Below are 110,304 nucleotides of genomic sequence, written 5' to 3'. Positions count from 1 at the left end.
GGAAGTTGGCCACATTCTCGTGGCAGCCTGAGGCATGGCCCAGTACCTGGTCTAGCCACCGGGGGTTGGCAGGACCTTCAGAGTTATCTGATCTGCCATCCTCACAGCAGCACCGGGGGTGCAGGGAGGGCATCGTTATGTGCATGGACAGATGCTCACACTGAGGCATGGGGCTGCAAAGTGACTTGCCCCAGATTCCCTGGGGAAGTGGCTGGCCTTGTTTTCTGTAGGGCGTCAGCCCCACCAGAGACACTTGTGCTGCCCCCTGGTGCCCATGTCCTTCACTGCATCTCCCCCATTGGGGCTCTGTCCCACTTCCTTTCTTTCCCCCTTCACTGGCACCTCTGCTAAGGGACTTTGTCTAAGGAGACATTTTGCTAATGTGAGCACTTCTTCATGCTAATGGATTACTGCTTCTAAGCTAGCTAGTGTACCTAAACAGGGGTCTTTGGGAGAGTCACGGCATTGACCCAACCTCTTGATTCCAGCTCCTAAATATTGATCCAGTCCTTCCACTTCTATCCCCTCTGCCTCTGCGTTGGCCCAAGTCACCATGAGCTTGCCCCACCTCCAGTCACAGCCTCTTACTGACCACCACGTACCCACTCTTGGCCCCCACCTCCCTCCCCCTGAGTCAGTTGTCCCTCCACAGCCGGAGCAAACTCTTTAATAATGGAAATCTGATCCTGGCTTCTCCCTGCCTGAAGTCCTCCAACAGTCCCCATTCCTCCCACCAGTGAAACCCAGCGTGGCTAACTGGACCTGCGTGGTCCGGCTCTGCCCACCTTGTAGGCCTCACCTTGTGTGGATGCTCGTCTCTCCAGAGAGATGTTCTCCCAGGTTCCTTCTACACACCCGCTCCTCCCACATTGGCTGGTCACACTTCTGCCTCCGGAGGGAACCTCAGGTTACATGTCCTCACAGCCACATCTACCTCTCCTTCATGGACCAGCTGTAATTTTATCTCTATTTGTGAGGTTATTTGATTAGTATCTGTCTCCCTCTGAGGCTGTAGGCTTGGGGCTGGGGGTGGGGACAGGAACCATGTTTGCAAGTAGAACGTTTGGTCCAGACTCAGGGACTCAGCAGCCTCCCCTGCTGGCTGTCCTTGGCCACACAGTCCTGGACTGAACCCCGAGTGCTTGCCCAACTGCTCACTCGTGTGTTCTGGCCCCAGCAGGTGGTAAGTGCTCCAATGTCTTCTTTGTAGAGCCGTCCCACCCTATCTGGAATTGCTTTCTCCCATCTTCAGCCACCGAGCCCCTCATCTGGCATGGGGCTCCTGTTTCTGCTCTCTTGTAGGTGCATTGTCTTCCATCTTCATATAAACAGGCAGCCTGTCCAGGGCAGGGACGGGCCTTACCCTGGTTCCTCCCGTTCTGCCTGGCATATGCCTGGCAGGAGGGTGGTCAGTGATGAGGACCAGAAGATTCAGTGAAGGAGGGAAAAGGAAGAGGAGTCTCCCTTGGAATAGTCTCCACTCTAATGTCTAACCATATGCAGTGGCCCAGTGAGTTCTAGGTAGAGCTCTAGCATAGGACAGTATATAAAAATATTTGATAACAAAAAATATTTGGTGACATAGAAAACATGCTAATGATTTCATGCTAAGTAAATAAGACTGGAACACCAATGTCTAAGTAATAAGACATTATGAAGACTTTCATTCTAATACCTAATTATTTTATATGTATTGAAAAAAGATTGGGAGGGTACATGTAAATATCAGCTGTGGTTATCTCTGCATGGCAGGATAACAGAGGATTTTAAATGTCTTTTATAGACTTCCATTAATTTTCTATGTTTTCTACAATAAATAGTTTTTATAATTAGCAACCTCAAGAAACACTACTACAAAAAAAAGATGGCTGTCAGGCAGGGTCTCTGGTCCCACTCCCCACAAAAGAATGCAGGATATGGTAAGGCCAAAAAGGAACACCCACGGAGCCATAGGTAGGGGAGTCATACCACTATAGTCTCGCTGGCGGCTGGGTTGGAGACACAGGAAGCAGGAGCCACACTATCCGCAACCTGCTGTCCACGTCTGTCTGCCAACCAACCTCACTTGCTAGCTGCAATTTGCCGTGCTAACTGCAATCCGCTCTTGCTAGCACAGCCACCATCTTCTTGCTAGTCCCCATTTTTCTGCTAACGTAGGCACGGCAGTTATATTAGTGGCCAATGGCTCACTGGTTACAGCTGACAGCCAACTAGCCACAGCTGATGGCCATCCAATCCCAGTTGGTGACCATTTACTACCTGAGCCAGCACCTTTCCACGTAAGGCTGAGAGCCTGGAAACGGCACTCCTGGCTCTGTCCCCACAATGGCCCTGTGCTTGGGTACCTGATACCTCCTGCTTTGCGTGGAGCTGCCACAAGGTGCTGTGAGGCTAGGCAGGAGCCCAGTGATGGGTGGGGGGATCCCTGTGGCCCAGAGCAGCAGGGCCACCTGGGAACTCTTCCCCTCCACTTGATTCTTTGGACCAGGGAATGTTGGGCTGAGTGGCCTGGGCAATGATGCACTGATTCTAGAGCTGCCTTTTGGATCAGTATTATCCATCCAATTTAACTTTCAAGAGGCAAGACGTAATTATGTATAGGATGGCTGGCGCAGGTGTCTGGACCACCTTAGTGAGTGCACATGTTGCCTGACAGCACCCTCACTGACATGAGCACAGCACTTTACAGGTTACAGAGAAGTCCCAAGATGAGTGAGACATTGCCTCTTTTGATCCTACAGAAATCCTGTGAAACTGGGGAGTCAAGAAACATTCTCCTTGTCTCACCTCCGAGAACACCAAGCTTGGAGAGGTTTGGGGGCTTACTCAAAGTCACACAGCGGGTAGTGGTAGGGCTCCCAAGACTGTGTGACTCTGAGTCCAGGGCACTTCATCCTGCCCTTCACCGACCCTGCAGTCCTCCAAGCAATGGGCAGAGTCAGCCTCAGTGGCCACAATGTGCTGGATCCATGCATGGTGGGCAGGGATGACCTGATTCATAAGACGACTGCTGAGCAAAGATTTGAAGGAGATGAGGGAGCTGATCATGAGGTATCTGGGGAAGGGTGTTCCAGGCAGAGGGAACAGCCAGTGCAAAGCCTGCCTGCCACAATCAAGGAAGAGCAAAGGGGCCTCATGCTGGAGTGCAGTGAGCAGGGGGGTGATGACAGCTGTGGGCCATGGATGCCAAGGACGTGCCAGGGCAGGGGTGCTGGGGCCAATCGTTTGGACTTAGCAGACCAGTGTAAGAACTTGTCTTTTCCCCAAGGGAATGCAGAGAATACACAGTTGGGTTGGGTCTCTGCCTACTTGGCACTCACACAGCACAAAGCATTTTCTAAATTAGTCTTACCTGTTCCCACCAGAGTTTTGAAGCTACGCAATGGCAAACTCCATTGTCTAAGGCACCTGTGTATTCTTCATGGTGATTAAAATTTGGTCCCTACTCCTTGAATGAGAGAAAGCAGGAAGGAAGAAATGTCTGTTTGGTTCTATTGTATGAAGGACACAGAGGGTGGTGACACCCTCCCCTGCTTCAGGGAGCAATGAGGACTCACAGTCCTGGGCCAGAGTCCACGAGTTTCTACCATCTGCGTTTGAGAGGGGCAGGGACTTTCCCATCCAGAGGTCAAACGTTTCAAGAGGATCCAGGAAGTGTCTGTCATTTAGTATTGATGCTGGCAATAGGAATGGCTCTTTTTTGCCCTTATCTCTCAGGAGGGGTTGATTCAGCCTGAAGCACAGAAGGGAGATGGGGGCCAGCTTCCCATCTCATAGGGAACCCATTATTTCAACAAGTACTTGTGGACAGCTCATTTTGTGCCACCTGGTGCTAGGCATGGGGATACTGTTGCTTATTAGTGAAGGAAGATAATTAACAATGTATCTACATCAGAACAGGAGTTGGGGGGGTGACAGATGCCATCTGAGCCCAGATGAGGGGGATAAGTGGGAGCTGGCTAGGAGAGGTAGTGGGGAGGCCTGAGGAGGAATGTGGCAGGAGAGAAAACAGCATTTGCAAGTACGTGTCAGGACAGAGAGGGACAAAAACATGGCTGTAAAGAAGAATACAAGAGGGTGTTATGGGTCTAGATAAGGTCTGTGGACATGACCCTGAAGGTGAGGGGTTAAGAAGGAAGCATGTCATGGCTTTTGTATCTCCGAGAAGCTAGATCGATAAACAGGAAGCAAGGAGACCAAAAAAGAGAAGGTTTCCATTTTACCAGCGGTGAGAGGCGATGGAAGTCCAGACCCACAGCAAGACTCACTGCATTTCCCAGATGATGGTGGACAGCGAGTAAAGTAGCATGGGGAAGGAAAACAGCAGGGGATCTTGAGGCAGGTTGGAGTCCTGGCTCTTCTGGTTACTGGTGTGTGCCTATAAGAAGTCACTCCAATTTTCTGAGCTGCAGCTACTTCATCTATGAAATGTAAATAATTTCAATAATACCATCCTTATACATGGGCAAGGGGGCCTGCCTTGGACCCCACACTTTAGCAAGCCCTCCTCTGGGCTTCCTCAAGTCCATGGGGTCAGGGGACTTGCCCCCTTGAAGTCTGCTCCTTCCCTTATACTCCATGCTCTAAGTATCAGGACTCACGAATTTTCTGCTCCGATGGCCCACATTCGGACCTGTGCAGAAAAGACTCCTCTTTTCTGGTAGAGTGTGGCTGAAGGTTGGAGTCTCAGACTGGGGTGTCCCTTGCCTAAGTGCAATAGCCCTTGAGTGGGAAAAGAAAGAGGGAAGCCCACGGGTGGATCTGAGGTCTCACTCCCCTTACTCCTCTGCGTTCCAGGGCCCAAGGATGCAGAATTGGAACCTGCCTTTGAGGTTGTTATAAAAGTATATTTGTTAATGCAAGAGGAAAGAGCAAACATTGTCTAACTGTTTGTTAGCTTGGTTTATGACTCTTAAATATTTAGACACATGGCTTGTGGGCCTCCATTTATGTGTTTGCTTTGGACCTCTCAAATGTTACGGGTGGACCTGATTATAGGCTTGGCTTGCTGGTTTATTTAAGAAAGAAAAGACACCGCCTGCTGCACATAAATATGAGCTATTACCATTTGAATCACTCTCCTCTCCATAGTGGCATCTCCTGCAGAGTTTGCCCTTTTATCTTGTGGACACTTGTAGGAATCATCATCTAGAATATGCTATAGAGAGTATTTCCAGGCCCAAGACCAGCACATTCTGGTGACAACTGGAAGGAGGCCTCCACAGGCATGCACAGCATTTGAAGGAAACCAGAAATGATGCCACTAACAACCGCAGTGAAGCAGCCCTGATGGGCAAGGAGGAGCCTTCTAGATTCTTCTAAGTGTCATCCCACCCAAGAAGCCAGGCTCCTTTGAACAATGGAAAGAGTGCTGAATGGGAACCAGGAGATCCAGGTTCCAGTCCAGATTTTGTTATTAATTAGACCTTTGTCAAATCACTTTTCCCGGTGGATGGTTTCCTCACCACTGGCATGAGAGGGTCAAGCTATGGCATCTTCTGACCCATGATTCCATGATACTTCCCACCCACTAAACAAATCTATCATGTTGAGTGGTGGCAGGAGGCAGGATAAGAAACTGCTGCCGCATTTCCCAGAAAATAAGACCTAGCCGGACAATTAGCTCTCACGTGTCTTTTGGAGCAAAAATTAATATAAGACCCGGTCTTATAATAAAATAAGATGCATGAGAGCTGATTGTCCGGCTAGGTCTTATTTTCCGGGAAACACGATAAGTGGGAGTATCTGGCAGATACTATAAATCTGGGCCAGCAAGAGGTCAAAACTAGATGGACCGACAGAAAGAGTCTGGTGGGCTTGTCCTGAGCCTGCGCTGAGAGCCATCCGTGAGACTCTGAACAAGACCACACCGCAATATCCTGGACGAGAGCCTCTTTGTTCTCTGCCCTACTTTACATAGGGTGTGTGTGTGGTAGAGGGCAGGGCAGGGTGAGGTGGTCCCAAACCCGCAGGCAGGATGAGGAAATCTAGGGCGTAAGGTAGAACTCTGCCCTTTGTGGAAGTGAACGCAGAGATGCCCAACTGCTTCACGAACTGAACAGCGCCCCTAGTGGCTGAGCCAACATCTGCTGCTAATGAGTTTATCCTTTCCATTTCCAACCAGCCGACCTCTGATGATACGTTAGAACAGGGATGGGTGTCAGGAGAAGTTGTGGCAAACAGGGATGAAGTCGAACTTAAACACTCTATCACTAAGAAAATCTAGACCACAATTACGGACTTCAGAGGTGTGCTTGTCCATCACACAGCACTGGGGAGGGAATTCTAGGGGAAGCCCTTCTGTGGATCTCCATATTCAGCCCCTTTCCAGGAATTCTACCCCGAGTACGCAACTGCCTAACTGGGGGATTGAATCTCCCTTATACTCAACTGCTCTCCTAAAATCAACTCAAACCACCTTTCCCCATAGATGTTAAAGCAAATGGGATACACACTTTTTCTCCCTCCCACCCTGACCATAGAGCGACATGGGGAGGAAGTACAGTTGACCTGAACAACATGGGGGGTGGAGGTTAGGGGTGGGAATGGGGATGGGGGTCAGGGTGGGTGGGTGGGGGTTAGGGGCACTGACCCTCCACACAGTCGGAAATCCAAGTATAAGTTTGTGGGGTTTTTTAAATTAGGAATATTGGGGAACCGTGTGTCAAGTCATTGTTTTCAATCTAGTTGTGGAGGGAGCAGCTCACTGGCCCATGTAGGAGTCAAAACGATGACCTTGCTGTTATGAGCACCGTGCTCTAACCACTGAGCCAACTGGCCACCCCTCGTATAATTTTGATTCCCCCCAAACTTAACTACCTCCCTGTTTTAGTGGTAACAAACAGCCAATTAACACATATTTTGCATGTTATATGTATTATATACAGTATTCTTACAATAAAGTAAGCTAGAGAGAAAATATTAAGAAAATGATAAAGAGAAAATACACTTACAGTATTTATTGAAAAAAATCCATGTAAGAGTAGACCTGTGCAGTTCAAACCCATGTTGTTCAAGGGCCAACTATGATTACAGTACACAGGTCAGGCTTTGGGGATCTTGGGTCTAGTCCCGGCTCTGTCATTTGTTATTGCGCTGCTCTCGGCAAATATCTCACCCTTTTGAGCCTCAGTTTCCTCACTCACCCCTTGAGGGTAACAATACCTCCCACTCTGGGTTGTTGTGAGTGTTAGAATTAATGCCTATAAAATGCCTGATGTAACATTTGACACGCAGTAGGCACCCAATAAATGACGTTTCTTACCATGTCTTGGGAGCCAACTCCTTGTGCACCACTTGAAATGGAGTGTGCCTGTGGTGCATTCTAGTCGAATGCAGTGTGAGCAAATATTGAACAATCAAGCTGGCAGGATCCCCAAACATCTTAGCTGCCTTATTTGTCTCCTTTGGACACGAGGTAGCTCTGTTTGGAACCTGACACCAAGCAAACAGGATGGAGCATGGAGCAGACAAACATGCCCCCATGGTTCAGCCAACGTTTTCAGGCACAGTCTCAGAGCACTTCCTGACGGGGCTGCAGCCAGCCATTTCAGCACGGTTGGCTGCCATTCTACCGACGAACATCTTATGACTATGACTGTTTCTGGTTCACAGAGAGAACTGGCAGCACACAGAAAAAGAAAAATAGATGCAGGCACACAGACATGGGCTTATTCAATGCACTTTGGGATGAGAGAAACCAACGTACAGATGACAGACTGATGAACGCACAGAGAAATCACGTCTGCAGGACCCCCGGATGAATCACTTTTAGGTTTATGTTTCATGATCAGATCAAAATGTTTAGCAAGCAGAATCAGCCCTCATTGAAAATGGTTGTTGGGGATGATACCATAGGCTTATGAGAAGGAAAGAGAGAGCAAGAGGGAAACAGTGAGAGGGAGGGAGGGAAGAAGGAGGCAGGGGGGTGGACAGGAAGCAGGGAGAGGAGAAGAGGAGGAAGAGGAGGGGTGGGAGGAAGAAAAGAGAAGGGATATGTCGAGAATGAGTGCTATGGTCTGAATGTGTCCCCCTGCCCCAAATTCATATGTTGAAATCCTAACCCCTAAAGGTGATGCTATTAGGTGGGGCCTTTGGGATGTGATTAGGTCTTCAGGATGGCGCCCTCATGAATAGGTTAGTGCCCTTATAAAGAGACCCCAGAGAGCTCCCTTTTCTCTTCCGCCATGTGAGGACACAGGGAGAAGGTGCCAACTATGAATCAGACACCAAATCTGGTGTCTCTCACCAGACACCAAATCTGCTGGTGCTTTGATCTTGGACTTCCATCCTCCAGAACTGTGAGAAATAAATTTCTGTTGTTTATAAGCCACTCAATCTATGGTATTTTGTTAGAGCTGTCCCAATGGACTAAGAGATTCTTCCCCAGTGGCCTGGAGTCCAGACCATGTGTAAGTGAACAGGACATTGCCAGGAAGGACTACTGGGACTCTTCCCCCTGCCCTCTCATAGAGGCCTTGGTCCACGAAAGCCTGGGTGGTCGAGCTGTTGCAGGAAGCGCCAGGTCAGCCTGGGATTAAGAATTCTTCAGCTGGGCCCCACTCATGGCACATCCCTACCTCAGGACATCCTAATCGTGCCTTCTCTCTATAGGACCCACCGTCTTCTCCTTAGAGCTGACTTCAGTTTTCTGAGCCAGATTCCCCCATGGGCATTTCTGCATCCTTGCAAGTCAGGGCCTATGGCACTGAAAGGGTTGGATTATCTTTGAAGTTTTCTAAGGGGGGAAAACTGTTTTCTAAGGGGGGAAAATCAACTGTTGGCAGTTGGGAGAGAATAGCATCTTAGTGACTGTATAAAATCCTCTCAACCTCCACCCCTTCCCCAATTGACCCTTCTTACCCTGAAATCCAGCCATACAAACAGCTCAGGCCTTGGGACTTCAGAATCTAAAGAAATCAGATGGAGGCAAAAAAGAAATCAGACAGAAGCTGTTTAAAATACAGTTACGATCCATATTTTGAACGTTATAGTCCATCTGAACTCTGTCTTTATAAAAGCCTTCTTGCAATCAGAAGCAGTATTAAGTTTTAAAAAGCCATTCACATATAAACAGGCCAACACCAATACATCTAGTACTTGGGCCTGAAAAATACTAGGTTCTGGGCTAGATAATTGTTGTGTGATTGAATTAAGTGTTAGAAGAGAGTAGAGAAATGTTTAATAAATCTGATCAAATGTACCTATTTGCAGGTCCTAGAATACATAGATTCTCTAACCTTCCCTTAAATGTATTGATTCTAGTTCCCTCTCTCCTCCTCCCAATAACTACTCCTCTAACTATAATGAGTGTTCTCTCATATCTCACCTGGGGCGAACTGCTACTCTAACACTTAACCCTGAGGTCCCCGATCTCTTTTCTGTCTTTCCTTCTAGAGTCCAAGCCCTGTGAGACCAGGGATGGTGTCTCATTCATTTCCAGTCCTGAAAATGTCCCCAGTGCCCCACCCAGGGCTGGGACATAGCAGGTACCTAGTCAATGATGCATGTATAAGCGAGCAAATGAACAAATGAGTGAGCACACATTCTTATAAACTCTTGTGCTGTTTCCTTTGCTAAAGAAGAAAGGGGAGGGACACAAGCCAGGGATGCCAGGAATGTTCTAGATGGGCAGCTGGCGATGGGGTGTGTAGTTTGAGAGCTGGGCCATTTGTCCTCTCCCATCCTAGGAAGGAGCTTGAAAGGGACCCCCTAGTTCACCTCAGATGTGATCTGGCCACCACTGGCCCTCCTACACTGACTTACAAAAAAACAAGACAGGATCTCTCCCCATCATGAATGGGCCTGTGTGATCCCTCCTCTTTCCTAAGGAGCTAACACAGGGTAATAATAGATTACTCCATGTTCTTTGTCAGCAACGGGCAAACTTTGCAATGTTTTTTTCTGCAGATGAAGAGGCTGAGGTGAGACAGAGGTCACTTCCCCTGGTGTGTCCGCAGCTCACATGGGAAGCTGGTCACCTGCCAGAACTTGTCATCCCCCTCCAGCTTTGGGCTCCAGAGCAAGGTGCGTAAAATCATCAGATACCACTTGGGGAAATTCCACGACTTGCCCCACCTTTCCCCAAGGCCCAGGCAAGCTGAGGTGTTTACCCCTGAGTATCTGGAGTGTGTGTGCACCAAGTGGGGGCAGAGCAAGGGAAGACCGGTCTCAGTGCATTTCTGGGCCTTGAATTCATTTCTGTGGCACATTAGTCCTTCCCGATGGCTTGAGCAAGGCAGTGAGAATCTAGGCCCCTCTGGCTTTAGGCCCTGGATAGGCCAGAAAGTCTCTTGTGTGTGCTGCCTGGAAGACTGGGCTGAAATGTGGAGGCCAGGGCTGAGGCAAGGCCAGAGTCTGTGGGAAAGAAAAGGGCCAGGGGGGAGGGTGCTGTGAGGGCAAAGCAGTAAAGACTCACCTCTTGGGAGGCCTAAGAGGAGAAGAACTGAAGCTGGAGAGACCAAGGGAGCCTGGGTCTTCTCACCGCTGACTCTGGGCCTGGCCCTGCCAGCCCCTGGGCTGTTTGCTCACCACACAGCCCCATTCCTGGGATAGTCCAGGGACAAAGTTTTGGAGCCTTTGGTTTTAGTTTTTGTCCCATTTCTTTGCAGATATGGGGCATTTGAAAAACAAGGAAAAATCAAAAAGTTCAAAAAGAAAAGAACAATCGTTCATATTCCCACCACCCATAACGAACTATTATTAATATTTCAGCATATTTGCTTCTAAGTTTTTCCATACTGTCTATCGTCCTAAAAAGTATATTAATTGTAACTAAATCGACTCTTCTTTTTAAAAGATTAGAATATTACAGGTAAGGCTAAATCCCTTTTGACCAGCCACTGCCCTTCCCCACTTCCCCAGAAATAGTCACTGCTATGAGTTTGGGGTGTGCTGTCCTTATTCGTGGTTTTCCTTCTATACCCATGATTATATAAAGTGGACACACACAGTTTCATTTTGTTCACTTGCATTTTTCCCTAGCGGTGTAATCCTGCATGTACTGTCCTGCAACATGCCTTTTTCCAGTAGGCGCTTGATATTGATACACGTGGATCTGAGCCACGTCAGTGACCCACGCCCTTCCTGATGGGCACTGCCATCGTTCCAGTCACAGGAGTGCAGTGTTATCCTCCTTTACCTGTGCTTCTCCAACACAGGTCCCCACAGGTCACCTCATGCGTGACTGGGCCTTTTCCTCTTGGCTGGATACTGACAGATTTTCCTCCCTATAGTGATGTAACCATTTACATCCCAACCAGTAGGACCCATTTGCCCTTTATTAACCAAGCCAAGTCCAGATGGTCTGAGTTGGTGTGTGCGGTGGGGGAGAATGCTACCTCAGGTATAGACCGTAAATATACCTGGCGTATATTTACGAGCATGCTATACTCATAAATATACGAGCATAATTTATTTTTTTTCTCTATGGATGCCCAAGTACTCCAACACCATTTATGGAATTATTTATCCTTTCTCCACGAGTTGAAAATGGCAACATTTCAATACACTTTATTTCCATATATATATACATTATTCTTTCAATTCTTTTGACCTAGTTGTCTACTCCTGAATCAACCAATACCACACTGTTTTAATGACTATAGCTTAAAATATATGGGTGCCTCTCTTAGTCATTTAGGGCTGCTACAACAGAATACCACAAACCGGGTGGCTTCAACATTTATTTCTCACAGTTCTGGAGGCTGGAAGTCGGAGATCAAGGTGCTGCAGATCCGGTGCCTGGTGAGAGCGCCACTTCCTGGTTATTTCCCGACAAACTACCTTTTCCTTGTGTCCTCACATGGGAAAGAAAGAAATGCTTTCTCTTGTGTTGCTTGTGGTAAGGGCACTAATCCCATCACAAGGGCTCCACCCTCATGACTAAACACCTCCCAAATGCCCACCTCCTAATACCATCACATTTCAACATAGGAATTTTGGGAGGATACGAACATTCAGTCCATAACAATGACAATATAATTTTTCTAATCCTTATAGAAATTCTGTGAGAGTATTATTTTGTTTTCGTAGATGAGGGAATTGAAGCCGAGAGAACTAAAATGATTTGCCCATGGCCTGTATCACCCAGCACCCAAGGCTGACAGGGGCTTCAAAGGCGGCTCTGTTGATTCCTCTGCCTGCTCTGTTTACTCTGGGCCTTGCCACGTTTTGGTGGGACCTGAACTGACCATGGTGCACTACAGAAAGCAGCCCTGAGCTTTTGTGAGGAGCATGGGGACAGATTATGTCCTACCTTACGCCGTGACCCACCAGACCACTCTGGGGCATTGGATGGACTTTTCTGGGACCTCAGCCTCAGGAGAACTAGGCTTCTTTGAGCAGCTGGCTTTTCTCTTGTGGACACTGATTCTTGAGATGTGGTGCTATGCTCTTCATTCTGGGTTCTAGAAAACTCAGAGCCAAGTGTGTGACCCTCCTTAGCAAGTAGGAAGGACTTCATGACAGGCTTGGGGCCTCCTCTTCTCACTCTTGGCTCCATCTTACTTTTCTACTCTTATTCACCCCTTTGACTCATCACCCTCCATCGACTTAAAAATGTTTTCTTTTGGGGTATTGTAGGTGTGCATCTTTTTAGGTAGACTGCAGTCCTTTTTTGGAACAAGGTAACAGGGCCATCTGTAAATGAAGTTAAAGTGAAGTATTTCAGGTAGTGGTGGGAGATGTTTGGGCCCTGATCCCAGTGAATTAAGGGGCTCCAAGGTCTTCTGGAGCCTCCTCTTCCTCACTGAGGAGAATTCTTCAGGTCCCAGCCCTTATAGCCACCGTGCCTCCCTATCCCCCGCCCTAGCCCGTACCTATTTCTTTGTGCTCCTGGGCCGTAGTCTGTGTCCACTGAGTGACCAGCTCAAACTCAGTTTCAGCTACTGCCTTGTGTGAGCCCAGGCCCCTGGGCACTCAGCCCGGAAAGAGCTTCCGCTGACTCAGCCATGACTCACCAGCAGTGGGCCCCAGCAGGCAAGGGTGGCCCCTCGGGAGGTCTGGAGAGGGCCTAGAGTTGCCAAGCTGCAGACATTGCTGATCTCCTTAAACGACTGCAAAAGTCTGATTTGTGGCAGCTCAGCCTTCAGGGTTTGAAGCTCCCAGAACATCTGCTCTCAACTCCAACCAGTCATTAGTGGGATTGTGGAATGGAAATCAGGGAAGAGTTTTCTAAGAGGCCAAGTGTTGGAACAAAAAGAAGACTGGACTGTGGGTCAGGATACTTGGCACCTCATCCTTGGGTTACTGCTCGCCAGCTTGCAGCCTTGAACAAACCTCTTTCCCTCTCTTAACCCTATAAAATAGGGATGATATGACCCAGATGGAAATTTCTTCAATTATTCAATAACTATGACTGAGCACCATGGATGTGCTAAGAACTATTTAAGGGGCCAGGGATAGAGCAATGGACAAGACGATAAGGCCCATCCTTGTGGGGCGTACCTGCATTGTAGTGAGCAAAGACAGGCAATAACAATTAAGTAAACCAACCAACAATGTTAACTTTAGCTAATTATAAATACCAACAATAAAATAAAATTGGGTGATCCAAGGGAGAGTCCTGGGGTCAGCTGGGGTCAGCACCAGCAAACACTGTTGGAGTCGTCAGTGGTGAAAGCTTTGGATGTCTATGGGGAGAGGAGGTCACGTGGAGAGGGTCCCTCTTGGAACCAAGCTATTTAGGACTGGGGGGTAGGGTGATCCAGGTAAGAGAGTTCTTATGCTTTTCTATGAAGCTATCCTTGGATTTTGTTCTCCACTGTGCTGCAGCAAGTCCATCGTTGCATTGCAGAGCAATCACGGCCCTATTTTCATCTGTCTGTAGTTCTTTATTTGTTACTTTTGTTGTTTGGGGCTTTTATTGTGGGAGGAACAAGCATTGGGACTTCCTAGTGTGCTAACTTGCTGAGATCACGTCTCCTCTTTACTTTTCAACTAAGTTTCTTTGAACTTTTTTCTTTGGTGGCTGCTCTAGGGATTACAATAAGCATCTTCAACTTACCACAATCTACTTTAAATTAATACTGATTTTTTAGTGAAAAAAATAAACTTTGTACTACTATTGCTCTATTTGTCATGCCTCCTGTGCTACTATTGTCAAATGGATTTCTATGGGTTATAACCCCACAGTATGATGTTATAATTTCTGCTTTGAGCAATCATGTGGTTTTAAAAGATTAAGAGAATAAAAGATAATATAGACAGAGAGTGCCGAAAAAATGTATACACGTTTTTAAAAAGGAAAAAACTGTATTAAAATTGTAATACAATGAATGACGCTAGCATTCGTTTGATTAACGCCATCTTTTGAGGGAACGTCATACTACACATTGCTACATAAGTCAATTCAACTTTGAAAAGTAATACATAGATAACATCTCTTAAAATGTGTATACATTGTTTGGCACCCCCAGTATTTATATTGTTATGTATGTTTTTATTTACCTATATGCTTGACGTTCCTAGGGCGTTTCATTCCTTTCTGTGAACTGGTTGTCATCTGGTATCATTTTCTTTCAGCCAGAAGACTTCCTTTAGTTTTTTGTGTCGTATAAGTCAAATTCTGTCCAGTTTTGTTTATCTGGAAAAATATTTATTATCAACTCCATTTTTGAAGGATAGTTTTATCAGACAGTGAATTCTTAGGTGACAGTTCTCTTTTTATTATTCATTTAGCACTCTAAATATATCATTTCACTACCTTCCAGGCACCAGTTTTTCCTATGAGATGTCAACCATTAATTGTATTGTTGCCATAAATGTGATGCATCATTTCTTCTCTTGCTGCTTGCAAGATTATGTCTTTTCTTTGATTTTTAGTGTTTGGACCATGCTGTCGAGGTTTGGTTCTCTTTGTGTTTAGCTTATGTAGGGTTCCTTAAGTCTCTTGACCGATCCTAGTCCGTTTGCGCTGTTGTAACAAAATAGCATAGACTGGGTGGCTTATCAACAGCAAAAATTTATTTTCCACTGTTTTGGAGACTGCAAGTTCAAGATCAAGGTGCCAGCAGATTTGGTGTCTGGTTAGGATCTGCTTCCTAATTGGCTATCTTTTTGCTCTAACTTCACGTGGTGGATGGGAGAAGGAGGCCTGTTTTATAAGGACACTAATTCTAATTCTTTTCCAGACAAGCAGAACTGAGAGATTTTATTTCTATCCAACCTACTTGAGGCTGTACTTTCACGACCTAATAATCATTTCCCAAAGGCCCCACCTCCTAACCCATCACATTAGGTTTCAACATATGAATGGTGGGGGGGCGGGGGAGGACACAGACATTCAGACCATAGCGTGGCCTCTTGAAGTCAATGTTACTCACTAACATTGGGGAATTTTCAACTATTTTTTTCTTCAAGTAAGTTATCTCTTTTCTTCAAGTGCCTTTTTCTCTTCTCCTGTGGGACTTCTGTTACATTTATATTTGAACACTTTACATTGTCTGGCAGGTCTCTAAGGCTGTTCATTTTTCTTAACTCTTTTTACTCTCCTTCTTTGAATTAGATAACTTTCATTGCTATATCTTCAAATTCACAGCTTCTTTCTTCTGCCATCGCAGATCTGCTGTGGAACCTAGTATCTAGTAATTTTTTTTTCAGATTTGTATTAAAAATATAGCTAACATACAACATTATATTAGTTTCAGGGGTACATCATAGTTATTCAACATTTATATACCTAAAGAAGTGATCACCATAAGTCCAGCCACCATCTGACACCATACTATGCCATCACAGCATTATCACAATATTATTAACTACATTCCCCATGCTGTACATTACATCCCCATGACTTATTTGTTTTATACCTGGAAATTTGGGCCTCTTATTCCCCTACCCTTCCCCCCTTTTAAATTTATCAATTACAGTTGACATGCAATATTATTTTATATTAATTTCAGGTGTACAACACAGTGTTTATATATATATATATATATATATATATATATATATATATATATATATATACTGTGTTGTACACAGTTAAGTGTACTTAAGGAACCCTACATAATATATATATATATATATATATATATATATATATATATATATGTTATATATATATAATTTAAGATGTGATCCCCCTGACTAGTCTAGTACCCCCCTAGCTCTATACATAGTCATTACCCTATCACTGACTATATTCTCTATGGTTTACTTTGCATGCCCATGACTATTTTGTAACTACCAATTTTTACTTGTGAGGTTTGGCCACGTCCACAGCTTATGGGTTATTGTGTGTGAGGCTTACACCACTGAGTGGGATTCACCCCAGCAGACTCTGGTGCCTGTTGAGAACATCCTCTGTGTGTGTCCCTTGTGGGGCTAACTGGGCGGTGCTCTGCCCTGCTGTGGTCTGAAGCCAACCTCCAAGTATGTTGGTTCTAGGGCCTCTTGGGAGAGGCTCTGGTGTAGGCCCAGGTCAGCCACAGCCTGTGACTGGCTGGGGACTACCTGGTAGGAGCTACAAAGCCATCCACTGTTGTTCACTGCATGTACTGGACCTGAAGGCGTGTGGAAGAGCCCACATTGTAAACTGAGGATTGGTGCCACCAGTCCCAGGCCTGGGGTAGCTCCACAAATAGCCAAGACACCTAGTGGTGGAGGGTGCAGCTCAACTCCAAGTCCAGTCGCCATTTTTTTTTCATTTTTTTTAAAGATTTTATTGGGGAAGGGGAGCAGGACTTTATTGGGGAACAGGTGTACTTCCAGGACTCTTTTCCAAGTCAAGTTGTTGTCCTTTCAATCTTAGTTGTGGAGAGTTCAGCTTCAAGTTGTTGTCCTTTCAGTCTTAGTTGTGGAGGGCGCAGCTCAGCTCCAGGTCCAGTTGCGTTGCTAGTTGCCGGAGGCGCAGCCCACCATCCCTTGCGGGAGTCGAACCGGCAACCTTGTGGTTGAGAGGACGCACTCCAACCAACTGAGCCATTTGGGAGCTCAGTGGCAGCTCAGCTCAAGGCGCCGTGTTTAATCTTTAGTTGCAAGGGGTGCTGCCCACCATCCCTTGCGGGAGTCGAGGAATCGAACTGGCAGCCTTGTGGTTGAGAGCCCACTGGCCCATGTGGGAATCAAACCAGCAGTCTTCGGAGTTAGGAGCATGGAGCTCCAACCGCCTGAGCCACCAGGCTGGCCCCACCATTTTCAATCTTAGTTGCAGGGGGTGCAGCCCACCATCCCATGTGGGAATTGAACTGGCAACCTTGTTGTCAAGAGCTGGCGCTCTAACCAACTGATCCATCCAGCCACTCCTCTGGCAGCTCAGCGGCAACTCATTGACTTCAATCTAGTTATGGAGGGTGCAGCTCGCTGGCCCATGTGGGAATCGAACCGGCAACCCTATTGTTCAGAGCTCGCACTGTAACTAACTGAGCCATCCAGCCACCCTCTAGTGAATTTTTAATGTTAGTTTTTGTCATTTTCAGCTCTAGAAATTCCATTTGATTCTTTTTTATAGTTTCCATTTCTCAGATGAGATTCCCTTTCTGTTGACTCATTGTTAACATAAATTCTTTTAGTTCTTTGAGCATATTCTGCTTTATTTCCTTGAACATAACTATAATAGCTTGGAATCAGAACCTGTTGACTTCTTCTCGTCATAGTTTCCTGTGTCTTTGTATGTCTAGTAATTTCTAGTTGAAAATTGGACACTGTAGTGACTTTGAATTGTGTTTTATTTTCCTGAAAGTTGTTACTTGTTTTACTAACCTATCTGCACTTTAAATGCAAAGTTGGTCTCCTCCATGGTGTCTAGCCACTGATATCACTTTGAAGTTTTTATTTTTAGTATTTTACTTTGTTTTTTTGTCTTGTTTTCTAAGGGTATCACTTGTTTCTGTAGTGTTTAATGGTCAGGCAATTATTTGGACAGAGGTTATGCTCAGACCCCCTGAACATGCAAACCTTCCACTTGCTGCTGCCCAAGTTGTGTGGTTGGAGGAATAAATTCACATCTATAGTAAGTCCTACAATTTCACTTGGCTTCCATTTTTTGCTACACTCTCTCAGATCTCAGTGACTCAAGCATATTTTAGAAGTCAGTCACGGGTGTATGGGTAGTTTATTATCACAGCCCTTTCATGGCTCTTTAACTTCTAGGATTTCCCCTGTTGCATTTCTGGGTGCTCATCTACCCCCTCTGAACAGAGGTTATAACTGTTAAGAGGTTAAGCTGGTAAAGCTGCAGTTTTACACTTTCTGTAGAGAACTGATTCCATGACCCGTAACGTAACGGTACAGGTTTTCATCTCCCCATTCCAGACCAAATCTGTCACCTCCAGCTGATAAAGCTGCTGATTTTCACTAACAGCCCTCAAAACAAGCTAAATATTCCCCTGAAAAACCTGTGATTCTCATCACCCAAGCTAAGGGGTGGGGGCGGGATAGAACCCCTACGCAAGAAGACCACAGATTCATGGCCATTTGGATGCAACAGCAGTTTTTCAAGATTAAAGACTTCTCAATTTTTTGTCTGCCTTTGGTCATTTTCTGGTGCCCTAAAATGGTTGGTTTTGACAACTTTGTCTAGTTATATTCTTATTTTCTTTAGATGGAAATTGGTCAACTTCTTACACCACCATTCCTTGGACTGGGTTATCTGAATGTGTCTTCCGCTCAAATATTCTATTGCCCACAGCTTCTGATTTGGATCAGAAACGTACTGGTGTCAGAGGTTGGTAAACACACATGAAGGAGAGCTCTGAATTTTGCATAAGTTACCTCAAATGTGCAAAAATAAAGAGGAAGCCAGTGAGGCAGAACACTGAACTGGGGGTTTCAGTGCTGGGGTCTAGTCTCAGTGCAGCCCTGAGAGCTCTCACTGGGGTTCTCTAACAAAAGTGTCTAAAAAGGACACCCCTTTTCTCACCTAACACATCTCAGTACTTCCCATCTTCTCCCCTGGGTCTTTCCCCCTCCCTTCTGCCTTTCTTATGGATTCTATGACTCTGTGACGATGAAAATGGCTGAAATTAACTTTCACTTCTGCTCAGACATCTGCAACCCAAGAGCAAAGTCATTTCCTTGTTCTTTTCTGAGTGACTGCTGAAATCCATTTTTAGTTTTTTTTGTCCCCCCCCCCCCAACCCCTGTCTGTTAGAGGTGGACAGAAAGATGAGGGTTTTTTTCCCAGAACACACAAAGGCCAGCTTGCCCTGAACCTCTTCTCCCTGCAAACTGTCATATTCCCCTTTCGCTCCGACCTTAAATAGATGAGCCAGAGTCAGAGGAAAATGGATTGTCTCCTTTGGGAGGTGGATGTCCTGCTCCCCACTATATTCTCTGTATCCTCAGGTCCAAGTATGTAATAGTTGTCCAAAGGTCACTTATTTAGTCCCTAGTAATAAAAACATTAGATATAATTCAGTCAGCATAACTGGTTCCTTGTTCAGTAAAAAGTTCTACTTAGGTGTTTGCTTCTAAGAGTTTGTAAGATTCTTAGTCACAAATCAGGTTCAAGGCTGTCTCCTTGGTGACTTCCCCCAACAATCCCTGAAGGAGTTACTGCCCCTGTCCTGTTCTAATATAGTGTCTTGTGGAGGTTTCCATGGCTTCACTTACCATGCCCTGTTCTAATTATCTACTGGACCCCCTTCCCAGGCTCCTTACGTTGAGTCCCTCAGTGGAGGGTTTATATCTCTACCCCCAGCTCTAGTGTGTGCTTACCACAGAGCAGACATTTACAGAAGTTTATTATAATAATCGAATTGAAATAACAAGACTAAATAATCTCATCTCAAATCAATAACTTGTCAAATTATAAGTTTAAGAAGTTTGGGATTCTTTCAACTTGTGTTTAATGCATAGGTCTAACACTCAGGTGTCAGGAGGCGTAATGATAAACTAATAATAGCTATGATTCACTGAGCACAGCCGGCTCGAGACACTGTTCTGGGCCCTTTGCTACCAAGGATAGAAAAAGACAAAGCAGTTTTAAAGATCAGATTCAGGACTTAGATTAGGCATAGTCACATCAGCTACCGCTTATTTGGGGTTTACTAAATTCTAAATACTGTAATAGATAATTTTTATACATCAATCCATTTATTCTCACAAAACCTTTTGGGGAAATGAAGCAGAGTGTTTCCAAGGCGACTTAGAACCCAAGAACTCTGTTGCTATGACATCTATCAAATAGCTCTTTCTTACCAGGAAGTCACAGCAAGTATTGTCTTAGTCCTAAAATCTGTGGAAAGAAACTCCATGAGGAAACTGAGACTGTGGACTGTGGTCCCAGGCCAGGGGTAGAAGCAGGCCTGTCTGAATTCCACCCCCCCCCCAAGGTTCCCAGACACAAAGGCAGGAGGGAGCCCACCATTGGCTCCCTGTGGTCCATGGATTTGAAAGCAGGTGACCAGTGGCTCACCTGTCTAGCTGGACCAGAAAGTCTCCTGAGGTCATCTCAGCAATCATCTTGGTCCTGTTGTTCCCTTGGATGGTGGAGTCCAAAACAACATCTTACCACTTAAGATGTTAGGGTCCTTTCCCCATTGATTCCATCATTCTTCTCTCCTCTGAGTTTTCATAGTGAAGTAGCACATGGAAGAGGCTCTGAGAGCAGAATCAACTAGAGTGATATAAAAAACAAACAAAGAAATGGGGAAATAGCATTTATTGAAAATCAATTCTGTGCCCGTTTCTCAGACCCATTCTATCATTCATTCTCATAGCATCTCACGGGCCAGGTATTATCAGCACTATTTGGAAAACGAAACGAAATCAACAAGGCTGAGAGCATGGTGGCCCTGGCTCATATAGATGGCACCAGGCAGCAGAGGCCCAGCTCTTTCTTGTCTTGCCAACAAATGCTGCAAGGAGAGCAAAATACCTGGTAGAGTTAGCTTGAAGGTTTACTAATTCGGCCAGGCTCATGGAGGAAAAACACCATCCATGTTGGTAAACCAAAACCCCATGAGAAAACATTCTGGTGGCACAGGGGTATTGGGACCAGTGTGGCCTAGGGACAGAGAAAGACCAGCTGCTCGTGGTCCTTCCTCACAGGCTGTTCTGGGGCAGCGGCACTCACTGGACCCAATGAGCCCATGGAGGGTTTTGAAGTGCTCAGAAGGGGCGGGGCTCCTTGGGGGCGGGCTGGTGCAGCTCTGACCACAGACCGGGGAACCTGCTACCTTTTTGCCTGGGCAGGAAGCCACGAGCTACGTGAACTAATTGAGACGGCTGGCATGGGCTTTTCCCTTAGGATTGCATCAGGTGTTACTGGTTGTAATTAGAAGGCCACTGTACCACAAGGGCGCTGGGATTCGAAGAGCTATGGTGAAAAGCCACTGAGTGTTGCCAAGGTAAGCCTGCATCTTCCGCCTTCTTGATCATCTCATTTCCTTAAACCGTACAAACAGTGCTCTGGGGCCCGTAGTTGGAAGAGCAGGCAGGAACCTCACTATGGATGTTATCGATGGAGAGAGAAGATGTTAATGTGATCTGAGCCACAGCTGTGAATAGATTGTCCCGTTGTTGTTTCGTTTCTATTTTAGAGAGTTTTTTTTATTTATTTATAAAACTTCATCTCTCCTGGGGAGAGTCTGCTTCCTGGGCTTTTACAGTTGGAAACGGCAATGAATGTGCCACAGAGGAAAGACAGAGAAGGCTGTGGGCCAGGGGTATGGGTGGGCACACACGTGCCAGTTGTGGAGGCTCCAGGCAAGTTACCCAGCCTCTCTATAACGGAGGGTAATGGTATCTACAAGGCAGAGCTGATAGAGGCCAGCAGTGATATGTGGGGAGTGTCTGGCTGAAGGTAAATGATTGGTTGTTGCTTTTGTTTTGTTTGTTTTTGAATAAGGTTTTCCATTTTTCAGGCATTCAGGGGTGGGGAGATGGAATAGGTTTAATGCTGCTCTTTTTGGCTAAGGTATCAATTTGGCCAACTGCAAAAGGGGAAGAACAGTTGATAACATATCTTGGGAGGATTTTTTAAATTCTAGGGTTTTGACAAACTTTCCAGTCATTTTCTAATCGGCCACTGCTTTCACCCTCAACTAACCACATTACCAAGAAACTAAAGACTTGTCATCATGGTGCTTCCATAGTTATAGACAAGAATTCCACGTGATCCATGTGTGGATACTTCTATTTCCTGGATAAGAGCTGGATTCCCCTCACCTTGAGTGAGGACTAGATTTGAGTTATGGGAAGGGAAAAACAAACTCTGTAGTGGAGAATCCTGGCAGACATCACCGTCAGCAGGCGATCGGGGTAACATCTTCAGGGGTCAGTCGTGCATTGCACAACTTCTGCTGCAATGCTGTGAGAAAAGTACTTCACAGCTGTGCTATTCTTTCCCCAAATGCATAACCCCAGTCTAGTCATGAGAAAACATCAGGCAAAACCAAATTGAGGGACAGCCTAGTCTGACAATTTGAAATTGTCAAGGTCAGGAAAAAATGAGGAAAGGTGGGCAAAGTGTCACACAGCAGAGGAGAGTAAAGAGATATGGCAACTAAATCCAGAATTCACATTCTGAGTTGGATTGGATCCTGGAACAACAGCAAAAAGTCATTAGTGAAAAATAGGTGAAATCTGAATAAAGCCTGGAGTTTAATTAATATCATTGTACCAATGTGAATTTCTTAGTTCTGGGAAATGTACCATGGTACAGTAAGATGTTAACATTAGGGGAAACTGAGCGAAGGGGATACTATCTTTCTAATTTTTCTGTAAACCTAAAATTATTCCAAATTAAAAAGCCAAAAATAAATGTATACTCATCCTGTCTTAGAGCAGAAGTGGTCAAAATCTGAGCTTGAGAAAAACGAGCAACCATGGCCCAGTGATCTCCACCCTCTCTTTGAACATTCTAGAACATATCAGGTCTTTTACATTGTCTACCATTCTCTCGCCCACTCCCCACCTTATTCCTGGAAAGCTCGCTATTTCCCTCTCGTCGAAGTATTTCTCATCATTCATTTGTTTTCTCATTCATCACGCATGTTTTGAGCCCTCACTCTGCGTCAGGGGGTTTAGGGCCAAATGCCCCACCTTCTATCGGCTGAGCAGAGTTCACTGGTTGGATCAGGCTCTTGGGCCTCCAAATGCATGCCCAGCTACCCAAACACGACCCCTCCTAGGTTAGGAAGTAGAGGCTAAGAATGGAGGCAAGTGGGGTCCCGGACCCTGCATAGAATACCCAGGTGGAATCTGCCGTCCTCTGGGTTCAACCATCCCCATGGAATCTGTGGCCAGACAAGCACCTGTGAGTTGTGCTAGAAAACACTTCCCTCTCTGGGCAAAGCTGTGGCCTTAGGGACCTACAGCAGGACTCCAAGGGCCAGCTCCTGCTTGAGTGACAACCTGGCCTTGGGAGCCTTCTCTGCTGCCCTCGAATCTGCAGCAGCCAGATGAGGGCACAAGGGGCCAGCATCCATGCTTGTGAAAGTCAGGTGTGTGGAGAGATGACAGGGAGACAGAGAAGCCTGATACCCCCTCCGGGCCCCGCCCCCCCACACACACACCCCACCGGCCTGGCAGAGCAGGTGCGCCCTTGTTCAAAGGAATGTCTCAACCAGATTATAGAAACACTTCGGAAGCAGGAGAGAAAGAAGAAAGAACTATGAAGCTGCAGGAAGGCAGCGCTTAGATGAAAATCACAACCCTTAGATGAAGATCAAAACTAAAGAGCGATGATTACCATTAAACCGAAACTACCTTTCTTGTCACATCTCCTCTCCCCCCACTGCCGACCTGTACCCTTTGACTACACCAGCCACTTACTGCTCTGGACCGCACTAGGCCATGCCCTGCTGGCTCCTCTGCCTGCGGTCCCTTCCCCACTTGTGCATCTGGGCAAGTATCATTTGTTCTAATGCTCAGGACCAGTGCCAGTGTCTTCTCTTCTGTCGCCAGTGCCCAAATTCATCCTTGTGTCCCCAAGAACAGGCTTAGGGGCTATCTGTTTTCATATCTGCTGCCCCTCTGGACCTGAACTCCTCCAGGACAGGGACCAGACCCTCCCTTTATTCATCTCTGGGTCCCAGCACCCAGAACAGTGCCTGGCACAGGGTGGGCTCCCTGTGAAATGGTTCTTGAGTGAGAGAAAGGAGGACACATTCTTGAATGCAATTGAAGATGAAGACATGAGGGAGAAAGCTTGAAGGAGGAAACACATGTCAGATTTAATGGTCACTCTTAGCCACAATGAGCTCCAGTGCCATCACTTCCCTGTTGTTTTAACAGGGGCCTTTGAAGAGGGCGGTGGTGTGTCACTCTGTCCTGGTGTGTTCTGGCCCCTGCAAGGTGGTGTGGGCCAGAGGAAGGTGCTGGGCCTTGGGGCCAGCCAACTGTGCACGGGACCTGGCTGTACCACTTGCCAGCTGGGGTGATGGGGGGTTGAGCCAATGACCTAGCTCTTTGTAAAATGGGAACAGTCGTGTGTAACTCCAAGCACAGATGTGAGAACTAAATTGAATAAGAGCATGGAGCCTGAGGCATAGAAGAGACCCTGCCATGGTCCCTCACTCTCCACAGGCCACTGTGTGGCTCATGGGTGCCTCCTCACAAAAGGCTGATGCTTCTGTTGGGTGCCTTGTCATTACCACTCGCCTGGCCTCTGCACATCTTGATACCCGGGCTGCTGGGCCAGGACCAGGGTGAGACAAGTGAGGCACTAGAGGTACAAAATGTGAGAAGGCCCTGACTCTCAGCATCGCTCAAGAACAGGGAATGTTTGCATATGTTCACGTGGTGTCTGCAAGGGTATGAGATGCTCTGTGTCTCATGGATGAAGGCAGGAGTTCTGACCTCTGACCACGCACCCCTGCTGAGTTCATGCAGCCCATGGGCTCCCTGAACGTGTATGCGAGATTTTATGGATGTGCACACCTTTCTGCAAGGAGTGTTTACGGCTTTCATCAGATTCCCAAAAGGATCCACTAACCCCGAAATATGTGGAATCACTAAGTGCAGTAATTAGTAAGGATAATTTGATGTTTTCTCTCCGTGTGTTGTGGGTATGAGGGCGTGGAAAGAACTTGGACACAGGAGTTAGACAAAGCAGCCATGGCTGAGAGGTCCTGTGGTGTAGGCATTAAATGCTTGCCTTTATGACCAGAGGGCCTGAGTTCAAGGTTCAGTCCTGCCTGTGTGTGGCTCTGTGACCTTTGGCAAGGCACCAGATGTCTCCATGAAAGAACAATCGCTTGACCTCACTCTATACTGGCAGCCTTACCTACCTCATGTTTACTTGTACCCTTCAGTCTTATTTCTTACTTTGTTGAGGGTTATAAGAATTAAACCCTACAGCCCTAATTTTTAGGTGAGTTGAAACTGAAGAGTCCACACTATTTCCCTCTAGATGCTGTTCGTTTCTCCATGTAACAATCACCAGTGGGGTCTTTGTAATTTGAAAAGGCACATTTCACAGTGTAGCTTCCGTAGCATTTATATGCACAATATTTATTTTGAAATCTCGAAAAGGGAGAGCGTAACTTTATGTTTCTCAAAAGAGGAAATGAGTTTAATAAGACTGAGAAACCTGAATTTAGATATGTTGGGTGTCCCCCCCTGCATGGAGTTAGTCAGTCTGAGAGCTGCGTGTCTGGATCTCAAAGCTTCGGGTATTCAGGGACCGCATTCCGGAATCAGGCTGGGGCGCCCTTTCTTGGGGAGGGTGTGCCCTCCTAGGCTCATGCTGACGGCTGCTGGAAGAGACAAGGCAGGACACTCCCTGTGGCATCGCTGCTGCCACGCCATTGAGACAACCGCCCACCATTCCACTCAGGACCACCCTAAGCAATGGATGTCTTATGGATACAGACTCTTCAAACAGACAATTTCCCACTTTCTGTTTGGACTCCAGGACACTTGGAGCCCAATTTGCATCTAATCATTAGCGGGTGGGTCGCCCCACCTTATGGTCTGAATTTCTGTTACCAGCTTTACCCTCAAATTTGCTTTTCTGCCCGAAATTACCGTTAGGTCTGATTTCTTCATCTATTTTTCTCTCCTGTTGTTTCATATTTATTTGTATAAGTGGCCTCAAATCTTTTGGGAAGCATCAAGAAATTAATGGGTGACCAAAAACAGGACAACGTATTTGGAAGAGCTTGATGTATGGTGTGCGTGCTCAGTAAGAATTTGTTCCCTTTCTATGTACAAAACACAGAACAATTCCTTATTTTTTAAATTTTAGCAAGGGGGCCAATCTATGGTGAAATATTCAGCTGTGAGTCTATTTAGCTACATAAATAGCCTCAGTTTCAACTGTCTATTTTCACAGAGTGTCCACCTTGTATTGTTACAAAGATTATATATAATTATTTCACTTTAAGACTTTTTTATTCCTCCCATTTCTATAATACAATCAGACTTCTAAAAATAAAATTAATTAATTTTATTTTAAAAAGTATTGCACTTGAAGACAGGATCAAAAGTAATAACCCATTTCATGATTTTATTTGTGTGGCTGTATGGGAGAGGCTGAAGTTTCCTTTCCTACACGTTAACATAGAAAAGGAATCATTGCCATTTTGTGGTATCTGTCTGTCTGTTTGATGAATTCCCTGACTCCTGTCAGTGCAGTGGGAGAGGTGTTGGGTTAAGATAGGTATCTTCTAGACTGAGAGCAGTGGTATTCTGGTAAATGTTTAACAACCAGCTTTCTGGGAAACATATATACACATGTACATGCATAAGTTTATTATAAATTTTTACCAGTATAAAAAATGCATAATACAATTTACAAATGATAACAAAATATACAATATCCTTTATTATAAATACCAGGTATCTAACTGATTATCCATAGAATGGTTTTGTTGACTTTTGCCAAACATTTGTATCTATTGTCAAGCTGTGGTTGCAATTGATACACAAATATGGTGTTGGCATGAATGTTAACTGATATTGTCATGTATGTTAAGAAGTGAGACAAAAGCGAGACAGCAAGGACGTGTTGGAACTGCACTCATTAGTCAGTGAGGTGACCAACTTCTTTGCTAAATTGGATAATAGTTTTTAATTATTCAAAAAAAGTCCTCAATTTTTTGTGTGTGCTATTCACAGCTGCAAACAGGACACCTTTTTCTATTTAATCTACATTATTAACATTTTTCCATCACTTTATTAACTCTGGAAAATCAACGAAACTAATGAACCCCTTATTTGTAGCACTTGCCTATTCCTGTGGTGTAAACACACCCACCATTGCCAATTTTAAGCTGCAAACATGAGTTGGCTGAACAGGAATTTGGGAACAGGCATGCAGTAGACTCCATTATATAGAATTTCCACCATACAGATGCAATTGATGTAAACGTCACGAGCAGAGATAATAGTAAGACATAATAAGACATAAATACTAGGAAGAGGTTTGAGTGGTTTTTATCTTTGTTTTTAATATATTCATTTAATTATACTTTATATAATTTAATTTTATGTAATTTTAATTTTGTATGGTTTAATTTTGATTAATGGGGTGCTTAACAAACAGCTCAGAACATTCTCCCCAGTTTAACAATTGACTCTTATAAACCAGCACAAGCTGTGCCCAGCACACCACTGACTGATTGGCAGAATATCTCAGTGCCAAACTGCAGCTCAGGCCCCTGTCTGCATCTGGCTTTGCTGAGCAGGGACAAGTAGTGAATGACCTGGGCTTCCCCGAGTACTGAGCCTGGCAGAATTGGCCCTGGTGACCCGGTGACCCTACTGTGTGCTTGGTGGGAAAGAGGGGAGGTGCACAGCCCTGGGTGGAGCCCCTCTCCCCACAGCCATCATATCCCTGCACGAGTTGCTGCAGCTGTGACCAAACTCTTGGAGAGCTGGGGCCCCTGATGACTTTCATGGAGCCTGAGATCCCTGAGCTTGCATGAAGCTTCTGTGGACATGAGCAGCCCTTGTGCAAAGAGCATTGATGGCTTTCATCCTATTTCATCAGACCAGGAAGGTTTAGGGCTGCTGGCATGGCAAGGCTTGGCTTCCGGTTAACTCCCAAGGGGAGAAGGTGGCTGTCCTGCCTGCTCCGGGCTCGATGTGGGATTCCTTTCCTGGGCCACCTCACGGGTGCAGGGGTCACACCGCTCCTGTTGCACTCTGGGCCATGGACTCTCAGTGAGACCTCCTGAGTCCATCTGCCCAGACTGACTCACAGCATTTCTCTCAGTTGATCCACATCGTCTGGTCTAAGCCTAGAAAGTTCTCTTGATTCTACTTTCTGCTTCCCTGTGGCAGTGGCTTGAATGTGGGTCAGGAGCAAAATAATAAACTAATAGATGAAAGAACATCCACTAATATTTCAAAAAACACGTGTCGGCTCTACCTGCTGACAGAAGTGGTATGTAAGCAACACTGGGCTTATAGCTTTGATATTTTTTCCGACAGACCACAAATGGGCACTTTGTTTACAAACTGTGCGGACTAAGTAGGGCTGCTGTGTGAACACCCAAAGAATGGGAGTAGTGAAGGAGGAAGGGAGCAGAGCAGGATGAGGGAGGAAGGACGGCTTGTCAAGTAGGACAAGTTGGACACGCGGATCTTGAAAGAAGCAAGCAGAACGTCTTCCTTTCCTACCTGTGCTGGACCCTGGCCCTGCGAATGATCCTGGGTCTGGTGAGTCTGGCCTGGACCTCCAGGAGGTTGTAGAAATGCGGGTGAGTGGCGATGGATGCTGAGGAGAGCAGGTGAGGCTGTCCTGGTTGGAGGGGAAGACACCGCTCACATTCCAGCTGCTGGGTGCTGTCAGGGGGCAGGAAGTCAATGCTTTAAAGAAACTTTAAAGGGACAGCAGTCTAGTGACTCCAGTGGAGATAAAAGGTCCAGCTCAGGAGGCCAGCAAGTGCTTAGAATTTAGGAGCAGCTAATCGGACAATTCCAGTGGGTAGACCTGAGCATTTGGGGGGGATACAAAGGTCTATGTGAAGATAAAGCTGAGAGGGTACCAACGATCTGCCAGGCGTGGGGGTGCAGGTGGCTTTAGCAACACAGAATGGTGAGCTCAAATTGAGATTGGAGCAGGAACGTGCAACCAGGCGGGGGAAGAAACCAGGAGCATTGGGAAAAAAGGGTCCCAGAGTGCCAGCCTGTGCCAAGCTGGTTCTGTCCCCAAGACTGCGTTTCTACAACTGGACACTGGCCTTGCCGTCTTGACCAGGTGACTTTCTCACTCTGGACTTCAGGTTCCCATTCTGCCAAACAAGGGGGTAGACTAAACGGCCTCTGAGCATTCCTTCCAGTCAGCCCTTTGATGGGTCTACTTGCCACGTAAGGCACACTGGTCAAATGTGGAATAGCTGCCAGTACTTGCACGCCAGGAAATGTGCCAGTGCCCTGTGCTCATGAGCCCTCATAATCCCCACATCAGCCGTGTGATGTCGTCGGGAACCTGCCGAAGGGCCCAGGCTGGAAGGCCAGAGCCCAGGTGCAGACTCAGGTCTGTGACTTCAAAACCAGTGCTCTTAACTCTCCATCAGTCAGTCTATGAACTGCTTACTGTGTGCAGAGCTCTGATCAGGGTGCTACAGAGGCCAGGGAAGCTGGTCACCCAGGTTGGGGTGAGCTACACACATACACTGAAGTTGTCCCCAGTTTGCAGGCATATGCAACTGGGTAGAAATGGAAAGCCAGGGACAGAGGAGCTCAAGGCGTGTTCACACAGCATCCAGGAAACCTCTGCCTGAGGAAGCTTCTATTCCTCTAGGAGGCATTTGGTACAATCTTGCCTGAAGAAACGGCCTTCCAGAGAAGTCTTGCCTCATCCTGGGCTGGGTCAGTATATGCAAATTTCCCTTTCCCTAAGATGCCCCTTTGGTGGGCATTTTCTCACCTACTTACTCTCTCAAACCTTCTTGCTGCTGCCCTTCAGCTCCCCATTGCTCTCACATCTGCCCACCCTTTGGGATTAGTCCTCTCTTGGAATTCCCCGTTTCATGGTCTCCTGGGCCTGAAATTGTCAGTCGTCAGTCATTACTTATTGCAACAGGCAGACAGCCAGACTCATGCTAGTCCCCAAGGGTGCAGAAACAAGAGTCTCTGCAAAGTCAGACATGTACACCCACACTTCCCACTCCAACTGGACTGTAATGGGGCTGTCACCCAGGTCCTGCCATCACCTTTGGGACCATCAGATGAGGGAGCCACTCACTTATCTGGCGGCCAGAAAGACAGCCGGGGAAGGAAGTATTTCACAGGAACCAGGGCAGCCCTGCATCTGCTGAGCACTTTGGAAAGGAAATGCCACCTGTGCAGGATATCAGCCGACTGCTGCTCTTACTGTGCATGTCCCCCTAGCTGCAGGTGCTGGAGCCCAGAGAGAGGGAGGCGGTTAGGGGCTTGAGGTCAGGGGCTTGCGAAGGTGAGCCAGGCCTTGAGGTCAGAGCCGCATTGCAGCGTGTGCTACTTTTACTTAGGAGGCTCTGTGCTAAAGACCAGTGTGCCGACCATGACCCCTGGGACAGTCAGGTGGCCTCCTGTTGGATAAAGCTGCTGCCACTCCTACAGGTTACACTCCAGGAAGCATTTTAATAATTTTCTCTGGGTGGCTGTTGTGAGAGTAGCTAACCTCCCAGGACACATGGGGACCCCATGGGGCCCCTGTATCTGTTTCTAGCATCAGCAAATGGGAGCAGGATGCTCAGCCAGGCCCCAGTCTTGGCAGGGGAGGGACTCTGATGCCATCCCACCAGGAATGGGTCTGTTCTCCTCGACAAGTTATTTACTTCTGACTCTGTGCCCTAGCCTACTTGTGGATGATGTGAATCTAAAAATCAGAGGCTCACATAGATTAAGACCTGAAATTCCTTGTGCTGTGTGCATGAGCCAGCCCAGGCTCTGATGCTGAGGACCTAAACCATGCAGGGTCTGCTGGGAACCAGGGTGGCTGCTGGGAACGGGGACTGCACACTCCCTGCAGGTTTGGGTTTTGTGCTTGTCTGGGTCTGCAGGAGTTCTGAGCAGTGCTGTGCAGCTGGCCTGCCTCCTCAGCCTACCAGGGGAGCAAAGATCTGGGCTTCTTAGAGGCTGGAGGTTGGTAACAGGCATTTGGAAGAACAGGCTGACTTTGTACAGCGTCATTATTTATCTTCTTACTTTAAAACTGTACAAATTATATAATACCAAAATTTTTTGAAAACAGATACACACCATCCATAATTCCACCAACCTCACATTTTTACCCAATAGCTGCTTATCTTGGTTCATATGATATAATTTTTCATCACTAGAATCATAAAAGTCTTCTGACTTTGGAATCTCCTTTTTTTTTTCTTCCTCTGTTTTTGTTTTGTTTTTTTCCCCCATCACAACATAAACATCTTTCCCGTGGCTACATGTCTTCACAATGATCGTTTTTGAGGCAGCATAATATTTCATTGTGCTAAATCTATTTCACCATTTCAACCAGACATTTAGTTTGCTTCCTTTTTTAAATATTAGAAAGTACTATGATTACATAAAATCATAAAAGCTACAAAATAATACATAGCTTCTATTCTGAACAACACCACACAGCTGACGCCTATTCTTTCCTAATCCCTTCAAGGAATGACAATGACACAGGGGACAGTTCCCCTTGGGGATGGAGTGCAGTGGACTTTGAACTGCCTGGTGATAAGTGGCTTGCGTTGTTCATTCTCTCTCATCCAGTTCCCTTGTTGTCAGCAACTATATTTGCTGGCCAGGGTTACTGATGTGGTCTTTGGCCAGAGAACAGACATTCCTCTCTGAAATAAGAGTAAAATGACTCATAAGGAAACAAAACCCAAGGCTTTGGCCTCATTTGTCCCATACTCTACACCAAGGATCTGAATCAGAGGTCCGTGCATCATTGCGGGGCTTGTGGGCTGGGCGGCGTCCTAAAACTGGGCACCAAATTTACATGTATGTGCGTAAATGTATTTTCTGGAGAAAGTATCTATACTCTCACCAGATTCTCAAAGGAGGCTGTGGCCCAAAAAATGTTTTAAAAAACAACTGATATCTCTATCTCTCTCTGTAGCTCGACTCCCTGTCCCCATTTTGGGAGTCTGGGATTGAAATGAAAGAATACTAAACATCTGTGTCTGCATACAGAGCTCCAGTCATGGGATGGGGAGCATAGTTTCCCCATTTTAAGGGTGAGAAAACTGAGGTTCAGAAGTACTTCTAAGGGCACATAGCTAGCAATGTGGGGAGCCGTGGATTTGAACCCAAGTCTGTTTCACTGCCAAGTCTGTGTGTGCAAACCCATGTTGGTTAAAGTGACTTATGGTTAAGAAAGTTGCTTCTATTTTTACTTCTTTAACCAAAGGTAATTATGAATATTAATTACCTTTGTTAATTAGTAAAGAGATTCTGTGTTAAAGAGATTCTGCCATGATTATGGCCACCTGTGGTTCTTAACTAAAGGAAGCATTTTGGCATTTTCTAAAGCCTTGCATTTCTCTCCAAGGAGTAAGGCTGACACCGAAATAGTTGTGGTTGGTTAACTGTTCTTTTCTGCTACAAGTATTAACTGTAGGAGGTGAGCAGTGTTTATCAAACTGAAATGTGTTGATCACTCAAGGCTTGAGGACCCAAAGTAACGTTGAAATTCAACAGACCAAACCCAATACTTCAAACCAACGGTTGGGAAACTTGAGCCCATGATTTCCTAAATACCACTGGACCTTTTCATGTACGTGTTTTTATTAACAACAAATTGTTTGACACCAGTAGGTGACTTTGGCTTCCCAAAGGTGTTTGATTTCCTTTCTCTCTTAGTAATCCTGTCCTGAATCGCCTTAAACTCAAGAGTGATACCTAAAAGCGAAAAAGACGGTTTCATCTCTCCTTGCTTCCTCTGGGAATCTCTGCTAAATTAACGACTGTTATTGCTGAAAATTGGCAGCTTTTAAAGGGGAAACACTTTCTGAGATACGGGAAATAAACATGCAATAGAAGAGTAAATTCTAATTTCATCTTGGGCATCTTAGATATAATACAACATTACACATTAGATCAATGTGCCTTGGTGGCCCCAAAGTATTGGCTAATGATCAATAATGGTATGAATGACATCTTTCTACCCTTGTCCTAATAAATTAAACTGTTTCCTCCTTATGGCAGTAGGGTATTTAGGGGAGGCAGATAGGTAGGCGTTTTCTTACGTTTGGGTTTTCCCTGACTGATTGATTAATCCATTCATTCAAAAGAATAGAAAGATCTACTGCATATCTAGTATGTTCCAAGTGCTGAGAAGGGCCCTGAAGATACAAAGATGAAAAAAACAAATAGCCACTTTTCTTGAGGCACTCACATGGAGTCTAACTTAGAAGGCAGACATTAAGCAAAAGGCCCAATATGCTGCGGCTGTGACTGGCGCTGTAAGAAGTGCTGTGGGACAGGGAAGTGGCTGCCTTAATGGATACCAGACATGGGGAAAGGCTCCCCACAGTTGGTGATGCCTGAAGGGGGGAGGGGAGGAGGAAAGAAGGAAGAAAGGGAAGGAGGGAGGAAAGAGAGAAAGGAAGGAAGAGAGAGAGAGAGAGAAGGAAGGAAGGAAAGAAGGAGGTGGGAATAAAGATGGATGTGACCTAAAATCTCAGACTTGCAGATTTTATATAAACCCTCTGTAATCTCAGGAAGCTAAGAAACTCATTGGAAGCCTTCCCAGGGCTTGAACAGGGGTCTGGAAGTGTTGGGCCTGTTCTGTAGAAGCAAACGGGCAAAGCACTCCATTCTGCTGGCCCTTCAGGAGTGCACGCTAGGTCTCCTTCTAGAGGAGAAGTGGCCCCACAGCTATGCCCAAAGGGAGACATTCTTTCTCTCTGACAATTGTGGAGGGAAACCCATTGAAAGTGAAAGTGTGGAGTGTGTGTGTAATGAGGCAGTGACCATTAGCACCTGGTTTGTAACTTTTATGAAGTGCGGCACACTAAGATACCGGAGCTCCTCGCAGCTGCTCTGAGATAAGGAGAGTGGAGCTCAACTAAGGGGAGGCCCAGAGCAGACTTCACTGTGATTTCAAACCCTTACTGTTCCTGTGATGCTGGGAAAAGTGATAACAATAGTGCTGGGCCATGAGGGGAGGTTAAAAAGGCGACGGACTAAAATGAGGGCGGGTTTCCATCCTGATACATCATTTAATAATCCCGAAGCTTAGTACCTTCCCCTCCAAAACCTCACAGCACTTTTGCAAAGACCAAATTTGATGACATTCAATCATCACTGTAGATATTAGGATGGATGCCATATTAGATGCCATTCACTCAAAAGTATCTGTGTACGTTTACTAGAGGCACTGGAGTTACATCCATGGACAAAATAAAGACCTGTCTTCACAGGGTTCACTTTCTAGTACGGGAAGAGAAGCTAAATCAATCAGTAAATCTATAGTGTCAGGTGGGGATCAGGACTTTGGAGTAAAACAAATCAGACTGAAGTGTCTGGGCTGCAGCTAAGGCTCTAGATCAGGGGTGTCCAAACTGCGGCCTGTGATCCATTGTTAATTAGCCTGCAGCAAATTCCAAAAATATATTCACTTAAACTATGTTTACTTAAATAAACCAGGTGAGGCAATACGTACTTCACCTCGAGTGAGTGGCCCGGCTGTTTGTGTATTTTATCGCATACGGCCCTTGGTGAAAACTGTTGAAAAAAGTTTGGACACCCCTGCTCTAGGTGGTGGGTACTCCTGGTGGAGCTTGGCTTCCAAGATCAAACCTCCACTTTCATGTGTGTTAACCCAGCACATCCAATTTTTAAACCTGACCTGTCCAATCCCTGCTGGATGCTGGTTTCTAAGCCACAGCAGGGGTTGGGGGTGCAGCAGAAGGTTCTAATGCTTCAGGAGGATTGAAGGGTATCTCTTTCCCCTCCACAGACAGCCCCTCTCACATCTGAAGGTCACTGTCACCCGATTTCCAGCCATTCTCCCCATTTCCACCGACAGCACCCTCTTCCCACCACCTTTCACCCCACCTCCTGCAGTGGTCTCTTGTCTAGTGACCCTGCATGCGGGCTTGCACCTCACAATCTTCACACAGCAGCCACAGTGATCTTTTTAAACGGTAAGCTGGCCCTGCTTAAAACCATCCAATGATTTACCATGGCATTTTGAAAGAAAGCCCAGCTCCTTCACCTGCCCGCCTCCTCCTAACTGCTCTCTCTGCTCCAAGCACACTGACTCTTCTGGTCCTATAATGTGATAAGTGTATGCCCTCCTTACGGCCTTTTTTCCAGCCATTCCCCCTGCCCTTCCAGACCCTTGCTGACCTGCCTACTTGTCATTCAGACACCAGCTGAAAAATCTCACCTCCTAGGAGAGGTCTTTCCTCCTCACCTGAATGACCCGTGCCTCTGTGGCAATTCTGTCATACCATCCTCTACCTTCTTCATAGCACTGACATCTTCTGGAAATGATTGGCCATTTACTTTGCTTATTTGTTCTCTGGTTTCCCCTTCAGTCACTGCTGTGTTCACTAGCATGCAAGCTGCAGGCTGGGAACCTGACCTGTGTTACTCCCCATCATCTGCCCAGCGCTCACCCCCCAGCCTGGCCCAGGTCTGTGCTCAAAGGTGTCTGGTGGCGAGAAAATGCATTCCTCAGAGGGGGAAATGAGAGAGACTATTCTGGATTGGCCTGGGTGCTTGAGGACCCCACTGCCGTCAGGTGGGGCCCACTCACATGCAGCTGCTGGCAGTCCACATTTTCACAGTCTTTCTAGAAAGCAACCTGACAGTTTGGATCAGGAACAGTTCCATGGTATTGGTCCAAAGCAATTTCCCTACCAAGAGCCCAGATAATGGGGGGAAATAGCTGAAATCTGAGCAGCAATTTATACACAAATATTAGATGGAGTTTTGTGTGTGTGTACACATATAGTAGGAGAAAATTTTAAATGTGTTTATGATAAGTTTAAATGCTATGAGAAAGGCCTTGCTGTAGTATTAAACGATAAGAAGAATACAAAAGTGGACTCGTATATGAGGTCATAATGGCTAATATGTATTTAGAGGCTATCTGTTTTGGGCATCATGCCAAGGACTTTAGTTTATATTTCTTAATTCTCTCAACAACCCTGGGAGGCAGTTATTAATTAACTGACTGGGAAAACTTGACTTCAAGAGATCAAGGAAGTTGATAAATGTGGCATAGTTTATAAATCATAAAGTGAGGATTTAAATCCATACCAAAGACTCCCTTTTAAACCATGCCCCATACTGATTTCAGCTTTGTAAAAAATGTTTAAATGTTCATATCCCACCCCTAAAAAAGGCTGAGAAGAAATACACCAAAATCTCAATAGAGGTGGCCTTTGAATATTGGGATTATGGGAAATTTCCTTCTTTATAACTTCCTGTATCTATGTTTTTCTATAATGAGCACATATTATTTTCATACAAAGTTTTGAGTTTTATAAAAAAATAAGTTGTCATACACAAAACTGCAGATAAATTTGGCTTATCAAAGTAGAAGAAAAAATATGTTTTTTAAAAAACAATTTGAGTCAAACATGACATTGAATATATTGTGACTAAGGTTCATTCCATCAAGAAAGAATTCAACATTAAGAAAAATGTGAGTGCAGTTTGTCACAGTAGTAAGTCAAAACAGAAATGCAATTGTTGCTGTCCTGATAAGTACTTTAAAAGACATTCAACAGAATTCAATGACATTCCTGTTAAAGTTTCTAAGGACAAGGGGAACTTTCCAGATATCTATTGAAAGCCAACAGCCAAATTCAAGATACGTCAGACATGCCTGCTAACATTAAGATTATTTAACTTTGTTGTGGAAATTTTAGTGTAATAAAACAAGAAAAAAATAGTAAAACTTCTACAGATTAAAGGAAAACGCACACCAGGTGATATATATGTCTTCCTGGGAAATCTAAGACAAGTAATTGAAAAACGATTAGAACTAATAAAGTAACTAAAATATACAAAAAACCAATAGCTTAATTTTTTCCAATAATAACATGAGCAAACAACTTTTCTAAACATAATATATGAGTTTAAATGCAATACTAATAAAAATTAACACAGTACTTTTTAAAATTGTTCTTAAATTAGAAAATGAGTGAGAAAGAATAATGAAGAAAGTTTTAAAGAGAAGAAATTAAATTGGAGTAATTAATATGTGTGGTTCTATGCAGAAACAAAGAGAGTCCAGAAATAGGTTCATGGATACTTGAGAATTTAGTATGTGATAAGAGAGGCATGTCAAATCAGTGAGAAAGATGGGTTTTTAAAATTTTTTTATTATATAATATTTGATTTATCAATTCAATCAATATTTCCCTTTCTTCTGGAGATAGTCTATATTTTTTTAATCAAAATGTTTTCATTTTTGCCTTTGACATTTAAGTCTCAATTTGGATTGGATAGTTGAGAGTGATTATGAGGTAAGGATACAGTTTCATGTTTTTTCCACATGGAAAACCAGTTGTCCCAGCATCATTTATTGAATGGCTCATGATTTCCCTGATGATCTTCAGTGTCTTTTCTGGAATGTACCAGTTTCCATGTATGTGAGGGTCTGTTTGGGCCCTTCAGTTCTGTATCCCTGTTCTATCTGTATATTCCTATGTCAACTCCACTCTTAATTGCTACAGGTTTTAATAAACGTTGGTTTCTGGTAAAGGACTCCTTTCTATCTTATTCTTTTTCTTTAGGAATATATTTTCTGTTCTTGGGCCTTTGCACATCTGTAAAATTTTAGAACGAGCCAGTAAAGTTCTTCAAAAATACCTGTTGAGATATTGATTGAAAACACATTCAGTTCTTGAATGATGGGAGAATGTACGTCTTTAAGATATGAGTTGTCCTAGTCGTGATCAATGTGTATCTCTCCTTTTGTTTAGGTACTTATTTAATGTCTTTCAAAAAAGTTTATATCTTCATACAAGTTTGCATGTTTTTGTTAGATATATTTCTAAGCAATTATATTTTTAGTTGGTATTAGAAATGAGTTTTTGTGTTGGGAGGGTTGCAGGATTTAGTTTTATTTAAACTTAAGTTTTTTGTTTTTGTTTTTAATTAAAGTTTATTGGGGTGATAATTGTTAGTAAAGTTACATAGATTTCAGGTGTGCAATTCTGTAATACATCATCTATATATCACATTGTGTGTTCACCACCCAGACTCAGTTCTCTTTCCATCACCATGTATTGGGTCCCTTTTAGCCTCATCTACCATGAGTTTTTTGGTGGTGTTTTTTTTTTTAACCCTGCATCTTTTTAAATGGTCAAAGGATATGAATAGGCCATACACAGAGGGAAAACTCCACAAAACCGATAAACATCTCAAAAGTAATCAAGAAAAAACAAACTAAAGCAAGAAGATTTAGCACTCCTCCACTTAGTGAAAAGTAATGTCATCAGGATTGGAGAAAATATGGGGAAAATGAGAACTCTCAGGTATTGCTGTTGGGAGTGTAAATTGGTACTTTGGACCATTTGGGGAATTCGTAGTAGAGCTGAAAGAGCTTGTAGGGCCACAAAGTAACTTAAAGCTGTGTTGTTCAGAGACGTTCTCACATATGTACACGGGGGACATATGCTCATCACAGTACAGTTTGTCATTATGTTCAAGTGGAGACAACTGAATTGCTCTTTGGTAAAAACAAATGAATAAATAAAATGCTGTTTATTCACTTAGTGGAATAGGATAAAAAAACAAATAGAAAAACTAGGGATCTATGTAGGAAAATGAACAAATCTCAAAAATCACAATTTTGGGTAAAAATGAAAGTAAGTTGCAAAAATGTTGCATGTATTATGAAGCCACTTTTGCAAAATACATGAGTACAAAGCAAGAGAGAGTACACATTGCCTACTTACATATGTCATAAATGTACAAAATCATGCATGGTAATGACAACCACTAACTTCAAGATAATGGTTACTTTTGGAGACAGAGAGGAGAAAATAATAATCAAGCTTTAGTTATATCTGTGACATAAAACGAGAGGAAGGGAAGAAGAAAAAGAGAACTGAATAAATGTGATAAAATATTAACATCTGGCATTAGTATTGTTACATAAGCTTCTATGCTTTTTATACATATAAAATATTCATAATTAATAGTGAAAAAATTTTAAACTAGTTGCATATTTCTATAATCTTGGAGTGGGGAAGAAATTTCTAAGTGTGAACATCAAAGGCAAAGATTGGTAAGAAAGATTAATAAATTGACCAGATAATGCTGATAACCTTTGTGCACAATAAATGCCATAAAATTAAAAAGCAAAAAATAAATTGAGAAAAATGTTTACAATACATATGACAAATTCATGTGTAAAGTGAGTATATTAATCACATAAAGAGGTCCTATTAGGAAAATTCTACATACTTCAATGTAAAAATGAGCAGAGGACATGAACAACTAATTTGTCACGTGAAAAAAAAGTGGTTGATAAATACATGATAAATATTAATAGCAAATGAAATTAAAACTATGTTATCTATCACTCTTCATTTAGTAAATTGACAAAGATTTTTCTTAGAACTTGATAAAAGCCAGGGAGGTGGACTTTCCTCATCACTGTGAGAATGGAATCAGTATTACTTTCGTAGTACCAATTTAGTATCACAGGTCAAATATCCTTAAAAGTGTGCATCTTCTTTGACTTAGTAATTCCACTTATATAAAAATATCTTTAAAAATATTGAACCAACAACTAAATACAGAGGGTACCAAAAAAATGTATACACATTTTAAGAAAAGTGTGTTAAAATTGTAATACTCAATATACACCGGTAACAAAAGATGAATACAAGTTACGTTTGACTTCTGCAATTACAAGAGGTGCTCAGAGTGGTTACCATCAGCGTCCAGACACTTCTGATTACTACGAACTACTGCTTGAGCAACGCTGACCAAAGTGTCCACTTGTATGCATTTTTTTGGCACCCCCGGTATATATTTTATAAGGATTTTTATTGTAGGTTTCCTTATAATAGTCAAAGATTATTTTCAAACTTACTCGAACAGTGGTTAAATTAATGTTAAGTCTGTGCGATGCTATGTAATTAATAATATTGGTTGCAAGATTGTATTTACTTATGTGCAGTTTATACTGTACTGTTTACTGAAATAACCTCATTATAATACTGTGTAAACAGTTCGGCCCCATTTTTTAAAAAGTGGACGTGCATATATAAAGACCCTGGAAATTCGTTACCAGAATGTTCACGTGGTGGGATTTCTCATGATTTTGTTTTTATTTTATTTTTTGCGTCGATCTGATTTTCTGATTTTCAACATGCTTGTATCACTTGCTTAACAAACATTAGGTTAAAAAGTAAAAAGATAGCTTTTTAAATAAATTAATTTAATAAGTATAAAAAGAATAATAATTCTTACTAGAAACAGTGCAGGGAAATACATACTCACGTACTGCTGGGTGAAATGCCTAAAGGATAATTTGCAACATACATCAGAAGACTTAAGCATGGTATGCTCTTCGGCCTAGCAATTCCATTTCTAGGATTTTTAACCTTAACAAAGATTAACGGGGGACATAAATAAGGGTAAAATACACAAGGAAAGGACATCTTTGCAGAATTATTTCTGATACTGAAGAAAAAAGAAGAAACAGCTTGGGTGTGTAACAAAAGGAATGGGTAAAATCAGTCTGGTACAACCTTCTGATAAGATGTCCCACCGCCTTGCATAGGATGCTACAGGCAGAACAGGTGACAAGCAAAGATGGCCATGATATACTCTTCTAAAAGCAGGTCACAAAACAGGATGTAGATAATGATCCCAGTTTTGCTGTTTTGAAAAATGGCAATGGAAAAATTACATACCAGAGTATTAACAGTGGTTATCCTGGATGATGGTGTTGTAGGTAATTTTTATCTTCCTCTGTACTTTTTTAATTTCCTGCAACAAAAGCAAATTACAGGAGTAAAGGGGAAAGTATACTTAATGTGATGCATAAGAGGAGGCCGAGTCCTCCAAGCATGGCTCAAACACATAAAGGACAGAGTTCTGTCACCTCGTTCGTCCTTTCTAATGTTGCTCAGTGGCACACGTCCCCATATTTGGGCGGGGGCTGGGGGGCAGCGGGAAATTGTCTATTTTCTTTTATTTAACTTCACATTTTAAAATGGCATTTAAGGGTATTACATAGTTAAGTGTATCGCTTTTTGTTTAATCCAAACCTCACAGAGGTATGTAAAACAAAAATATAAAGTCCTCCATCCCTTTGCTTGTGAATCTCACTTTCTGGAACCGGCCCTGTTAGCAGTTTCATTTATACCAAGGGCTTCCAGACATTTCTTTTCATTTGCAAATATATTTATAGATTCCCCGCACCCTTTTTTTTACACAACCAGAATCATATAATTCAAAGCATTCTGCAATTTACTCTTTCACTTAAGGATAATGTATTCTGGACATTTTCGTTGTCAGTTAGATCTCTTTTAGTAATTTATTTATCTACTCATTTATTTACTGAGTTAGACTTTTTTTTTATTATATAAGTTATCCATGAATATTGTTTCTTAAAATGTGGACAATCCCAAAGGGTCTAAAATGAAAAATAAAAGTTTCCCTCCCCAGAAATAAGCCACAATAACAGTTTTTGTTTTAACATCTCCTTTTTGTTACCTTTACAACTTTAAAGAATACTAACACTTTTATTTTAAATATATCTCTGAACTAATTATATTGATTCCACTATGAAGGATGTAGAATGTACTTCCTTACCTTCCCTATACCTGTACCTCTCTTCTCTATCCCCTAAGTTTTTATCAATTATTTTTTATTCTTTTAGTGATCGAATTTATGATTTAAAATAATATGGTTAAATCTTTATATCTTGATTTATTAACTTTAGACAGCATCTATTGACCCCCCCACAGAAATGCTCCTTTCAACTTCAAATCCAACTTTTGCTCTACTATTATTTTTATATATAACACATTTATTATATTACCATGTTTCCCCCCAAATAAGATGTAGCCGGACAATCATCTCTAATGCATCTTTTGGAGCAAAAATTAATATAAGATCCGGTCTTACATTGTAGTAAAATAAGACCAGGTCTTATATTAATTTTTGCTCCAAAAGACACATTAGAGCTGATTGTACAGCTAGGTCTTATTTTTGGGGAAACACGGTATATTCTTTTAACATTTATATTCTGTTCTGTGCCTATATTTACTTCATACTCAAAATTTCAAAGTCTCTTAAATTTTATGCTTAAAGACAACTTAAGTAGTTGATCACAAAAGCTGTATAATTTCGTCCTAAGTTTTAAATTAATGAAAATGTGTTTAGTTTCTACTTATTCAGAAAATGCGAATAGCAAAATGTTGACATGAAAGAATCCTTTTCTCTTTTTCCGTGTACATAGTTCAAATATTTTCTTGTTACATTTAAACTACATATATATATATATATATATATATATATATATCCATATACCTCAGTCTATTTTGGATTCCTCTGCTAGCGTTAAAGATAGAAACAAAACCACTGTTTGTTTTTTTTTGGTTTTTTTTGTATATGGTTGTCCAGTTGTTCCAACACCGTTTGTTGAAGAGACTATCCTTTCTCCATTGAATTGCCTTTGTTCCTTTGTCAAAGATCAGGTGGCTATATCTGTGTAGGTTTATTTCTGGGTTCTCTACTCTGTTGCGTTCATCTAATTGCCTATTTTTTTCACCAATACCACAGTTTCTTAATTACTCTTGCTTTATAATAAGTTTTAAAGTTGGGTAGTGTCGGTTCTCTGACTGCTCTGCTCCTTCAATTTTATATTGACTATCCTGGGTCTTTTGTCTCTCTAAACAAACTTTTAAGTCAGGTCCTCGATATCCACAAAATAACTTGCTGGGGTTTAGATTGGAATTGCACCAAATCTGTACATCAAGAAGGGAAGAACCGACATCTTAATATTGAGTCTTCCTATCTGCATACATGGAATATCTCTCCGTTTATTTAGGTCTTCTATTTCTTTCATCAGAGTTTGTAGTTTTCCTCATATAAATCTTGAACATATTTTGTTAGATTTATGCCTTAGTATTTCATTTGTTTGGTGCTAATGTAAATGGTATTGTGTTTTTAATTTCAAATTCCAATTGTTTATTGCTGGTATATAAGAAAGCAATTGACTTTTGTATATTAACCTTGTATCCTGCAACCTTTCTATAATCACTTATTAGCTACAGGAGTTTTTTGTTGTTGCTGCTGATTCTCTGGGATTGTTTACATAAACAGTCATGTCATCTGTGAATAAAGAGAGTTTTATTTCTTCCATCCCAATCTCTATACCTTTTATTTCCATTTCTTATCTTATTGTATTTGCTCAGACTTCCAGTTTGACATTGAATAAGAATGATGAGAGTGGACACACTGGCTGTCTGATATTATATATTTGGTCTTTTTAAACTATTTTCTAGGATATTTCTTCACCTTATAGTCCAGATCATTAATGTGTTCTTCAGCCATCTCCATCTTATTATTTTTAATCACGTTTCTAATTTGCAAGAACTTCCTTTCTCTGATTATTCTTTCTTCACATTAACTTGTTCCTGTTGAATTTATATAATAACCTGTAGAATTTCTCTGAGGATACTAATTAGAGAGTTGCTTAAAAGTTATTTTCTACACTCTATCTCTACTTCCTCCTGAATAATTTTATTTGTTTATTTTGAATCTTCTCTTTAATATTTTTTTTCTTCTGATTCTTCTGACAGTTGGTTGGCTGTTTATAGATAAAGGACTATGTTGTTCTGTATTGCTAGTCGATACAGGTTTTCTCTGCAGTTGTGTAGAACTATTTCCCTACAGGCCCCTTCCTTGAATGGAAGGACAGACCATGCATTTTGTGTAAGAAGTGTGGGTTCTTCTGAAGGTGTGAGAAAGAGGTAAGAAGGCAATGAGATTGGCTTTCTTAAAAAGTGAGAAGGTATGTAATGCTAATGGTAGTGCCTGGCAGCAATAATCATGTTAGTTGCTATTATTGTCCATGGTGGTTGTATCCAGATTTGTGAACTTATTATCTACTGGCACGTCTTTTCCAGACAAAAATTTCTATTTTTAGGAAGCACTTAGACACCCGCCCCTTATATACACTATCTTTATTCCTTATAATAATTATGCAAGGTAAGCATATTATTTCCATTATGCAGATGAGGAAACCGAGGCTTGGAGTGACTAAATCACATTATCTTTGTCAAAGAGCTGTAAAGCATCAAAGCCAAGATTCAACACATTTCTGTGAGTTTCCAAAGGCAAGAAGTGGTCTCTCTGTCACACCCACTATATTGTCCCTCACACACTATAATTGGGTCAGTCTTCTCTGCTGTGGTGCCTCCCTGGGTGATTTTTTTGAGCCTGAATTGCATACTTATTTTAATTTGACTTGTTAGTTTCAAGCAATCACTCCTGAGGAATTTTTTTAGAAGTTCTGACTCTATGAGTTTTTCCTCTCATTTTATGTTTTCTAAAATTCGAATGAGTCAGATTTTTATGTCTGCATAAAATTGTTCATAAAATATTGACGAAAAGAGGCTGAAGATAGAACCCTAAAGCATGCCACCACAGACCTTCATCAATGAGAGATTAATCTATTATTTAGCACCACTCAGTAAGGTGGTTCACTCATACACGTTTGCCTGGCTCTGAAATAATAAAACCGGTCCAGAATGAGAATTACAAGAGTGATTATACATAAATGAATAAATTGAAAGTCTCTAAGACCCTCATTCTGTTCTAAAATCCTACCATAATCCACTTTTATTCACTTATACATAATTTTCTAATCAGTTTCGTATTCTTCACAGATGTCATGACAAATGTTTTATTCTCATTACCTCACATACTTTGGAATAGGATCAGCCAGACTTCAGAGTCAGATAGAACTGGTTTTCAAATATCAGTCTGTGACTCACTGTATGGTCTTGAGCAAGTCCTTAAACCTAATTGAACCTCAGTTTCTTCATCTGTAAAATGGGAAGGAGTATGTCTGCTGTAGGGCTAGATATACTATATGTCAAGCACATACATTAGCGTAGTGTCTGGCCTTGAGTCAGAAGGAGTACTAGGTACTGTGCCAGTCATCCCTAGTATTCATGTTCTCATATGACAGGCAACTCTTACAACAAGCAGTTTTATTAGTGAATTTTAAATGTCTGTGTCTCTAGCTGGACATCCGTGTCTCTAGATCCACTCAATAATCATAATTAGCCCAAAAGTGTCAGGGATCTGAGACCTTCCCCCCATCCCCCCCCCATCTTTAACTTGTTCCAATTCTTGTTGGAAAGCATAAAATAGAGCTAACTTTTTCAGTCCAATTCCCCACCCCCCACCCCACCCCTGCCCCCAACACCTGGTAGAGATGCTTCCCTTCTGTTTACAAATCCCTTCTCTGGATTGTGCTTAATAAACATTGGTGAGGTGGCTCAAAACAACTGAATGATGGATAGCGTCTTTTTAAAGAAATTCTAGTGGTGAACGGATGGGCATCTGGGAAGACCCCTGTGAGCCTCAGTGGGAGAGAGCAAGGCGCTCTCGTTAGAGACACGACTTAAATCCTTGTTCCACGCTTCAGTATCATCACCTCTCAGTCTCCTGTCTGAGGATGGGCGTGAGGATAATGACTCCGTTTATTTCACAGGGTCATTTGGAGGCTCTTGAGATATTGTGTGTGCAAACGCTTTGTGAACTGGCCACTATCAGAAAGATGCTGTCATTGTTATTATAGAAAGAGACCTTACTTCCCCTGTGTGGAAAACACTATGCAGAAATTTATTAATATTAATATGTAAGGAATGTTTGTATGGAGGACATATTAATATATAAGGAATGGGTGTTTGGAGGACAGAAAAAATTCATTTCATTTAAAGATAAGGTGATCACTGGCAGGAAAATTGTGAGCATTATTTAGGAGGGACTCGTGAAGAAATACTCAAGTTCCGCAAAACTGTCTTTAATCCTTTTTACAAGTTATTCGAGGTCTGACAATTAAGTTTGTGAACTTGTTGCCACAACGTTGCTAACCTTTTTTGATATCAGAGGGATTCTTCATTATGAATTTGTACGAACTGGACAAACAGTTAACCAAGTTTACTATTTGGAAGTGCTGAAAAGGCTGCGTGGAAAAGTTAGATGACCTGAACTTTTCGCCAACAATTCATGGCTCTTGCATCACGACAATGCACCAGCTCACACAGCACTGTCCGTGAGGGAGTTTTTAGCCAGTAAACAAATAGCTGTATTGGAACACCTTCCCTACTCACCTGATCTGGCCCCCAATGACTTCTTTCTTTACCTGAAGATAAAGGAAATATTGAAAGGAAGACATTTTGATGACATTCAGGACATCAAGGGTAATACAACGACAGCTCTGATGGCCATTCCAGAAAAAGAATTCCAGAATTGTTTTGGAGAGTGGACTAGGCACTGGCATCGGTGCATAGCTTTCCAAAGGGAGCATTTCAAAGGCGACCATAGTGATATTCAGAAATGAGATATGTAGCACTTTTTTTAGGATGAGCTCGCAAACTTAATTGTCCTACCTCCTACTCCTGAAACACAGCCAAATAAAAGAAAGGGTCTTCATGAGGTGGGGCTGGTGAACCCGTCTGTGTCAGCATCGTAGGCGTCAGGCCCTGGAGTCCCACCCTGGACCTGTATATCAGAACTGGTGGGCCTGCGCCTCAAGAATCTGCAGACTCCTCACTGGTTATAATGCAAACTCAGCTTTGAGAACGACAGTGCTAGGAAGTCAAAACTGACTCCATGAGGAAGTAGTGAACTCATGATTGAATTTTTTGCTTAATTTTTTAAAATGAAAACAATGCAAAAAAAGTTTAGAACCTGCAAAGTAGATTCAAGTCCATAGTCCCATCAATACAAAATACAACAGTAGTTGTATTTATGTTTTGGTATATCGCAGTATGTTTTAATGATCACTACTATGGGTTTTTTGTATATAAATTTACACAGTGTCTCCAAATAAAAGAATTTTATTCACAGGCTAGTAATTATGACAAGAATTTAAATATCAACACAGTGCCACAAAAGCCTAACAAATTTCAAGTTTCTCGATATCAGAAGAATCAAATGTAGGTGACTCAGTAACATGTGTCTGTATTTCACTTAACCCAGCTTCACAAAAATGCTGTCTTCCTTCCTGAAGTTTTGCACAGCACCCTCAAACTTTTGACCACCTAAAAAGTGTTTTCTATCAACTTTATCATTGTGGGGAGTGAATTTCCACTGCGGAAATAGTTTCACGTTACAAAATTGAAATAACCACATACGTGTCTCCTCCTCACTGTGCCTAAGTTGGCAGCCATATTGACCAGGGACACACATAAGTCACAGGTCATCACTGATAGCTTGCCCCTTGCCAGGGGGCCACATGTGTGCAGAGGCTCTTACATACTCAGCCAAGAGTTATAACTCTGTATCATGTCCTATGCTAGCACTGGGCAAATATTCTACTAGTATTTAAAAGCATCACACAAGGCATTCACTGTGGTTTCTTGAATAATTCTATCATATACTCTACAATACAGACTATGTAAAAACTCTCTTTTCTGAACACGGTTCCTGTCTCAATGTCTTTGGGAAAGCATCATTTCTCTATGTCGAAATATTACCCAGTCCTAATGGAATTATGCACAGCATTTTTTCTGGTGTTCTTTCTTTCTCATCCTTTACTCTCTCGATTCCCAACTAAAAAATGTGGAAGGAACAATGGAATGAGAGCAACAGTATTTAGCAACCCCTAATGGAACCATTAGTTGGAATGTTGATCTTTTCAATGGCAGGATCAGGCAGCATCACTAAAGTGGTACAGACAGACTGTGTGATTACTGCCTGATACCATGTGACACATCCTGATAGTATGTGACACGGAGCATATGTCACCCCCATAAGGCATTCCCTACCAGAAAAAGATGAACCTGAATCTAATGAAGCCTGTAGCATTAACTCTATGGGCAAGGAATAGGGAGATAGAGAAGTTATGAGCCATCAAAAGGAAGCAATATCCAGAATGCAAAACATTCTGTAGGACAACCACCTGGTTTTTGCAAATCAATGGCATGAAACAAACCAAAGTTGGGGGCCGGAGGCAACAGCAGTAAAGGAGACTTGAAAACATAACAATCTTATGTCATGTATGAAGCTTGTTTGAATCTTAACTAGAACAAACCAACAGCAATAAGCCATTTTTGAGACAATTGGGAAAATTTAATTATGGATTGGATGTTAGATAATCATAGAATTATTGCTAGTTTTGTTAGGTATAATAATGACATTGTGGTTATGTAAGAAAATGTCTCCAGGCCAAGTACATGGAGGTGACATGGCATGTTTCAAGCCATCTTTTTCATTTCATATCTAAGTTTCAATCTTTTATTTATGAAATAATTTCCCTTAAATTACTTCAATTAAGAAAATAATTTTTAAAGATAATTATTGAATTGGGTAATCAGTATGTAGGTGTTCATTACACTCTTTATTTTTTTATATTTTAAAATTTTTCATTAAAATATTGTGTCTGAAAAAATACTGTATTTCACTAAAAAATTGTATCTGAACCATCCTTTATGGTCTAGCTAGTGTTTTCTCCTGGGTGGAAGTGATTCTCCTTGCTGAGCTCACATAACCTCTCCAGTATGTAATTCTGCCTACCCTGGATTGTTGTGATTAGGGTATATATCCCACTTCTTTAGCTTACCATGAGAGCAGGCTCCTTTCTTGCTTTATCTCCATGTCTTTGCTATACCTGACTCAGTACATGGTTGACAGTGACTGAATGAACACCAGAATATGGAGTTCTAAGAGCCAACACTGCTGCTATTTTATATTCACATGTGGAGGGATCAAATGGGGACACAGGTGAGGTGGCCTCATTCAGGTTGATTTATCCTGAAGTTGAGACTCATACAACGGGTTTCAATTTAAATTCTTTGGTTTCATCTTTAATTCAGAGTCATAGGCCTGTCACTGTATTTTTCTCATCTAGGAAATGGGCCTAGCACGAGTGGATTCCTAGGGGCAGGACTTGGAATGCCTGGCTGTTGGCAAAGGCTTGGTGAGGGTAGAGGGACTCGTGGGAAACTGCCATCTCATCATGATGGCCAACACCCAGGATGAGCCCAGGCTTTGTGGATAGGCTCACCTGTTCCCCCTCTATGCTGCCCATCCATGTCTAGCAGGTCAAGTAAGAGAGGTAAAGCCTTCAGCTAATAATATGGCAAAGTTTCCAGATCAGAAACGTAGGAGCTGGTCAGCACTGGATACAGGCCGGCCCCATAGCTGACCAGCAGGTTGACTTGGCGAGTCACTTCATGTCTCAAGCCCGTCTCATCTGTAGAAATAAGGTAATAATGTCTATTTCACACAGTTACTAAAAAAAGTTATTGATTATTTATATATGTGGAAGAATAGTAAAATATTTATCAAATCCTTACTGTGGACCAGTCACTGTTCTAAGATGTAATAATAGCCTGTAATAACTAAATTAATCCTTACAACACTGGAGACTAAGAGACAGAAATGGTAAGCCCAAGGACACACAGGTAGAAAATAGTGAAACTATCATTCAGACCTCCGCATTCTTGTCTACCATGCTGTGTGTCCTCTCTCAAACAGAACAGTATATGTCTGGATCAGTGTCTGGCACACAGGAAACACTTAACACATGATAGCACCTACTATTTTTAAAAGTAAACCAGAGTCACACTGATTTTTCTGTCATATGCATTCTAAGGTTAACTTCATGCATGAGATTTTTTCCAACCAAATCATCCCCCTGCCTCTAAAATAACATGCTTGGGCTTCTGGAACCGCCAGCACAGGTGGAGGGACTCAGAGCCATCAACCCTTGTCTGGGCCACACAACAACCCACGATCCACGTTGGCATTTGTCCCCCACCCACCACTACCATCAAACAGCCTGGCTCCCAACACCAGGCTCTCAGCCCCAAAAGGCAAGGTAGGAAATCCCCATGGATTCCAGGGCCACCTTTGAGTATTGGGAAGCTCGGGAGAAGGAAAGTATCATCCATGTGCCTCTGGTCATCCCCTAGTTAGTATTTATTTAGTGTTTTCTATGTTTTTGCTCGTTCTCACCCTCACTTTCTTTGGTTCACACGACAACCATGTGAACTATGGATTATAGGCTGTTGGTCCTTGACCTCTATAAAACTTACATATTTGCTTATTATGTGTCAATACCCCAAAATATTTTTCATATGTTGAGTTTGGACTTGAGCACATCAGCTGGTAAAAGAACATTCTCAACCACCAATCGCCCGCCTGCCAATAGCTCAGTCTTGGCAAGACAACCATTTTCATCTGGGTAGTAATGTTTGCACAATTGTTTTAGTATTTTGTTGCATTTTTCCCTAATTTTGCACACAGAGTCGGATAGTCACTGGAATTATTCCCATAATCATGGGTAAGTGAATAATTAAAAGGCATCTGTGACAGGCTGAAAATAGATTGTGAAGATTTGCCAAACAGGGAAGACATAACGAAGAATTTCATAACATGGTTTAATTCTGCAGAAACAAACTGCTCCCTTCCCCCAACACAGGAAAGGCCGTTGTTTGACTCTTTTCTGTATTCCCCTTTGAATGCACTCTTTCAGGAAGGGTTTGTGTATGAAACAAAGAACATGTCATGCCTCCCCATTTTATAGATGAGGAGACTGTGACTTAGACTGATTCAGTGACTTGCCCAAGTTCACACAGTCAATGCGTAGCTTGCTTTTCAGTCCAGGTTCCTTGGACCACCCACTCACCCTGGCTGGAACAGGGAGGAGGAGAAGGCTGTCCTCATCTCTGCCTAAAATGCCAGGGTGGCAGTCACCCTCAGAACTCCTCGCCCCAACAGCTCTGGCAGAGGTTTCTCCTCTGGAGGGGAGGGCTTTGGAGGCAGGTGGCAGCCCCCACAAAGGAAAGGATAGGGTATCTGAACCTGAACCTGAAAGGTGGGCCAAGGGGTTGGAGCCCCAGGCAAGGTCATCCAAGCAGCGAGCCTGGGACAGGAAGGGGGCAGAGAGCACCCTCCAGCTCCTGATTCTGCCACCTTCAGCGGGACCTTAGCAAGTCACCTCACTGCTCTATCTTCAGCTATAAAGTGAGGGTAACTAACCTATTGATTCTGTCTTGACTGTCATATCTATCAAATGCTTTTCAACCTGTGACGTGCTAGGCAACTGTAAATCAAGGATTCCTAGTTTCTCTATTTTTTGGTACTGCCTCCACCACATCCCCTGTCAGGCTGAGGCTGTTCCAGGCTTTGAGCATCTCCCCTGGAGCCAATATAGCCCTCCCTGCTCTGCCCAAAGTCTGCACAGGGGTCTGATCCAATCCAAAGAAATAGACAGAAGGCCCCGCTCCCCACTTCCCCTCTTGCTAGCCCCCCCCCCACACACACACACACACACAAACTCACATCCTTCTCTCTTTCATCCTTCACTGCTGGAAAGGAGGCCAGTGTTTTCTCAGTACAGCAAAGCCACCTGGAGCCACCTGGGACCTGTGGTGTTGCACTTGGCTTTAGCACGGACTTCTGCATTTCCTGGCTCCATGCAGCCTGAAACTGCTACAATATCACAATGAGGTGGCAGCCCTCACACCAGACACAGCTTTAGTTGTCACCCAGCCTCCTGAGTTACTCTAGTCTCTAGTCAGAATCATTGGGGTGGAAGGACCTGTAGAGAACTTCAATAAATCCATGGAAAATCACCTGTATATACACTGCTAAGGAGTGGAAAGCAAAGAAGTCTAAGTAATGGGTGATTTAATGTTATGAGTTTTACTTTCTGTCAAGTTATTTTAAATGTTCAATTGCGTTGTTTAAGTGAACGTGAATTTTGCTCAGGAAGTTTAAAATTGGTGGCAATATTGCTAACCGGGTAAGGCTGGTCATTCGGGCAGGTGCAGAAACAGGAGTCCAAATCAGGGAAATTCTAGAAGCTTCTGCTTGCTCCTCCTTCATTGAGCCAGGAGGCTGGGATAGGTCAGGAAAAGCCTGAGGGTCAGGCAACCTTGGCCGGTCTTTCAGTGGCCATTCTTAAAAACTAGGGCTGGCCCTGCTCTAGGCCTTATGCCCCCTCTTTTGCTGGGCGAATCTTTCACATTCTATTTGTACTTCTCTGTCTGTACCAGAAATATAGGCTTATTATTAAAGAATTCGAGGAATACATAAAATGATCAGAAAGCAGGTAAAAGTAACCTGAAGTCCTGTCACTTGAGATAAACAATATTAACATTTTAAGAAATATCTTTTTGGGGCACTGCTTTGTATTACCGTTCACCCACCCAACCACACAGTCACAATTTTTTTAACTTGTTTTTTTTGGTTTTTGCCTTCCACCTCCCTTTTCTGTCTCTACCTCCCCCGCCAATAATCAAAGTAAACAACTGGGTGTTCATCCTCTCAAACCTCTCCCATGTAGTATAAAAACACGCACACATGCCTACCTAAAGTTTTCTTTTCTCATTCTTTAGTATTTCTAAATATAGAATAACATCATGCACATCTTTGCATCTTCCTTTTTCCACGTAATGGCAAATCGCAGAAAACCCGCTTAGCCTCACCAGTAAAGATCTAGCACATTCTTTTAAATAGTTGAGTGATATTTTACAGACTTTTAGAGTACAGATTTATTCAACAATTCCCCACTTGGTAAGGAATTACAAAGCTTTTTAAAATGTTTTGTTCTTTTTTTTTGCTACTACAACTATTGTTGCAATTAACATTTTGATACTCACATATTCCTATGTAATGATGTTTTATTACTCTGTGAGATTCTCAGAAGTAGGATTGTAAATCAAAAGGTATGTGTATTTTAAAATTTTAATAGAACTTGCAAGATTGCTTTCTAAGAGGTCATTAATATTTTATATTTTATTTGTTCAATAAATATTTATTAAGCTTTTATACCTTGCCAAGCATTGTTTTAGCAATTTAGATTTGATGATGAATAAAACAAAGATCTCAAACCTCACAGAGGTTTCATTCTAGAAATGGAGGGGGAAGAACAGATGAAATTACAGTAACTTTAATAAATACTTTTGTACCAGAAATGTAGGAAAACACAATTTTCTCTTGTTTTATTATCAACAATTGTTATTATCATTCCTTTCATCCCCCCCCCCCCCCAGTTTACTGATGTAATGTGATATTTTATTGTTATCTTAACTTGGATTTTCCATTTGGTAATTTTAACATTTTTCACATTTATTTAGCTGTTTGGATTTGAGTTGGATGAAATGTCTATTCATAATCTTTACACATTTTTCTATTGAGTGGATTGTATGCTAGACCCATACTTCCTATCAATGCTCATGAGTTCTGTGTATATTATAAATAGACATTTATCTGCCATGTGCTTTGCAAATCTTTCCCCTAATCTGTTGCATATCTACTAACTTCATGATGGTTTATTATATACCATGTAATACCTCTAATGTTTATGAGTTTATCTTTTTGCTATGACTGTGTCTTTTTGTCGTCTTTTTGCTTCTGGCTATTCTATCTCTGTCAATTCTTATTTCCAAACTCTGGGTCACATGTATTGTCTTCTAAATTTTTTTCCAATTAAATTTTTTTATTTTTTAAATATTTTTCTTCAGTACACCTGGAATTTATCTCTTAATATGGTATGAGGTAGGGGTCCAACTATATTTTCTTCTAGGTAGATAGCCATTTTCCCAATACCATTTATTAAACTAAGCCCTCAATTATCCACTAAATTAAAATGCCACCTTTTACATATATGCAGTTCTCATATGTACTAGACTCTGTTTGCATGCTTATTGTTCTGCTCCACAGGTGATATGTCTATTCTTATTCAAATTTCATGCTGTTTTAATTACAGTCTTCTTTTTCATAATTTTAAAGTTAGGTTAAAACTTTATTCAGTCATAGAAACCTTCAGATAATTTTATCCAATTAAAAGTTATAATTATTATTGAAAGTACACTTAATTTATGTTAGAAACAAGAAAGAAGACATAATCTAAAAGAAAAGAGATTGAAATAATTATAAGACAATACTACCTAGAATTTTATGGCAACAAATTGGAAAATGTGGAGGAAATTAAAGATCTCCTATAAATCATATAAATCATCAAAATGATGCAAGGAGGAGAGAAAATGGGAACATAAAAAACCGGGATGTGTCTGAACAGATAAATTCCAATAAAAGAAGTTGAAACTGTATTTAAAGATCTACAATTTAAAAGGTGCCAGGAACAGATGACTTACCAGCTGAGTTCTACGTAGCCTTTAAAGAATAGATAGTCCCGACATTATCAATCTATTCAAGACCATAGAGTAAGACAGAAAGCTCCACAGTATGTGTTATGAAACCAGCATCATCTTAATGCTAATTCCTCAGAGACAAATTCCACATGAGAACATAGATTCTCATTTGAAATAAAATATTAGCAAATAGGATTCATCCACATATCAAAAAGACTAATTCACTGTAACTGAGTAACTTTTATTCCAAAATGTAAGGATATTTTAATGCCAAAAAATTTATCAATGTAATTCATTACATCAACATATTAAAGAATAAAAACTATCATATTAACACATACTAAATAGGCACGTGATAAAATTCAGTTGCCATTCCTAATACAAACCCATAATCCCGTATCCAAAATTCTGATACCCAAACATCTCTGAAAACTCAATGTTGACCTGTAACTTTGGCATTATATTTCATTTGATGTTAAAGCTGATCTGACATAAAGAAATTACTTAAATATAGAAAGTATTATTCTTTACAAATGTACAGTATTACAAATGTTCTGTATGTAAAGCATATGTGTATTCGAAAAATACTCATGGATTGTTTGCTACTATGGCTCTCTATTCTACATTCAAAATTACTATACTCTTTTCTTTTTCCATAGTGAGTTTGAGGAGAAATAATATGAGGCATGTGCCTTCAGCTCTCTGGAAGAAAAGCATTTCTGTGTTTTACTGAATTTAAGACACCACTGCTTGGAAGGCGGGAATTTATTTTATGTATCACTAAAAGAGAAAAAAAGATGCTACTAATTACTCTATGAAGCATAATCAAGTGTGAGACACACTCTGGTTTCAGAGATATTAAAATGTGAGAAAGGTGCATCTCAGAATTGATGAAATACAGTGCATACGTCCAAGGGCAATCAGGAACCCACCTCCAACCACACAGCCCATCAGACAAGAGCAGGAACCCAAGGCACTTTCCCCTTGGGGAGGGGCCAGGCGTGAGGTGAAGTGTGGTGGTCTGGGGTCAGCCAGAAGCCAGGTTGGCTCTGCATGGGTTAGTTGATCATGAACCAGGTCTTTAACGTCTCGAAACTCAGTCCTGGGACAGTCATAATACCTACTTACACTTATTTTAGAGAGCTACAAGGATAATACAGGAGAAGGTTTGTGACGTTCCTGCTCAAGAGTAAGCCCTCCCTAAATAGCAGCCCCTGGAATGAGGGTGGCGGTGGTGGTGGCCACGAATCTAGAGTCTTCCCCATCTAGATTCTAGATGAATCTAGAATCATCCTATGATTCTTTGCCTAAGAAACATCTTGACCATATTTCTCTCACCTCTGAAAAAAGATTTCCCAGCATTACTGAAGAAGATGCAATCGGCCTTAGCTGCCTGTACTATCTGTGTGCCCTAAATTTATAAGATCTGACTTGAAAATCTGAGCTGGCAAGAACCTCAGACGTGTTCTAACATGGGTCAAGAGAGGAAATGTGACTTTCCCAAGTGGCAAACCAAATGACAACTAAAATCCAGACCACCAGTCACATTGGTCAGACTCTTTCTAGATGCCAAGACTCCCATCCCCACAGAGTTGAGGTTCACCCCAACAGTTTCTGGTAGTTTCCTCAGGTCATATGGTCCCTGATTCCTAAATCCAGTCATTTCTTCTCTTTGGGCCACTTCTTCCTGCTCTTGGAGAAAAGATGGCTGCAAGTTTATTTCACCATATTCCGGTGACTCTATATTCTGACTCTGATCTTCACTACCTCCCACTTCCACACCACCTTTCTAATTGGCCACCCAGAAGCAGTTTGGAGGAGCTCTTTCTTACAGAGGCTCTGAAGACCTACTCACATCGCCAATCTGCTGTGTGCTCTCCGACAGGATGGGAGTGGTGAGCAGCAAAAAGCAGGTCAAGGAGAAGGGGAAGGGCCGATGGAGCCCTGTGAAGGTCAGCACCCAAAGCAGAGAACCCCCACCCCTGCCGCCTCTGGTGAGTGATTGCTGTTCCCAGTTGGAGAGGGAGGGGGAGGAGGGAGAGCCCAGAGCGCATGTGGCTGCCTGGGGGCTGCTCCTTGTCTCCAGCCAGCCCCAGCACCATCTCTAGATAATTCAGGGCTCTGACCAAAAGACCCTCACCCCAGTTCACGTTGCTGTGGCAGTATAGTAAGCTGTTCAGCAGTCAGATTGCTACATCTATTAGCTGTGTCTTCGAAGTAGACTACTTAACTCCCCTATGCCTCAGTCTCTGCATCTGTAAAATGGGTATAGTAAAAGTGCCTTTCTGGTAGGGCTGTAACAAGATGCCATGTAGATACAAGTATGCAGTACAATAACATATTGCCTTTAGCACAGGACTGGACATGGTTAGCCCCCAATAATTCTCAGCCAGTTTTCATCGAACAAGCACAGCCTTGAAGAGAAAATAAAATCAAGGAGATCAGCTTGAGAAAAGGGTGTGGTGGGGAAGGGTCTAGGGCATTTAGTAATATCTGCTAACCCCACCCCTACACTGAAGTTCCTGGAAATCACTGTCCACTTCCTGGCACTGAGCCAGCGTTCTAAAGAGTTTCCTCCCTTGGTCTGAGGCATCCTAAGACTGGAGGGTACCGATACTCACCTCCCCAGCAGGTCCGCAAGTGCTCATGGAGCCTATCTCGCAGTTCTGGTTTGTTTGCAAGGCAGTTAGCAGACAATTGTGTCCCCCCTGCCTGACCACCTACTCCCTTTTGGTTGGGGGCAGTTGGAAGTCACGCCTGGATTCCCCTCTCCTGCTCTCTCTACCCCCACAGGAACATCTATCTGGCCATCACTTTACTCCAACTGTGACCTGATGGGGGTGGGGATTGCTACTCCCATTTTTTAGATAAACTAGGCATTTTATCTATCTCTGTCCCAACTTAGTGCAGGGCTGGGCAGGGATCAATGAAATGTTTGTTGAATGAATGAATGATAGTAGGGCCAACTCAAACTTAGCCTGAGTAATGTCCCCAAAGTTGCATGTCAATAAGTAGTCAAGCCTGGAATGTTTTTACTTTTAAAATGTCAATTAATACATATTAATTATGGAAAAAATTGTAAGTACTTATTATCCCACTACCCAGTGATCCCCAGTGTTAGCACTTCAGAGCTCCTACCTCCAGACCCTTTTTCTCAGTGTAATTTATATTATGTGTTTATATTTTCAATGGAACCATACTGTACATGCCAGTTTGCAAAATGCTACTTCAAAATTGTGTTTAATAAATATGGACTACAAACACAAAGATTATTTATAGCACATATGTCAAGTTGAACGAGTTTTAGGGAAATACACTTTTAAATAATTTTCCTCAAGAACAAATACCCTTTTTCAGCTTCACCATTTAATGGCAGAGCCAAGATTTTAACCCAGGTGATGTGTTTTATCCCCCACCCTCACCCCATTCCACAAACTTGGGGCATCCCCACATACCCCTCCTCTAACTATGTATATGGTCAAGTGGCCCCGGGGTTGTGCAGTATGGCGCTGGGACCTGGGAGTTGCGGCAGCTTGTATAGAATCTACCTGAGCAACCTCCTGTGCCAACAGAGCAGCTCCCCACAGACCACCCAGCTGAGACCCACAGCCTCTTACCCACCGCCCAGCTGGCCCTGCTCAGGCTGGGGGGCGTTGAACTAATGCAGAGTACGTGTGTTTCTGCTGCAGGTCGTGTTTAACCACCTGGCTCCTGCACCTCTCGACACAAATCCGGATCACGGTAAGAAAGGGCCACTTTGGAAGCTAAGGTTCCACAGGGCATCTCCCCAGGTCCCAGCTTCATGCAGTTAGATCAGGGGCTCAGTTGGGAGAGCTTCCTGGAGAAGGGGGATTGCAGGCCCTGTAGGGTCAGACAGGAGAGGGTTAGGGAGAGGCTGAGCCAGGAGCAGCTAGGGGTAAGGCCCAGCTCCGACCCAGCTTCACTTGCCCTTGGGGGCCTCTCTAGGAAATAAATACCAGTTCCTATAGAGTACCTGAGCCTGAGTTTTTTGGGTTTTTTTTTTTTAAGGACTTTACAAACTATAAATGAACACAAAAAGACGTGAGTTACAGTAAATACAAACAGCATCATAAAACCTAGGCTTTCAAATATGTAACCGCCCACCTCAAAGGGCGAGGGCCCATGGCTCTGCGCCTCCGCCCTCAGCCCTCATTCTGTTCTGTGCGGATGCACCATCTTTTTCCTACTTTCCCAGCCCACTTTCAAAAGGCCCTGCTGACCTTCTAACCACCCACACCACCCTCCCTCAACCCCCAGGCTCCTCTTCCCTTCCACTTTGGTGGGCAGGACGGTGGAGGTGACATAACAAACGACCTCAGCATTCCTGAGGGAGGGGCTCACAGGGTGGTGGCCCCCTTCAGAATGGGCTGACAGGAGAGCAGAATACCCAGCATCCTCATAGCCCATTTCCACACAACGCCAGGAAAGGTCTGCTCAGCCATTCATTCACTCACACGGTATGCATGGAGCAAACAGGACCCAGAGCCCAGCTCTGTCCAAGGACCGCGGAAGCTGTAAAATGAGTAAGACGTGGCTTTTCCCCTGAAAGAGCTCCGTCTGTCACACTCATGAGCAAAGTGCTGGAACGGAGTTAGTGTCTCTTATCCTGCTGGAGATCATGATTAACTACCAACAGAGGCCATCCTTCACTTCCTGTGGTGGGGGAGAAGAGGGCTCATATCTCCAGGAAAGAAACCCAGAGGAAGGAAATAAACTAACTGCCTTTGGCACGAGAACTTGAATCTCAGAACGAGAGGGGCCTCTGTCATCTATTCAAAAACCCCTCTTCCCACCACGGGGATGTGACTAGCCCACGACCATGCCACACATTAGCAATAGAGATGAGTCATCTACTCCTGGGGGATGCTTGGTGGTCTCCAGGTGACCTTTTCCAGGTGGGCCTTGGCTCCCCAGAGCGGTGCAGAAAAGCCCTTAGAGCTAGCAGTGGTCATTTGAAAGACGACATGCCAAGCTCTCTCCCCACCTCTGTTCCAGGGACCACCAGCAAGTCAGGGGTACTGCCAGCCAGAAGCTCCACGATGGCGCCCTGGGCATGGTGACCGCTGCCATGTTCCAAGACCACTGCCCCCTCTGCAATAGAAGTAGGAAGAGGCAGGTGGGGAAGGGGAAGACAGAGGAAGCTTAAGTGTCCCTGAGGCAATAAGGGATTAACCAACACTGGTTCTCAAACTTGGGTCTGCGGCCATCATGTCCATATAGCAGATCTCCCTAGACCTTCGGGCTATGGATCCCCTTACACACCAGCCCTGTCCAGGCCTGGCAGCCTCTAGATGGGGTCCAGAAGGGTAGGCGGGATGAACTCTGAGGGGCAGCTCACCCTTGTTCCCAGCAGCAGGGTCAGGAGGTCGGTCTGCCAGACAAAATTTCCTCTTCTGCATCGGTGAACGAGAAGGCTCCCCGAGCTCCCCTATGTCTCTGTCTCTTCCTGACCCTCTCAGTGGTCAGACCATGGCTCGTGGCACAGATTTACCCCAGGCCCTCCCATTAGTGCAGTGGGCCCAGCAGTGGCCTTCTCTTCCTTGTTCCCTCTAGAGGATCATTTCGCGGTGGCGCTGTATGACTACACGGCAGCGAATGACCGTGACCTGCAGATGCTGAAGGGGGAGAAGCTGCAGATCCTAAAGGAGTGAGTTTCCAGAATGCCGTCCCCTGGTCAGAGGTCTCTGCGGCTCTCTGTCCCTGCGTGATTCCCACCCATCCGCCCATGTACCTCACCCCACTCCAGCTCGCCTTCCATGGCTGCCTCCAGAATATCTTCTCCACTGCCCTGGCGCCCAGCCTTGTCACTCAGCATCTTCTCGCACTTGACCAAACCATCTTCTTTCCACCTGCCTTTCCAAAGTCTTCCTGGTGAGGTGGCTTCCTGCCCTGCTGTCGAAATCTAACTGCTCCTTCAAAACCAACCTCTGATGTCACCTGCTCTGAGCAGCCCTCCAGACATACACAGCACTCGCCTACCTGCTCCTTTACTACTCTGGGTTGGAGTCAGTTGTGTCCATATGTGTTTCCCAGACAAGGTCTCACATGGGATTCTACTGGTGAGACCAGCTAGCGTTTATTTCCAGTGTTCCTCCTCAAAAAATCCTCCAGAATCTGCTTTCAAATGTCTGGCTTATCCTATAGAGTCCTGAGGGTGTGCTTTTGTCCTTGAAGTTCTGCAATGACCTTGAGCCCAAACCCTGAACTTGTGTCCATTGGTGGGCTGCCTGGTTCCTCTTTTCACCAGCAGCCTTCTGCCTGCGTTGTATTTCTGCCCGGTCCCAACTCGCTCACTGCATTCTAAAAGATGCCCATTAATGAAGAGGAAGGCTACTCACATAAGACAGGGGCCCCCCTGGGTTGGTCAGGCTATCTGGACAAACTGCCCCCCGCAGGCTGTGAGATCCCCACTTCTCCCCTGGAGCAGGAACACCTTAGGCTTGTCAGAATCTCGGTGAGTTTCAAATAACCCAAATAACTCCCACCTCACTGAGCAACTGGCACAAGTTCCCTGTCATCTGCCAGACCGTCTGCCGCCATGAGCCTTCGGCCTCGCAGGGGTGAGACCATGTCACAGAGACTGTGAGCGGCCCCACAGAGAGGCCTGTACGAGCCACTGTGCCATTTCTGTTTTTCCCTTCGTCCCTTAGAGCTGGAGACTGGTGGTTGGCCAAGTCTCTCGTCACAGGAAGAGAAGGCTATGTACCCAGCAACTTTGTGGCCCAAGTAGAGACCCTGGAAGTGGAAAAGTAAGTAGACACACAAAAGGCCCCTCAAAGCAGAGGAGTGCTCACTGCTTCTGCTCTGTGGGCTGCTGTGCAGGGTGAGGCTAGAGAGTGGCTCAAAAGTGAGCCCATGCGCACCCAGCACAGAGGGAGAAGGAGAGGGGCAGGGAACGGGAACTGCTGGGCAAGGCTTGTGTGCCAGCCAAGACAATGCTTAAATCGCTGTGAAACTGAGGGAGTTGCCCCTCTATGAGCACTTGACTCTTCCCATCTATAAAACGAGAACGATCCCTTTCCTGTCTTACCTGGATAGAAACATCCCTCATGTCCCCTGGCCTTGCAAGCTAACAGCAAGGCACTGTGATCAGCTACCACTCCTCCAATGTCCCCAGTGGGCAGGCATCCAGGGTTCGGACATCAAGGGGATCCCCAGGATGGTGGCCTCATTCAGAATTGGCTGACAGGAGAGCAGCACCGCCAACACCCATTTCCACGCAGCACCGAAAGGTCCTCCTGGTCCAGCCAGGGCCTCAGACATTAACTCACTCTCACAGTATGCAGTATGCAACCAGAACCCAGAGCCCGGCTCTGTCTGAGGACTGGGGAAGCTGCAAAATGACTAAGACGTGGCTTCTCCCCTGCAAGAGCTCAGTCTGTCAAACTCGTGAGCAAAGTGCTGGCACGGGGTTGGTGACCTCACCTCGTGTTCCTTATCCAGTGATGGTCGCCCTTAGGAGGTTTCTCACCCAGCATTCAGGGACCTGTGCCCTTCCCAGGAACAGCATGCAGGACCATAGGACACTTCCACACTGACCAGTCCCTGCTCAGGGGGACCCTGGTGGGAATCATGCTCCAAGGAGGCTATGCTCTGAGGGAAGGTGGTTGGATACCTTTTCCCAGAACAAAATTAACAAAGGGCACCCAAATAATGTTCTTGTTTCATTTCAAGAAAACAGTAAGTCCATCCACTAATAGAAAGAGGAAAGGAAAGGGAGCAAAGGGACAGGGGGCATTTTGTGTCTCAAGATGCCCTGAGTTCCTCCTCAGGGTTAACCTGAAAACGTGATGACATATTGCATTTCTTTGGGAGAGGGGTATAGCTTAGGAGGGAGGGTTGGATAAGAATATTCTGAGAAGCATGGCCACTCTCTGAGACTTGCCTGCCTTTGTCCTTTTCCAGGTGGTTCTTCAGATCAATTAGCCGGAAAAATGCTGAGAGGCAGCTTCTGGCTCCAATCAATAAGGCGGGCTCCTTTCTTATTAGAGAGAGTGAAACCAACAAAGGTAAGCATGGGCGGCCACCTTCACCTCCCTGTGCAGCTCCCAGAAGCCCCCACCGGAGGCCTGGCTGCTGTGAGTGCAGTGGGAGGGGAACGCCAGCCAGGAGAACCTGACAGCTTCCAGCCTGGGTCTCCCTCCCACTTCAGGCCCACCTGGGCAGCCTGGCTAGTGCCCAGCAATTGAGCTTGAGGCTGTACCCACGAACAGTTCTGCCATCACCCAGGCTGGAAATGCACCTGGAGCTCGAGTTGGCCAGGCAGTTGGAGAGCTGCTCCCACTCCAGGCTGGCTTGTATCAGCTGTGGGTCAGCAGGAGCACTGAGGCTGGTGGGGTCAGAAGAGGGGGTGTAACCCAGAGCCACATTCTAGACTCAAAGGATTTGGGAGCGGAAAGAATCCTTAGAGAGAATCTCACCCAGAGGCTGTGACCTCAAACAGTTGCATGAGCCTGGAAGGTAACAAGTTTGGGGAATGGCCTGTGGCTGGATATAAAAGAAGGGGGCAGGGATTGTGGAGAACTGGGGGGACCCAGGGATTCACTGACTCAGCAAAACATTTCTGCCACCACCTTGAGGCCTTGGGATTTTCTCTTTCCCTTCCATAGTTTTATCTCCTTCTTTCCTTCTTAAAGTCTTTTTATTATAAAATATAAAACACATAAAAATGCATAAATTATCAATGAAAATATGTAAATTATTATAAGTATAAACATAGAGTCAGTAAGTAAACACCTGTGTAACCACAAGAGAGAATATCCCTCACTCGTCCACTTGTACCCCTTTCAACTTCCCCCCCGCCCCCCCCCAAAGGTCACCACGATCCTGACTGAGGGAAATCCCTCCTTGCTTTTCTTTGTTTTATGTTTTTCAGCTTTATACAAATGGTATCATACTATTTTTATTTTTTCATGTCTTGTTCCTTTCATTCAGTACTGTCTGTGAGATTCTATACTAGTTTGCTAGGCCTACTGTAACGAAGTAACAGAAAGTGGGGTATTAAACAACAGAAATGTATTTCTTCAGTTCTGGAAACTGGAAGTCCAGGATCAAGGTGGCAGCAGGGTTGGTTTCTTCTGAGGCCTCTCTACTTGGCTTGGGATGGCCGTCTTCTTGCTGTGTCCTCACATGGTCTTGTGTGTGTGTGTGTGTGTGTGTGTGTGTGTGTGTGTGTGTGTGTGTATGTGTGTGTCCTAATCTCCTTTTCATATAAGGACACCAGTCTGTTTATTAGGGTCCATCCTAATGACCTCACTTTAATATAATCATCTCTTTAAAGACGGCATCTCCAAATATAGTCACATTCCGGTGTGCTGAGGGTTAGGACTTCAACACATGAATTTCAGGGGACGGAATTCAGCTCATAATGAATTCACTCACATTGTTGAGTATGGCAGTAGTCTGCTCACTTTCATTGCTATGCAGAACCTAGTATATGAATATTCTGTGAGCTATTTTACCATTTTAATGTTGGGAGACATGAGGTTGTTTCCAGTTGGGGGACATGAGGTTGGGGCTAATATGACCATTGCTGCTATGAACCTTATTGTATATGCTTCCTGGAACACGTTTACCACTAGTCTTCCTCCTTTGATATACTGGGCCAATATCCCCATTTGAAAGATGAGGAAACTGAGTCCCTGAGGGAGGAAATGACTCACATGAGATCAACAGTGAATAAGTGTCAGAGCCCAATCATCTAAGAGGCTCTGAATAGGTTCTCAAGCTCAAAAATGTGTCAAGCTGGCCTAACTTGGGATGACTGGAGGGAAATTTCCCGAGTAGTGTAGAGAAAACCTTTGTGTATCAGGACATTGCACATTGGGACCTGTTGCAGCCAATTTTTAACTAGAGGAGGTGATGACAGTGACATCAGTGGAAGGGGAGGAGGGTGGCTGGACTGTGAGTTTGGTTCCCTGTGGCTGGGACAGTGAGAACAGACAGAGGTTAGCCTAGTAGGAGAACCCCGCAGCCTTGTCCCACAGCTCCATTCATGACTCGAGATCTGCCATGAGTAGAAGCACCAGAGCAGCAAAAGCTGGACAAAGAGCTGCTTATAACACACTGTGAGGCTCCAGAGACAGCCCTCGGCCTCACTGCCTCTCAACAGGTCAGGGCCGTTTAAGGAGGAGGAGGGGTGCATTGATAAGTCGGGGTGCTCGGTATAGCATTTCCTGAAATGTGCCAATGGATGCATTCAATTATATGATATGTACAGGATATTGCCACTATTCCATTTTCATGGCAGAGCGCCTATGTCCAAGAAACAACATGGGAATCACTGGAGATGACGTAAATGTTTTGTTGTTGTTGTGGAATATTTTAAACACATACAGAAGTAGACAGACAAGCGTAATAGAATCCCTTGTACCCAACACTCCGCTTCAACCATGATCAGCTCAGCCAGTCCTGTTTCGTGTATATCCCCACCTGACCCTATTTTTTGAAGCAAATCCCAGACATCGTGTCATTTCATCCTGGAGATGATGTTTTTATCATTGCCTATGGCTAAGGGGCCCTCTGGAGGGATAGGGGCCCCCAACCTCAGTGTGGAAGAGGAAAAGGTTCTCTAAGGGTGGGGTAGCCCCTCCTGTTCTTGGTACCCTGGGAAGCTGGCCCAAGCTGGGCATTGGCCGGATGGAGCTGGGGCTGGCGGCTCCATCCGCATCTGGAAGCCACGGCCAGTGGATGCAAGGCAGGAAGGAACAGTGCCCTCAGAAGCAGGGGGAGCAAGTTCTAGCCCCATGTGGTCTCCAGGACGTGCCTTAGCCTCTCAAGCCTCAGTCTGTTGATGGCCATGTGAGGATCAACTAGTTTCTCAGTCCAGCGGCTTCTCGGTCTAGTCTCAGGTCCTTGTAGGGTGAAGAACTCTCAGTCTGTGGGAGCCCAGCCCTACATGAGCTCAGGCACGGCCCAAAAGCAGGCAGGGGTCTAGATTTTGTGAACCTGAAGCTCATAGGATTTGGAGGTCCCCTTTAAGAAGAATACCAAATTGTAGAAAAGATATCAGGGACGGGCCCTTAGATGAGCCTGAGCAAGTGAGAGGCCCTAAATCATGAGCTTGGGCAGTGGCACTGTGTGGAGGGCAGTGAGGCCTCCTTGGCTTATCTGAGTCCCTGCACACAGGGTGCAGGCGAGGAAATGGGGAGAAAACCCTTTTCCTCACTCCTCTGGTGAGAGGATGAATGAACTCATTAGAGCCACTCTCTGCTTTCTTAGATACGGGGGCAGAGTTGCACCTACCGGGGTGAGGTGGGGAAGGCCGTCTGCAACTTGTAGCTGGGGCTAGGGTTTCAGGAGTGGTGTGGGCTGTGGCATCCTTTCGCAAGTAGGTGATGAGAGAGATCCAATGGCTAAAGGAGATGGGAGGGGAAAAGCGGTTTGAGATAAGATGATGGTCTGGTAAGAAAGGAAAGATGCCTAAAGACCAACCACGCAGAGGAAAATCAAAGTTACACACCCAGAAAAAGAGGTGTCCGAGCCTGACCCCTGGCGGGGGAGAGTGGTACTGCTTGCGGTAGGCGCACCCTGAGAGAGGACCCCGGAGCCCCCAAACCTGCCTGTTAACTAGCAGAATAACCTGGGCAAACGATGTTCCCCTTCTGGGCCTCAGCTTCCTCGTCTTCCAAATAAGAGTGGGGGACGTGGTTCCCAGAGAGCTGGACAGAGACATTTTATAAAAACATTAAGCTTATGGGAAGTTTCTCAACTCGAGACTCGTGCCTCAACTTGCTCTTAAACCCTGGCATCTGCTACCCCCTGTTTACAGGCAAATATTAACATAGATGACAAAATACATAGACATGTGAATGAATGTCAACAGAACACCTGGGAAATCGCTTATGCTCTTCCCCCTGGACATGGGTGGATGAGGTGGCGATTTCCTGTTGCAGGTGGGAGTAAAACCAGCCTTGTCAGCCAGAATGAATGAATGAATCAATCAACTTCCTAGTCCCTCCATTGCAAAGTGACCAAATGCCCAAGCGGAGGCACAGCTGGATTCCTAAGAGAACGTCCTCTCTGCTGTAGAGTTCTGTGGTTCCCTGGGGATACTCTGGAAGAAACCTCAAGAACAGTCAGATGGAGCCAATAGGGAAGGCTTCCAGGAGGGCTGAGGTTGAGATGAAGGAAAAGATAATTGGGATGAAAGTGGTCAAAATGGAGAGCAGAATTTAGGGAACTTTTTTCCAAGGCATTGAAATGAAGCCCAAATCCTAATCCTGACTTCCCCTCTTTATGCTTTACGCTCATGCCTGTGTCTTTATTAATCCCTCTAGGTGCCTTTTCCTTGTCTGTGAAGGATGTGACCACCCAGGGCGAGGTGATCAAACACTATAAGATCCGCTCCTTGGATGAAGGGGGCTACTACATCTCCCCCCGAATCACCTTCCCCACTCTCCAGGCTTTGGTGCAGCACTATTCTAGTAAGAGGGGGGTGTCTGACGGGGGCGGGGGCTTGTGCCAGAGCAGCCCTTGTATCTCCCTATTGCTAAAATCTCAAGATTTTATGAATCATCGGTGCCTCTTGAGCAGAGGGGGGAGATTATCCCCAGGTTAGACCCAAGGAGTTGACAACTGTCAATATAATGATTCAAAGTGTGTTTCCCTAATCCCCTCTGCTAGCTCAGCATGTGACCTCTTAGAGAGTAACAAGTATTTTCAGTCTTAGAGAGAGCAGGCCAATGACAACATGCCTTGCTTTATGCAAAACAATTGCAAAGTGTGTGTGTGTGGGTGTGTGTGTGTGTGTGTGTGTAGTGTGTGTGCACATGTGCAAACGCGCACTTAGAGGTGGGAGTGGAGCTGGCAAGAAGGGGTGGGACACACTCCTGGACATGATATGGCTCCCGAGGGAGAGATGTCAGTCAGGCGTCTCTGGTAACCTCCAGCCCCATGTCTTCTTCCCTACTGCAGAGAAAGGGGATGGCTTATGCCAGAGGCTGACTCATCCCTGTGTGAGCCTGGCTCCTCAGAACCCCTGGGCTCAGGATGAATGGGAAATCCCCCGGCAGTCTCTCAGGCTGGTCAGGAAACTCGGGTCTGGGCAGTTTGGCGAAGTCTGGATGGGTAAGTATATGACACACCAGGAGCCTCTCGTTCCCTACCCTGCGTCCTGAAGCATAGAAAGCTCAGGATTCGCCCAGCACATCCTGCTTCCCCATAAAGGCTTGTGAGGGAGAAGGTACAGAGGCTATGATACCCATTTTACAGATGAGGTAATGGAAGCATAGACCATTGTTCCTCAATAGCCTGAGACAGTCTGGCATCCTACAAGATAAGCTGGCACATCCATCACCCTCAGGAGCTGTACATTCCAGCCCAGGGCCTGGAGGCGGGGCAGGGGGGGTTCTGGCCTCAGTTCCCCACCTGTATATTCTACAGGTAGATGGCTCCTAGAAGTCTATGTAGACTTTGGTTAAGGGATCACCTCCCATGACCTCTGGGTCTTCTGAATGACTTCTTCATTCTCTCCCCCCCACCCCACCCCACCTCTCCCTGGGATCAGGTTATTATAAAAACAACATGAAGGTGGCCATCAAGACCTTGAAGGAAGGAGCCATGTCCCCAGAGGCCTTCCTGGACGAGGCCAACCTGATGAAAACTCTCCAGCATGAGAGGCTGGTTCGTCTCTATGCCGTAGTCACCAAGGAGCCCATCTACATCGTCACCGAGTACATGGCCAGAGGTGGTGCCCCACGTGGGCCTGTGTTCCTCAGACAGAGGCGGGGATGGGCGGGGACAAGGTCCACACGTAGGGGGCTAAGGTGGAGACCTATCTGCTGCTGTAGGTTTGCCTGGCCAGGGGACCTCTGCAGGGGATTGCTGAGCCGAGGGCTGAATCAACTAGCCAACGTCTTGTGCATCTTGGCTGTTCCACGTGCATGGGGGTGGGAAGGGAGGACAGTGAGAAACAAGACAGGTACATGGTTCTGCAGAGCTGTGTCCTCAGTTCAGGAGCACTTCAACCAACATTTAGGAGTTTGTCTTCTGTGCCTGGACTGACATCCACTGGGGAGGGCAGAGCAAGGCAAAGTCAAAAGAGCAGAAGGCTGGGCATCCAGAGATGCTTCTAGTTCCACTGCGAACACTTACCAGCCAAGGGACCTTTTACAGCCATATAAACATTTGACAACACAATGGAAAGAGAGGTTGGGTGAGGTGGCCTCTGAGGTCCAGGCTGTGGCCAAGCCCTCGGGGCCGTGGGCCTGGAGTCAGGCCTGGCCTTTGACTTCCCTCCTGTGACACTGACCACACAGTGCTTCTGGTAGGATCCTCAGGGGCCATGCTAATATCGTTTCTTAAAAGTCGCCATTGAGCTGGGGCATAATGGCTCCCCTGCTCACCTCTCAGCCACACCTCAGGTGAGCCTCCCTCCCAGCTCTTAGATGCCACAGAGGAGCTGCATTTGTTCCCTGCACCAAACCCCAGGGGATAGATCTCTCCCTTCTGGTGCTTTCTCGCACCCTTGGTCTTCAGAGGCAGAATCTCTACCAACAGAGGGTGAAGAGGGCACGAATATTATGCCAGGAATGAGCACGATACTTAGAGTTAGAGAAGTAGGTTCTGCTCCTGGCTCCCTGGCTATGCAACCCTGAACCTGGCTGCAACTTAACTTTCTGTGAGCAGCTGGGAGCATGTTAGCTGTCTTCAGGGGTGCTCTGAGGACCAAGGGTGGAATCCTGTAAAGCAGAAGACACTCTGATGCTGTGGGTGGACATCTTCTCTGTGGACAAGAGATCTGACAGAGCGCCACCTTACTTCCGGCCCCTGGGTAGCGAGCAGCCTACACCAGGGGGAGGCTGGCATAGCCAGGGGAGGGTCATTTACAGAAATGCAGCTGTGAATTCTATTTCCTTAGGATGCTTGCTGGATTTCTTGAAGACAGATGAAGGTAGCAGATTGTCCCTCCCAAGACTGATTGACATGTCTGCCCAGGTTTGTGAGCTACCAAGAGCAGTGGGGCCTGAGGGCACCAATCCCCTCATGGAGGCTCAGGCCTCTCTTTCCTGCCCTGTGGCTTAACAAAATCAACTATTTAGAAGTTGTATCAATTTGATTTAGGCTGGGCTGTAAAGGACAGAAAACCCAAAGTAAAAATGGCTTAAATTTATAAACATCCAAAGGTGGGCAGTCAGTGGGTCTGCCCCTCAAATTTACAGGGACCCAGGTTTCTTCCACTTGCCAGGTCTCTAAGCAGGTCATCTGATTGCCCAAGGCAGCTGCTCACATTTTACCATCTTGTCCTCTTCTCAGCCAGCAGGAGGAAGTAAGGCGAGATAAAAGTCCACCTTCCTCCCTGAAGTCACCCATTATACTTGCTGTTATATCCTCCTGGCCACATTGAGCAGCAAGGGAGCTTAGGAAATGTAGTCTTTATTCTGAGTAGCCATGATGGAATAAAGTGGGTTCTATCACTAAGGAAGAGAGGGAGAATGGATGGTGTGGGAAACCCAGAGAGTTGGCACCAATTCCATTCAACATGGTAGGCAAGTATTTTGTGGTGACTTCATTTCTTTCTCAGATGGTACTGTAGCAGGTGGGAAAAGGGACAGGAAGGAGCTTTCCTCCCCAAGGGTTTCAGCTGAGGGCTCTAACTGGCAGGAAAACCCATCTGGTGGCTCTGAGTGTGTGTCTGTTAAAACTGGAACTCTCAGCAGAAAATCTTTGGTCTGTGGTCAACCTGTAAGACATGTAAACACACGCACACATCCGGCTCCAGAGAGGAAACTTCCCCTTACCCCCCACCACCCTGTCCCCACCTTGGTTGATTTATCTGCTATTAGTATCAGTGCAGGAACTGATGTCATGACACCCTTTTTCCACTGAGGTGAGCACAGACATCTTTGAGGAGGTTGGTGAGATGGTCTCAGAAAATTAGGGCTGATAACAGGTTTCAAATCACATAAGCCGGTGCACTCCTTTCTTTCTTTTCCTTCTTTCACTCTCCTCTGTATTACATTCAGTCCCTTGGGAAATCTTAGGTCACCCAGGGGCAAAGGATGGGAAAAGCCACCAGAGTGTATACGTAGGTGTCCCCTCTGCTCAGAATGTCTTTGACTCTTTTCTCACCTGGCAGAAGCCTAATCAGTGTTCAGACCTAATCATATCTAGGTGTGATTAAAAATCTGAAGGTAAAGAAACCAAAAATCAGAACCTACCAGGTGAACAGCTTCTAAATGATGTTCTGATCATGCTAACACCTTACCACACATGCGCACACACACACACACACACACACACACACACACACACACACTCAATGCTCTTCTGTGTGCTCCTTTTCCTGCTTTACAGGATGAAATGCAAAGTTCCCCTCCAGCCACAACCCCAGGTGCCACCACAAAACACTTGCCTACCGTATTAAATGGAATTTGTGCAAATTCTCTGGGTTTCCCACACCATCCATTCTCCCTCTCTTCCTTAATGATAGAACCCATTTCATTCCATCATGGCTACCCAGAATAAAGACTACATTTCCCAAGCTCCCTTGCAGCTAGATGTGGCCAGGAAGATGTAAGTGCAAGTGGCCCCAGGTGCCCAGGAGCCACATGGCAGCTCCGCAATGTCCTGTCACACCTGTGAGCCTTTCCCCAGGTTGTCCCCTCTGCTCAGAATGCCTTTGCCTTTCTTCTCAACTGGCAGAAGCCTAATCAGTGTTCATTGACCCAAGTGAAATGTCATTTCTAGTACATTTTCCCTGGACAGAAAGGTGCTAGAGAGAACTTAGCTCATGTGTTCTCATCAGCATCGTGCGTGGTAGGCTCTTCTCCTTAAAAGCAGATCTGGGTTCTACTCAATTTTTTGTTTTCCTAGTATTGCTCAATATGAGTATATTTATTAATGGAATGAGTACTGCTAAGTGCTGTCCAGATATACGATGTTTGGGATTCAGCTTTACAGTCCCCACAGTTCCATGCCAGTAAATGTACAGATGGAATGATATAGCGAAGGAATGATTTAGTGAAGGAATGAATGAATGCATGAGTGCGTGAATGGATAAACCAATACAAATGGAAACTGAAGGAGAGGTGGGATCAATTCTAGTGCTGGTTTCTTGCCAGAACAGGCCTGAAGAGATAAGTTTTCTATTTTCTGCCTCATTTTCTTCCTCTATCAATTGAAAATGCAGAGAATGTCTGAGTGAGTTTCCTTGACCAGAAGGCACAAGAGCAGCGCACACAGCTGTTCCTGGCCCAATGCTGGTCATGCAGGACAGACACAGAATCTCCCTTCTTTTCCCACCTTTGTTCCATCAGGATTCTGCCTCCTGAGTGCCCACCTTGGAACAGTGCAAGGTTAGGTCCTCGGCCACGTGTCTCATGTAATGCGTACCTCAACTCCATACCCTGAAGACCCCTTTCTTCATGTTCCAAACTGTTTGGTGACCCTTCAGGGAGCTTAAGCAACATGCCAGGGGTCCTTGATTCCAAAGCAGGGCTCCCTGTTCCAGGAACCGTGCTTCCAACTTGCCAAGGCAATGAAACCCTTCTCTTCCCTCCCACCTTCCACTCTGTCTCCTGTCCTTTCCTTTTCTTCTTCCTTGTCAAGAGACCTCCCTTTTCTCCTGCCTTTGTTCTGCTATCTTCCTCCCCAGTACACACTTGGAAGGAGAGGAGAGGTGGGTGAGGGGTACAGGCAGCCCCTAGCTCTGATGACAGTGTCTCTGCCTTCCTGAGCTTGTAGGGGACTGGGGCTTATAACTTCTCAGCTGAGGAGCAGTTGAAGCCATCTTTCTACTCCACCCATAATGGCTCCTTCTCCAGCTGCACCACCACCCACTACACACCTGCCGAAAAAAAGAAAAAGTACAAACACAGAAACAAGCACCCAAGCGTTCCTGCCCCTTCCCAGCTGTAAGAGGCTGAAGGCTGCTTCCACAGATAGGCTGGTGGCAACAGTGGGCAGGGTCCTTCCTCTCCCCCATGGGGCCTGTGCAGGGGATGCTGAGTGGGCTCGGTCCTGGCATGGAGGTCCCCATGCTGTCTTTCCCTGTGTGGCCTGTTCCCTCAGATTGCCGAAGGAATGGCGTATATCGAGAAAATGAATTCAATCCACCGCGACCTTAGGGCGGCCAACATCCTGGTGTCTGAGACCTTGTGCTGCAAAATTGGTGACTTTGGCTTGGCACGGATCATCGACAGTGAATACACCGCCCAGGAGGGTGAGCAGAGACCCCAACCACAGGGTCTTACCTTCCCCAACCCCCACTTGGACTCCTCCTTACTACACACCATGTTTCCCTGAAAATGAGATCTAACCAGACCATCAGCTCTAATGCGTCTTTTGGAGCAATAATTAATATAAGACCCCGTCTTATTTTACTATAAGACCAAGTATAATATCATAATATAATACCGGGTCTTATATTAATTTTTGCTCCAAAAGACGCATTAGAGCTGATGGTCCGGCTAGGCCTTATTTTCCATGAAAAAGGGTAGCAGAGCCCTGTGTGAAGAGATCGGAGAGCTGTGTGGTTTCCACAGTTCTGGCCCGACCCCAGCCAGAATTTCCCTAAATGTGCTCTGCAGAGCACTAGAGCCTCCTGAGGAATGACTGTGATGAAGTAAGTTTGGAGATGCTGCAAAGTCCATCCAGCATCCCCTTGGAGATTCCCAGTGCACACCAGCATATTAAAGGCACTGACAAGTCCTGCAACATAGAAGCAATGTACATCTACTTCCCCTTGTTTCCCCCAAACTAATTTGAGCCCCAAATACTTTTTTCCACATATCGTCTATTAACTTCCCACAGAACTAGGGTTTCATAGGACACCCTTTGGAAAACACTGCTCTACAGCATGAGCAACAAAACCTTGTACCTGAATTAGAGCTTCCACAGAACCTCTGGTTTACTTTGTTCATATCACTGAAGTAAAACTCCTCTTCACAATAGGATTTAAAGCGGTCACATAGATTTATCAAGCAAGCTAGCAAGCCATAGTAGCTGAGCGTATTAATCGGTTGATACAGGAGAAGGATGGATATTGCACGTTTCCTGAGGGAACTGTAGGCTGGCTGGGGAGGCCGAGAAGCCAGGCCAGGTGGGAGGGAACCAGGTGCTGGGCTGTGCCATCCACTTGGAATGCTGACCAGGCTGCGGCCAGCTGCAGGGCTTTATGAGGCAGCAGGATTTGAATTCCCTCCTCACTGTGACCTTTGCAGGTACATGGTCATGTGTCATCATTTGCATTTTTCAGAAAAGGGTTAACTGAGGCAGGGACAAACCTAGGGTTCCTGTTACTAATAAGGCCCAGGTCCGGTAGAGAAGGATGCTTCTATCCAGATGGAAACATGGTGGTTGTCCAGGGAAGCCCCCAAGGGACCCAAAGAGGGTGACAAGGGTGGTATTTGTGTCCATATTGTCCTTTCATGCCGTGGCCCCCAGTGTTTGTACATGCCTGGTCACACGTGCTAGTGGGTCTCAGTGACTCCCTGGGGGCATCGTTGTCACTTACGGGAGGCCAAACCCTGCAAGGGGTTATGGTGGGGAGTAGGAAGAGCAGGAAGTAGAGGGGAGAGCAGGTAGGGCCAGTCAGTCGTGGTCTCACAAAGTGGCTCGTGACTTTTCCTGCAGGGGCCAAGTTCCCCATCAAGTGGACTGCCCCAGAGGCCATCCACTTCGGGGTGTTCACCATCAAAGCGGACGTGTGGTCATTTGGCGTCCTCCTGATGGAAATCGTCACTTATGGGCGGGTACCCTACCCAGGTAGGTGACTTCTAGGATGGCTGTTGTCATGCGGGGTGTCATGCGGGGTCTCAGCTCCCACTCCCCACATAAGAACGCAGGACATGGTGAGGCCAAAAAGGAACACCCACGGAGCCATAGATAGGGGAGTCACACCACTATAGTCTCACTGGCGGCTGGGTTGGAGACACAGGAAACAGGAGCCACACAATCCGCAACCCTCACTCCGCTGCTTGCAGGCTCAGCCGCCATCTTCTTGCTAGCCCCCATTCCCTGCTAGTGTAGCCACAGCAGTTATATTAGTGGCCAATGGCTCACTGGTTACACCTGAAGGCCAACTAGCCACAGCTGATGGCCATGCAATCACAGTTGATGGCCATTTACTACCTGAGCCAGCAGCTTTCTATGTGAGGCTGAGAGCCTGGAAACTGCTTTCTGGGGCTCTGTCCCCACACTCCACTCCTACAGGCTCTCGCCTCACAATCTACGCGACAAGCGTCTTCCGCAAGGGGCCCTGTGCGAGGAGCCTGGAGGTGAATGCAATATCCTGGACACAGCCAGGCTCTCTGGGCACAGCCAGGGTTTCTCAGGGCACCACCAGTACTTCTGGGCAGAGCCAGACTTCCTGGGCTTCTTAGGATACCATCAGTCTTCCCGGACACAGCCAGGGTTTCTCAGGGCACCACCAGTGCTTCTGGGCACAGTCAGACTTCCTGGGCTTCTCAGGGTACCACCAGTCTTCCCGGACACAGCCAGGGTTTCTCAGGGCACCACCAGTACTTCTGGGCACAGCCAGACTTCCTGGGCTTCTTAGGGTACCACTAGTCTCCCCAGACACAGCTAGGACGTCTCGGCACCGCCACTCTCTCTGGACACAGCCAGACTTCCTGGGCACAGCCAGGGCTCGCAGGGCACTGCCACTCTCTCTGGACACAGCCAGACTTCCTGGGCACAGCCAGGGCTCGCAGGGCACTGCCACTCTCTCTGGGCACAGCCAAACTTCCTGGACACAGCCAGGGCTAGCAGGGCACTGCCACTCTCTGGGCCTCTCAGGGCACCGTGCTAGAACAACAGCGACTCACAGTCAAGGTGCTTACATATTCTCGATGGCGGTCTGTCAAGACACAAAAGCAAACATAATCCGCCAATTCCACTACATGGTGGTACATTCCCAAGCAAACAGTCAAGTGGTCCATTAAATTAGGGATGGAAGGCAATTCTCCATAGTCCATAGTCATTTGCCAGGGCTGTGAGCCTCACAATCTGTGCCCCCTCCACAGGGCGAGGGCTCCAAGTCCTCCCCAACCTGGGGGTGAGGGCCTCAGCAAGCACTTCCCAGCTTACAGGGCTGCAACGACCTTCGCCTTCTCCAGCCTATGCTGGTTGGGGAACCGTCCATGTCTTCCCACCCCTCCATGGGGGTCCAGCTCTCCAGTAGCTGCTCCTCCTGGTCTTCCTCAGACTGGGTATCCATACGCACACACTGCTCCACCATCCTTCGGAGAGCTTTGGCGGCACCGTACCCTGCTTGCTGCACCGTGTTGTGCAGGGTGTCATGCAGGGTCTCAGCTCCCGCTCCCCACATAAGAACGCAGGATATGGTGAGGCCAAAAAGGAACACCCACGGAGCCATAGATAGGGGAGTCACACCACTATAGTCTCGCTGGCGGCTGGGTTGGAGACACAGGAAACAGGAGCCACACAATTCTCAACCCTCATTCCGCTGCTTGCTGGCTCAGCTACCATCTTTCGCTAGCCCCCATTCTCTGCTAGTGTAGCCACGGCAGTTATATTAGTGGCCAATGGCTCACTGGTTACAGCTGATGGCCAATTAGCCACAGCTGATGGCCATGCAATCACAGTTGATGGCCGTTTACTACCTGAGCCAGCACATTTCCACGTGAGGCCGAGAGCCTGGAAACTGCTTTCTGGGGTTCTGTCCCCACAGCTGTGATGGCAGATATCCCATCCATGTGCCTGGGGCTGCCCAAATATGTCAGAATGGAGTCTCAATGGTGGGGCCAGAAACCCAGGCATACCAGTGGAAGGGTGGGGTTCTGCCCCCTTCCTCAGTATTGCTCTTGGCAACAGGGCTGTGTTCCCTTCCTCCATTAGGGGTCAGTGAGCTCCCAAACCTGAAATTAAGTAAAGATCAGAGTCTGAACTCAAGTTCACTCCCAATTGGTTTGTGCTCAGTTGAGGACAGGTTGTCCCTCTCTTGGCCTGACACCTTGGATGTACTCCCCAAATCTCCATCCTGATTGTAAAACCCCCAGCCCCGAGCCCCATGTCAGAAGGGTCTCTCCTCGTTAGCGGGTGGTGACTTTTCAAGAAGCACCTGCCCAGGGAGTGATGAGCTTCGGCTGTGTGCAGGGCAATCTCAGATAAGCAAGCTCGGGTCCCATCCACAGAGGAACTGCTCTCACTAAGGAGAAAATCTACAGCCTCATTTCTAGTGGTTCTCCAAGCAATGAAAAGTAAATAAAAGAATGTTTAAAGGTGACACCAGGTGGGCAGCCAGGTGACCTGCGAGGGAGGAGACAATGGTCTGTGGCGCCTGCCACCTCAGCCTTGTTCTACATCACCTCCACCTCCAGGAATGAGCAACCCCGAGGTCATCCGCAGCCTGGAGCGCGGCTACCGCATGCCGCGCCCGGACTCATGCCCACCTGAGCTGTACCAAGGTGTCATCGCCGAGTGCTGGCGGAGCCGGCCCGAGGAGCGGCCCACATTCGAGTTCCTGCAGTCGGTGCTCGAGGACTTCCACACGGCCACTGAGCAGCAGTACGAAATGCAGCCCTAGCCCAGCTCAGGGATGCGATGGCATCACAGGGGTCTCCCCAGTCCCGTCCAGGTAGCACAGCTCAGGGATGACGCACACCTGTGGCCCAACCCACAGAACTGACAAGGCATGTTAACCTTGTGGCTCTTATTCCAGCCCCAGACAGGTTGGAAAGGCAGGGAGGGACTGGAACGCTCATTTCTTAGATGAGGAAACTAGAGGCAGCCTGGCAGGTAGGTCTCAGCATGGACTCTGAGCAGGATGCAATCTCAGTCCCACCGTTTTCCAGCTGTGTGTCCTTGGGCAAGTTACTTAGCCTCTCTGTGCCTCCTTTGTACAACAGGAAGGACCATTATAGTACCTACCTCATATGTTCCGCATGAGGATTATATCAATTAACCCGGGTAAAATGTTCAGAACAGTGCCTGGCACACGCCTGACACACTCTTCAGTGTGTGTTATCATATAAGCTTTCCCTGTGCTGACATAGGTGACCGGAAGTGCCATGCTCCCACCTGCGCGGACCACGCCCCGCGCAGTCTGGGTACTCCTAGACTTAGGCTCTGAGAAGCGACTACCTGGGCAGGCTCTGGGCTAGGATCCCTGACGTGGACCGTGCTCCAGCGCTTTGGGACTTTTCTGCAATAAAGTCAAGAGAGCTAACATTTTCCGTGTCATTACTGGTGATAAGACTGGAAGTCGCATCCATGCCATGCATGGGTGCATGAGTGGCGCCTGTAAGGACTCGCAGATGACGCTGGTTTCGATCCCCAGCCCCAGGACAACTGTGCTTACCCAGCTGTCACTGCCTTTGAGCAGGGCCAGCAGGGGGCGCCCTCACCTCAGAAATACTTGGCCTCTAGGTCTGAGTTGGGGACCCTGAGCTTAACACAGATCCAGAGCTGACAGAAGGAGCAGCGCTTGCTGGGGGCGCGCCCATAGGAGAAGAACAAGCGCCCTGGACTCCCCGTCCCGGGGACCAGACGCATAAACAACGAGCGGATGACGATGGAATGGTAACACCAAGGAACGTTGGCGGTCCCGCACTGCTCACAGAGGCCCCCCTTTGCCATGTTTTTTGTTTTGTTTGCAATAAATTTTTTTTGAGCATTAACAGAAAAATAAGCGTGAAGTACAGAGATACCCATTTACCCCTCAACCCTGCCCCCCTAATTTCTCCTATTATTAACATCTTGCCATAGTATGGTACATTTGTTATAACTGATAAGTCAGTTTTGACACATTGTTCACTAAATTCATGCTTTCCATTAGGATTCACTCTTTGTGTTGTATGTCTTCTTCTGTGGGTTTGGACAAATGTATAATGACGTGTCGCCACCATTACACTATCACACAGAAGAGTTTCTGTGCCCCACCTATCATCCCTCCCTCCCTCTGAACCTCTGGCCACTAACTTGTCATGTCGTGACTCCTCTGATCCTGTAGGACTATTGCCATCCGTGTACAGAGGAAGAAACTGAGACACAAAGAGTTTGCCTGGTTTGGGTCATGCTGCTCATTAGTAGCTGGATGGGAATATGGACCCGAACAGAGCTGTGGGGCTGCAGCAGAAGAGCAAGTGGGGGTGCTGGGCTGGGAGAACCTCCCTAGAGGGGCTGCCTCTGCAGGGGAACAGAAGTGATTGGGCAAAGAAGGACACACATGTGTAGAGTACTTGCTATTTCTAGAGAAGCTCCCCGTATAGTCTGGATTCTCAAACAGCCCTGTAAAGGATGGAGATAGGCATCACCATTTTAAGTATGTCCCTGCTCCTTTCCACAAATGGTGAAACCCACAGAGACTCCACACCACCAGGCTTGCCCAGAGGCTCTTAGCTGGCCAGTGCTGGACCCTGGATTTGAACCCATTCTTTGCCCCCAGCCCCTGCCATAAGAGCTGTGGAGAAGCACTGCATTCTCAGAGAAGGGGTGTCTGAAAAAGTAGGTCTGGCAGGCTCCCTGCACAGTTCCCAGGTGGCTCCTGCAGGAGCAGGGATGTGGTCAGACTGGGGCTTGGACAGATCTCCCCCCGGATGTCCAGGATGCTGAATGTGGAGGCCCCAGGGGCAGGGAACACTGTCCTTGGGGCAATGAGAGCTCCAGAGACTTGTCCCTGACCTCCCCCAGGAATCAAGGGCTCTTTGTGGGGGAGATGGCTGCTGAGTCTCTGAAAAAAAAAACAACCCACAGCTCTGGCTCCGGCTAACCACTAGGGGTAAACCTACACCCTGCTCCTCCCTCCCTGCCCCCCCCCTGCCAGAATCTCCGGGATGTGGGGCTGCCTGGCCCAGAACGTGGGGTGAAGTAGTGTGGCTGGTGGGAACTAAGCTGGGATGCAGGCCACCAGAGTCGACTGCCCCTGCCAGAGGGGCACCAGACTGACACAAATCTGAGCCCCTGGGGCTCACAGATGAAAAGGGCCCTGAGAGGATCTACTGGTACCTTGGAGGTAGGGCTGGGGAAGGAGCTAATACCAGTGTGTTGATGGATGAGTCCTTCCTTCTGGCTTTGCAGCCTGAACCATGGACCTGGGCACCACCTCCCCACTTTCCCACCTCCCATTGCCCTTCTGAAGTAGTTTCCCATAACTTGGACCCTAGCCATCCATGAGCTGCAAGGCCTGGGGCTGGCTCATCACCTCTCTGGACCCCCCCCCCCACCTTCCCCTAAAGGAGAAATGGGTCACTGAGTGCTTTGCCAACCTCACTATTCATGAAAATCACCTCAGCTTCTCGTTTTAAAACACAGGTGTTTAGACCTCTCCCTCTGAGATGTTGAGTCTGCAGATCTAAGGCAGGATGTGGAAACTTCACCTTTCCTAAGCAATCAGTGATTTCCAGCTTAGAACCATCTTTCCTAAGCAGTCTAAGTGATTCCCAGCTTAGGCCTATGGTTCTCAGCTCCAGCTGCACATTTGAATTACGGTGGGATGGAAGTAGGGGAAAGTGTGGAGAGGGCACCTTTAAAACTATCAGTGCCGGGATTCCAGGCAGGGCCTGGCCATCAGCATGTATTATATGTCCGCAGCTGGTACCAATGTTCAGCCAGGATTGGGAAGCACTGGGCTCGGTTGTGCGGGGTTTGGAAGTTCCCTTTTCAGAGAGGCTGACTATAAGTCAATCGGGGTTAGTCCGATGCTCAGATCCTGGAATTGCAAGACCAGCTCATGCCTGTGGCTCTTTCCAGTTCTGATATGCAAGTGACAACCTGCGGAAACTAGAAAAGAAACCCCGCACTTTCTCAGAGGCAAGTTGTCAGGCAAGGTAAGCACATCCCCTCCTCCGCCTCCTGCGGCAGCGGATGCCTGGGGAAGGTGAGGATGCTGCCAACCCTTGAAGGACCAGCGAGACTTTTGCCCACTAGGAGGCGCACTCGCCTCAGCAGTGCCCAGACTGAGGCAGCGTGTCCTTGTGGTTTTTGTTAGGTATGTGAGTGTGTTTAGAAAGGACAAGAAGCCTTCCAATTCCCAGCCAGAAAGTGAAGTGTGAGAGTGTCGAGAGAGCTACAGCAAGACAGAGAGAGACAGAGACAGAGAGAGTCAGAGATACAGAGAGACAGAGATAGAGACAGAGAAAACAGACAGAAACAACAGAGACAGAGAGAGAGTATGAATGGGCAAAAGCAACAGTTCTGCTCTGCGAACTTGACTTCCAAGTGGGAGGAGAGATTATTTATGGCTGTGGAGACCCATGTGCAGATGCTGGAAAGGGGGCCCAGGCCTAAGACATCTGGAGCATGTGATTGCTGCTCATTCACCCAGAACTCTGCTGAGGGGTATACCCCAGCCTTGGACCCCAGGCGCCTTCTTGCCTACGGTAGAGATTGTGTTTTTCCCTTCTCTCTCCATCCCAGAGCCAGCACACACACACTTGCATTTATTATAAAATGAATAACAGTAAGATCTTCTGGGTCAGATAAACCTGGGTTCAGTTCAAGCACCTTCTCTCCCATGATGGATGACCTTGGGCCCTTTGCTTGACTTCTCTGAGTCTCAGTTTCTTCATCTGTAAAATGAGCATACTAACAACACTTATAGGCTCATTTCCGTGTGTAGATGAAATAGGACAGGTGAGGCATTTATCACAGTGCCTGCCTTATGGTAAATGCTCAGAAATGTTAGCTGTTATTATTGTTATTGTGGCCCCCAAAGAAAAGCCTTCAAAGACCCTAATACAACCTCCCACACCCTTCACTGGGTTTCCCCTGCCCTCTGGGATTCTAGTGGTACCCCACAGTGTTTTGTTGTCTGTCTGTTGCAATGATTTTTCTTCATCTACTTTCATATTCCTCCTACTCTCAGGGCAGAACTAGGAAAAGCGTACATGGGTTTGAAGTCAAGGACCTAGGTTTGCCCAGAACTTTCCAGCTGTGTGGCCTTGGGTGAGTAACTCAAGTCCTCTGAGCCTCAGTTTCTTCCATTATAAACAGAGAAAACGATGACTCCCTTGCAGGGCTGGTTTAAGGATTCAAAGAGTACCCTGAAAATGGAATAGTACTTTGGGCTGCCATAACATAGACTAGGGGTAGGGTTGGGGTGGGGGGGCATCGCAGCCTCAACAACAGACGTGTGTTTTCTCAGTTCTGGAGACTGGAAATTTGAGATCAAGGTGTCATCAGGGTTGTTTCTCCCGAAGCCGTTCTTCTTTACTTTTAGACGGCAGCCTTCTCCTTGTCCTCGCATGGGTCTTCCTTCTGTGTGTGTCTTTGCCCTCATCGCCTCTTCTTATAAGGACACTAGTCAGATTGGATTAGCAGCCCATCCAATAACATCGTTTAATTTAATCACTTCTTTAAAGACTCTATCTCTACAAATTGCAGAAGAGAGAAAAAAGACTCTCCAAATACAGATGCATCCTGAAGTACTAGGAGTTAGGACCTCAATGTAGAAATTTGGTGGGACACACTCAGCCCATAGCAAATAGTAATACATAAACATGATAGTTATTTCTTCTTTCATATTTTCTATTTTTGTATTTCTATTTTCACATTATTTCTTACTCATATTTCTTCTTTCATATCTTCTTCTCTACCGGCCCAGTGCTGAGCATGCAGTCGGTGTCAGTGTATTCTTGTGACTGACGAGTTTCAAAAAGAGGAAAACTTGGTGTATTCCTTCCACCTACAAATCAGGAAGCTCCAGAGCTAAGCTGGAATAACAGTGGATCAGCTTTAAGCAAACTCACATATGAAAATCCAGACTTACACAAAAGATAAAAAACTGTCTTTAATGATTTGTTTTGTAAAAGGTTCCACCACATATTCCTTTAGGTACTTCAAAAGTAGTACTCAAGTTTCCCCACGCTCCATGTTGTCATTTTTGTTTTTTGTCTTTTTCAATTATGGTGGAATTATACATAGCATAAAATTGACCATCTTTGGCATTTTTAAAACATACCATTCATTCAGTAGTGTCAGGTACACTCACATTGTTGTGCACCTATCACCACCATCATCTCTAGAACGTTTTCATCTTCCCCAATTGAAACTCTGTCCCCATGAAATGAGAACTCTGCACTCCTCCGTCTCCCCAGCCCCTGGCAACCACCATTCTGCGGTGTCTACGAATTTGACTAGGTACCTCATATCAGTGGAATCCTACAGTATTTGTCCTTTTATGTCTGACCTGTTTCACTTAGCATGAAGTCTTCAAGGATCATCTATTTTGTGGCATGTGCCAGAATTTCCTTCTTTTTTAAGGCTGAATGCTATTCTATTATACATTATATATAATCTAATCTTGTTTACCCATTCATCCATCCGTGGACATTGATGCTGTTTCCTCCTTTTAGCCGTTTCCTCCATAGCAAATAATGCTGCTATGAACATGGGTGTGCAAATATGTCTTAGAGACCTGTTGCTGAATCATATAGTAATTCTATTTTTAATGTTTTGAGGAAATCCTGTACTGTTTTCCAGAGCAGCTGACCATTCTACATTCCCATCAGCAGTGCACAAGTGTTCCAAATTCTTCACATCCTCACCAACACTTGATATTTCTGGGGTTTGTTTGTTTGTTTGTTTGTTTGTTTTTATAGTACCTTCCTAATGGGTATGAGATGGATGGTGTCATTTTAATAGCAACAACCCAAATTTAGTCAACTTTCATTCCCATAGCAATTCAGCCCTCTTTGAAATACCCTCAGGTCATTCTGAGTTTCCAGGGCATCCCCCTGCTGGCCCCCCGCCTTTATAGGTGCTCACGAGTATCCTTTTCAGGCTGATGCCTCTGAAGCTCTGCTGTTTCCCATGGGGCACTGGGGTAAGGGGGGTTCCACGAGCCTGGCTGAGAGGTCCCAGCTAGCGGAACATCCCTGGGGCAGAGGCAGGACTCTATTGCAAGTGCCTTTCAGTTTTCCCCTGGGTGAGTCTATCCCAGCATCTCTCAGGGAACTTGCCCAAAGCTCCCTCACCTGATGTCCCTGGGTTGGTCTGTGTCCTGATGGGCACATGCTTGGATCCACCTCAAAATAGTCACCAAGGTTTGCTTGACATGCAGCATCTCAGTCATCACAAGAAAGAATTGTGTCCCATTCTGCGCACTCGGCCACAGAAGTGATGAGGAGAGAGCCAAAGGCAGTAGCCACCATGACGTGTAGGCATATCAGGGAAAGCGACAGACACCTGGGCCTCTGACATAGGCTTTTCCGCTCATTCCACAGCCAAGCTGAGCCCATAAAGTCTTCTGGATTAAAGAATGAGCTGACCTTGATACCGTGTTTAGAATCTTATAAAGCTGAATGGGATCTTTATGATTGGTTGACATTTGTTGAGTATGAAGTGCCAGGTCAGTCCCATGATCGTCATTTTACAGATGAGGAAACTGGGACACAGAGAGGGTAAGTAACTGGCCCAAGGTCACACAGCTGGTAAGTGGTGGCATGAGGACTCACCACTCTTATCCATTCTTCCAGGAAGAATCTGGTCTAGATGTTTCAAATGGTGCTCTTTAGACCCTTGGGGGTTGATGGTGGTGTCTCAGGAGAAGGAAGCTCACAGTGGGGTGGGGAGGGAGGGGATAAGGCCCCACCCACCCACTTCAAGCGCAGCAGCCCCTCTTGTATCTTTTTCACATGTTCAGCTGCCTTACAAGGGTTATTTGAACAGAGTGTGCCTTTAAACTTGTTTTGAAAATTAGATATCTTGTCCATCACTCTCTCCCCCCCTCCATCTCACAAATGGGAAACTGAGGCCAAGATAAGAACACAGGGCCCAGCCCTCCAGACACTTGGTCAGATCCTTTCTCTGTCCGCCCCAAATCACCTTGGTTTTCTGGTGGGCAGACGTTAGTTTCCTCCAGGTATTTCCAAAAACAGAAATCCTTATATTCGAGAACTCTCCAAATCAGATTAATTGGTTCTCTGGAAAACCCCATTCCTGAACCCTGCCAGAATCACCATTTATTGAATGGAACAGAGTATAAAGCCTTTAAAACAGTTACTTATAAGAAAGGGCCAGGCAAGGGCACAGCCCTTGACAGTTTACAAAGGGGTTTCTCTTGCTTTGTCACCTCAGGTGCTCCTTGCAGCAGCCTCTCCGATGTGTGGCAGCCTTCATTTCTCTTCATTCTGGACAGGATGTCATCACCATCACATCCCTAGAGAGTGGAGGGGCCAGAGGGCCCTTCAATCCTGGGTTCTGCCTCTGTGCCAGCACTTGAGTGAGCCAGCGAATGGCACTGAGGTTAAAAGTGCTCTGGAAAATTGAGGGACAAGGTGAAGAACCCACATAGGACCTACTGAGTGGCCCTTGTGGGGCAATCCTTTCAACAAGGTTAAGCAAACGGCACCGAGAGGATGACAGGAAGGTTCTGTGAAAGTCTGGTGGCAAAGATGCGAGGAACAGAAGCAGCTGGTGCTGCTGGGCGCGTGAGCCCTAGTGGATTTTCCTCTTTAAAACAGAAACTGCAGTCCCTGGTGAGGTGATGTGGCCAGAGTCCCCGTGTCATGAGGTCAGGAACTCTGTTGATGATTCATTGAGTAAGAACTCTGCCTGACATCAGCTGAAGACCTAAAAATAGCCATCAGGCAATGTCCAGGAGATAATGGGGAAAGTTAAAATGTGTGGGTAGATGGTGCATGCACACGGAAAATGTCTAAGTGGCACCTGTGGGGACTTTGTAACTTTTCCGGCCCTCACTTGACCCTGAAGGGACACAGTGATGAATAAGAAAAGAACCTACTCCCAGTGAGCTCTTCAGTCTGCCCTTAGTCATGGGAGCATGAGACCGTGCTCACAAGCGAGGCTGCGGAGAGCAGTGCTACATACTTTGTTCTGTGCTTCATGCCCACTAGCTCATGGAGCCCAAACCTCAGAAGTGGATTCTGTTACTAGTCCCCTTTTGTAGATGAGCAAACCGAGGCTGTGAGAAATGAGGCCATCTGCCAAGCCCACACAGCGGGGACACAAGTGCAGGTAAGCCTTCGTGCAGAGCCGCCTCCAGCAAGAGTTCCCTGGGACAGGAGGGAGCTGACGCTCTGAGGAAGCTGGAGCTGCCCTGGTGGGGCTCTGCCCACGCCCCTTTGGCCGCTCTCCCTTGCCAGGTGCAGCTCGTGCTGTAGAACAGGCTTTGGAGGCATTGGGCAGAGTTCACGTCACCTCTTGGCTCTGCCTCTTAATGACTATGGAATCCCTAGCGAATTATTGAACCTCTCTGAGTCTCGGTTTCATTGTCTTTTAAATGGACTCAAGCACACCTACCTCAAAGGGAAGCTGGGGATGAACTGAGATACTGTATGTGAAGCTTCAGGTACAGGGTCATATATGTAGTAGGACGTCAATACCCGCACGCTCCCTCCCCACTGTTGAGGTCAAAGCCAGACAGCATCTTTCCCTGGGGTCACCTGGGAGTCAGTGTGGGAACTGGGCCTGGCGACCTATCCCATCAGCCTCCATTTTCAATCAGCAGTGTGGCCCCTACCAGGTACCTGGGGCAGCAGAGGCTGACAGGGGCTGATGGGAGCCAGTCCCAAGGGGTCTGAAGGCAGATTACTGAGGACTAATGAGGTGAAAAGAGACTGCTGCCTGTGAAGCTGACAGCATCTCCAGGGAGGAAGGGAAGGCAGGAGGGCAAGGGGGTGTTCCCTAATCTCAGCCTGATGTCTTCTGGAAGGGCGAGGGTACCATTTGGGCCCTCTCTGTTAGAGTCTTTCCTCCTGTGCCAAGGTCACTCTGTAGCTCTTGGTTAAAATTAGCCTCCCACTCATTGCTCTGAACCGAATGGTCTTTTCCCATGATCCACTAGGAACTTGTCTTGCACAGACAGGGGCTGGCTGTGTGCCCTCTACTCTCCAGAGAGCAGATAGAGTGCATGGCTTCCATTCTGGAGACTGGACAAGGTGGGACGTGTGCATGTGGCTGTGTCCATGGGCATTCATGAGTGGGCACATCTGCACACATAACTAACCAGACCAGGACACCTGGGGAATAGACTTAATCATAGCATTATGCAAACTTTTCATTGTTAGCATTATTCCTTGGTTGTATTGTTACTTTCTTAACTCTCAGGCTCCCGTGTGATATCTGGTGACATCATCTTACTCATTTCTAGTCCCTAGCATGAAACAGGAGGTCCATCCCACCCCTGAGATTAAGAAAAATGTGCAGTACCTCCTGAACCCCAGGTGATCTACAGGCATTTATTACATGAGTTTGCCAATGAGGAATGGTTTGGTTAGATTGTCCCCTCTACCGAACTGGGCTGTGTCTTTTTCCCACCATGTCCCTGGTCCCTGGCACAGGGCCTGGAACATAGAAAGTGCTCAATGGATATTTGTCAAATGCATGAATAAATAGGGACAAGTGGATATTTTGTTCTTTGCCTGCATCCCATAGATACTAACATATTAAGCCAAAACAACATACTCAATCAAGGCTGAGGCAAGGATGGTTTGAGCCGTATCAGAAAAGGAGGGTTCTGACTAGAAAGAAAAGAGAATAGTGGTCAAATGGTCTGGGGGCTGCAGTCCTGCTCAACCAAGAGGTCTGCAAGTCAGCCAACTCCTGGAACCTGATTTCTCACTCGTCAGAGTCCTGGTCTAGAGTGGATGAAATGAGACAGTGCCTCCCCACTCCCACTCTCCAGTTCCCTGCAGAAGGCCTGGCACATGACAGGTATTCAGTAAAAGGGTAATTGTTAATATTTTTCCCAGATTTCTGTGGGAGAAATGTGGGTTAAACATCCAGAAATATAGGGTGGGATAGCTGCTAATCCTGTAAAAGAAAATGTGTGAACAAGTTGAAAGTGTCAGATGGGGAGAAAATATTTGCAAACAATATTCAAAATATTCAAAAACAAATCATAAGATGTGGGCACTGCACAGAAACAGAACTAAAATCAGCTGATAAACAAGAAAAGGTGCCCGACCACAGCAGTACAAGGAAAAAATGCAAATTAAATAGTAATGCAATATTTTCCGCCATCAGAATGGGAAAATTAAAACACAGCTAATATCCAATAATATTGGTGACGATGGAGGAAATGGTTATCCTCATCGAGTGTTCATGAGAGTGTAATTTGATGAAGCCTTTTGGGGAAACATTTCTGGCAGCACCATTCAAGACCGGGATGCATATACTCAGTGATTCAGCAGCTGCACTTCTAGAAACTTCTCCTACACCAAAGCATGCCCTTGTCCTCAAACGTAAATGCTCCGTACGCTTCACCACATGTTTGTCAGAGCAAACAGCAAACATTGGAAATAACTTAAAGGTACAACAATGAGGAAGAGTTAAGTAAGTTATGGCACATTTATTTTATGAACTATTATTCTGCCATTAAAATGAATGGGGACACTTCTATAGGTACAGATACAGAAACATAAAATATAATTATTTTTACATTTATAAAAAATACACACACAAACACACACTCTTATCTGTATATAAATGTGAAGCAAAGGGACCTGAAGGATACCCACCCAAGAGAGCCCTGCGTGACCTCTTGGGAGGAGGGGTGCTAATGGAACAAAGGTGGATAAGGGAGGGCGCTGACGTTTTATTCTGTCCTTCCGCTTTGCTCAAGTCTTTTAGAATGAGAATGTATTAATGCATTTGGAGAAGGAAAAAAAAAAAAGAAAGAAAGCCAGGCCTGGTCAATGATGGATTGCTCCTGTGCAATTGTGCCTGGTGGCAGAGAATGGATGATGTGACCCCCGGGGTTGGGTCCCGCCCTGGGGCTCTAAGCAGCCTCCTGAGTCTGGGCCTCATTTACTGCCCCCACCCCCCCAGCTCTAGCCCATTTCCTCTTCTGATAGTGCCCCCCCCACCAGGTTATCAGTGGTCTCCGCGTGGGGAGGCGGGCCCTGCACCATGCCTTTAATGTGCCATCAAGGGCTATGGTCCCTACACTGAGGGCGGCTAGTGGGAGGTCCGGGGACCTCGGATCACAAGGTCACAAGCAGCGGTGACTGGCGCTGGTGGACCCTGACCGAGCCCCGCCCCTGAGCCCAGACCAGCACCCTAATGGAGTGGGGGTGGGGCGATAACTTCAAACCACCAGCAGCTCCTCCCTCTACTACTGTGACATCCTTGCGACATTCTTCAGATGGCCCTCCTTCCTGTAAGCACAGTAATGGCAGCCAGCATCTACTGCATGCCCACTATACGCCAGCCACTGTGCCAGGCAGTGAGCATGCTTTGTTTTCTTCTGAACCTTTACGCGCCTCTAACATATAGGTAATGGGGTGCTCACCTCACAGATGAGAAGCACTCAGAGATTTGTTTTTCTTTTTGCTGCATCTATAGGCACACCATCAAAGGCCCTCCTTCTTGATTCTCAAGAGTGGCCAAGTGAGGAAGGGGCTGCAGGACTACTGAGAAGTGGTCCTGGGGGCTCCTGTATCCTGGAGTCAGTCTTGGCTGCCATTTGCATTGAATCTCTTGGTCAATCTGAGAACAAGTCAAGGAGCCCAGAGTAGAGCAGTTTTGCGAATGACATCATATTTGCTGGCACACTCCTAGTGAAACTAATACTAAAATAAAGTGATAGGATTTTTGATATAATCCCAAATCTGTCACCAACAGGATGTTACATCTTAGCGAATAACTCCTCTATTCAATCATCAAATAATGACCACTCATAATCATGACAAAGCTATTATGAACGATTCATTATTTGCTACATGGCAAATAATGTTAAGCAATTGTATATCCACCATTGCATTTAATTCTTCAAATTTCCCTATCACAAAGGTATTGTTTTTGCTAATTTTATAGATAGAGAGACGAAAACTAAGACTAAAACTAAGTTCATGTAACTGAACACTCTCTACAACATTGGTCAGTGATTCCTAATCCTGGCTGTACATTAAAATAGTTCTGGAAATTTGATAAAAACACAATGTCCCACGTCAAGAAATTTTTATTTAAACAGTTAGCTTACCATTTAATGCCATTGCACACAATGGCATTTAAAATGTTCATTACATTACACAATCAGGTGGAGAATTAATGTGTTTAGGTGCTGGTTAAACAAAGATAAAGGGAGACTAGCTTCAAAGTGCTTTCAGCATTACAGAGGCAGATGCAAGATAAACCCACTAGTAGGATATTACAAGCCCAGTAACAGTGATGTGCGAGTACTGCATTGGGAGACAGGGTGAAAGTGCCATTTGAACAATTTATTTAATCTCGGTTTATTTTTAAAAGCTGCTTTCTAAGGTTATGGAGACCTTATGGTAAGGATCCTTAGTACTACCTAAAAGTGGATTCTCCTTTCCACATTTACAAAGTACAGTGGAGACCCCAGTTCTCAATCTGTGAAATAGTGATCATAATACGTAGGATCATAATACATAATAGGATGAAGCAAGACTGTAGATGTGAAGTCTTTTGCAAAATGCACCCACAAATACAAGATGTTCTTATGATTCTATATATCGTATCCTTCTCCATGAATCAAGTTCTCCTGTCATCCCAGACCCCTCCTAAGTGGCTTATTTTGAGGTATATCATGGCACTTAAAAAATATATTCTCTTTGAATTCTCTAGAACCACATTTGGGCATTTGGCTTTTTTTCTTGAAATACCAATCCATAGTCAAAATAAGGGACAGCAGGGCTGGACTTGATGCCATCTTTTGGAGGACTCAGATAAAAAGTGACCAAGGTCACCAACAAATACATGGCAGAACCAGGCTTTGGACCCGGGCCACTGCATAGACTTCTGCCTGGAAAGTAGGGGATCACAGTGGACCCCGTCAGCTTCAGCCCTGGGTCACCCCCCAGGTGACTCATTCTGTCTCACCCAGCAGTGACTCATTCTGCTCCCTTGTCCTAGGCAGAGGGTGAAGGACCCTCTCCATGGGGGGTGGCTCTCACAAAGGTCATTAAACTTGAGCCCCACTAATTGAGACTTTGTGTCTTCTGGCTTTCTGAGCGAGTGAGTGGGGTGGAAAGAGCACTTCAGCTTCTCTGAACCTCAGCTGAGCCACATACCAGCCTCACTTTTCTCATCTGTAAAACAAGTGTAATAACAGTCCCTGTGGGAGTATAGGAGGTGTTGATGTAGGTCACGCCTTTGAATGTAAAGTACATGGGTGTCAGGAACTGTTGTATCATTGTCGCCATCATCATCATTTGTGCCAATCTCTGGGCCTCAGTTTCCTCATTTGTAAAATCAAGAGGAAAAGTTAGTTGAAGTTCTAGGTTTCTTCCAAGTCTACCTATAATCCTAACCAAGGTGACATTTCCTTGGTGGCCTCCTTGAGGAAATAGGATTTTCCAAACCAGTGTAAATGAGACTGTAGGAGAAATACTTCACCTGAGGAGGAAACAACTCGCAAAGGCTTCCAGAACCTCTAGAAACTTACAGAATGTGCTCAGCACGAATCTTCTACTCTTTGAAAGCAATTCACTGGCAATTCCATCAGCCTACCTCGAGTTACTTTATGTCCCTGAAAGTATCAGGACAGTCTTTTAAAATCTTCAGCTTTGCAACATCAGGCTCACGTTTACCCCCCTGAAAAGGCTGGCATGGCTGAATGGGAGAAGAACCCCACCGTCTGGCTTCTCAGAGAAAGGTGAGGGAGCCTGGGATTGGGGAGCTTTGGGAAATTCTGGACAAAAATCCCTTCATGAATTTAGGGAGCAGGAATCTCTGGTCTTTGGAGAAACCAGTTGGATTTTCAGAGACTTTGACACTCCATCTTTACTTGGTCATGAAACCACAGTCTCTCCTGGGGCCTGAGGCCATCTGTGGGTGGAGGACACTATTCCAGGCCTCAGCATAGAAAGGACCCTTCGATTATCAGAGCTGGAGGGGCTCCGAGTCCCCCAAATCTCTGCCTGGGCCCAACCTCTGTGTGGTTTCTGGCAAATTACCTAAGTTTTCTGTACTTCAGTTTTCCCTTGTGGAAATTGTAGTAGGTCTATTTCCTAGGGTTATTGAAAATGCTGACAGCAAGACTGGCAGGATGGGTGAGTTGTGGGGGTGGTTGTACCATGGGGGTGGGTAGGTCATGGAAGGACAGGGGTGTGTGGAGGTGGGTGTGTCATGGTGTAAGCATGTTATTATGGGTGGGTGTTGGGGGTGTGTCTTAAAAGACTAGAACTTGGGCACAAGGCAGTAGCCTCCTCAAGCAGAACCCCACACCAGTAGGCTCGAGCGTGTTTGTAAGGCCTTTGGCAAAACCACACCCAGATGCGCTGGTCAAAGAGATGGAGCAGGCAAAGGAGATGGATGGAGAGAGTCCATGGATGGACACAAGTGGTGACCAGCGCGGCTTTAAACACCTATACTGCGTCCTCCAGCAGGAGGGCCAGGGGTGCTTGATGCTAATGTGTTCATCCTGGGCTTTCATCTTTGTGGAGATGATTTCTGAGCTGAACATTGTTCTTGGTGACTCAGATTCGCCAACACACACCTGATGGGCACGGACTGCGTGCCTGGGGTGGAGCGAGATGCTTCGTATGTATCGTTCTGTTTAATGATATAAAAACCCTGTGAGAAGGCACAGGTGAAGAAACTCAAGCTCAGTGCCGTCGGGTGAATTGCCCAAAGTCACGTGGCTTTAGACTTCCAGTCCAGCACCCTTTCACCTATTCCACATTTGAAGACGTGTGCAGGGACCCAGCCACTCCGTTGCACTGTTGGCTCTGGAGACACTGTGCCAAGAACAGTCGGCTGGTTGAGAAAGGACTTGGAGTCAAGTATGATTTCAGAGTTCCAACGGGGGCATTCAAGCAAATTCTACTGGGTCAATGTGACCCTCTCAAGTATGAGGTCAGACCACATGGAACTGTCATCTTCGTTGAATATTAGCAATAATTCACAATTAATTAGAAAAAGATTGGATATTTGTAATTTTGTATGGTTCAACCTAGTAGTATTTGGAAAAATCTAAAAATAAAATAATAAAATAAAATAAAATAAGATAAAATAAGATAAGATAAAATAAAATAAAATAAAATGGATGGATACAGGGTACTGGAGAGAATGACCTCTGTCCAGCTCAAGGATTCTATGATTTGTCCCTTGAGTCTAATTGCAATTGTGATCAGCCTTACTGGAACAATGATGGGACTTGAGAGATAATACAACCACCACCACCACCACCCCACCCATGGGAGTGGCCGCATGGTCTTGGATAAGTCCCTCCTCCATGGCTGGATGAGCCCTAATGCTAACAAACGTTGATGGTGGCATTCCTTTGGAAGTGGAGCTGAGTGGGGCTGGTGGTGGGCAATCTACCCACCGACACTGAAAACCCTCAACCCTCTCCTCCCCTTTCTCTTGGAGTCCCTTATGTCCCACCAAGGTTCCTGGCCCCAGACACTGATGTGAGGGCTTGGTATGACTCACGTGGGCTTCCCTCCCAGGCAGTAGAGTGAGGCCTGGGCTCTGGAAGGCTCTGGAGAAGGACACACCTGGTTTACAATCCTGGGCTGTCACATCTCATGTAGGGAGTGACCCCAGTTAAGGCATTTACCCTCTCTCTGCTGCATGCCTCAGTTTCCTCTGCTACAGAATCTGGACAATAAGGGCACTACTTCAAGGGTTATTGTGAGGATAAGCGGAGTCATGTTTGTGAAGCGCGCAGGAGATGTTAGCCAGTGTTTGGATTACTGTCATTCAAGCAGCGGGCATCTATTAAGCACCCGTGTGGAGCCAGGACTCGTCCAGGGGCCTGAGGGATTCCCTCCTCACTTCCCCTTTGCTCTACCCTGCCCTTGTCTTTGCTGCATCATTGGTGGTCCTAGGCCCACCACAGGACTATCTCCCTGTGATAACTCTGGGGTCATGGGGTCAGTCTTGGGCCAGCAGCTGGTCAGGCATCCATGATCTCTCCTAGCTCCCTGCTGAGGGGAGGCCATGTTGGAGGCTCAAGACTCTCTTCTCAGAGACAACGGTGTAAATACTAAGAGGTACACAATAGCATCCGCAGCAAAGCTGGATGAGCCAGGAAGCACCTTTCTCTCTGCCAGGAGCCACAGGTCTGGGGAGAGGGGGTCCTGGCTGAGAATGGCAGTATCCCAGATAGGAACGCCTGACCCAAATAACCAGCATCCCACAGGTGTGCCAAAAGTCCCTTGTGCATGCGGCAGGTTAAGGGGGGTTCTCTGAGGTCTCCTTTCCCAACATACTGCCCTCTGTCTTACTTATTCCTCGTATCCCCCCGTAAACTTCTTTGTATTTCATGGGACCACGGTGAACTTCAGTCTCCTCTTCTGCAAATGGAGGATAATCCATCCTCTCTAGTTATCCTGGAAAAGTCATGAGCACCGGATTGGGTGGAGCCCAGCACAGTCCCTGGGCAAAGAGAAACACTCAGTACCCGTCAGCACCTTCCCACTATGCGTTCTGCCCTTCACATCTCCTCCCTTAAGTCACCTCTTCCCCTGAACTTGCATGTTCCACCACAGATGAGTTCAGGATCTGCCTTGGAGTCTCTTACCTTCTATTTCCTGTCTCTCAGATAGGCTGGAATAAGGCTGCAGCCGCAGAAAAACATTAACATACCTTTAATGTACCTTTGACTCGTGACATCCTAACTTGCCTGGTGAGATTGGGGGATGCCGTTCTCTCCCCCTTCTCCTCTAGAAATGGTATAGAAATAATATTTAATGGTATAGTAATAGTGCATGTCTACACCATTAAAGTAAAATTAAAGTTAGCCATACATCCATATTCCCAGCAACATTATTCACAAAGGCCAAAAGGTGGGAACAACCAAATGTCCATCAACAGATGAAAGGATAAACAAAATGTAGCAATGTCCATACAATGGAATATTATTCAGCCTTTAAAAAGAAGGAAATTCTGACACATGTACAACATGGATGAACTTTGAGGACCTCATGCTAAATGCAATAAGCCAGAGACAAAAGGACAAATACTGTAGGATTCCACTTACAGTAGTCAAATTTATAGAGACAGAAAATAGAATGGTGGTTTACAGGGGCTGGAGGGAGGGGGAATGGGGAGTTGTTGTTTAATGGAGACAGAGTTTCAGTTTGGACAGATGGAAAATCCTGGAGGTGGATGGTAGTGATGGTTGCACAACAATGTGAATGCACTTAATTTCACTGAACTGTACACTTAACAATGATTAAGGCAAATTTTATGTTATGTGTATTTTACCACAATAAAAAAAAAAACTAAAAGAAAATCAAAGTTGGCACCTAACTTGACCCATAATAGCTGTAAAAATTGTTTGTTAAACACATTACTTTTGTTTCAGAACTTGAGACAAGCCAACAAGTGTGTGGAGAGAGCCAGGCCCATTGCTCACTGCTGTATCTCCGGGGCCTTAAGCAGTGCCTGGTACATGGCAGTCACTCAGCAAATATTTGATGAATGAATGGATGAATGAATTGAGAAGGCCTTGCTGGCCCTTATTCCTACTTCCCACTCCATCCACCACCTTCCCTTCCCCATCTTCATCAGAGAGCAGTGATCAACTGAGCCATATGAAAGGAACCTTTGGGAATCATTTTGTTCGTGTCTCTTCCCCCAGGAATAAATGTTGCAGGCAATCGATGTCTATGTTCTCAAGGGCCGCCAAACAAGGGGTCTCTCTAATCCCTCTGGGTCACATATTTAACACTCTGTGATTGATGGGACCGTCTTCCATGTCTTTTCTGCTCTGCTTTCAACCTCCCACACCCACCCGATTCTTTTCCCCTGAGAAATGTGAGAGGGAGCTCTGAGAGACAGGTGGGGGATGCCAGGCGGGGCGAAGGGAGGGGAAGTGAGTAAGAATAGGACTCAGCCACCTCTGGAATACTATCAGCCCAGACAAGATGCTATGAGGATTAATGAGGCTTCTCCTGGGGCAGAGATGGATTATATGACCTCAGGAAGTCCCCTAACCAAGTCCTGGAATTCTCACAGTCCACGAGATCAACTGAGAGCTCTCAGGATCCCAGGCTGTGTGAGCTGCCATTTGGAAGCCTCTCTGACAAGTGTGTTTCTAAAAGGCGAAGGGTGGCCACTTAGTGATTGCTGAGTCTCACTGAAAACCCAGAGAAATAACTGTGCAGCAAAATGACACCATGAGAAAATATGAGCAAGTAATGTCAAAACTCACAAACTAGGCAAATGGAAGAAGAATGTCCCTGATTAAAGGAATGGCTTGGTTGAAAATATAAAGAAATGACGAGGTATACTTATCTCCCAACATTCTGTTGCTTCATTTGAAGTGCAATCAGTTCCACAGATCTTAAAGATTATGAATGACTAGTGTTATTGGTATAGTGGGTGCATGGGTCATTAAACATACATGCAGAATATGTCATTATGGCCATGGTGACTTATTCCCACAAGAGCGATTACACTGCTGTCTTCTGGTTAGTGTGTTTCATATGAGAATTGATAAAGAAATTATATCAGAGTTGCTCAAAGGATATACCCTAGAGCCTATGTAATCGCAGACTCCTTGAGATAGTAATACATGTTAGTGAGGTAAAAGATGTGAAAAATACTTCAATAAAAAAAATCTCTTTTACTTTGATTAATCGAGCATTTCTCCAAGTTCATTAGCTACAAAATCTGGGCCCACCAATGTCTATCATTCTGTGGAAATAGAATTTCTTGGCACATACATAGGAAAATGCTTATGGATAGCATTCAGATCCCCTTGACTCATCCCATGATTCACTAAACAGTCCACGCTCACTCCTAAAGTTGGGCTGTGTTGTCCAGGCACCAGAAATGAAAAGATGCATGAGATGCAGCCCATGGCCACCAGAACATCACAGTGTGTAGGGGACACTATGGGCAATTGGCTTTGTAGGGGCCATGTAATTCCACAAAACAATTGAATCAAGGAATCGACGACTTGGAATCAAGGAAAGCATAGGGTGCTAGAGACGCACAGGAGAGGGCACCTACCCCAGGTGTGGGCAGAAAGGAGGGCTTCCCATTAGACGTGCTGCTTCCGCTGACTTTGAAGTCAAGGAACTAGCCGGGCTCATCGTGGGAAAAAGGTGTCCTAGAAACAAAGGAAAAGTTTATGAGGGACTCAGAAACATGAGCAAAAAGAGCCTACACAGGAGATGGAAAGGGGTTTCTCTGTGACTAGAGAAAACGGTGTGCATAAAGGGATGGGGAGAGGACGTGCTTTCTCTTTTCTTTCCTTCATTTTGTTTTGGGAGAAGATGGGGAAAGATATGGAATCTACCATCTTAAGGAGCGAGGACTTCATGCTAAAAGCAATGCGGCACCAAGGGAGGTTCTAAGTCTGTGACTGTCACACCTCCTGGTATTGCCTGCACTAGAGGCTTAACTGCAGTAGCGTGGAGACAGGTGCTGAACAGACAACCTGGACACAGCAGACGGGAGAGGCTCCAGACAGGACTTAGCATCTTGGGCAAAGGCAGCCTCCAGGCAAGCCGTTTTCACCAGAGAAGTCAAAAGTGGCATTCCCCACAGTGGATATTATTCTGTACACAGTCGGGCAGGGATGATCAGGAAATTCTGTCCATGGTACGAGGCGTCTGGCAGGGGTAACTGTGGGGACAGAGTCCCAGAGAGCAGTTTCCAGGCGCTCGGCCTCACGTGGGAAGGTGCTGGCTCTGTTATTAGATGGCCATCCGCTGTAATCAGACGGCCATCCGCTGTGGCTGGGTGGCCATCAGCTGTTACCGGTTAGCCATTTGCCACTAATAGAACTGCCGTGGCTACACTAGAGGTTGGTTGGTTGGCAGAGAAGCTGACAGCGGATTGCAGCTAGCAAGTGGGGTTAGCAAGTGTGAATGGCGGATTGTGGATCGTGTGTCTTGCCCGGCCGCCAGTGAGATGGGGATGCAAGTAGACCCTTCGTTGGGGTACTGGCGGATGTTTTGCTTTTGTGACTCAACCAGGCACCATTGAGAATATAGTGGTATGACTCCCCTATCTATGGCTCTGTTGGTGTTCCTTTTTGGCCTCACCATATCCTGCGTTCTCGTGCAGGGAGCGGGAGCCGAGACCCTGCATTGTAGGGGGGTATGAGGGAAGGATGAGATTGAGATACACAAATAATCTAGGGAAGCATTTCTTTAAAGAGTAAGTAGTGGTTAAGAAGTAAAAAGGGGCAGTGGGACTTGGCTTACAGGTGAGAACTTGGTGTCAAGGACAAAAATCAAAGGCTTTGGTGATACAGTAATAAGATCAGAAGCTAAACTTGAAAACCAGAGCTTCTTTACTGATGACTAAGACCAAGGTTGGTTTCAGAGCTTGGAGTGAAGGTGGTGGGTAAGTGGCCGTAGCTGTGAGGTGGAGGAGCTTGGTGAAAGCTGGAAACCAGGCAGGTCCTGACAAGAGCTGCCCCTTTCCTCCAGGTCTCAGTCACCTGGGGACTCAGGATACAAAGCAACAAAACTGTCCTGGTCTAGTGCTGCCATCTGGCGGCTGGCATTAAGAACAGGGAGACCCACATCTCCTGGCCTGCTATCTCCCTTTTCTCTTCAGAAGGAATTACGCAACCCTGCCCTCACCTCTTTACAATGTTCTGTGGTTCTCTGTCCAAAACTTAGTTCCCTCCGGATCCGACACTGGCTCACATATAGACATGACCTGTCTCCAGTCTGCTTCTCTCCCTTAGCTCCCGTCCCGTTATCTGAGAGAAAAGCTCTCCTCTTCCCAATCTTGCTTTCTCTTTTCTTTTCTGCATTTTGTTTTGGGACAGGGAGAGACTTTCTTAAAAGACCCCAGTCGCAATTAATAAGAGATAGTGATGGATTTGTATTAATGAAAGGAAAATGTATTCGGTTTGAAGCTAAGCACAATTTTAAAAAACAGAATAATGTCGTCAGTCTCGGCAGGGCAGTGCTCCCTCATAGGTGCTCAGGAGTCCTCCTCAGAAACCCAGAGTCTCCATCTCTGTCCACCTTCTTTGGATTAAATCGATCTCTCCTTGAGAACTAGCATTTGGGGAGGGAAATGCCTGCTTTACCAAATTTGTTATTTTGTTCATTTAAATTGGGTTTGCAGCAGCATTTACTTTTTGTTACAAAGATATGGCATTTTTGGCAATGGGTTTAAATGATTTGGGGGTTGGGGAGGTTGGAGGTATTATACTGCTTCCATAAGGGAGTGTGTGACTGTTTCCAAATGAACATATCCACAAGTGGAGGCTGCATGTACCATCACTGTCTGAGCCTTAAGGTTGAGACAAGGTCACAGGGAGAAATGGATGCTAACGGAGAGAGCAGATCCTGGCACTTCACATGAAGAAGACACAGGACTCATTGATTAAACTTTTCTTTCTAGAAATGCTACCGTGAGCCCTGTACTGGACAAAGGGACCCAGTGGCAGAGGAGCAAAGGTGAGAACCCGTGACACTCTCAAGCAACTGTACTGTCTTCACAACCCTGAGCAGAGTACCTTTCAGAACCAAAGGCAAGGCCCCCACTGGTGACTCCCACACGCTCGTAACTTCCAAGTGAGATTTCCAGCATGAGGTCAGGTTTGATTGGCCAACAGAAACCATGCAGTTATCACTAGGCTTCCCTGAACGCACACAAGCTATAAAACCAGAATAATACTTGCAGCCAACAGTATAACTCAGCAGCTCAAATCGTAGATTCCTAAACCTACAAAGAATACTTTCTGTGCCACTGGTCCTGGGAGAGCAGAAGAAGGCATGGCTCCTGGGTGCCAATCTGTCTCTGTCTCTCTGTCTCTCTCTCTGTCTCACACATTTTTACCTAAGACCTTTCCTTATTTGGGAATGAATGGTGGCTTGTCTTCTGCCACAGACCAGGAGAGCTTTGGGGACATATTGCTCCTCCATTTGTAGAGTGAACCCCCTCACCCCAGACAGCTGACGGAAATTGACAGATTTTACTTGAGCAGAAACTTCTAGAAGTTTTTCTCCAAAGAGTTCACTCTTGTCTTATAATGGAAGAATTGGAGTACATGATGGCAACTACAATGGTGACGGGTTGGATGACCAGTGAACTCTACAGTCTTGTGATTTTTAAAAGAGAATATTTATGACATTAAGTTTCTTTTCTTGCCTTCTTCTTTCTTGTTCCTTTTCTCTACCCAACCTTGTCTCAGGATTTCCCATTCCTGTTCCGTGCCTGTTGATTCCAGAATGTCCACATCAAAGAACCTCAGGGGTTCTTGGAAGGGTATCTTAAACCTGCTTTTCCACATAGTACTTTTTTTTTTTATATATATTTTATTGGGGAAGGGGAACAGGACTTTATTGGGGGAACAGTGTGTATTTCCAGGGCTTTATTGGGGAACATTGTGTTTTTTCCCAGGGCCCATCAGCTCCAAGTCAAGTTGTCTTTTCAATCTTCATTGTGGAGGGCATAGCTCAACTCCAAGTCCAGTTGCCGTTTTCCAATCTTGTTGCAGAGGCTCAGCCTACCATCCTATGCAGGAGTTGAACCAGCAACCTTGTTGTTGAGAGCATGCGCTCCAACCAACTGAGCCATCTGGCCACCTGGGAGCTCAGCTGCAGCTCAGCAGCTGGTCATTGTCTTCACTCTAGTTGCGGAGGGCACAGCTCACTGGCCTATGTGGGAATCGAACTGGCAACCCTGTTGCTCAGAGCTCGTGCTCTAACCAACTGAGCTATCCAGCTGCCCCACATAACACTTTTTATAAGATTGAGAAAATATCAATTGTCCATGTTGAAGATTGGAGGTTCCAATGGAGGTTGGGTGGCCTGGGCCCCCCACCTGCACCCTGGCGTGGCCCAGCTCTGGTTCTCCTCTCAGCCCCTGCCCCCCCCTTACCCCTCTCCCAGCCCTGCACCCAGGCCACCTCCTCTGCTTCCCTCCTTGCAGCTCTCCGGTCCTGCAGGGTGGCTATCTGGCTGCCCATGAGCTGGACAAAGCATTTGTCAGCTTTAATGGATGTACAGCTCCCAGCCCTGACATGTTTTATGCCTCCCTAGGGGGCTTTGATCTCCTTGTCTACATACATAAATGAGAGGATTACCGCGACATCCAGAACAGGGCACCAAAAGCGTCTTTCACCGAGGTGCTTTTCCTCCGGCAGATAAGAGCAATAAGCTGCAATGCCGGGAGCCATTAGGGCCCTGAGCCTGAGGTAACTTCACTCAGGGCGAAATGGTTTAGGGAGACTGGCCTAGAAGGATCTCCCTGTCATGATTCTCCGATATTGTTTATATCTGGGTGATGTGGATAAAGAAACCGGTCACTGCTGGCACCGCCTTACCTCCCTGAAGATTACAAGCAACTGTGGCTGACATTTGCCAAGGTTGCTTTGACTGACTTGGTGCTGGCATATGGTTACTGTCAGGGATTTCTGGACATGGGGGCTGGGAGAGAACACGGGGTGGGGACTGGTATTTTTAGGACACTTGGAGCCCTCGGCTGGATTTAGGCCAACTCTCTAGACTGGTCTGAAGCCACAGTGTCACTTGTGCTTTGCTGCATGTCCTGAGAGAGAAAGGAAGAGCAAAAGAGAATTTGGGGACTGTGGGCCTGATCACCTTATGTCCAGTGGATGCTGAGGTCCAGCGTTTGGAGATGGGGTTTCTTTGAATACACACCCAAAGTTTCAAGATGGCAGCATAGATAGTGTAATGAGCAGAGAGATTGGGAGTAAATAACCAGCAGGGAGGTGGAAAGGGGTCTCATTACCATCAGCTGGGTGAGGGAGGTCTCATAAGTTACTCAGCTGAGCAAACAACAGCTCTGATCCCAATTTTCTGACTGCTATTTGTTGACTAAGGCTCCTGTATCTGCTGAGAGATGTATCATACAGTACGTTCTAGGGACAGGTGAAGCAATGAAAAATAAGGCATATTCCTTCCTTCAATGAGCTCAAGATTTCATCATTTTCCTCTTGGTAAGTAACTATATTGGCTCTTTGATTTGGAAGAGATCCTGGAAGACCATCTAACCCAACCTCACCTAATGTTTGAGGACGTTCTTCTGTAATATCACTAAGAAAGAATCATTTGCCCAAGTTTGAAGACTTCTGGAGACAGGTACCTCACCACCAAAAATCTTTAACACTTTGATTATTGTAAAGCTGTTTCTATGTCAGACCAAAATTTGCTCTCCCATAGCACCTGCTCCTTCATGTTACTCCTTAGAGTAGAATGTTGTAGAATGAGTAAAACCTACCTCCACAGATCTTGTGTGGAGTAGTCTCCCACTGTGGGGACAGAGCCAGGAGTGCAGTTTCCAGGGTCTCGGCCTCACGTGGAAAGGTGCTGGTTCAGGTAGTAAATGGCCGTCAACTGTGATTGGATGGCCATCAGCTGTGGCTAGTTGGTCGTCAGCTGTAACCAGTGAGCCATTGGCCACTAATATAACTGCTGTGGCTACATTAGCAGAAAGATGAGTGCTAGCAAGAAGATGGTGGCTGAGCTAGCAAGAGCAGATTGCAGTTAGCATGGCGGATTGCAGCTCACAAGTGAGGTTGGTTGGCAGAGACAAGTGGACGGCGGGTTGCGGATTGTGTTGCTCCTGCTTCCTATGTCTCCAACCCAGCTGCCAGCAAGAGTATAGTGGTACGGCTCCCCTACCTATGGCTCCGTGGGTGTTCCTTTTTGGCCTCACCATATCCTGCGTTCTTATGTGGGGAGCGGGACGGGAGACCCCGCATGACACCCACCCACTGGCAAGTCATACTCCACGTCTGTCAAATGGCGAAAGAAAATTAGGTAATGCCTAAGTTACACCCTTCACCTCATCCCAGGCCACCCACGAACCTATACAGGACTTTTGTGTGAATTAGAAAATGGTGTCTTTCTCCAAGACATATTACTGCCACCTGCTGGAAATTTGCCGCAATGCATTTGTGCTGTGCACAGCCTGTGCACCAGGCCCCGGGGACTCTGCTCCTTGCAGCCTCCAGCACTGTGGTCCTCTATTTCCTTCCTTTCACCATGCAGTGTGAGACAAAGAAAATATCAAGAGTGTCAACATTGGAAGGGGGTCAGTGATGTGCAGTTTAAACCCAAAGTGATTGTTTAAAATTATTTTTTAAAGAGCAAACAAAAAATTCTTAAGCGTCTAGAGCAATCCTCCAAAATTTCAGAAAATGTCTCACACTCCCAGATGCTTTTTGCCTCCATTCCTTTCCTTGCCACCTCCCTTCATGTTCTTTCCTGTGTTGGTGCCTCATTCCCAGGCCCGCAGCCTCTGCTGACTCGTTCAGGAGTAGATGGAGAAGGTCTGAGGTGATGAATTATGGGCGCCTGCTAAAGAAAAAGCCAGTTTTACAATTCACTCCCCCTGAGCCACCAGGAACTCATGGGAGAGTCAAGTTCAGTCATCCTCTCTCTCTTGGGGCCTGGGGGCTGAGCTGCGGCCCGATTTGGGGGCAAGAGGCCCAGACCTGCCCTCCAGTAGCTTCCCTCCCTGACGTAGACTTGACACAGATATTTTCTTCTTGGGAGAAAAGGCCACTCTACCCACATAATTTATTCATCTGTTTCCAACAAGTGACTTTCAGTGCCAGGAATACAATACCAAGCCCCAATGTGGCACAAGGTTTGGGCAAATACAGACCTTTGCTGTCTGTCCTGTTCAAGCCACCTGGGAATGCTGGCATGGGGGAGGCTGCCTCCGCAGCACAAGTTCCCAAATGGCTCTCACCCTCCATTCCTGGACGTATTTAGCAACTGTGTGTCGTGCAGTGTTAGAGGCGATGACGTTTGGGCTGGACCTTGAAAGGCAGTAGATTTGGAAAGGGGGAAACCACCCATGTTACCATCAGTGGATGACTAGATCAACGAGATGTGGTGCACACATACAGTGGGGTGCTACTCAGCTTTAAGGAAGAAGGGACTCTTGACACACGGTCCAACATGGATGACATTACGCTAAGTAACATAAGCCAGACACAAAAGGACAAATACTGTAGGATTCCACTTATAGTAGTCACATTCACAGAGACAGAAGGTAGAATGGTGGTTTCCAGGGGCTGGGAGTTAGTGTTTAATGGATGCAGGGTTTCGGTCTGGAAACGTGGGAGAGTTCTGGGGTTGGATAGTGGTGATGGCTGCGTAACAGTGTGGATGCACTTACTTAATGCCACTGAGCTGTGCACTCAGAAAGAGTCAAAATAGTAAGTTTTATGTTACGTATATCTTACCACAACTTAAGGAAAAGACAGGTATATTGGGAGATTGGAGACTGGCAGGGACAGCATTCGAAGAGGTGGGAGAGCCCAAGCAGAGGCGTGGAGTCTCCATTCAGTCCCGGAGGTTGAGTAGGAATTCCTTTGTCAGATCATTTATGTAGGGAAAGTCACCCCACATCTCACTGGTAAAGTAGGATAATATTAATCCCCACCCAGGGCCTTAAAGGGTCAGTGAGGAGCAAATGAAACAGCCTTTGTCACAGTGCTTTATAAACACCAGGAGCATGAGGTAGGCGTGGGGACACTGTTGCTGGCAGCTGTGATGAAAAGGACTTGGGTACACACTCGATCAGATCCAGGTTCAAATCCCAGCTGTTCCACAACTGATGTTTTCATCAAGTCACTTAACTCCTCAGTTTTGGTAAATCTCATCTGTAAAATGGGATTGATCTTACTGCCCTTGGGAAACACATCAGTCACAGTCTAACCAGGACAGAGAAATCTGCTCCAAAATTTAAAGCAGTGGGGTTTTAATCTGAGGACTTGGTTATTCAGGTGATGGAATTGCTGAGAAGCCAAACCAACGGCAGTGAGGCTTGCCCCAAAGATGAGAAACTGGCAGGAAGACACCACCCTGGGGTGGGGGAGCAGGGGGGTGGACAAGGAGGACGCTGGTTACTGAAGTCCAGGAACTAGAAGATCCAGAGGAAATGGGAGCCAGGCTGGGCCTGCTCAGAAGGAGCAAAGGCCTGGATCTGAGGGCAAAAGGGACTTAGATTAGGACTGAAATGCAGTCCATCCAGCACCCACTGACACCCTTCAACAGGTTTTTGACTCCCAAACGACCTTGCCTAACATGGCAACCTTTCCTCGAAGACCAAACCCAGTCAGAAGCCTGAGGGCATGGGAGACCTGTGAGGTCCTCACCCGTTGGCTCATGGGTCGGGCCAGGTGGAGAGGAGAGGAGCGTGGAAGGGCACGGGGAAGGAATCCTGCACGCCTGTCTGGGAGAGAACACTGGGCCCTCGAGCCTCGAATGGGGGCTGGAATCCTCCCAGTCCTCTGTCTCCACACTGGTCCGTACTCATCGGGTCAGGCCCTGGGCTGGGCAACACAGAGGTGAGCTCAGGTGAGTCAGGTCCGCCCCCTGGGGTGGTGTGAGGCGGATGAACTTTTAGTCAGTTCTTGGTCTCTGTCAGGACCTGATGTGGCCCCCACCTCCACCCTGGCTGGGAGTCTGACTCCCGTTCAGTCCCACCAGGGTGACCCACCCTATGAGTCACTTCACCTCAGCCTCAGCCTGGCCACCTCCCTGGCAGACTCACCCAGCAGGACTCTCCGCTAACCCCTACCTCTGGGTGCTTTCCATACCACACAGAACCAACCCAGCAACTCTCCAGCTGACCATCCCTGCCACCAGCTTCTCTCTGACGTGGCTTCCCCGTGCTGCCTTCTGTGTCACCCTGATAGGCGGCCCCTCCCACAGCACCACAGGGAGGCAGAGCAAAGGCCCTTATGACTTCCCTGTTCCCCTCAACCCACCTAACTTGCCAGCCCCTCCAGGAGGCCAGGTAAGAAGAGTCTGGGACACACTACCTCACCACACACTTCTTCCCACTTCTCTTCCAGTAACCTGGAGGCAGGGGACATTCTCTTACTCTCTGTTTGACCAGGACACTTCCCAGGGTCATATCCTCTCCCCTTCTGAAATGGCACCTGCGCCCCTTTCCCCACGCTGAGCTTTCTGCATAGTGAGGTGCAGAAGAGGGAGGCCGCCTGACCCGTGAGGAACAGAAGTCAGGAAGAGTTTCAGACGGTGAAGCCATGATCCAGGTGGTGGCATTTGGGCTGAGCTTCTCAGAAGAACTCCGGGGGCTCCAGGGAGAGGGCGCAGCTGGACGGCAGGCCAGAGGGCGAAGACACAGGGCCTGCCCAACGCCAGGAGCTGCCCGCTCAGCAGTTGGAGGATTCTGAAACTGAGCTGCCTCCTCACGAGGGCCTGGGAGATTCAAGAAGCAAAGGAAAAGTGTGTTCCTTTGATTTGGGTTCAGAGATTTAAGTTGGGCACTTCGGACCTAAACATTGAGGCAATGGATCAACGTTTTAGTCAGGATGGGGTAGACTCTCCTTGAAGAAGGATCTTGGAGTACCAGGAATTACAGGCAGCCTGCAGCTTCCCGAAGATCCTCGCCTACAAACATGCACTCAGGCCATGCTGAATCTGCTTTCTTGGCGGCCTGAATACCCCACTACTAACGGACCACCCCACTTTCCCCTCCCTTCCCTGCGTCGGAGCCTCCTTCCTCCTACCACATGGCTTACCAGCTAAGATGTGCTCTGAGTGGGAAGGTAAACTGAGCCATCTCTCCCCTGGGAGCTGTGCCAACCACCAATGACGGGGACCACCACGCCACCACAGGCATCATCCCCCTGTGTAACTCCTCTGTGGAATGGGCAGCTTTGGGGGCCAGCCCATGGATGCAGAATTAGAAGACCTGGATTGGAGTCCCAGCTGCATTGCTGAGTGTCCTCGCACACATCACCTGGCCTCTCGGAGCTGTAGCATTTGCGTCTGTGACACAGGAAAGGTGTGCTCATCCTGCATTTCTTGACAGCTTGTTTCAAAGACCCAGAAGGGATACTAAATATAACAGGGCCTTGCTGATTCTAAATCAGCTGGCAAATACGAGGGAATAGTATTATTCTCCCGGTTACTTGAACAGTGTCTACATTACCATCATAAAGGAAAGTTCTAAGTTCCAGACCAACAACTCCAAAACGCTCTGTCCCTGTAGAAACCTTCAGGCCTAGCTGGTTAGCAGGCTCCATCCACAGGCAGAGGAATGAATTAGGAGGGGCCTTCAGATGCCATAGATTCTTTAAAATATGTCTATTTCAGTCACTGAAATACTGTTTTACATTTCTGAAATGCCGGAGAAGCAAACGCCGCCTCTGACCACGTGTTGCTGCCTCCCACCCTGTCTCCGTCCTGGAGAAGGGCAGACCAGGGCCTCCTGCTGCAGCCTCACACTGTGTCGGCCCGAAGCCTGGTGCTTGGACCTGGTCCAGCCCCACAGCCAGGATAACAACACAGCTCTCCTCTGAGCATTCGAGCCAATTAAAAAGACAAATGACTATAGGCTTATCTTCCCTCCTCCTCTGCCCCTCTCTCCCTCTCCACCCCCACACGTTGGGCCTTCCCCTCCAGAAGGAGTGGGGCGAGGGACCTCCAGGCTGTGAATCCCTTCTGGAACTACTGGACGCCCCCCAGCCTCTCTCTTGTCCCCCCAAACCTGCCCTGGGGCCTCTCAATGGATGATGGCTGGAACTCCTCAGGCCTCCTCTTGGAGCTTCTGAAGGTCCCTGAGACCTCGGACTGGCAGGAGGACAGTGGGGGAACAGGAGTGAGCTGAGAGAAAGTGAAGCAGAAAGACCACAGGCTCAAAAGATTTTTTGTTTTAATGAAAAAAAGCTTTCAAGCTTATTTTTAAGCTCTGGCCTCGGGGCCTGGAGCTTTAACAGAAGGCTCTATTTCTGGAGGGGCATTTCATTCATTTATTCCATGGTTAAGATGACCGACTGCCCACTGCCTTGAAGGAGGGCTAGTCTGCCCAGGAAAGAACAAGAGCCTTGGAAGTGGAAAGTCCTAGGTCTAAGCCATCCTCCAGCCAACGAGCTCTAAGACCCGGCGCAAGTCACTGAAGCTGTCTGAGCCTGCACTCGCATTTGTCAAATGTCTATCTCACAGGAGGGTTAGAAGGAATAAATAAGATATTGAGCATTAACTGCCTGGCACGGTATTGGGCACCTACAAAACTTGCTCTTACTCCAACTCCCTTCCTGTTGTGGCCACCTCAAGACATTTACCCTGATTTCCCTACGGCTCACATCTTCACCTCCTATCGTAACTTATTTAAGGGTCTCATAAGTATCATCAGTAGAAAGTTTATCTGAAATCTAACTGAAGAGAAAAACAACCCTTTGTTGTTAGTGCTAACGTTATTGCCGTTTTTTGCAATTCTTTTTAATCTTTTAAACAGCAATTACTTTTGCATCAACCTAATATCTTCACTCCTTCATGAACTCCTATTTATCGTTCAAAGCCCCGTCCGATTGTCACCTCTCTGGCTTTGACCTTCCCCACCATTCTCCCTGCGCCTTGATCACACTTCCATTTTTACTCTGTAATTATTGTAATTGCTCCATTAAGTTAATGAATATTTACTGAGTGTCATACTGCCATTTCCGACGAATACCTCAGTGAACAGGAGGCAGGAAATCCCCACTGTCCTGCAGCTTATATTCAAGTTGGAGAAAACAGACATTAAGAAGTTCTGAAAAATAAGCAACTTATCTGCCTCTTAGACAGTAGGCTCCTTGTCCTCGTCCTCTTTACATCCTGAGAAACTGCCCAGTGCCGACAGACTGGAAGCTCAGCAGATGTTCACTCTCCTCTCCAGACCATGCTTCATGCTCCATGTTTCTCTCCTCTGGGAAGATGATGAAGGCCTGTTCACAGGCCCTTTTGGCGGTCAAGGTCCACTGCTCCTTAGGTCTGAACAGCTCTGGGGGCCCTGTTGCATGGACACGCTAGTAGACTCTACAGCCCAGCCTGATGCAAAGTTCCACCAGACTCTCACTGCCTCTGAGGCGGAAAGTACAGCGAGAGGCTGGCCCCGCTTCTCTCCACCAGGCTGGGTTCCTGGGTACTAGGTGAGGGCTCGCTCCCAGGGCTGTGTGTGCAGGTTGGAAGGGAGCCCTGCTGACAACCAGGAGGTTATTTCAAACCTCCTGTGGAGTCGTGGAGCTGCTTCCCAGGGGACCCTGAGAGGCAAGAGCCAGGCGGGAGCTGATTTCCTTCCTGTTCCCAGCTGTAGCCAGCTTTCTGGAGAGAAGCATTTGGGGGAATTTTCAGTTTAGCCAAGGCACAGAGTCATCAGGGTCCTAGAATGATGGAGTTGGAAAGGAATTCGGAGATCAGCCAGGCCAACTCTCTCATTGATAGAAAAGGCAACTGAGACCCAAAGTGGGGAAGAGTCATCTTTTTGATGAATAGGGTCTTAGAGACCATCTACTTCACAAAGAGAAACTCAGGGATGTTATGCTGCTAGCCCACTTTTAGCGCACATCACTGATCATTTGTCAGGACCATCCCCTTCAATGCACAATAAACAACTAGAACATTCTGGCTCTCCCTGGGCAGCTGCAGCTGCGGCCTGAGACATCTCTGTGCCCTTGAAGGTAACTTGCTGTTGTTAGTTTAGTCTGAAATTCCATTCCAGGGCCTCCCCTTGCCCCAGAGCCCGAGGCCTTGAAGACAGTGCATGCTGTGTGGGCCGCACCCTGCGAAAGTAACTGTGTGAGAGAAAGGGGAGCAAGCGAGAGAGAGCCTGAGCACAGCGATTGCAGGGGGTCAAGGCCGGAGAGCACAACGCAGACCAGACGCTTCCAGGATCCCTGTTCTGGCTGAAGGAATTGTTCATGGGGATAAATGAAAATAAACCTCTTCTGCAGCAACTCCATCTTACAACTTCACGTATTTTCCAAATCCGTGTTCCTCTCTCACATCCCATGTCTCAGAATAGCAGCAATACCTTCGTGACTCCAGCCTAGAAATGGTCAGGCCTTTGCCATGTTTTACCTGCGTCTTATAAATGGTGGCTTCTTGGGGTTGTTCCACAGCACTCTCCAATCCCAGAGCCTGCCCTGGCTTTGTTATAAGCTGAACTGTGTCCCCTCCAAATTCCTGTGTTGAAATCATAACCCCCAGGACCTCAGAATGTGACTGCATTTGAAGACAGGGTCTTTAAAGAGGTGATTAAAGTTACATAGGTCATTAGAGGGTCCCTAATCCAATCTGACTGGTGTCCTTATAAGAAGAGGAGATGAGGACACAGACACACACAGAGGGAAGACCCATGTGAGGACACGGGGAGAAGGTGGCCATCTACAAGCCAAGAAGCAAGGCCTCAGGAGAACCCAGCCCTGTTGATACCTTGATCTTGGACTTCCAGCCTTCAGAACTGTGAGAAGATAAATTTCTGTTGTTTAATTCATGCGGTATATGGTACCTTGTAATGGCAGCCTGAGCTGACTAATACTGATTTCATGTTAGGTTGGTGCCAAAGTAATTGCGGTTTTTACAGTTATTTTTAATCTTTTAAACCACAATTACTTTTGCACCAACTTAATATTAGCTTCAGTTCAGTTCAAGAGATGCAGACTTCCCAGCCACTGTTTGCCAGGCACCGGGCCAGGCCGTGGGGATTCAAAGATGAAAAAGCACAGTCTGGGCCTTCAAGTTGCTCACAGTCCAATGAGGGGCTAGATAATATTGAGGGGAGAATTCATTTTGGGGGGGTTCAGAGGAGCACTGAGTATGGGGTGATTATGTGGGAATTCAGAGGAGATGACTGAGTAAATTTTAAAGGGATAGAAAAGACTAGACAACTTACCAGGCAGAGAAGAAGAGGGAGTGGGTGCTCTGCAACAACACTGATGCACGAAGAGACATGGCAAATGTGGGAAATTATCCTGATTACAGGAGCAAATAAAACACAAACTGGGGCACGTAGTGAGAAACCAAGTAACTTCGCTGAGTTTGGTTTTTCCATCTGTTAAATGGGGATAATAATACCTCACGCAGTTGATGTAAGGACCAATTGTGACAGTTGGTGAAAAATGTTTATGGCAAAACAAGCAACTCTTACTCCAAATAAACTCATCATAAACGTCGTAAGTTTTTAATTCACTCTCCGCCCCAGCACCACCTATAACATTGTCGGCATGGGCAGTTCTTATTGTTTTAATTAAGAAGTTAAACTAAGCCAGTTCTTATTTTTTTAATTTTAAAAAAATTAAAATTTTAGAATAGTTTTAGGTTTGCAGAAATGTTGCAAAGATATTACAGAATTCCCATAGAGCCCCACCCAGTTTCCCCTACTGCTAACACCTTATATTAATATGGTACACTTGGTACAATTAAAGAAACAATGCTGATAATTACTACTCACTGAAGTCCATAGTTTGTTCAGATTTCCTTAGATTTTACCTAATGCTCTTTTCTGGCTCCCTTCCAAGATATCACATCACATTTAGTTATCATGTCTCCTAAGGCTCCTCTTGGATGTGTCATTTCTGGTCTGTTTTATTCCACAAATACAGCAT

The 110,304-nt window shown here is 45.9% G+C and overlaps 1 protein-coding gene across 2 annotated transcripts; it reads left to right on the top strand.

The window, feature by feature from the left end:
• Positions 1-21,101: 21,101 nt before the first annotated feature.
• Positions 21,102-77,303, top strand: BLK (BLK proto-oncogene, Src family tyrosine kinase). 2 transcript variants are annotated; one of them, XM_088792542.1, is made up of 13 exons: positions 21,102-21,293; positions 56,035-56,143; positions 57,839-57,890; positions 59,724-59,817; positions 60,821-60,919; positions 62,076-62,179; positions 66,449-66,595; positions 67,086-67,238; positions 67,678-67,857; positions 69,031-69,107; positions 72,183-72,333; positions 73,746-73,877; positions 76,454-77,303. In XM_088792542.1, the coding sequence occupies exons 2-13, from the start codon at positions 56,036-56,038 to the stop codon at positions 76,657-76,659; spliced, it is 1,503 nt and encodes a 500-aa protein (XP_088648668.1). In that variant the 5' UTR covers positions 21,102-21,293; position 56,035; the 3' UTR covers positions 76,660-77,303. The 2 variants fall into 2 exon arrangements, with proteins under 2 accessions (XP_088648668.1, XP_088648669.1); XM_088792543.1 differs by having other exon boundaries at positions 55,955-56,143.
• The last annotated feature ends 33,001 nt before the right edge of the window (positions 77,304-110,304 follow it).

Source organism: Rhinolophus sinicus, chromosome 15 (genome assembly GCF_057876585.1).
Source record: "Rhinolophus sinicus isolate RSI-liver-muscle chromosome 15, RSI-T2T, whole genome shotgun sequence".
Lineage (NCBI taxonomy): Eukaryota > Metazoa > Chordata > Mammalia > Chiroptera > Rhinolophidae > Rhinolophus > Rhinolophus sinicus.
The sequence above is the reverse complement of the archived record's forward strand: the minus strand, read 5'-3'. Positions and strand labels throughout refer to the sequence as shown.

Bases quoted from the DNA above. Each gene is read 5' to 3' on its own strand.
- BLK (XM_088792542.1), top strand. From the start codon at position 56,036: ATGGGAGTGGTGAGCAGCAAAAAGCAGGTCAAGGAGAAGGGGAAGGGC. The intron at 57,891-59,723 runs GTAAGAAAGGGC...TGTTCCCTCTAG, and splicing joins CGACACAAATCCGGATCACG to AGGATCATTTCGCGGTGGCG. The intron at 67,239-67,677 runs GTAAGTATATGA...CCCTGGGATCAG, and splicing joins GTTTGGCGAAGTCTGGATGG to GTTATTATAAAAACAACATG.